Source organism: Bufo bufo, chromosome 6 (assembly GCF_905171765.1).
Source record: "Bufo bufo chromosome 6, aBufBuf1.1, whole genome shotgun sequence".
NCBI lineage: Eukaryota > Metazoa > Chordata > Amphibia > Anura > Bufonidae > Bufo > Bufo bufo.
In genome coordinates, this window is record NC_053394.1 from 159,460,656 (window position 1) to 159,604,834 (window position 144,179).

Here is a 144,179-nt window from a genome sequence, read left to right on the forward strand (position 1 = left end):
CTGACAATGGACTGTTCCAGTGTTGGGTGACGTAAAGCCAGATTCTCTGCTATGACATGAAGCCAGATTCTCTGTTACGGGACCTCTCTCCTCTGCCTGGGTGCAGGGGCCTAAATATATGACAATGGACTGTCACAGTGGTGGGTGACGTGAAGCCAGATTCTCTGCTATGGCATGAAGACTGATTCTCTGCTGATGTGAAGCCAGATTCTCTGCTATGGGACCTCTCTCCAATTGATATTGGTTTATTTTTATATATTTTATTTTAATTTTAATTCATTTCCCTATCCACATTTGTTTGCAGGGGATTTACCTACATGTTGCTGCCTTTTGCAGCCCTCTATAGCTATTTCCTGGGCTGTTTTACAGTCTTTTTAGTGCCGAAAAGTTCGGGTCCCCATTGAATTCATTGGGGTTCGGGTTCGGGACGAAGTTCGGGTCGTGTTCGGATCCCGAACCCGAACATTTCCGGGAAGTTCGGCCGAACTTTTCGAACCCGAACATCCAGGTGTTAGCTCAACTCTAGTTTCAATGCTTTGCGCTTCTGGAGAGTAATCCAGGACAGATCTTGAAAAACGGATACCTGTGAGCCTTTGAAGTCTAGGCTGCGTAGGGTCCGAGCTTTAGACATTATATCCTCTTTCAGAGTAAAATCATTGACGTAGCATATTATATCTCGTGGGGGGTCCTCCTATAGATTTAGAATGGAGAGCCCTATGTGCCTGATCCATCTTGATAGGGTGGGATATTGGGCAATCAAGAATAGTGTTAAAAAGTTAGTGTAGTATTGCATCAACATCTTCACTTTCTTGGGATTCAGGGACTCCTCTCACTCTTATATTATGGCGTCTGCCTCTGTTATCCAAGTCCTCGACATGTCTTTGTAGATCACGTAAAAGAAGAGACTATGTGGTAGTGTGTTCTTGGATATGGCGCACCACTGATCTAGCTGCATTGTGGTCTTATTCCAGCTGGTTGAGGTGAGAGCCTACACTCACTTAAAGAATTATTAGGAACACCTGTTCTATTTCTCATTAATGCAATTATCTAGTCAACCAATCACATGGCTGTTGCTTCAATGCATTTAGGGGTGTGGTCCTGGTCAAGACAATTTCCTGAACTCCAAACTGAATGTCAGAATGGGAAAGAAAGGTGATTTAAGCAATTTTGAGCGTGGCATGGTTGTTGGTGCCAGACGGGCCGGTCTGAGTATTTCACAATCTGCTCAGTTACTGGGATTTTCACGCACGACCATTTCTAGGGTTTACAAAGAATGGTGTGAAAAGGGAAAAACATCCAGTATGCGGCAGTCCGTTGGCAAAAATGCCTTGTGGATGCTGGAGGTCAGAGGAGAATGGGCCGACTGATTCAAGCTGATAGAAGAGCAACGTTGACTGAAATAACCACTCGTTACAATCGAGGTATGCAGCAAAGCATTTGTGAAGCCACAACACGCACAACCTTGAGGCGGATGGGCTACAACAGCAGAAGACCCCACCGGGTACCACTCATCTCCACTACAAATATGAAAAAGAGGCTACAATTTGCACGAGCTCACCAAAATTGGACTGTTGAAGACTGGAAAAATGTTGCCTGGTCTGATGAGTCTTAATTTCTGTTGAGACATTCAAATGGTAGAGTCCGAATTTGGCGTAATCAGAATGAGAACATGTATCCATCCTCTGATGGCTACTTCCAGCAGGATAATGCACCATGTCACCAAGCTCGAATCATTTCAAATTGGTTTCTTGAACATGACAATGAGTTCACTGTACTAAAATGGCCCCCACAGTCACCAGATCTCAACCCAATAGAGCATCTTTGGGATATGGTGGAATGGGAGCTTCGTGCCCTGGATGTGCATCCCTCAAATCTCCATCAACTGCAAGATGCTATCCTATCAATATGGGCCAACAATTCTAAAGAATGCTATCAGCACCTTGTTGAATCAATGCCACGTAGAATTAAGGCAGTTCTGAAGGCAAAAGGGGGTCCAACACCGTATAAGTATGGTGTTCCTAATAATTCTTTAGGTGAGTGTATATTCTGGACATCTTTTCAGATAATCGCTACCTCGACTTTAAGTGCTTCTTTAACTTCTGATAGTAGGCCTTTAAAGTTCTGTTTCGTTGGAAGCTGTTGTATGTTGGACCACCAATTAGGTGGGGGCGACCCAGGGGGGTCTGGGACTGCATAACTTGAGGATGAGGATGACCGGTGTCTTGAAGGAGACCGAGACCGCAGGATCAGTGGAACATCTGAACAATCTGCTGGTTGGAGCATGGGCATCTCCTCAGGTTCATGTTCTGTGGTTCTCTTAAGCTTGAAGGCTCTCTATGGTAGTGGAGCCGGGTCCTGTCGGGATATCTCGGAGTCATAAATTATATGAGGTGAGAGAGCCCCTGAAGGTGGGGCTGACACAGGTGATGTGAAAGGGCATGGCCTCATGTTCGTTATTAGTGCTTTGTGGTGTGTCTGGCGCAGGAGGTGTTAATGAAACCACCAGTGGCGGTGGTGACGCAGCTTCTGGCTGGGTGAGCACTTGGGAGTTTAGCTGGCTCTGGAGAGTTCTCTCAACGGGGTGTGAAGAAGACTGCGATGCTGCTTGGTGGGGCCTATGCTCATCTCCTACTGTCTCCAGCCTCATGGGCTCTGGCTGCTGGCTCATGTCCACGCTTGGTAAGAGGACTTCCTCCATAGAAGGGGACCCAGGCTGCTGTAGATTCCGCGCTCCGCTAAGTGCGGGGAGCGACATGGGTAAAGGGAGGGACATCGGCTGGGAGGCGAATGCTGTCCCGCTCCTGAGCTGCGTGGTGTGGTAGGAGGGCGCCATCTTGGGATCCAGTTTGTCCCTTTCCCTGCGCACGAACGCGTTCATGGTAAGAGATGCTAGGGATTTCAGGGGGTCCATGCTGTTCTTGGACAGCTTCCCTATCTTCTTCTTCCCCATGGTTGTGAGGGGGAGGCTGATTTGGAGCTTGATGGAGCTTGTCGGCCACGGAGCTCAGTATTCAGGCATCCTTCCCCATTGACTTCCGTCCACGCCCCCGGAAACCCAGAATTTCATGAAAGCCTACCACCTGCAATGAGCATGCTGCTACCACACAGCAAGATGAGCAGCTTTTACTGTCACCTACTGTGTCCTTCCCTTCCCTTGCAGATTGTAAGCTCTCGCAGACAGGGTCCTTTCCCCTCTTTCCCCCCTCTGTCTGTTAATAGTTTCATGTTTATCATAGTTTTATTTTTTATATTATGCACTGTATGTGTAACCCCTCTTGATTTACAGAGCCATGGAATTAACCCCTTCTACCCCAGGCCTGTTTTCATGTTCCTGCCCAAGCCTATTTTTGCTAATCTAACATGTGTCACTGTATGTGGTAATAACTTTGGAGTGGTTTTACTTATCTGATTTACTTAACTGATTCTGAGAATGTTTTCTGGTGACACATTGTACTTCATGTGAGCGGTAAATTTGGGTCAATATTTTGGTCCTTTATTTATAAAAAAACCTTCAAAATATACAAAGAATTTCTTTACTTTTAATAATACCTTATAAAATAGTTATCAATCAACATTGCCCATATGTCTACTTTATGTTGGAATCATTTTGTAAATTTCATTTTATCTTTTTAGGATGTTTGAATGCTTAGAATTTTAGAAGCAATTTTTAAAATTTTCAATAACATTTCCAAAACCATTTTATTTAAGCACCAATTCAGTTATAAAGTGATTTTGAGGAGCTTACGTAATAGAAACCACCCATAAATTAGCCCATTTTATAAACTACACACCTCAAATTATTGTTAACCCTTTATGTGTTCCACAAGGATTAAAGGAAAATGGAGGTGAAATTTCAAAATATCATTTTTGTTTTTGCAGATTTTTTTATGTTAATCCATTTTTCTTGCAACACCGCAAGGCTTAACAGCAAAATAAACATCAATATTAATTACCTAGATTCTGCAGTTTTAAGAAACACTGCATATGTGGTCATAAACTACTCTATGAGCTCATGGCAGTGGTTAGAAGTGAATAAGCGCCATATGGTTTTTGAAGAAAAGATTTTGTTGAAATGGTTTTTGGGCGCCATGTTGTATTTGAAGAGACCCTGATGTACTCCTACAGTGAAATTCCCAAAAAGTGGCCTCATTTTGGAAACTACACCCCTCAAGGGGTGTACTGAGCACTTTTACACCACAGGCATCTTACGGAATTTAAAAACACTTGGCTGTGAATATGAAAAATTCCCATAATTTGTTACCCATTTTCTCCTGAATACAGCAACAGCCCATATGTGGTCGTAAACTGCCGTAGGGGCACACTGCAAGAGAATGAGTGCCATATGGCTTTTGCAGCACAGATTTTGGTGGATTGGTTTATGGTCACCATGTTGGTATTGAACAGTCTTTGGGGTGCCAGTACAGTTTTCTGATAACCATGCGTTTTTCTCCATGTGAGGACTTATTTTTTGCTGGATGAGTTGCCATCTGTAATGTAAAGTGAATTAAAAAGATTTGAGAATGAATAAGCTTACGCAGGCTACGTGAATAAATATATTTACAAAGTTATTACATATACAATAATACAAACAAATCACATACAGAATAATAAAGAGTAAATAATAATCACTAGCCTAAATGAGGTGGAGACTCAGTCGATCATGCTATAACCCATGGCTATCTACCCCATTATAACACATGACCGACACCCCAGGGTGTGCAAGAGAGATAGGGAACTCATACTCACATCCTACCTAGAATGGAAGGCCTGGTGGAGTCTGTTGAGTTAAAAATGTGGGTCCCAGAGTTTAAACATGTTAGCCCCTTCTCCAGTGTGCATCACGCATGTCCCTGAGATCAATCAGGAATGTGGTCTTATCAGCACAATGGGGGATGGATACTATCTCTACCCTACTTCATTATAAGGGAAACTTATAAACTATTACACAGAGTATTAAATAGAATTAAAGGGGAGAACCAATCAGTCACTTAAAAATACCCTTACAATAAACCATCATTATTGGTTCTATTTTGCGACACATCCAACTTTTGGATCACTTTTTATTTAGCTTTTTGGGAAACAGTATAAAAATTGCAACAATTCTGCCATTGATTTTTTTGCTTTTTTTATTTGCGGCGTATACCGTGCAGCAAAAAAAGACATGTTATTTTTATTCTGCAGGTCGGTACGATTACAGAGATACCAATTCTACATAATGAATTTTTTACATTTTACACAAATCATTTTTATGAAGACCAATGATACTTTTGCATCGGCATTTTCTCAAAGCCATTATTTATTTTATTTTTTTGGGGGCGATTGTCTTATGTGGGGGCCCACTTTTTGCAGGATGAGGTTACATTTTCATATGTACCATTTAGGGGTTGGTATGATTCTTTGACCATTCGATATTACTAGAGATGAGCGAACTTCTGTTTTAAGTTCGGCGTCTAAAGTTCGGCTTCCGGTTAGCGGAGGATCCCGATATGGATTCCGAATTCCGTTGTGGTCCGTGGTAGCAGAATCAATAATGGTCATTATTGATTCCGCTACCACGGACCACAACGGAATTCGGAATCCATATCGGGATCCTCCGCTAACCGGAAGCCGAACTTTAGACGCCGAACTTAAAACAGAAGTTCGCTCATCTCTGGATATTACGCATTTTGTAAGGTGAGGTGACAAAAAATGACTGTTCTGGCACTATTTTTATTTATTTACTTTTACAGCTTTAATCTGACAGGATAGATCATGTGACATTTTTGATAGAGTCGTTTGTTAAAGATGAGGCGAAACCTAAAATGTCTTTCTTTATTTTTAAGTTTTACACAGCAAAAGCATTTTTGAAAAGAAAAAATCTTGCCATTTTCTGAGAGACATACAGTACAGACCAAAAGTTTGGACACACCTTCTCATTCAAAGAGTTTTCTTTATTTTCATGACTATGAAAATTGTAGATTCACACTGAAGGCATCAAAACTATGAATTAACACATGTGGAATTATATACATAACAAACAAGTGTGAAACAACTGAAAATATGTCATATTCTAGGTTCTTCAAAGTAGCCACCTTTTGCTTTGATTACTGCTTTGCACACTCTTGGCATTCTCTTGATGAGCTTCAAGAGGTAGTCCCCTGAAATGGTTTTCACTTCACAGGTGTGCCCTGTCAGGTTTAATAAGTGGGATTTCTTGCCTTATAAATGGGGTTGGGACCATCTGTTGCATTTAGGAGAAGTCAGGTGGATACACAGCAGATAGTCCTACTGAATAGACTGTTAGAATTTGTATTATGGCAAGAAAAAAGCAGCTAAGTAAAGAAAAACAAGTGGCCATCATTACTTTAAGAAATGAAGGTCAGTCAGTCAGACGAAAAATTGGTAAAACTTTGAAAGTAAGGGCTATTTGACCATGAAGGAGAGTGATGGGGTGCTGCGCCAGATGACCTGGCCTCCACAGTCACCGGACCTGAACCCAATCGAGATGGTTTGGGGTGAGCTGGAGTGCAGAGTGAAGGCAAAAGGGCCAACAAGTGCTAAGCATCTCTGGGAACTCCTTCAGTAAAAAGAGTTGTGGATCTAGAGATATACGTATTTTTTATTTATAGGTAAGGAGATTTTTAATACCATTCCAGTATACTGCCAGACCTGGGCAGAGCCACATCAGATGCTGTTAGTCCGCTCCTACATTATCACAACAAGGGCACTTGGAGGTATCTCTTAATCCACACTTGTTTAACCAAGTGGGAGTGACATAAAGTCTATGGTAAATATTAAACTGTGTTAGAACGTGATTAAAATTTGGAGAAAGTACATCTGGATTAGTAAAGATACTCCCCCATCCCACCAGCTTTATATTTGGACAGTCCGTCTCCCAGGCCCTTTGTCCTGGTGATTGTGTCTCAGAAAAACGTGACTTAATTAATAGTTTCTGTATATTTGAAATCTTCCTTCCTAGTGATATCTTCCCTAACCATTCATTTAGTGGAGACAAAGTATCTATTTCCAGTAGTGATTTATCATTCAAGCTAGAAAGTGCCGACCGAAGCTGGAAGTACCTAAACCATGAGAGGTTCTGTACACTGTTATAGTTCTGCGAACGTCTTAATTATTTTTGAAAAGTAAATGTAAATGCTTTTGTGTTGTCATTTTCTGAAAGCCATATTTTTCAAATTTTTCAGGCGATTGTCTTAAGTAGGGGCTAATTTTTTACGGTTTGATTGGTACTATTTTACATATGACTTTTTGTTTATTTGGTATTACACTTTTTGTGATTCAAGCTGAACAGTTTTGGCAGAGTTTTTATTTAGTTTTTTTTTAACTGCATTTACTTAAAGGGTGTAATCATGTGATATTTTTATAGAGCCGGTTGATACGTATGCAGTGATACCTAATATGTCTATTTTTCTTTTTTTTTTCTATATTTTTACAATTTTACATCACTTAATTAAAAGGGCGCTTTTTTAACTTGGAAATTTATTATTTTTATTATGTAAAACATTTTTTTTTTTACTCTATTTACTTTTTATTCTTTATCCCACTGTGGGACTTCAACTTTTGAGAGTCTGATATACCCTTAACAATGTGTATTGTAATGTTTTGACTGTCAGTGGGGGATTATTCTCACAGGCTTCCTTAGATGGCAAGCCCCGATGCATGTGGAAGGAATCAAGCTGCCTTCCCAGGCATTGGGTCCCCTTCACCACAGCACAGTGAGCCAATGGGAACGGAGAAGGAGTATCCCCATCAGCTCACCGTGACCACAGCATAGAAGGGCTTAATGTATACAGCAGGGGCTCGACCGTCCGGAACAGCTGGACCTCTGCTGCTGATCGGCAGACACGTTCCTTAGCCACATACATGTACTGCGCTGGTCGTCTTTGGGTTAAGGGTACTTTCAAATAAATACTAATAGATGCAGTTCACAACAGATAAAACTCCTCATTTGGTGAAAGGTTTGTCACTGGCCGACACTTGGAATGTAAATGTGTCTTGTTTGATGTCCCACAGAAAACCTGGGCTGCGTTGTAAAGGAGGAACATCAGAATCAAGATCAAGGTCCAACAGGTTGATTGCATAATCATCAAAGGTGAATACTTTCAACACCTACTGGCTGTTAGAGATAAACATGTTAAGTCTGAGGCTTGCTACAGTCAGCATTTTCTGTCTTCAGATGAGGAGATCAATCAGTTGTTTACTTGTGGGTGGCGATTTAAGGTCATCATGTACATAAATGTTCATAACTAATTGATGAGTCTCAGATCCATACTCATCACCGTTGTGGGCTGTCGTTTACGGTCAGCAGATTGCTCCAGCAGGAGAGGGGCTGTTGCCAAGAAATGTACCATAATCAGATAATCTATGACCTCGTTGTTGACATTGTTGTCCTTGTGCCATAGGAACTTGACATAGTTCCCTTTGTCTTCCTTGACAATTAAGCAATATAATATTTGTTGGATGTCGGCCACTACTGCAAGAGGTCACTGTCTGAAGCAGATTAGCATTCCTTTGTGGCTGTTCTTTAAGTTGGGCCCTTACAGGGGCATGTTGTTGAGAGAGACATCTTCATACTTAGCACTGCAATGAAACACAACTCTAATTTGTTTAGTTTTGCAAAGGTGATGCACACTAAACGATATACCAACACTTTTTTGCAGTCTTTAATGGTGGTGCAGGTTCTGTATGATCTCTGTCAAATGAAGTCCACATTTAACTGCTTTGAATAAATAGAATTCTAAAGGGAACATGCGATTATGATGACGATTATGCTGCTTTAATCCTACGAAATGGACCTTATTAATTTATGACTTCCTTTTTATATACATGGAATTTTATATGGGGATTGTATACACATATTTTATATTTTTTATATTTTTTATACATTTTGCACTTTTACAAATGCAAAGCAACCTGGTAGTAACTTTTCCTTTATTGCTAGCATAGTTCATAGTGATACGATGAAAATATAGAAAAAACGCATGTGTTGCGCAAAAATCGCATGAAAACGCACCAAAACCGCAACATAGGATAATGACATTGCAGTCCAGATTTTGAGGAGTACCTGGGACGATATAAAAGGAGGTGACGTATCAGCAGGGATATAGCCACTGAGGAAGGGGAGAGAGATCCCCGAAACGCATCTGGCGTTATATCCCTGCTTTCAGCAAGAATCCGGATATGATTGAAATCATCTAAATCATTTTTCAAATTTGGAGCGCTCCATTTCTCATTGAATGTGAGTATCATCTCACTGAAAATACCGGAACTAAGTTACCAAGTCCCGCGATATCTCTGGAGAGACCACGTGATAGACACCAGGGAGCAAGGACGCCGGAAGTAACTGCAGCCGAGTGGTGCGGTAAGCTGAACAACGGGACTGCCGGACATTTACCTACACCAGTAAGCGATATTTTCCCACAGCATTGAACACCAGAAGGCTTTGAGGTTTTCCAACATCCCATAAGGTCCGGACTGCTATATTTTGCGGACATTGGGAAATAAAGCGGACTTTGTGACAATATTACCTTCATTGAAAGGGACATTGCCTTTAGCACCAATCACTTGGATGTTTATTACCCTTATCTGAAGGGACACTATTACTAACGTTGTCACAGAATCTGCTGATCATAGATCAGAAAAGTGGAATATTGGGAATATACCCAGGTGATAGGACTTTTTACCCATCAGACCGTGCAATATATCAAGGATCCTTTTTTCATATATAGGATCCCACTACCAGTGGATTGTGCTTTGCATATTTTATATATTTTTAGGGGTATTTTAATGTGTAATGTGAAATTAAGGAATGGCGATGAAAACAGCTCCTCGGAATATCCGAGTGTGAGATCACTTGTTTGCCAAGACTCTCCATGGTGGGTGGAAGGAGTATCAGGGTGAGGATTCTGTTGACCAGACTCTTGGCTATTGAGACTGGACTTTGTGGAAGACAGGGTGGTGCTTAACCGACTAGAAGCATTATCTGCTGAAATCCCACCGACCACCTGGTCTGCAAACAGGGACATAAAGCTAGGTATCGTGGATGAATGTGTTTATTGTGCTCTGGCAGCAGGCACAGTTTCACCGCGCCCAGGGCCACGGCCTCTGCGTGCATCATCAGCAGCACGGCCATTTCCCTATCCCTTACTGCTCGCCTTGCGCATATTAAATGGTGCAAGTATGTCACACGTACAGTAGCGTAGGTTTTGTAAGGCCTCTTTCACACGGGCGTGGCGTGTGAGGGCCGGATAGGATGCAGGTGCGTCGCGGGAAAATGTGCGATTATTCCGCGCGAGTGCAAAACGTTTTAATGCGTTTTGCACACGCGTGAGAAAAATCGCCATGTTTGGTTCCCAGACCCGAACCCGGACTTCTTCACAGAAGTTTGGGTTTGGGTTAAGTGTTCTGTAGATTTTATTATTTTCCCTTATAACATGGTGATAAGGGAAAATAATAGCATTCTTAATACGGAATGCTTAGTAAAATGTCCATTGAGGGGTTAAAAATAATAAATTTAACTCACCTCATCTACTTGGTCGCGTAGCGGATCTCCTCTTCTTTCTTCTTTCTTCAGGACCTGGGTAAAGGACCTTTGATGACGTCACTGTGCTCATCACATGGTCCATCACCACGGTGATGGATCATGTGACGGACCATGTGATGAGCGCAGTGACGTCACCACAGGTCCTTTGCCTGCTGGGCATCAAAGAAGAAGACAGAAGAGAAGCCTAGCAACCATGCGTGAAAATCGCACCGCATCTGCACTTGCTTGCGGATGTTTGCGATTTTCACGCAGCCCCGATCACTTCTATGGGGCCTGCGTTGAGTGAAAGATGCACAATATAGAGCATGCTGCGATTTTCACGCAACCCACAAGTGATGCGTGAAAATCACCGCTCATGTGCACAGCCCCATAGAAATGAATGGATCCGGATTCAGTGCGGGTGCAATGCATTCACCTCACGCATTGCACCTGCACGGAAATCTCGCCCGTGTGAAAGAGGCCTAAGTGTATGCGCAAATAAAGTACAGTCGTGGCCAAAAGTTTTGAGAATGACACAAATATTAGTTTTCACAAAGTTTGCTGCTAAACTGCTTTTAGATCTTTGTTTCAGTTGTTTCTGTGATGTAGTGAAATATAATTACACGCACTTCATACGTTTCAAAGGCTTTTATCGACAATTACATGACATTTATGCAAAGAGTCAGTATTTGCAGTGTTGACCCTTCTTTTTCAGGACCTCTGCAATTCGACTGGGCATGCTCTCAATCAACTTCTGGGCCAATTTCTGACTGATAGCAACCCATTCTTTCATAATCACTTCTTGGAGTTTGTCAGAATTAGTGGGTTTTTGTTTCTCCACCCGCCTCTTGAGGATTTACCACAAGTTCTCAATGGGATTAAGATCTGGGGAGTTTCCAGGCCATAGACCCAAAATGTCAATGTTTTGGTCCCCGAGCCACTTAGGGTCCATTCACACGTCCGTTTTTTCTTTCCTGATCTGTTCCATTTTTTCAGGAACAGATCTGGACCAGATCTTGACCCATTCATTTTCAATGGGTCCTGGAAAAAAACGGACAGCTCAATGTCTGATTTTTTTCAGGACCCATTGAAAATGAATGGGTCCAGATCTGGTCCAGATCTGTTCCTGAAAAAACGGAACAGATCAGGAAAGAAAAAACGGACGTGTGAATGGACCCTTAGTTATCACTTTTGCCTTATGGCACGGTGCTCCATCGTGCTGGAAAATGCATTTTTCTTCACCAAACTGTTGTTGGATTGTTGGAAGAAGTTGCTGTTGGAGGGCGTTTTGGTACCATTCTTTATTCATGGCTGTGTTTTTGGGCAAAATTATGAGTGAGCCCACTCCCTTGGATGAGAAGCAACCCCACACATGAATGGTCTCAGGATGCTTTACTGTTGGCATGACACAGGACTGATGATAGCGCTCACCTTTTCTTCTCCGGACAAGCCTTTTTCCAGATGCCTCAAACAATCGGAAAGAGGCTTCATCGGAGAATATGACTTTGCCCCAGTCCTCAGCAGTCCATTCACCATACTTTCTGCAGAAGATCAATCTGTCCCTGATGTTTTTTTTGGAGAGAAGTGACTTCTTTGCTGCCCTTCTTGACACCAGGCCATCTTCCAAAAGTCTTCGCCTCACTGTGCGTGCAGATGCGCTCACACCTGCCTGCTGCCATTCCTGAGCAAGCGCTGCACTGGTGGCCCTCCGATCCCGCAGCTGAATCCTCTTTAGGAGACGATCCTGGCGCTTGCTGGACTTTCTTGGATGCCCTGAAGCCTTCTTAACAAGAATTGAACCTCTTTCCTTGAAGTTCTTGATGATCCTATAAATTGTTGATTGAGGTGCAATCTTAGTAGCCACAATATCCTTGCCTGTGAAGCCATTTTTATGCAACTCAATGATGGCTGCACGCGTTTCCTTGCAGGTCACCATGGTGAACAATGGAAGAACAATGATTTCAAGCATCACCCTCCTTTTAACATGTCAAGTCTGCCATTTTAACCCAATCAGCCTGACATAATGATCTCCAGCCTTGTGCTCGTCAACATTCTCACCTGAGTTAACAATACGATTACTGAAATGATCTCAGCAGGTCCTTTAATGACAGCAATGAAATGAAGTGGAAAGTTTTTTTGGGGATTATTTTAATTTTCATGGCAAAGACTATGCAATTCATCTGATCACTCTTCATAACATTCTGGAGTATATGCAAATTGCTATTATAAAAACTTAAGCAGCAACTTTTCCAATTTCCAATATTTTTGTCATTCTCAAAACTTTTGGCCACGACTATACTCCATTGTTGAGTTGGCGGCCATTAAAGGCTGTGGATGTGACCCACATAGTGAGTGCCAGTCATCTTTTTATCTATTTTCAATTTACTTTGACTGATTGGGTGATCAGTTTTCGACTAGAGCACCCTAGCCACACAGAGGAGGGTGGTGAGCTATCCACAAAATTGATTATGAAGTCCACAAAATGTTTTTCCATCTCTGGTTTCCTCTTTAGGAGAAGTAGAGTAACTGGAGGTCCTCATTCAAGTTAAGGGGGCCCAGGGGACTGGTGCCTTCCAAAAGACTTGAATTGACTGTGTTGGTCCACTTTTTAGCACCACTCCAAATAAAACTTAGAAAGCGCTAAGAGGTGCCAATAGGTTTATGCTCTTTAGAAACCGTGTATTCATGCAGTTATAACCGTATGTAGAAGCATATGAATAAATAGGTGTATGAATAAAAAAGTATATTCATAAACAAAGTTAAAATATGTAAAATATAGAATGGATAAAATGAAATGAATAAATACCAAGTAAAATATTATATCAAGGTTAAAAAGTTTTAAAGTAGAACTCACTTCACTAGGGGGATGTCTGTTGGATCAAGCTCAAGACACCTTCAGACAGTAATAATTATAATTGTATTACTCCTGAGGAAGGGGGCACTGTTTCTGACCCCCGAAACGCGTTGAGTGCTGTGTTTTTACCTGATTAAAGAATATTGACCAGATGCTGGACACCTGGCTGCCATCATTATTACCATTCTACAAGCGAACCCGGCCGGGGGGCTCTGTCTGAAGGTTTCTTGAGCTTTATCCAACAGACATTCCACTAGTGAAGTGAGTTCTACTTTAAAACGTTTTAGCCTTGATATAATATTTTACTTGGTAATTATTTATTTCATTTTATCCATTCTATATTTTACATATTTTAATTTTGTTTATACATATATTATTTTATTCATACACCTATTTATTCATATGCTTCTACATACAGTTATAACTGCAGGAATACACAGTTTCTGTAGCGAATAAACCTATTGGCACCTCTTAGCTCTTTCTAAGTTTTATTTGGAGTGGCGCTAAAAAGTGGACCAACATGGTCAATTCAAGTCTTTTGGAAGGCACCAAGCGATGAGGCTTGTTGCTGGATTATCCATATAAACAGATCCGAGTCTCTTGACACATTCTGTAGACTCTGGCTGAGCCATCTGACCTGTGTAGTTTTCGGACTGGTTATCAAAGCTGCTGAGGACAGTTTTAGTAACTTTGTGTAAATTGGATTTTTTTCTCAGTTACAATAACTTAATGTAAAAGATGTATTTTAAAGATCAAATACATAAAACAAATTACACATGAAATCTCTCTTAGTATCTTGCTATTGCTATTTATGAGATTGCTTATTCTGCAAAAACTTAACTTTCTATTTGCTTTGAGATTTCTTGCCAGAATAGATAAAACCATGTTAATAATTTACCATGTGGCAAATGCTCAAAATAATCAGAAAAATAAAATAAAGGGCATTGCTAAGTAATAGGATATGTAAACTAGCCAATAAAATCAACAGGCGTGTATTAGTTGGTATTACAATGCAATACTATTTGGCCACACTGGAACTAAAAAGCATCCCTGGCACACAAACCACTCCGGTTCTCATTCAATGCACATTGTGTTCAATTCTGCTTGGTCACACCACTTATCACTCCCTTAATACATTTTGTATATGTATAATCCACATCATTAACACAAGAGCGCAAATAAAAATGGAACATAGAAAACTTGCAGAGTCTGCTTAAGAAGAGGCAGCAAGAGAAGAATAAATGTTTTTGGGCAAAATAGGAGCCAATGCCCTTGACCATGCATCAGCCCTTTGGAATGTTTGATTTGGAGGGTATGTTGGAATATGGTGATTCCCCTCCAAGGCCCGGGTGACAGAGTATAGTGGCTGAAAGTGAGTGGATATCCTGAGCTGAACACTTGGTGGCATAAAGGCCCAACATTGCCATTGTAGCACATTAATTTTAGAGACGTTGTTTAAAGTATTATACCGCTAGTATCTAGTTCCATCCTGAATAGCCGAAGCAGGACCGTGCTACTCTCCCAAATGCTTCAGGGGTTGTCAATTTGTAGGTGACATACTGCATATCTGGTGGGCCTGCCCGTGGGTGAAAAGACTTTGGATCAGAGTTTATAACCTCATTAACTCAGTAACAGGATATAATATCCGAAAGGACCCTTGGAAGTCATTACTTAACAAGAGAATCTCGAGAACCCCCATGCACTCCTGACGGTTAATAGGTTTCTTTTTCTTGGCCACCAAACAAACGATTGAAATGGTCTGGAAAAACCCTCGCTGGACTTCCCTGAAGTGAAGCACTGACTAGATTTTCATATGGTCAATGAAACACTTACCTCCATTTTAGCAGACTGTCATGATCAATTCTTAAAAATATGGACACCTTGGGTGGAATACACCCTCCCTGCTCATCCTAACAGACCGTTGCTGTCCTTTTAAGAATCTGCCTATACACGCTGGTGAGTTTCGACTTTGAGTCTGGCACCCTGCAGTTTCCTTTCCCTTTCCTTTCCCTTTCCACTTCCCTCCCCCCTTGGCTTGCACCACCCCAATATAATTAGTGGTAACAACAGGATACATAATGCTTTATACCCACTTTAATTTCTACTACCTCAATACTGTTCAGCTGTTAGTTCATTGGTTGAGCCGTATGATAGAACACTGCGAACTGTAACTTTTGTTAAAGCTGCTCTCAATCAGAGCCAAAGATGTTTGCTCTGCTGCTCCAAATTAGTAGCTTAATCCTAGGATTTTACGTGCATGGAAGAAGAAACACTGACACCAGGCAGGGTCAAAGTAGTTCTCATTTATTACAGGAAGCTAAGCAGTATATATGTACATCAGAGGGGGCATCCCCCTTGAGGCTCATGACATCATTCCATTGGCTAGAATACATAAGCAAAGAAAGAGATAACACTTAGCTTCTGCGCATTGTGCACTATTTTAGAACCTTTTGATATGTGAGCTATGTAAACATCTAGGTATCAGCGCCATATTGTAATGGCTTCACATTAACATAAGTACAGCATACGTCATATATGACACATCAGGGAGGAGGGTTCTTTTAGATAGGCAACCCCTTTGTGCTTTATTTCCAACTTGAGTAAAAAAGGCATTGTCCGAGAGCCAGAGGAAATGGAGGATATCTTGACTTCTGAAGAATGATATCCACATCTCCATCAGTCCCCCCTTGGATCTCATTCTTTCCCTAACAATACCTAACACATCTGTCCTCTATGTCTTGATTCTCGTATTCACCAGCTTCCATGACAACCTATTCCTAATGAATAGCCTCCCATGACACTGGATTTAGACATAGGGAAGTCCGTTGTCTGTCACTATCTTCAGTCATCCTTCCAAATGGTGTTATAAAGGGGGAGACCAACAGAGTGTAGTGGACTTTGCTTTTAATCTTCAATTTTGTCATAAAACTCTCCCATAATCACCTCCGGGGTAGCATCAGCTATAGCTTTAGTCAGAAGCTTCCTAATGCAGGGGATGACACAACAGACAATTAAAGAAAACATCATTAATACAACAATTATTATTGTACCGATTTGTAGTAGGGTCTGTTTCCAGTTTCTATACCAGTTGTTAAACCACTCCCCCCATGGATTGTTTATCCCGAAATGTCTTTTTAGCTCTTCTGAAAGGGAGGTAAGCCTCTTAACGGCATTCATGACCTGACCATTGGGTCCTAAATTGTCAGGAATTATGGTACAACAAGTTACCCCAATCATTTTACATACACCTCCTTTTTTAGAAAGTAGCATATCCAGGGCCATTCTATTCTGAAATGCCATAACACTAGTGGGTCCCAATTGTTCCACAACTCCTTTCAATGCATTTCTGGTATAGTTCACAAACCTCTGCTGATTATAATTGATGTAATTGATCCAGTCTACATTTTTGTTTATGGAAATTATAGGTATTTGGGATTCAAACCCTGCTGCTACTTGGTCTCTAGCTTTGAATTTATCAGGGACACCCCTGAGCACCCCTATGGCATCTATATACACATGAGAATCAAGCGTAACACCTGGATTTTTCTCCCCTTTCCTCCTTACCACTGTCTCTTCTTTTGACAAAGGGGAATTAAGATACCCCGATTCAGGGTTCTTTAAAGTCTTTATTATCCTTTTCCAAATTATCCTTCTTTTTCAGTCCCTCTACATGCCTGTATCCCCAATCCTCACCTATGGATCGTGTGTCCATGTCTTCTTGCCCTCGAGTTTCACTGACGTGGAGGTGGTTAGCAGGACATGGAATGGACCATCAAATCTAGGCTCAAGAGTCTTTCTGACGTGCCTCTTCACTAGAACCCAATCTCTTGGTTGAAGGGTATGACTTCCTGGAATCTGGCTGGGATCTGGAAGTGAAGAAAATACTCAAAAATGTAGGTCAGTCAGATGTTTACACAGAGCAGATACATAGGCAGACAAGAAATTATATTGCAGATCAAGTTCTTGGGGAAAATACTGTCCTAACTTGGGGGCACTACCAAACAAAATATCAAAAGGGACAGCTTTTCCTTCACCCTAGAGGTGTGTCTGACACTGAATAGGGCAATAGGAAGAGTCTCCGGCCATGGCCTTCCAGTCTCTTGTGCCATTTTCAACATTTTTAGTTTCAATGTGCCATTCATTCTTTCCACTTTTCCGCTGCTTTGTGGTCTGTATGGACATGGAAAGCAAGATGAGTCCCCAGTGCGGCCCATATCTCCTGAGCCATGGCTGCTGTGAATGCTGAGAAAGGGGACGTCTCTACGCTCCACTCAGACCACAAGTGGAGTGGTGGAAGAGAGAGAAGGGGCGCACAATAGAATAGTACATTCAAGCAAATTAAGGTATAATAACAAAAAGAGAGAGAAGCTCACCTTGTCGGGTTGTGCTAAGATATAGGCACAACTCTATTGTAGATCCAATTAGAATCCAATTCCATAGGACTGCAGCTGCAGGGGGTGTCTCTCCTGGAAAGGGGGTCCAATCCTCCAGAGAGTGTTAGTCACGAAGAAAAGTTGCTGCAATGGCGCAAATTCGCTGATGGAAATGGACGTGGGACTTCAATATAGATTTTTTATTTTTCTATTTAGAGAAAGCACATGACCATGTAAACAACGCGTTTCGGGGACAAACAGTTCCCCTTCGTCAGGTTAGAGGATCTAACCTGATGAAGGGGAACTGTTTGTCCCCAAAACGCGTTGTTTAAATGGTCATGCGCTTTCTCTAAATAAAAAAATAAATAAAAAATATTGAAGTCCCACGTCCATTTCCATCAGCGAATTTGCGCCATTGCAGCAACTTTTCTTCATGGCTGCTGTGAAGGCAGTTCCTTGATCACTCTCTATCACTTCAGGTACCCCAAATCTACAGACAATTTCATTTAACAATTTTTTTCACTGTTGTCTTAGCTGTCTGTTTTTTTACGGGGAAGGCTTCAGGCCATCCAGAGAACATGTCTATAACCAGGGCATATTGAAATCCCTGTGAAGGGGGCATCTGTATGTGGTCAATCTGGATCCTTTGGAATGGATAAAGAGGTTTGGGTGGGTATTTGACAGGGACTTTTTCCATCTTCCCAGGATTACATTTGGAACCGACCATGCAGCTATTAACGTGTCGGGAGCTGAACGTAGAGATGGCTGGGGCAAGCCATATAGAAGAGATGAGATTGTTCATCGCAGATTTTCCTTGGTGTGTAGGCCCATGAGCCCAGGAGACTACCGCAGGGTAGAGACTTCGAGGCAAACAGCGGAGATATTCTTTCCTCCAAATCTTGTCTTCTTCAAGGTCTCCCCCTTTTTCAAATCACACCTCTTTTTCATCTTCTGATGCTGCTTCCTGTATGTCTTCCAGTGTTTCTTTTGTGAGGAGGAGGCCACGAGGTATGCCAGCCTCATCTCTCTCAACCTTGGATCGTGTCTGAGCTGCCATCATCTTCACTTCCTCCTTTTTCTTCATTGAGCTTCCTTTGATGCTTTATCAGCTCTCGCATTTCTTTGGGTTTCTGAAGTATCAGCTCTTGAATGCCCCTTGACTTTGAGTATAGCTACCTGCTTAGGGAGTGCCAAGGCTTCCATCAATATTTGCACTCTTCAGCATTTTTTATGGGAGTCCCATTAGCTCTGATAAAATTGTGGCTCTTCCAGATGGGACCGAAATCATGGGCTACTCCAAAAGCATACCTGGAATCTGTGTATATATTGGCAGTTTTTCCCTCAGCCATTCTATAGGCTTCAGCAAGAGCTATCAGTTCAGCCTCTTGGGCAGATTTGTCAGGAGAAAGAGGGTGGGCTTGTAGCACTTCATCTGAAGACATGACAGCATATCTAGTGTGATACCTGCCTTGTTCATCTGCATATCGGGATCCATTCACAAACAAGGTGAGGTGTCCAAAATTGTTTCAGTTACATTTTGTAGAGGCTCAATCTCTTGTTTAATCAACTCTAGGCAATCACGGCAATCTCCAGAGTAAAAATCATCATCAGCATAAACATCTTCCGCCTCAGCTGTCCCCCTTGAGGAAAAGGAAAGAGGGAATGGGGTTGAGCACATGACATCTAGATATAGTGACAGTATCCAGAAGTAAAAGGGAACACTGCATGCGAAGGTGTCTAGCAGCTGAGAGATGTTTTGGCTTAGTTTGCTGGAGGATTGCAGAAATGTCATGGGGGCCCAAAATCTGCAGAGGGTGACCCAGGAAAATGTCAGAAGTTTTGTCCAGGATCAGATGACAGGCATGGATGGCTCAAATACAGGATGGTGTCCCACGAGTGACTGGGTCCAAGCGGTCTGAGTAGTAGCCCAGGGGTCTGTTCCTGCCTCCATGACTCTGAGTGAGGACCCCAGTTGCATCTCCCTGACGTTCCATGATGTACAGCCTGAAGGGTAGATCATAGTTAGGCAATCCCAGGGCTGGAGAGGACAAGGCTGCTTCCTGCAACTGTTTAAAAGTGTTTAGCATCTTCTGTCAAGTAAAAAGGGGCATGTGGTATGCAGTCATACAGAGGCTGCATAAGAATGAAGGCATCCAGGATCCAAGGGCGACAGTAAGATATGAGTCCCAGGAAGGCTTGTAGTTGTTTAGGGGTAGTAGGCTCTTTAATTTGCAAGATAGTTTTTTTCCTCTCTTCTGTGAGGTATTTAACACCATGATTAAGGCAATGTCCGAGGAACACTACCTTTGGTTGGCACCACTGGATTTTGTCTTTGGAAACTCCTGATCCAACAGGAAAAGGAGCAAAGAGAGCGAGGCATCTGAACATATATGTGTGTCCTGGGCACACACTAAGAGATCGTCTGGAACATAGGCGTTGCTACAGGGGGGCAAGGGGGGGGCAATTGCCACCCCTAGGTTATTCACTGCCCCCCCCCCCCCCCCGTGTGCCCGTCGCTGATTCCCCTTTCCCTTTAAATTTAAAACATTACTTAACGCTGGCCCCAGCAGCCGGCGATCCAAATCTTAACAGACAGTCACTGCACAGAGTGCACTGATGTGACGTCACACGCGCTGCCTGCAGATTCGCACGGCCACGCTGCCAGTCAATTCTGGTTTGCAGGTGTGGCGGCAGGAAGTGGAAGGACTAGGAGGAACACAGCTGCGCTGCTGAGGTAATCAACTTCTTGAACAAACGCACTCAGTGAGTAGAGCGCATTATCATTGTGAAGGGGAGGGGGTGTTATTAATTGCATTGTGTCTGGCAGGAATGGGGGGATAAAGTTAGGAGATCACTTTGCACCTGTCACAGGTGCTTGCCTAGTAAACACAAGGCCATCCATCACTTATTAACCCCTTCCTTGCCAGCCCACCCAGCCCCATTGCTCTGTGTTATGCTTAAAACTTATTTTAGTCCATGAAGGGGTTAATTAAGTGTTGGTGGGGGCATGGGTTTATTGTGCATATTGTGTTTGGGAGCCATTTAACAAGTTTGACCAGTTGGGTTTGAGTGTGGTTGTGGTTGAGTGTCATCCACTGATCCCCCATAACAGTGTCATCCACAGATCTCGCATAACAGTGTCATCCACAGATCCCCCATAACAATGTCATCCACAGATGCCCCCTTAACAGTGTGTCATCCACAGATCTCCCATAACGGTGTCATCCACAGATGCCCCCATAACAGTGTGTCATCCACAGATGCCCCCATAACAGTGTCATCCTCTGGTCTTGGCGTGCTCTCCTGGCTTGACTTTGGCTTGTCCTGACGATTCTCTGCTCGCTCCTCCGGTACCTTTTCTGCTCTCTTGGTTTTGACGCGGCTTGTTTGACCTTTCTGTTTAGGTGTTGTTTGTCTTCCCTGCACTATCCTAGCTAAGGGTTTGTTGACCAGCTGTCCCTTGTCGCTAGGACTTGCGAGGCAAGTAGGCAGGGACAGGGGTGAGGATGGAGTTCAGTGGTCACTACTCCACCCCCTGTGTGTGTGACAGGCGGGCACTCTGGAAGTCACTGTTAAAGGGGCGGCCACTATGAAGATCACTGTTAAAGGGGTGGTCAATGTTAAAGGGGTGAGCACTGTGGAGGTCACTGTGGAAGTCACTGTTAAAGGGACGGGCACTGTTAAGGTCACTGTTAAAGGGGAGGCCACTATGAAGGTCACTGCTAAAGGGGTGGTCACTGTTAAAGGGGTGAGCACTGTGGAGCTCACTGTTAAAGGGGCAGACACTGTGGAGGTCACTATTAAAGGGGAGGGCACTGTGGAGGTGACTGTTAAAGGGGCGGTTACTGTTAAAGGGGTGGGTACTGTTGAGGTCACTGTTAAAGGGGAGGGCACTGTGGAAGTCTATGTTAAAGGGGCGGGCACTGTGAAGGTCACTGTTAAAGGGGCGGCCACTATGAAGGTCACTGTTAAAGGGATTGGTCAATGTTAAAGGGGCGGTCACTGTGGAGGTCACTGTTAAAGGGGCGGGAAATTTCATCTCCATTTGCCATAAACTATTGAGGAACACCTAAAAGGTTAATAAAGTTTGTAAAATCAGTTTTAAATACCTTGAGGGGTGTAGTTTCTTAGATGGGGTCGCTTTTATGGATCAAAATCTGCCTTCCAGAAACCATACGGCGTTCCTCTCATTTTGCGCCCTGCCGTTTGGTCATACAGCAGTTTACGACCACATATGGGGTGTTTCTGTAAACCTCAGAATCAGGGTAATAAATTTTAAGTTTTGTTTGGCTGTTAAAGGCTTTGTTACTGGAAAAAAATTGCTGTTTTGGCACCGTTTTTATTAAAAAAGAAATTGACCGTGTTCATCTGAGGCGTTAGGTCATGGGGTATTTTTATAGAGCAGATTCTTACGGACGCAGCGATACCTTAATATTTATGTTTTACACTATATTATCTTTTTATAAACAAAAAAAAAAAACATTTTAGTATCTCCATAGTCTGAGAGTAATTTAATTTTTATTTTTAGCCGATTATCTTAGGTAGGGGCTAATTTTTTGTGGGATGACAGGACGGTTTTATTGGTACTATTTTGGGGGGCATATGACTTTTTGATCGCTTGCTATTACAATTTTTGTGATTTAAGGTGACAAAAATATACCTTTTTTTGCAACGTTTTTATTAAATTTTTCGACCGTGTTCATCTGAGGGGTAAGGTCATGTTTTTTTTTTATAGAGCAGATTCTTATGGATGCGGCGATACCTAATATGTCTACTTTTTTTAAATTTATTTATGTTTTACACTATATTATCTTTTTATAAACAAAAAAAACAATTTTAGTATCTCCATAGTCTGAGTCTTTTTTTTTTTTTTAGTTTTTAGCTGATTATCTTAGGTAGGGGCTCATTTTTGCGGGATGAGAGGATAGTTTTATTGGCACTATTTTGGGGGGCATATGACTTTTTGATTGCTTGCTATTACAATATTTGTGATGCAAGGTGACAAAAAAATACCTTTTTTTGCACCGTTTTTATTTAATTTTTTTGACCGTGTTCATCGGAGGGGTTAGGTCATGGGGTATTTTTTTTTTTTTTATTTATTTTAGATTTACTAAATAATATTTAAAAATATATATTTTTTTTCGTTTTTGTGTCTCAAGTCTGAGAACCATAGTTTTTTATCCGATGGTCAGTGGCTAAATTGGGGAAGGGGAATATAAATTTAGTACTCCATGGAAGTGTGGCACTCCCTGAATCAACGAATAATGCAGAGGCCCGGATGATCGGGGCACGTGTCACACTGAGTAGTGGTGTCCTTCCGTATACCCCTCCTGTGACATACTCTGCACCTTTCCAGTATGGGGGACCACACCTGAAAAGTGTTGGCCAGGGACGATCTGGGCGCCTCCAGTTCCCGAGGTACTCCGGCCTGCTCTTTCCTAGTCAGAAAAGATCAGGTCCTTGAGGAATGCCTCATAGAACTGAAGGAATTTCCCTGTGTTGCCAGCGCCCCGGGACAGCACAAAAGAGTTGTACAAGGCAACCTGCACCAAGTAGACCGCAACTTTTTTGTACCATGCCCGGGTTTTGCGCATGGCATTATATGGTTTGAGGACTTGTAGTTGACGATACAATCGGGCTTGAGGACCGTTGCCGCGGTACCTCGCACAGGGACAGGGTTGATGCCGTTGTGGACAGTACAAGGACATCCCTCTTGTCCTTATATCTGACCAGCAACAGGTTTCCACTGGTAAGGGCACGGGTCTCACCCCTGGGGATAGGTACCTGGAGGGGGTGGGTAGGGAGGCGGACGGTCCCACAAGTGGACGTGGATCTGGCGGCGAGGGACTGGAACAAGGGGATACTAGTATAAAAGTTATCCACGTACAGGTGGTAACCCTTATCTAGCAGTGGGTGCATAAGGTCCCACACAAGTTTCCTGCTAACACCCAGAGTGGGGGGACATTCTGGAGGTTAAATACGGGAATCTCGCCCCTCGTACACACGAAACTTGTAAGTGTACCCTGAGGTACTCTCACAAAGTTTGTACAGCTTCATGCCATACCTCGCCCGCTTAGAGGGAACATACTGGCGGAAAAGGAGTCTCCCCTTGAAAGCAATGAGAGACTCATCAACTGCAACCTCCCCTCCAGGTACATAGGCCTGCACAAATTTGGCCCCAAAGTTATCGATGACCGGCCTGATTATGTACAGGCGGTCATAGGCAGGATCACCTTGGAGGGGACATGCATTATCTGCATAATGCAGGCATTTCCGGATGGTCTCAAACCGGGAGCGTGTCATGGCCGTACTGTAAAGTGGGGTCTGGTAGAGGATGTCCCCACTACAGTAATTGGTAGAGTGAAGAACCGCACTCAATCAAATGTCTCTGGTGCCAGTCAAGGACTGCGAACAGTCAGTAAATATAAAATGGATTCATCCAAACAGCCCAATTTAGATCCTTGGTGCAAACAGTGGATTTAAGACCAGACGTTTCCGTCGTAACAGACCTTCATCAGTGGTCACATATTTTATCTGAAATAATACATGGTGCGAGACATAAGTTTGGCATCAAAAAACTGAAAATACTTATTCTTTTACATGAAAAAACCTAATTTTTACATATATATGTATATAAATGTGATTATCCAGTATATTACATAGTATATAATTGACACATAAAGGAACATGTTGCTGACGTCTCAGAATGACGAAATACATCAAGGCAGCACGATGCAGGTTATGGTTGGATGGATGTCTGATCATAATAAAACGCTACAGTAAGGTGAATATAGGTCATGACAAAATTATGTAGCTTCTCAATTATATATTGTATCCATCGTCATATCCTGCATAGTCCAAAGTACAAATGTGGAACGATGAAGTGAGACCCCTCATATAATGTGGCCCCCCATATAGTACTGGTGGTAAGTCCGGTCTAGGTACATGGAGGGTCACAGTGCATATTGTTATAACATATTATTAGTATTGACATCATAAATTATAATATGCAATGTGGCACAGAATGTATGGGTTGTAGCATGCACACACAGTATGGTATATGAGGTATTGAAACATGGCAATACAATATTAGGTATACATACTGTTAAACGTAATTTTAGGTATTATGCATGTGTGTGCATGCCTATATCCATACATCCGCGCCACCCCACATATATCTTAGACATGATCAATCAAAGTGGTGGATACTGGTTCCTGTGACATGGCAAGCTGTATATCGGTATCGGATCGGAAGTGGCGGGTGCCGCTGTAAGTACTGTCTTGATCCTCTATAATCTGCAAGGAAAATATTTGCACAGCTCATTACCTGTTCTGGTAGGGTCCGGACATCTGGGCTTGGATACATGGCATTGCATCTAGCCCGTCCCTGTCTTAAATGTACGGTCTCCCTTGTAGTTCCGGTCACCTGACCGGAAGTGACGCGGACTCTGGAACGCATGTTTGCGTTCCACAGCGATGTCATGTGATCAGGGAGGAGGTATAAGTGTTTCACCGTCGGACTCATATCAGACTATGTGTCTGACTGATGTGAAAGCTCCTATGTATAATCAGGGAAGTGATATATGATATGAATGTTGATCAAACGTCATGTCAGATATTTCTGATGCCACAAGGGGCTACATTATACAGGTTATGTGTTGTTTTGACAATTATTAAACAGATATGTCAAAATGGCTGTGTACTATAATGCATATCTTATAATTATGAAGAGAGGAGAAAGGGGGGATGGGGGAGGGGTATGAAGGAAAAAAGAACCTGGAGAGGAAAGGATTAGTTATGCAGGGATAGAGGGAAAATAGGGGAAGAGATAATCTCACCCACATCAGTTGCAATATTATTTTCAGCGTGTCTGTGAAAGTGAAAAGACAAGAGCATATTAGAGCAATATTCACATACATGGGTCATACGTTAATAAAAAAGTCGCATTCACGGTTTAGTCCATTTGGTGCCAGTGTCCCTAGTTTATGGATCCAGAACGCCTCTCGTTGCCTTAGGAGGAGTATCCGGTTGCCTCCTCTCCTTGATGGGTCTATCTGGTCCAGGATTTGGAAACGCAATTGCGAAATTTGATGTTTTTTATCCGTAAAGTGGTGTGGAATTGGCAAGAAAGTATACCCAAGTCTTATTGTCGACTTGTGCTTACTTATGCGGTCCCGTACGTGCTGCGTCGTTTCTCCTACATAAGCAAGTCCGCATGGGCATTTTATCAAATAGACCACAAAAGTTGAGTCACAGGTATAGAATCCATGAATCGGAATCCTTTGTCCAGTCCGTGGATGTGTGGCATATTCGCCTTTTATGACGCTGGAGCATTGGGCGCAATGAAGACATGGGTATGTCCCTAATCGTCTGCTTTGTAGGAAGGTTTGTTTGGGAAGCTTCGTGAAGCTGCCTATGTCGGCTTTTATTAGTTTATCCCTGATGTTAGATGACCTTTTGTAGCATGTTAATGGCGTTTGATTAAATTCTTTTATAGAGGGATAAGCTTTGGTTAAAAGTGACCAGTGTTGTTTGAGGGCCTGTTGGATTTTCGGCATTAGAGGATGATATGTAGTCACGCATGCAATTCTATTCTCATTATTGATTTTATTACTTTTTTGTCGTGGTTCTCGGATCCCGGTGAAGTCCTGTAGGGTATCTTTAAGGATGGTATCTGGATAACCCCTCCTGTGAAATTTTTCTGTCATGGCTTCAAATTGTGTGTTTTTTAAAACGTCATTACTCACGATGCGGTCAACGCATGTCAATTGTGATCGGGGTAGGGATTGTTTTGTGGCCCTGGGGTGGCAACTGTTGTAGTGAAGCAGGCTGTTCCGGTCAGTCGGTTTATTGTATAGATCTATGGACACTGTACCTGTGGAATTAATTTTGACCAGTGTGTCCAGGAAACTTATTTCCTCCGTGCTGGTGTGTGAGGTAAAGCCTAACTCTTCATAAGTTTGGTTCAGGTCAGTTACCATCTGATGTATAGAGGAAATGGGTCCCCTCCATACACAAAAGATGTCGTCTATGAAACGATACCAAATATCGGCATATTGTTGGAATAAGGGGTTCGTAAAGACATGATCTTCTTCGAATGCTATCATAAATGCGTTAGCATAAGGCGGGGCCACATTAGACCCCATCGCGGTACCCCGTTTATGGCCAAAGAATGTGTCTCCAAATAGAAAGAAGTTTTTAGTGAGTATTATCTCCAGGATTTTAAGGCAAAATTCCTGTTGTGTGCTGTCCAGAGTGGACTGGTTGTGTAGCAGCCTTGCTGTAGCTTGGAGCCCCTTGGTGTGTGTTATTGATGTATACAGGCTGTTTACATCTAGAGTCACAAGAATGCTTCCCGGTGTGATGGTTATCCCTTTAAGTTTTCTGAGGAAGTCGGTGGTGTCGAGTATAAAAGATTTGGATGTCTTGATAAGTGGCGTGAGTATTTTTTCCATATAAACGGCAAGAGGGGAAAGGATAGAGTCAGTGGATGCTACTATGGGACGACCTGGGGGGTTGATGAGGCTTTTATGAATCTTTGGCAGTATATAAAATACGGGGACAATGGGATCCTGTTTGGTAAGAAAAGTGGCTGTCTTAGGGTCAATGATTCCTGTTTCTGAATATCTGTTGATGGTATTGGTGATTCAATTTTTTATCTGTATTGTGGGGTCTCTAGGAAGTACTTCATATGTGTTTATGTCGGATAATTGTCGCCTAACCTCTTTTAGGTAGTCAGTCTTATCCATTACCACTAGCGCCCCTCCCTTGTCCGCCGGTTTGATGATGATATTTTTGTTGTTATGTAATAAATCAAGTGCTAGTATTTCTTCAGAGGATAAGTTGTTAGTATGTTTGTAATGGCCCTGCATGTTTGTCGTAAGTATCTCTTTAATCAGGTTTTGGGACAGGGAGATGTATGTCTCAACGGGGTGTTTATTTTTTGGTGGCATGAAGGAGCTCTTATTCCTTAAGCCCAGATGCTCTATGGATAGTATTCCTGGCATCGTGGGTATATGTGGTTCCTGTGTTGGGAGTTCCTGAAAATGAGTTTTTAATCTCAATGTCCGGTAGAACATTTGTAGCTCCTGTTCTAAAGTGAAAGTGTTGAGTTTAGGTGTTGGGCAAAAGGATAGGCCCTTTTGTAGTACAGTAGTCTCTGCAGGTGAGAGGGTAGTAGTGGAAATATTACTCCAGTAATGACTGACACTAGGTTTTTTGACTAGGCCCATGTGCAGCACGAGGCCCCAAAACATCCTCATCTCGGCTGCACTGACCGGAGTCCAGCCACCGGCCCTAGCCAAAAAGGAGCCCGGGTGTTGAGCAATGAACTGTTGGGCGTACAGGTTCGTTTGCTCCACCATCAGATTTACAAAGTGGTCACTGAGAAAAAGACTAAAGTAGTCGTATTCAGTGAAGCCCACTGTGGAAATCTGGATTCCTGGTTGGCCTACAAAATCAAGAATCGCAGGCTCAAAATGCTCTGGGGTACACCAGACAAGTTCACCGGCAGGGGGCTCAGGTGGACTGATCTGGTGGGCCAGAAAACTAGTACGAGCCCCAGAGCTGCTCGTACTAGTGTGGGCCACAGGGTCCCTAGCCTGGCGGTCCCCTTGCTCCGCCTGGCGGCGTCTCCGCCGTCTTGGGGGCTTATCATCATCGCTAGATGAGGAGGAGGACGCAGATGACAAAAGGAAAGTGGGGTCATCCTCATCCTCACTGGGGCTCTCGGACTCAGAGGCAAGCTGGGCGTATGCCTCCTCGGCCGAGAACATCCAGTGGGCCATAGGGGAGTGTGTGTGTGCTTGTGTGTGTGTGTGCGTGCGTGTTAAACTTTATTTGGTGTGCGTGTGTGTGTGGGGGCACGGGTGTTCACGAACTTACCCTAAACCTAACAGACAAAAAATAAAACGAAATAAAAAAAAGGACAATAAATTTGAATAAAAATAAAAATAAAAATTCAAACTTGCCGATCAACTGTCCGAAGTTGATCAGCGTTGGGGTGTGCGATGCGCTAACAGTGGCTGGACGCTAAGCGTGCCGGCCACAGTCAGTGTACGCAGAAAAAAATAAAAATAACTGCTTGCGCCCCAAAAAAAGTTGTGGGGGGGGGCAGGGGGGCAAGCTGCAGCACCCCTGGGGGGGATCTAGGGTCACACAGCTGTGCTGTGGACCCCAGACACCCGATTTAGGGTGATGCAATAAAAATACTTTTTTTTTTCACTATCTTTCCCTAACCTAACCTGTCCTTAACCTTTCCCTAAATACCTTAGTGAAGGTGGTGCTGGGGCACAGATGGGTGTGCTGGTGCACAGATGGGGGTGCTGGATGATGATCCCTGCAGCTGGCTCTGGAGATCGACGTGCAGCTCTCCTCTCTCCTCGGCTCCCGGACACAAAAGGAGGAGGAGAGGAGCGCTGCAGTAATTTGAATAGCCCGCCCACCCCAGCCGACCAATCAGAGCCGATCCTGAGAGGTGATGTCACCATCACCTCTCAGGATTGCAGGATGGTGATTGGTGGTGTATTATCACACCACCGATCACCATCCTGTTCCAGGTTATTGGGTCCCCAGAGACCCGAATAACCTGGAAACGCAGCAAACTGCAGGTGTGAATTGACCTGCGGTTTGCTGCGGTCGCCGACACGGGCGGGGTCACAGGACTTCCCGGCGCATTGTCCCAGGGTGCCTGCTCAATGATTTGAGCAGGCACCCAGTTCCGATCACCGCCCGCCGCGCGGCAGTGATCGGAACGACACATGACGTACTGGTACGTCATGTGTCCTTAAGTACCGGGACATCATGCTGTACTGGTACGTCATGTGTCCAGAACAGGTTAATACAAGTTAGCGAGACCAATTTAGAGTCAGCTTGGGTTACGTTGCAGTTTGATAATCATAAGGTAACTCGTGTAGGTGTGATATATAGACCACCTGGCCAAGTCAAAGAATTAGATGATCTACTATTTGAGGAAATAGCTAAAATGACATTGAAAGGGGAAGTCATCATTATGGGAGACTTTAATCTTCCTGATGTAAACTTGAAAACCAAAATAGCTAGTTCTGCCAGGAGTACAGATATTCTAAATTCCCTACTGGGATTATCTCTACAGCAAGTAGTTGAGGAGCCAACCCGGAAGGAGGCCATTTTAGATTTAGTATTCACAAATGGGAATTTGGTATCTGATATTACTGTAGGGGAAAGCTTGGGATCTAGTGATCACCAGTCAGTGTGTTTTACTATAAGTGTTAAGCAATGATGTCATTGCTGGGTTTGTGCTAGGGGAGGCGGGGCCACACAGGGTTAAAAGGCAGCAGATGGTACCTGCTGCAGCACGATCGCCGGCACGCCTGGGGGTCAGGAGGCAGAGCACTTCCGGGTCGTTGTGGTCAGGTCTGGCAGTGTGAGGGCTGGTCGCATCATCGCGACTTCAAGTAAGACGGGGGTGGCGGTGCGGTTCCTGGACGCTGTAGGGGGGGTGGCACAAACCGACGGGCGCGCTCCAGTCTGCTCACGGGCGGCGGGTGCTGTGCAGTTCAAACCACAGTCCCCGGCCGCACTGCTCAAGCGGTGGGACTCGCACCGCACAGCGCCGCCTGGTGGGCACTGACGGCAACAGTCGGGGGTTTCGGCGGCAGGCCTGGGAACTGGCACGCTACATAATCAGCTGATTGTCTATATCGCAAAGCATATTTTCCCAGTGTTTCCCCCTTTTGTTTGGTATAATATCGCCATACAGGTCATGCTGGTCACAAAGACGCCCATACACAAGTGTGAATAATTCTGAGTCAGACATAAACTCGCACTGCTATTTCATTTGACGTGGGCAGCAGGCCATGGTTCAGAAACAGAAATTCAATTACATTTTGACCTTTGAGTACACAGACTGTGCTGAAGGTCCGAACTGTCCACATGTTGATGAAAGGGATGTACTGCATTTGTGTAATTACAATATTACTACGTTCGCCAGCACTTCATGAATGTTCTTTAGGAGGATTTGCGGCAGCACGTGTTTGCTCAATACGTAAGAGATGGTCATCCTGTAATTACCCTAGAAGCTGATTGTGTACCCAGGCCATCGCATCCACGCACCAGGTCTGTTCAGGCCCTTCGCATAAACAGGGCATATACAAATTACCGCGGCCTTGCATAGGCAGCGGGCAGGGGTGCGTTCCATTGGCCTGTACCTGGCACCAGCCACTCCATCCAGGGGGGGGGGGGACAGGACAGGGTACGTGCCCTGCCATCAACCGGTTCTGGGCGGGGGGGCGCAGAGTCAAGATGCTGGTTTCATGGAAAAAAATAAAAAAATAAAAAAATAAAAAAATAAAAAAATTATTTATGTTTCCACAGTTCGTGTCACGTTCCATGGCACCATAGGCAAATACACAGATGATAAGGTACGTATCAGGTTCCGACTCAGCCACAAGCAGTCAGACATCCATCACGTTAAACCAATGGTGGAGGGGTACCCCACGCCCCATCCCGAGAAAAAAAAAAAAAAAAGTCTGTCACGACCTCAGACTCACATAAGTCCTGTCACGACCACAGGCATTCAAACACGTCTGTCACGTCTTCAGACTTGCGGTACAATCCTGTCACGACTACAGGCATTCGATAAAGAAATGAAAAAAAAACCCTGTCACGACTACAGGCATTCGATAAAGAAAAAAAAAAAAAACCCTGTCACGACTACAGGCATTCGATAAAGAAAAAAAAAATATATAAAAATCCCTGTCATGACTACAGGCATTCGATAAAGAAAAAAAAACAACCCTGTCACGACTACAGGCATTCGATAAAGAAAAAAAAAAAAAACAACCCTGTCACGACTACAGGCATTCGATAAAGAAAAAAAAAACCTGTCACGACTACAGGCATTCGATAAACATAGAAACATAGAAACATAGAATGTGTCGGCAGATAAGAACCATTTGGCCCATCTAGTCTGCCCAATATACTGAATACTATGAATAGCCCCTGGCCCTATCTTATACGGAGGATGGCCTTATGCCTATCCCATGCATGCTTAAACCCCTTCACTGTATTTGCAGCTACCACTTCTGCAGGAAGGCTATTCCATGCATCCACTACTCTCTCAGTAAAGTAATACTTCCTTATATTACTTTTAAACCTTTGCCCCTCTAATTTAAAACTGTGTCCTCTTGTGGTAGTTTTTCTTCTTTTAAATATGCTCTCCTCCTTTACCGAGTTGATTCCCTTTATGTATTTAAAAGTTTCTATCATATCCCCTCTGTCTCTTCTTTCTTCCAAGCTATACATGTTAAGGTCCTTTAACCTTTCCTGGTAAGTTTTATCCTGCAATCCATGTACTAGTTTAGTAGCTCTTCTCTGAACTCTCTCTAGAGTATCTATATCCTTCTGGAGATATGGCCTCCAGTACTGCGCACAATACTCCAAGTGAGGTCTCACCAGTGTTCTGTACAGCGGCAAAAGCACTTCACTCTTTCTACTGCTTATACCTCTCCCTATACATCCAAGCATTCTGCTGGCATTTCGTGCTGCTCTATTACATTGTCTTCCCACCTTTAAGTCTTCTGAAATAATTACTCCTAAATCCCTTTCCTCAGATACTGAGGTCAGGACTGTGTCAAATATTCTATATTCTGCCCTTGGGTTTTTACGCCCCAGGTGCATTATCTTGCACTTATCCACATTAAATTTCAGTTGCCAGAGTTCTGACCATTCTTCTAGTTTTCCTAAATCCTTTTCCATTTGGCGTTTCCCTCCAGGAAGAAAAAAAACAAAAAAAAAAACTGTCACGACTACAGGTGTTCGTGTTCCAACGTCTGTCACATCCACAGATTCGCAATAAAGTCCTGTCACGACCACAGGCAGTCTTGGCATACACATCTTTCACGTCCACAGGCCGGTCAAAGTCCTGTCACAACTACAGGCACACCACCTGCTCGTCCACACATCAGCACAAAGTCCTGTCACGACCACAGGCACACGTACCAGGACGTCCTCTCAGTCATGGTCACACCACAGGTGCCGCCTGGTCAAATCTGTCACGACTACAGACTCACAGCCCCGGGAGGCCACTGGGCGCTATCACGCAGGTGGCGGTGGCACGCTTGTCCGCCACGGCAACTGCAGGGCGGACAGGACCCGTTAGTGGTTGGGCACACGGGCACAAGGTCACAGTGCACAACTCTGGAAAAGGGGGGTACTAATGGCTCTCAATTAATGACCAGTAGGAAGATGTCGCAAGTATTCACGCCTGGAGGCTCTTCCGCGTCGCAGGATAGCGGGGACACCCAGTCGGAGCGAAGCGTGGGACCCTCCTTACGTTCCTGGACCATCCCGAAGTTGTCCGCCAAGCTGCGCCGAAGGGGCATCCCCTTTCCAGCATCTGCAAGAAAAGCCGAGTTGTATCGTCTTCTGATGTCAGACGTACCACCTGTGAGCCAGGATGAGGTATCCATGGGAACCATTCAGATGCCGCCCACCCAACTACACGCCGTGATCAACAGTATGGCGTCATCCATGTCAGTCCTACAGGCCAGAATGGAATCAGTGGAAGCCAGGTCTGCGGCGGCAGCATTAGCGACACCAACACCTGCGGAACCTGCGGCAGTGCAATCCAGTACTTCTGGTGGGTCATCCCAGTTTCCCTCAGTCGCCCCGTCCCATTTCATTCCGGCCAATATCAGGCAGGACATATTGGAGGGCAAAGACGTCAACTTGGCATCCCTGCTCATTGTGACACATGAGGCCCCGGACAATAGATTCATTGCTTGTGGGGAGGTTTCGGTCATCCTGAAGTCTAAGGACGCTAGGCTTAACAGGAAATTGAACGTCATGGAATTTGTCCTAGCATTCAGCTTAAACCGGGACATCATTTGCACAGCCAACCCGCATAGGAGGGCCGAGCTAGATTTGTACATGTACAAGGTGGTGGAATTAGGATATAAATATGGCGGCATAGCATTCTTTGACTACCACCGGTCATTCTCAGCCAAAGCAGCAGCTGCCCTGATACAGTGCCAGCACGTGCTGGATTGGTCTAACATAGACACGGAATTGTTCTGCCGCCACTTTGCAGGGCTAAAAGCCCCGACGTGTACGATCTGCAACTCGTACTCCCACAATACGGGTTGGTGTTCCAATACGGGCCACATAGCAGATCCAGCACAACCTTATTCAGCCCCAGGTCCATCAAATGTTAAGCCAGCATCCGGGGTTGATAAGTTAGGTCGTCCCATAAAATATCTTGGCAGAAGCCAGATATGCAACAATTACAATTACGCCATTTGTCACTACAATCAGTGCAGGTTGCTACACTTGTGTGCGATCTGTTTTAGGGCCCATCCACGCGCAGCATGCCCTCAAAGGAATCAAGGCCCGGCGTGACTAAGCGTGGTCGACGTGGATCTGCTTGCAATATTCTTGGCTGAGCATCCACACCCGGCCTGGGTGCGGTTCGTTATCCACGGCTTGACACACGGTTTCCACACAGGGCTTCTCGCTCTCCCTCAAACCACATTCGAATGTGATAATTTGCAGTCTGCAGCCAGAGACCCAGAGGTGGTAACTCAGTTGATCCACACCGAGCTAGACCGGGGTACTTGATAGGGCCGTTAAACCAACCTCCCTTCGCATGCTGGAGGATCAATCCAGTAGGTATTGTGACCGGCAAGTTCAACAATAAAAAACGCCTAATCTATGATTTGTCCGCCCCACATTCTTTACACATACCAAGCTTGAACTCATTGATTCCATCCGAGGAATTCTCCATGAGATACGCATCAATAGACGAGGCAATACAAGTCATAATCAAATTAGGTAAAGGCACCTGGCTGTCAAAAGCAGACATCACCGATGCCTTCAAGTTACTACCCATCCATCCTGAGTTATGGCAGTGGCATGGCATGAAATGGCAGGGTGCTTATTATTTCGCCAGTAAACTGACCTTCGGGTCAAAGTCCAGCCCCTGGTTGTTCGACCAGCTGGCCAGCGCGCTGCATTGGGTATTGACCAACACCTTCAGGGTTAATAATGTCATCCACTACCTGGATGACTTTCTCCTGGTAGAGTCCCCAGATCAAGTACCTCAAGATCTACAAGTCCTGCGCACGGCTTTTTCAGACCTCAAAATTCCGTTGGCCCCACACAAGGTGGAGGGACCTAGCACAGAGATCACCTTTCTAGGCATTTGCTTGAACACAGTAGACATGAAGGCCAGTCTTCCTCAGGAGAAGTTGGCCAGAATCAAGGCTGTCGTTCACAGACTAGCACAAGTGAGGGTAACTACCAGGGCAGATCTTCAGTCACTCCTTGGCATGTTGAATTTTGCTATGCGAATCATGCCGCAGGGCAGGTCCTTCATTTCAAGGCTCCTGGCACTCCTCCCGCAAGCACCCTGCCAGGACAGCCCAGTCCAGCTGGACCAGAACGCCATCGCTGACTTACTGATGTGGGACAACTTCCTCTCCCAATGGAATGGGGTTTCCCTGTTCATTCCAGTGGCATCCAGTAATTCCCCGGTGGTCCACACAGACGCCTCGCCCGCTGCCGGCTTTGCAGCCATACATGGCACTCACTGGTTCGCTCAATCATGGCCGGTAGATATCACCAGCATAACAGGGTTTTCAAGGAGTTCCTCACTCTTTGAAATCTATCCCATAGTAGCAGCAGCAGTCACATGGGGGGCACAATGGAGAAACCAGACAGTCCTGTTTCTGACCGACAATGAGGCTCTTGCTGACATTCTAATGAAGGGGAGGTCAGCCTCCAGGGACATCATGGCGTTCGTGCGGAAGCTCTTGTGGCTGGCTCTGCAATTTCAATTTCATTTGCACACACATAAGTGGGCAACGTAATATCGCAGCCGATGCTCTATCTCGGTTTAACTTTCCCCTCTTCTTTCAGGTCTTTCCCGAAGCAGATCTCTCCCAAACACCAACCCCGCCTCATGGCCAGCTAGTGATGGAGTAGCGCCATTTCTCAAGATGGCTAAGAGCCTCATGTCCGATTCTCTGTCCAGCAATACACAAAAGGCGTACAGGACGGCCTGGCGTTTGTTCAACAGGTTCAAATTCTCATACCCTCCGGCTGGTGAAGGTCCTATCACATACCTGCTTGCGTTTACAGCTTTTTGCCACTCACAGCTAAATCTATCCTATAGCACCATTAAGCTGTATCTCGCGGGCATACAGCATCATACAGCATACACGGCCCATCCGATCAAATCCTTGTTGAGGGGCATCCAGAAACAGTCCATCCAAAGAAGACCCACCAGGCAACCTTTTACCGGCAACATGGTTAGGATAGTTTCTGACGCACTGGCCAATAACCCGTTCAGCCAATATATCAGCTCACTCGTCAGGGCGGCATTGTATCTGGCATTCTACGGTTTCCTCAGGCCAGGCGAGTTCACTTGTGCAAAATCATCAAGCAAGTTCTTGCGGAGGAACCAACTGCTTTGGGACGGTACGCGCCTCATTCTCAGCTTGGACTCCAGCAAGACGGGCCGACCTGGGGAATCCGTGCAGGTCAGGTACTTCGTCACCAACAACAAGTGGTGCCCAGTAACTATCCTACGCGAGTGGTTGCAGTACACCGGGAACGTGCCCGCAGAGTCCCCCCTGTTCCAATTGGATGGGTTTCCCTTGAACATTCAGACTTTCCTCAGATACGTTCGCCTACTAGTCTCCTCGTCAGGGGTTAACCCGTTAGCTATCACGGGGCATTCGTTTCGCATAGGTGCCGCCTCCGCGGCCTCCAAAAATAATGTACCTGCACATGTCATTCAGAAATTGGGCAGGTGGAAATCCGCATGCTATGCTTGCTCGTTATGTTCCTGATCCTCAACAGGAAATGTCACTTGCATTCAATCATTTGTTGTTGTAATTTCACTTAGAATACACAGATTTAAACCTTCCCTGCATCCGTGTGGTTTTTGGCCCCTTCAGGCTACCCTCAATACAGCAGTTCCGGCATAACTCTACTGCTTCAGGTAGGTACAGGTACGTAGTTCTCATTCAGCCGATCCTGGCACAAGTGTTAAGCAATGATGTCATTGCTGGGTTTGTGCTAGGGGAGGCGGGGCCACACAGGGTTAAAAGGCAGCAGACGGTACCTGCTGCAGCGCGATCGCCGGCACGTCTGCCCACCCAACCCCCCCTTTTCCTCACATAATCCACACTGGGGTAGCCCCCTTCAGGCTACACTCAATACAGCAGTTCCGGCATAACTCTACTGCTTCAGGTAGGTACAGGTACGTAGTTCTCATTCAGCCGATCCTGGCACAAGTACAGTGACTGAGTCACACCACACAAAAACAAAAGTTTTTGATTTTAGAAAAACTGACTTTTCTAAAATTAGATTAGTAGTATACGAGTCCCTATCAGATTAGAACAGTTTCAATGGAGTCCAGGAGAAATGGGACTACTTAAAAGTGGCACTATTGAAGGCAACAGATAATTCCATTAGGCTTGTCGGTAAAAGCAAAAAAAGGAAGTGACCACTGTGGTACTCAGCAGAAGTGGCCAAAATCATTACAAACTAAAATATAGCATTTAGTAAATATAAAAAAAAACAAACGAGGATGACAGGGAAATTTATAAGATTAGGCAGAGAGAAGCCAAGCAAGTTATAAGAGCTTCTAAAGCACAGACAGAAGAGAAATTAGCTCAGTCATTGAAAAAGGTGATAAGACATTCTTCAGATACATAAATGAAAAAAGGAAACTAAAACAAGGAATTACCAAATTAAAAACAAAAGAAGGAAGGTATATGGAAGAAGATAAAGAACTAGCTGACTGCCTCAATAAATACTTCTGTTCAGTTTTTGCAAAGGAAAATGAAGGAAAAGGACCTTAGTTAGGGAGGAAGACTAATGAATCTTTTGATGCATGTGTCTTTACAAAGGAAGAGGTTCTAAGTCAGCTGTCTAAAATTAATACAAATAAGTCACAGGGGCCTGATGGGATACACCCAAAGCTATTAAAAGAGCTTAGCGGTGAGCTAGCAAAACCATTAACAGATTTATTTAACCAATCACTGGTAACAGGAGTCGTCCCAAAAGATTGGAAATTAGCAAATGTGCCCATTCACAAGAAAGGTAGTAGGGAGAAATCGGGCAACTATAGGCCAGTACGCCTGACATCAATAGTGAGGAAATTAATGGAAACCATACTTAAGGAGAGGATTGTGGAACATCTACTGTACTCCTGTTTTTTTTTGGCATTAGCAATACTGATGGATTACTGACTAAATGCTGACGGAGTGAAGGCGGATGCTCAACAGACAGGATCCGTTTTTTGGGGGTTATTGTTCTGATGGATCAGAGAAAGGGCAAAATAATCAGTGATGTCAACCCAAACTTACTGCTGACACCTTCTCCACTCTATTGGGGGGCTCTACTTGTATAAGCGTTTAATAGAACAGGTTCTGTAATCTATGTGGAAACAGCTGACGACGGTGTAAAAGGAGTGCGCTTCTTCTTGACGCTAACATCAACCTGTGAGGTTGAGTTCATACTTGAGTTATTTGGTCAGTTTTGGCCCCGTAACTGCCCAAATAAGTGAAGTGTGCAGTGATTCTAAGAGCGACACCTGACATCTGCATGTCATACTGACTGACAGTATTGTTTTACTACCACGGCAGACTCCCTATGCGTGTTCTACAGTGTTCTACACCACTATAAAGGCTCTCTGCAGCCAGGAAATAGCCTTTCTTTTAACGCTATTCGCAGTGAATAAATTCGGAGCGAACCAATTTTTTTTTAATAATTCGGCGAACCAGCCTCTAATGTTCTCCTTTCTCCTCGTTCCTTTTTCCTCTCTCTCTCTCTCTCTCTTTCTCTCTCTCTTATTTTTTGGTAGGATATTATGGAATTCTCCTAGACACTGATGCTATGTGACTGTTAAACCTCTACTGGTGCTGCACAAAATGACCATGCAGCTCCTATTCCATGTCTCTCGAAACCAACATGCGGATTTTCTGTTTTATGTGTTTTCCCCCGTGTTTTCTGCCCACCCCCTTTCCCTCTCCCTCCCTCGCAAGATGATAGTCCTCACCACCAACTAGTCGATCTCACTCTTTCATTATGGCTATGAAAATAGTATCCCACAATGGTCAAGGCTTGAAATCGCCCACTAAATGATCAAAAGCTTTTCGTTATTACCAACAAATTCACGCTGATCTACTCTGTCTTCAGAAAATACACCTCCCAAACTTCAGCCATCGCTACCTCTCACCACATTTCCGAACTTTTTATACAGCAAATGCTGAGATGAAAACAAAAGGAGTAGCAATTTGCTTTGGCAAATCAGTCCCCTTTTCACACTCCCTTACAGTAGCTGACCCTGAGGGCCACTACTGTATCTTATAGTGATTGGTACAATCCAGGATGTCCTGGTGACCATTGTCTCCTACAATTCCCCGAACACAGATACGCTTTCTAACTGACCTATTTTCCATATTCGATTCTCATAAAGTGGGCACTGGAATTCTTTGTGGCAACTCTAACTGCGTCTAGAACCCAAAGTTGGATAAAACCTCAACGGTTTCAACCCCCATGCCCACCTCCCACACTACAACTTTTGACCATTTCAAAACACTCCTCTCACAGTACCAAAGGGTGGATCTCTGGAAGGAAACACATCCCATTACAAAAGATTATGTGCATTACTCGGTCCTGCAAACCCTCTATTCCAAAATTGACCACATTTTCTCTTGAGTTTCATTCATCCCCAGATTCTTACATCGCGTATACATACTACCCCATGGTCGGACCACAGCCCAGTTTATGTCTCTTGTTCAGCTCTCCTCTCCAAACCCCCAAAGTCCTCCTGAACGATTCACTCCTAATGATCCCTGAAGTACTCTCCTCGCTAAAGAAAAGCCTAGAGCAGTGGTGGTGAATAGTGTTGATCAAGCAACAAAGTGCTTGAGTGCTCGGGCCGAACACCTCGGGATGCTCGGGTGCTCTACCAAGCACCCGAGCACAATGGAAGTCAATGGGAGAAACCGAGCATTAAACCAGGCACCCCCTGCTCTGACGAGGGGAGGGTGTCTGGTTCATAGAAAAAAGTCCGAAAATGATGGAAACACCACCGAAATGGTTCAGGAACAGCATGGGGAGGATGTCTGAATGCATCTTGGACTCCCTGGTCGCTGCTGGTAACAATGTTGTCCGAGTAGTACGCCACTTTTACAGACTGACAATAATATGCACAAAACCGAAGATAAAATCGATTTTAGAGGAAAAATTGTTAGGAAACATTCTTTCCTATATATTTACTTGTATATAAAGTGCAAGTGCTGCCAAAAATTACAAGGAAGAGGCTCTCTGATACAACCTGTGTATCACATAAAGGAGGGCCTCATTCAAATTGTGGTACAATTGTTCAGGTAGTAGGACTACTACTCTCATAAAGCCTATGCAAAATTAGGATTGATGGCATGCTGGTGAGCTGACCCTCTAAAAAATTATATGCGAGGGCCTGCAGGTGAGCTGACCCTGTAAAAAATTATATGCGAGGGCCTGCAGCTGAGTTGACCCTGTAAAAGATTGTAGGTGAAGGCCGTCTGGTAAGCTGATCCTCTAAAAAAAAATTATATGCGAGGGCCTGCAGCTGAGCTGACCCTCAAAACAATTATATGCGAGGGCCTGCAGGTGAGCTGACCCTGTAAAAGATTTTTGGCGCGGGCCTGCTGGTGAGCTAACCCTGTAAAAGATTTTAGGTGCGGGCATGCTGGTGAGATGACCCTGTAAAACATTATATGTGAGGGCCTGCAAGTGAGCTGACCATGTAAAAGATTGTAGGTGAGGGCCTGCTGGTGAGATGACCCTCTAAAAAATTATATGTGAGGGCCTGCAGGTGAGCTGACCCTGTAAAAGATTGTAGGTGAGGGCCTGCTGGTCAGCTGATCCTCTAAAAAATTATATGCGAGGGTCTGCATTATATGCGAAGGGCATATATGCGACAAATAAGCATGTTGATATGATGGAAGAAGAGAAGGAGGATGAGAAAAGGAAGATTCAACCATATACCCTTGTTTGTGTTGGAAGGGGTGCATAGGAATACAGTGTATTCAGTAAATTATAAACAACACATTTAAAGTGCCTTTATGTTCAGCCGCTTTCCTCTGGTGGAGTCGAAGTCATGGTCAATCCAGGCCTTGTTAATTTTTATAAGACTCAACCTGTCAGCATTTTCAGTTGACAGGCGGATACGCTTATCAGTTATAATGCCACCAGCAGCACTAAATACCCGCTCAGACAAAACGCTGGTGGCAGGGCAGGCCAGCACCTCCAAGGCGCAGAGAGACAGTTCGTACCACGTGTCCAGCTTAGACATCCAGTAGTTGTAAGGCACTCCTTCACCATCTTCCAAAATTTTCCCTCCTTGTGACAGTAGGCCGCGCATCAGGGTGAGGGTGCTGGCGGGGTGTCATGAAACTGTCCCAGGCTTTGGAGAGTGTTGCCCTGCCTCTGTTGAAACTGCTGTGTGTTCCCCTTGTCTCCCCTCCTCGGTTGGCCAAGGAACTACAGACTCCGCCAGCGTTGTCAGATGCAAATTTTTGGAGCAATTTTTCAACAAGGACCTTCTGGTATTGCACCGTTTTGCTCATCCTCTCCACCAGAGGAATGATAGATGAGAAGCTCTCTTTGTAGCGGGGGTCGAGAAGGGTGAACAACCAGTAATCCGTGTTGTCTAAAATGCGTATAACGCGCGGGTCGCTGGAAAAGCAGCCTAACATGAAGTCAGCCATGTGTGCCAGAGTACCAACAGGCAAGACTTCTCTGTCATCAGGAGGATGACTCTCAATCTCCTCATCCTCTTCCTCCTTTTCTGCCCACCCACGCAGAACAGATGGAATTAAACTTCAATGGGTACTACCCTCTGCAGAGGAGGCAACTGTCTCCTGCTCCTCCTCCTCTTCATCGTCCAATTCGCGATGAGAAGACGAACTTAGGGTGGTCTGGCTATCACCCTGTGTACTTTCTTCCCCCATTTCCACCTCTTCCACATGCAATGCGTCAGCCATAATTGTGAGCAGCGAGCATTTAAGTAAACACAGAAGCTTTATCGCCGCTCACCATCTGTGTTGATTCCTCAAAGTTTCTTAAAACCTCACAGAGGTCAGACATCCATGCCCACTCCTCGCTTGTGAATAGCGGAAGCTGACTGGAAAGGCGACGACCATGTTGCAGCTGGTATTCCTCTACTGCCCTCTGCTGCTCACAAAGCCTGGCCAACATGTGGAATGTCGATGACTTGCGGAAATGGGCACACACGTGGCACACCTTCACCAGTAGCTCAGGCAAATTGGGATAGGTTTTGAGAAACCGCTGAACCACTAAGTTTAAGACGTGGGCTATGCATGGGATGTCTGTGAGCTTGCCAAGGTCCAAAGCCGCCACCAAGTTACGGCCATTATCAGACATAATCATGCCTGGTTCTAGGTTGAGTGGCGAGAGCCACAGCTCAGTCTGGTCTCTTATCCCCTGCCACAGCTCTGCGGCGCTATGCTGTTTGTCCCCTAAGCATGTCAGCTTCAGCCCGGCCTGTTGCCGCTTCCCCACTGCAGTGCTACACTGCTTCCAGCTACTGACTGATGTCTGACTGGTGCTGCACGTGGATAATTTGGAGGTGGAAGTGGAGGAGGAGGCGGAGAAGGAGAAGTGGGGGTTGGAGCCACTAAAGTAGGTGCTGGCGGAAACCCTGATCGACGTAGGGCCCGCAATCCTTAGCGTCGGTAGCACCTGTGCCACCCCGGGGTACGACTCGCTCCCGGCCTCCACAATGTTCACCCAGTGTGCCGTCAGGGAAATGTAGTGTCCTTGGCCGAATGCACTTGTCCATGTGTCCGTGGTTAAGTGGACCATCCCAGTAACTGCGTTGGTCAGGGCACGTGTGATGTTACGGGACACATGTTGGTGTAAGGCGGGCACGGCACACCTTGAAAAATAGGGCAGCTGGGAACTGCGTAAATTGGGGCGGCCGCCGACATCAGGCTGCGGAAGGCCTCAGTGTCCACAAGCATAAATGGTGTGGCAATAGCATGGAAACAACCAAACCCACCAACTATTCAAAATTGGATCCTCAAATGCGACCAACTATATCGTCTAGAACAGATTGCACACTGGGATGCTCGTACCCCAATGCAATTCGAAATGGTTTGGAATCCATGGAAAACGTTTAGGAATTTTTCTGGGATTTGAGTATTTACTGTGAGAGGTATTGTTTGCGAGGGTGGGCCTCCTCCTTTTGAGCTGCTTTCCTTTGAAAGGGTCTCATTCGGTTGTGAACACCCATACTGTTGCTCCTGGTTGGAGTCAGTGGGAGACATTGCACTTTGCGCCGGCCTCGATGGAATTCTGTGCTTTACAAAGCTACTTGTCCCCCCCCCTCCCCCAACCTATGCTTTCGTTTCTGTTTTGTTTTATTGTATTTAGGGTCAGTTCATTTAATTATATAGTGGATACTCATATACCTTTTAGATTAAGATGATCAGAGGCGTTTTCTTTGCTGGTAACATCTGGAAAACAATGAGCATGTTATTCTTCGATAGGGACAACTATATGAATATACTTGTAGATTGTATACGCAGGGTATGTGTATATTTAAAAAAAAAAAAGAAACTGGAATTATTGCTGACCTTTATGTTGGTTGTTTATTTCATGTCGGAAAACAATAAAAACAATTTTAAAACAAACACAAGCATAAATGGCAGCATTTCCAGGGCCAGTAATTTTGAAAGCTGCGCATTTAGTGCTATGGTCTGTGGGTGGGTGGCTGGGTATTTGCGCTTTCGTTCAAAGGCCTGGGGTAAGAACATTTGTATGCTGCACTGGGACACGGAAATGGATGTGGTCACTGATGGTGCTTGCGAAGGTCCAGGTGCAGGGCGGGAGGCATCTGGGCCTGCGTCTTGGACAGGGGATTGGCCAGCACGTAACACAGGGAAAGAAGAGGCAGTAATGTGACCCGCAGACATAGATTGTGGACCTAGGCATTCGTACCACTTATTACGGTGCTTGGATGCCATGTGGTGGATCATGCTGGTGGTGGTGAGGTTGCTAGTGTTCACGCCCCGGCTCATTTTGTTATGGCACAGGTTGCAAACTACTATTCTTTTGTCGTCTGCATTTTCCTCAAAAAAGCGCCATACTGCGGAACACCTACTCCTTGGCAAGGGCGATTTACGCAAGGGGGTGCTCTGTGGAATAGTTGCGGGCCTGTTTGGTGTGACCCGCCTTCTCCCTTTTGCCACCCCACTGCCTCTTCCAGCCTGTTTCCATGCAGCAGATCCCTCCCCCTCTGTACTGCTGTCCTCACTCGGCTTTCCACCTTCCCAGGTTGGGTCAGTGACTTCGTCGTCCACCACCTCCTCTTCCACTTCCTCACTCTGCTCATCCTCCTGACTTGTTGACCTAACCACAACCTCTGTGATTGACAACCTCTTGAGACAGTAATTGCCGTTGAGTTATTGACATCTGTGTCTCATCATCATCCACTTCATTAAACAGTAATTGCCGTTCCCCATCGTCATCTTCTTTTGATTGTAGATGCTTAAGAGTTTGGGAATCAGGGCACAAGATCTGTCCCTCTTCAAGCGTGCTTGGCGAGAGGGCCAAATCAAGGAATGGCGCTGAAAAGAGCTCCTCGGAATATCCGAGTGTGGGATCACTTGTTTGCCCAGACTCTCCATAGTGGGAGGAAGGAGGATCAGGGTGAGGAATGGGTTGAGCAGACTCTTGGCTACTGAGACTGGACTTGGTGGAAGACAGGGTGGTGCTTAACTGACTGGAAGCATTATCTGCTGCAATCCAATCGACCACCTGGTTGCAGTGGTCTGACTTCAAGAGTGGTGTCCTGCGCCGCCCTGCAAACTGGGAAATGAAGCTAGGTATCGTGGATTATTGTTTTTCTTGTGCTCTGGCAGCAGGCACAGTTTCACCATGCCCAGGGCCACGGCATCTGCGTTCACCATCAGCATCACGGCCACTGCCCTGTCCCTTACTGCTTGCCTTCTTCATATTAAATGTTATATATGATTGAAAGTCTGTCACACGTACAGTAGCGTAGGATTTGGAAGTGTATGAGCAAACAAATTTAAAAAGGTATTTGGGATGTGGAAACGTCACACAGGAGATATCCCGCAGATAATGTCAATGCTGTCAAAAGCGGCTAATAAAAAATTACAGGGAATGTCACAGGTATTTGGGATGAGGAAACGTTATACAGGAGAGGTACCACCGGTAATGTCACTGTCCGCAGCGTCTACGCAAAAAAGTACACTGCGGATCTGGCGCTGGTAATGTCACTGTCAGAATCGGACACCGTCTATTGACAAAGTACACTGTATGTTACAGATAAATTTTTTCAGCGCACACGTTACACTGCAGAGGTGGCGCTGGTAATGTCACTGTCAGAATTGGACGCCATCTATTGAAAAAGTACACTGTATGTCACAGATAAATTTTTTAAGCGCAGACGTTACACTGCAGATGTGGCCCTGGTAATGTCACTGTCCGCAGCGGACACCGTCTACAGAAAAAGTACACTGAAAGTCAGATATTTTTTGGATGCGCACACTTTACACTGGAGATGAGGCGCAGCTAATGTCACTGTCTGCGGCGCACAGACTCTACGGAAAAAGTACACTGGATGTCAGATATTTTTGGGATGCGCACACTTTACACTGGAGACATGGTGCAGCTAATGTCACAGTCTGCAGCGGACACCGTCCATGGAAAAAATACACTGGATGTCAGATATTTTTTGGATGCGAACACTTTACACAGGAGATGTGGCGCAGCTAATGTCACTGTCTGCAGCGGCCTAACTATTGCACGCTATTTAGCGCAGGATGCGCTAAAAATAGATATTGCTACCACACACAACATTCCTTAAAAGGACTTTAGGGTCTGTAAAGTTTTAGCTATTTAGCGCAGTTTGTGCTAAAAATAGATATTGCTGACACACACACACAACAGTCCTTAAAAGGACTTTTGCGTCTGTAAAGTTTTAGCTATTTAGCGCAGTTTGAGCTAAAAATAGATATTGCTGCTGCCACACACAACAATAGTCCTTAAAAGGACTTTTGGGTCTCTGAAAAGTTTTTCTAGTAAAAATATTCGTATATCACTCCCTACACTGTCTGTCCCTTCCTCAGCACAGCTCTCCCTGACTAAGACTGAGCCGAACACGCGTCATTGTGTGCTATATAGCACCCGATGACGCTTTCTGGCCAGCCAATCACTGTAATGCCAGTAACCAACATGGCTACAGCATAACAGTGAGGGCAGTACTCAACTGCCCGTTTATTGGCTGCGTAGCAGCCAAGAAACGTGCGGGGAGGAGAGTCGAGCATTGCACTCGAGCACATGTGGCATACAGCCGAATACCGCCATGTGCCGACCATCGAGATGCTCGAGCCAAACTGGTGTTCGGCCGAGCATGCTCGATCAACACTAGTGGTGAACCTATGGCACGCGTGCCAGAGGCAGCACTCAGAGCCCTCTCTGTGGGCACCTGTGCCCTGGAAAAAGTCTATGGTGTACCAATATGCCTTAGACTTTTCCTGCCATTCATCAGCGCAGGGCGCACTATGAATGGCACAGGCAGTGCATTTAATGTAGGCAGGCTATTATAGCTAAATGATAAAGTACACGGAAGATATACTATATTGGACTGTAGTATTCAGGTTAAATTGCCATGTTGGCACTTTGCGATAAATAAGTGGGTTGCAGTTTGGGCACTCTGTCTCTAAAAGGTTCACCATCACTGGCCTAGAGGAATACTTTATGATTAATGGCCCATCTGTCTCTTGCCCAATCTCCCCGTGCGGACACCTAATACAAACTGCCATTATAATAATTTATAATGCTGTGTGTTACTGCCGGATCTCAACATGAGTACAACTCTAATGAGTACAGACGACATTATGTGAGCACAATTCACTAGAGTTGAGATTGGGCAGGAACAAATAGCATTATAAATCATTATAATGCTGTGGATCCATGTCATAGGAACAGCATTCAAGATGGGAAATACCTCTGACACACGAAGGGTATTTCTCACACTGAATACACTGGTGTGAAATTGGCCTAATGTTTCAATTTTAATATTGAGGAGTATAGTTCTGCACGATTTATATTTGTGTATCTTTGAAGCACTGTTCCCCTGTGCAATAATGTCTAAAACTTTAAAAGTTTTGCCTTGTTGCACAAAAAAAACTCATAAGTATCTCCATAGACTACAAGTTGTGACGTTACAGTTGATACCAGTAAGTATGTTTTGTAAGTAATGGTAGTATTGGTGTTCCTGAGTGTGTGGACTGTTTGGGGTATGTATCATGCTTAGTTTGTAGCCTGAGTGAAGGGCAAGCGCGAGACTGAGTATTTACCCCTTATAATCGTATCATTATCATGGCAGTGGAGAGGACCTTCAGTGACTGGGAGGTCCCAATAGCAAAGATCTAAATGCCCAACACCAACAAGGAGGGTGTTTTCCATCCAGCAGATAGATTAACGTATTTCCCTCCACCACACACTTCCAATGACCATTAGGTCAATTTCCTCTGGATAGGACAATCTTACACAGGTAGTCACCACTCAGTAGGAAAAGATATATCCCCAAAGACATAATAAACCATAGGGAGTATTTTTTACATCATAATACATACTGAAAATTTTTTATTTTTCATGTGCTCAGAAGTTTCTCTGGATATTTTACTACATAGTCATATCTAAATAACTAAAAATGAGTAATTCAGACTAAATATGCTTAAAAAGATGTTTTAATATGCAAAACAGAGGATTTGATGACAATGTCCGTTCATGTGTACTTGAAGATTATAAGACGCCTCTTACGACCTTCAGACTTCAAATATTGACTCAGTTTTGGTCTTTTTAGCAGCCGTTCAACAAAGCCTGACAGTAATGGGAAACCAGACAAGCATGTTGGGGAGAAGTCAATGATGCATTCTAGAGTATCCAGGAGATTGTAGTCGGCATATGAGATCTGTGGAAAACAAGAATTAAGGATTGAATGTAATCTACTATGGAAAATATACATATATTGGTCATACGCCTAAACGTACTTTATCTCCCACCAGGAATTTTGTTCCATTGGCATTATTGGAAAGGATCTTTTCAAAATAACCTAGCTGAATTTCCAGTTCTTCCAGAAATTTTTCTTTGTTTGCCTCCTGGAAAAAATGAAAGGTAGTTTGTAGATTGTTACTAAAACAAAGTAGCCACATGTATCAGTCAATGCTGACATTTCGTGTGCTGCTGTATGATGCACTATATGACGCTGTATTATGGAGATCTTCCTCCACTACCACCAATGCTTCTAGGAAAGAATAGCTCCATATTAACTCAGTTATTAGGGGTACAGATAGGGCGATCTGTCACAAAGACCAGGATTGTCGAACAGTGTGTTGTCTTCCTGGCCCTCGAGTTCAACATATCGCGGATCAGATTGTTGGGACATGGGGCGGTTAACGTGCAGGGTTACAGTCTGTTTAGAAAGGATACTCAAAACAGGAGAGGGGGAGGGGTTTATGTAAAGTCCTGTCTAAAGCCCACACTACGGGGAGATATAAGTGAGGGACATGAACTTGTGGAGTCACTGTGGGTAGAAATACATGGAGGCAAAAACAATAATAAAATACTAATAGGAGTTTATTATAAGCCACCAAATATACCACATATAACACTGGCAGCATTATGCCAGTGTTATCCAGTACATTCCAGAACTGTAAGGGTTACATAGCATCATAAATCAATATAATGCTATGTGACTCCCGGCTGCGATGGGAGGTCAGGCCGGGTGCTGCGATGCGGACTCGCTGCAGGAGAAACACTCGTCTGCAAGGGGCCTAAATCTGAAGGTGTCGGCTAGAGATGAGCGAATCAAAGCTGACGAAGTGGAATACAATCCAAATTTCAGGAATTATTCGATTTGCACCGAATCTGAATTTCCTCACGCTTCGTGGTAACTAATCACATTTTTTCCTAAAATGGCTGCTGCACATGTTAGGACATGGAGCAAGGAACCCTGGGAACGAGGGATCACCCACAATGCCATGCATGCAGCCAATCAGCAGCCAGCCCTGTGATGTCACAGCCCTATAAATAGCCTCAGCCATTTGGATTCAGCCATTTTCCAGTGTACTTAGTACAGGGAGAGACGTTAGCAGGCGCTAGGGACAGTGCTAGAAAAGACTTGAAAACTAATATTTTGCTCAATAGAAGTTCAGGGAAAGAGCATAAGAAGTGTAAGGAAAGGATAGGAAGGAACTATTACACAGTATTGAAGCAGAACAGGGTTCAATAGGGGTGTGTACAGCCTGGGTAATAGGAACAATCCTATTACACCTTGCTGCACTGACTGCGGATCCAAATTGCCATTATACTGCTGCTCATTTTAGGTTCCAGCAAACCGTTCTTGTTATTGGGGTCATATTAGCCCTTGTGCAGTGCAGTTATATATATACTGTATGTTCTAAAGCCTTTTTGTTGTGCATTAGTGGGGGGGGGGGAAGGGGCTTATTAGCGGTTGTGTGTTGAAGTGAGAAAATTACAGCCCTTTTTGGCGTGTATTAGTGGGCAAAAAAATTTTTTTTGATGTTCACGGCCACAGTAATATGTTCTAAAATCTTTTTTGGGCGTGTATAAGTAGGGAAAATGAAAAAGAGCTTATTAGTCGTTGTGTGTTGAAGTGAGAAAATTACAGCCCTTTTTTTGTCCTGTATTAGTGGCAAAAAGAAGTATTTGCAGTTCATGGCCGCAGTTATATGTTCGAAAGCTTTTTTTTGTTGTGTATTAGTGGGGGGGGGGGGGAAAGGGGCTTATTAGCCGTTATGTGGTGAAGTGAGAAAATTGCAGCCTTTTTTGGCGTGTATTAGCGGCAAAAAAAAATTATTTGCCATTCACGGTCACAGTTATGTTCTAAAGCCTCTATTTGGCGTGTATTAGTGGGGAAAAATAAAAAGGACTTATTAGCCGTTGTGTGCTGAAGTGAGAAAACTAAAATCCTTTTTGCCTTGTATTAGTGGCAAAAAAAAAACGTTATTTGTTGTTCACGGCCACAGTTATATGTTCTAAAGTTTTTTTGGGGCGTGTATTAGTGTGATAAAATGGGCTTATTTGACGCTAAGCGGTGCAGTTATATGTTCTAAAGCCTTTTTGGCGTGTATTAGTGGCAAAAAAAATTATTATTTGCTGCTTAGCGGTGCAGTTATATGTTCTAAAGCTTTTTTGACCGCTCGAAAGTTTTCTGGCGTGTATAAGTGGGAAAAAAAGGGCTTATTAGTCGTTGTGTGGTGAAGTGAGAAAATTACAGCCCTTCTTGGCGTGTATTAGCGGCAAAAAAAATTATTATTTGCCGTTGTGTGGGGAACTTCCATTGTACTACAGCCATTTACGGGGATAGATACGTACTTCCTATTAGCCATTCTGCGGTGAATTGTTATATTTATTTTTTGGGGGTGTATTAATAGGAAAAATAATACGTCTTATTAGTCGGTCTGCAGTGAACCGACATTGTTATACAGCCATTGTTGGGGTGTATTAATGGGAAAAATAAGTACGTGTTATTAGCTGTTCTGCAGTGAATTTACATTGTCATACAGACATTGTTACGCTGTATTAATAGCAAAAATACTGTAAGTATGTGTTATTAGCCGTTCTGCAATGAATTTACATTGTAATACAGCCATTGTTGGTGTTTATTAATAGGAAAAATAAGTACTTCTTATTAGTCGTTCTGTGGTGAATTTACATTGCCATTTAGTGGTGACATATTTTTGCGATACAGACTTTTTGGGGAAAATTGGTCGGTGAATGTAGACTTTCTTATGTAGGGACTGAGTAATTGTGTCGATTAGCCATTCAGTGGTGAAACTTGTTTCTGATACAGCCTTTTTTTGGGAAAATTGGTCGGTAGCTGTAACTACGGTCAAGGACAATATACAGTATGTCCTTTACGGCCCACTGGGTAAATGTGGTTCCTGCCCAGCCACACCAGCAACCTGGCCAGGTGACCCCGCTTCCGCCTCAACGTTCTGACGCCGTTGGTCCTGCAACAATGTCCGCCTCTGCCTCCTCATCCCCCACCGTTTCCTCAGCCTCCACTGTAGGGACAATTCACAGTGCTCCTCCAGCATACCACTGTCACGGACGTTCCAGCAACAGGTAGCAGGAGATCGGTGATACTGGCAACTTGTGGTTTGATCTTACATGTTTTCCATTTGCATCAAATGACGTCTGTGTTGTTTCTGGTGCTTGCCACACCTTCTTTCCCCAGGTGTGGCTATTAGGTTTCTCTGTTTATAGTTGCTTCTCCCACAATGCTGTGCAGTTTATAGCTTCTGTTTGGACCTTTGGATAGATTGTGGTTGGATTTCGGCTCAGTTCCTGGTGCTTCCTTTGCTCCTTTGATGTTAAGTCTTTTCTGTGTGTTGCATTTCCCTATTGTTTGTATTAGGCCTGAAGGAGACTCCTGTTCGTCCTTCCTTTTTGGAGGAACAGGTAGTCTCGTCCCTGCCATTAGTACCAAGGTCCTATAGGGCTTGATAGGACTCTAGGTATTCCTGCATATGAACTCAGCTACCTTTTGGGGTCTGTTCATACTGGTAGTCAGTCAGTATTTTGGTTAGGGTTTTCACTAGGAGGTGTCCATTTTCCTTCCCTAGTTCTCAGGCCTGATTCCATGTTCCTCCCTTTCCCTCCTATGCTTGGTGTAGTGTTTCCCTCCTACACCGAAGCATGACAACCACATGTGCAGGGCATGGCGGTGTCACACTATTCTACACCTCTTTTGCCTGGGAGAACAGTCAAACAGGGGAGCAACTGCTCTGTGTCCTTCATCAAGAAATCAAATCCTGGCTTTCTCTGCGACAACTAAAAATCAAAACCATGGTGACCAACAACGGGAAGAACATGGTGCACAGGTTCAGTTTGGTTGTAAAGCGGTTCCTGAAGTCTTCCACCCATCTGCAAGACATCCTAAAAATGGCCAAGAAACTTTGCATGCATTTCAGCCACTCATACACCGCCAAGCACACCCTCCTTGAGTTGCAGCGGCAGAACGGCGTCCCCCCACATAGGCTGATATGCAATGTTTCCACTAGTTGGAATTCCACCCTCGATATGTTGGACCGACTATACCAGGGATGGCCAACCTGCGGCTATCCAGCTGTTGTGAAACTACAATTCCCACCGTGCCCTGCTGTAGGCTGATAGTTGTAGGCAGTCTTTGCATGCTGGGAGGTGTAGTTTTGCAACAGCTGGAGAGCCGCAGGTTGGCCATCCCTGGACTATACAAACAGAGAAAGGCCATAAACAATTTCTTGATGATCAAAGCAGACAGAGGTACTCCCCTGTGTAACTTCGATGTTAGCCAGTGGCAGCTCATGCGTGACACCTGCCGTTTGCCAGTGTCCTTTGAGAAGGCCACTTTATTTGTCAGTCGCCAGCACTACGGGATGAACAACGTCATTCCACTGATTACACATATCCTGGAAAAGATGTTGGTAAATCTGGCTGGTCAGGGGACTGGAGATGTGGCACCTACATCTCACGTCCACATGAGCCCTGTGGGGGCTGAACTGGAGGAGGAGGAGGACATTGGAGCACAAGCAATCTGTAGCGAAATGGGTGGTTTTTCTACACAGCTGACAGGAGAAGAGGAGTAGGAGCAGCCGGAGTAGCAAGAGGGAGAGGAGGAAGACGAGGCAGATGACCCAGGCACACCGTGGCAGTATGCAGTGAAGATTGACGCAGGGAGTCCCTCTGAGTCACTTGCACAAATGGCCCAATGCATGCTTACTTGCTTGCGTAGTGACAGCCGAATAGTCACCATTCGCCAGAGGGATGACTACTGGCTCTCCACCATGTTAGAGCCTCGCTACCAGTCCAAAATGGGGGCCTTTTTTTACACCCGCTGAGAAGGAGGATAAACTGAACTACTGTAGAGACATCCTATGTAGTCAGTTGGCCGCTGCCTATCTGTGCCATTGTACATCCTCTCGCAGGTCTGACCGGGGAGGGGCCCTCTGCGCTCATGTTCCACTGCCATGGCTGCTGGGGAGGGGGCAGAGCAGTACCAGATCCATCAGCAGTAGCCTGAGTCTAGAGTCGCTGATGAGCAACTTTCTTCACCCGCATAGTGAAGAAACTACTCACCAGCAGCTAGACATAGAGCAGAACCTGAACCAGCAGGTGGTGGTATACTTGGAGTGCACCCTGCCACCCGTCATCGAATATCCGCTGGACTACTGGGCAGCCAAACTGGATTTGTGGCCGCAACTGGCCGAGTTTGTCCTGGAAAAGCTGTCCTGCCCGGCCAGTAGTGTGGCATCAGAGCTGGTGTTTAGTGCGGAGGGGGCTATAGTTACCCCAAGGAGAACTCGCCTGTCCATCCAAAATGTGGAGAGACTGATCTTTATCAAGATGAATCAGGCGTGGATAAGCCAGGATTTCCACTCACCAATGCCTGATGCAACGGATTAGGTTATCCATGCGGCCTCACCCAAACCTTGACAAAAGAGACCGGTTTCTTCTGGCTATCTGCCTCAGCTACTATTCTGATGCTGCCACCCGCCTGATGCCACACATCTGATGCCAAGTGCTCATTCTTACACCCACCATCGTCAGCAGGTACTGTTATTGCCACCCACCTCGCCACTCTATCACCGGGTCACTCTATGGTATCCGGATGCTGCTGCTGCCCCCTCCACACTATGTCACCTTGCCACTCTGTGGTCTCCTCATGCTGCTGGTACCGCAACAATATGCCACTTTGCCACTATGTGGCATCCTCATGCTGCTGCTGCCACCTCCACACTATGTCACCTTGCCACTCTGTGGTCTCCTCATGCAGCTGCCACCTCTACACAATGTCACTTTGCCACTCTGTGGCTTCCTCATGCTGCTGCTGCCACCTCCACGCTCTGTCATTGTGCCACTCTGTGGCCTCCTCATGCTGCTGCTGCTAAAACCTCAACACTATGTCACCATGCCACTCGGCGGCTTCCTCATGCTGCTGCTGCCACTTCCACACTCTGTCATTGTGCCACTCTGTGGCCTCCTTATGTTGCTGCTACTTCAACACTATGCCACTGGGCTACTCTCTGGCCTCCTCATGCTGCTGCTACTTCAACACAATTTCACTGGGCCACTCTGTGGCCTCCTCATGCTGCTACTGCCACCTCCACACTCTATCATTATGCCAATCTGCAGCCTCCTCATGCTGCTGCTACCTCAACACTATGTCACCTTGCCACTCTTTGGTCTCCTCATGCTGCTGTCACCTTCACACTATGTCACTTTGCCACTCTGTGGCCTCCTCATGCTGCTGCTGCCACCTCCACACTCTGTCATTGTGCCATTCTGTGGCTTCCTCATGCTGCTGCTACCTCAACACTATGTCAACATGCCACTCTGTGGCCTCCTCATGCTGCTGCTGCCACCTCGTCACTGTGCCACTCTGTATCCTCCTCATGCTGCTACTGCTAATCCAACACTATGTCACCATGCCACTCTGTGGCCACCTCATGCTGCTGCTGCCACCTCCATACACTGTCATTGTGCCATTCTGTGGCCTCCTCATGCTGCTGCTACCTCAACACTATGTCACCATGTCACTCTGTGGCCTCCTCATGCTGCTGCTACCTCAACACTATGTCACCATGCCACTCTGTGGCCTCCTCATGCTGCTGCCACCTCACCACTATGTCACCATGCCACTCTGTGGCCTCCTCATGCTGCTGCTACCTCAACACTATGTCACCATGCCACTCAGTGGTCTCCTCATGCTGCTGGTACCTCAACAATATGCCACCTTGCCACTATGTGGCATCCTCATGCTGCTGCTGCCACTTCCACACTCTGTCATTGTTCTACTCTGTGGTCTCCTCATGCTGCTGCTGCCACTTCCACACTCTGTCATTGTTCTACTCTGTGGTCTCCTCATGCTGCTGCCACCTCCACACTCTGTCATTGTGCCACTTTGTAGTCTCCTCATGCTGCTGCTGCCACCTCCACATTGTGTCACCTTGCCACTCTGTGGCTTCCTCATGCTGCTGCTGCGACCTCCATACACTGTCATTGTGCCACTCTGTGGCCTCCTCATGCTGCTGCTGATACCTCAACACTATGTCACCATACCACTCTGCAGCTTCCTCATGCTGCTGCTGCCACCTCCACATCTGTCATTGTGCCACTCTGTGGTCTCCTTATGTTGCTGCTACTTCAACACTATGTCACTATGCCACTCTGTATCCTCCTCATGCTGCTGCTGCTGCCACCTCCATACACTGTCATTGTGCCATTCTGTGGCCTCCTCATGCTGCTGCTACCTCAACACTATGTCACCATGCCACTCTGTATCCTCCTCATGCTGCTGCTGCTAATCCAACACTATGTCACCATGCCACTCTGTTGGCACCTCATGCTGCTGCTGCCACATCCATACACTGTCATTGTGCCACTCTGTGGCCTCCTCATGCTGCTGCCACCTCACCACTATGTCACCATGCCACTCTGTGGCCTCCTCATGCTGCTGCTACCTCAACACTATGTCACCATGACACTCTGTATCCTCCTCATTCTGCTGCTGCCACCTCCATACACTGTCATTGTGCCATTCTGTGGCCTCCTCATGCTGCTGCTACCTCAGCACTATGTCACCATGCCACTCTGTGGCCTCCTCATGCTGCTGCTACCTCAACACTATGTCACCATGCCACTCTGTATCCTCCTCATGCTGCTGCTGCTAATCCAACACTATGTCACCATGCCACTCTGTGGCCACCTCATGCTGCTGCTGCTACCTCAACACTATGTCACCATGCCACTCTGTGGTCTCCTCATGCTGCTGGTACCTCAACAATATGCCACCTTGCCACTATGTGGCATCCTCATGCTGCTGCTGCCACTTCCACACTCTGTCTTTGTGCTACTCTGTGGTCTCCTCATGCTGCTGCTGCCACTTCCACACTCTGTCATTGTTCTACTCTGTGGTCTCCTCATGCTGCTGCCACCTCCACACTCTGTCATTGTGCCACTTTGTAGTCTCCTCATGCTGCTGCTGCCACCTCCACATTATGTCACCTTGCCACTCTGTGGCTTCCTCATGCTGCTGCTGCGACCTCCATACACTGTCATTGTGCCACTTTGTGGCCTCCTCATGCTGCTGCTGATACCTCAACACTATGTCACCATACCACTCTGCAGCTTCCTCATGCTGCTGCTGCCACCTCCACATCTGTCATTGTGCCACTCTGTGGTCTCCTTATGTTGCTGCTACTTCAACACTATGTCACTATGCCACTCTGTATCCTCCTCATGCTGCTGTTGCCACCTCCATACACTGTCATTGTGCCATTCTGTGGCCTCCTCATGCTGCTGCTACCTCAACACTATGTCACCATGCCACTCTGTGGCCTCCTCATGTTGCTGCTACCTCAACACTATGTCACCATGCCACTCTGTATCCTCCTCATGCTGCTGCTGCTGCTAATCCAACACTATGTCACCATGCCACTCTGTTGGCACCTCATGCTGCTGCTGCCACCTCCATACACTGTCATTGTGCCACTCTGTGGCCTCCTCATGCTGCTGCTACCTCAACACTATGTCACCATGCCATTCTGTGGCTTCCTCATGCTGCTGCTACCTCAACACTATGTCACCATGCCACTCTGTGGTCTCCTCATGCTGCTAGTACCTCAACAATATGCCACCTTGCCACTATGTGGCATCCTCATGCTGCTGCTGCTGCCACTTCCACACTCTGTCATTGTGCCACTCTGTGGTCTCCTCATGCTGCTGCAACCTCCACACTCTGTCATTGTGCCACTTTGTGGTCTCCTCATGCTGCTGCCACCTCTACACAATGTCACTTTGCCACTCTGTGGCTTCCTCATGCTGCTGCTGCCACTTCCACGCTCTGTCATTGTGCCACTCTGTGGCCTCCTCATGCTGCTGCTGCTACATCAACACTATGTCACCCTGCGACTCTGCGGCTTCCTCATGCTGCTGCTGCCACCTCCATACTCTGTCATTGTGCCAATCTGCGGCCTCCTCATGCTGCTGTCACCTCCACACTATGTCACTTTGCCACTCTGTGGCCTCCTCATGCTACTGCTGCCACCTCCACACTCTGTCATTGTGCACCTCTGTAGCCTCCTCATGCTGCTGCTGCTGCTACCCCAACACTATGTCACCATGCCACTCAGTGGCCTCCTCATGCTGCTGCTGCAACCTCCACACTCTGTCATTGTGCCATTCTGTGGCTTCCTCATGCTGCTGCTACCTCAACACTATTTCACCATGCCACTCTGTATCCTCCTCATGCTGCTGCTGCTAATCCAACACTATGTCACCATGCCACTCTGTGGCCACCTCATGCTGCTGCTGCCACCTCCATACACTGTCATTGTGCCACTCTGTGGCCTCCTCATGCTGCTGCTACCTCAACACTATGTCACCATGCCACTCTGTGGCCTCCTCATGCTGCTGCTACCTCAACACTATGTCACCATGCCACTCTGTGGCCTCCTCATGCTGCTGCCACCTCACCACTATGTCACCATGCCACTCTGTGGCCTCCTCATGCTGCTGCTACCTCAAAACTAAGTCACCATGCCACTCTGTATTCTCCTCATGCTGCTGCCACCTCCATACACTGTCATTGTGCCATTCTGTGGCCTCCTCATGCTGCTGCTACCTCAGCACTATGTCACCATGCCACCTCATGCTGCTGCTGCCACCTCCATACACTGTCATTGTGCCACTCTGTGGCCTCCTCATGCTGCTGCTACCTCAACAATATGTCACCATGCCACTCTGTGGCCTCCTCATGCTGCCACCTCACCACTATGTCACTGGGCCACTCTGTGGTCTCCTGATGCTGCTTCCACCTCACCACTATGTCATTGGGTCACTCTGTGGACTTCTCAACCTGTTCTCCCCCCCTCCCTACTCCATGACTGGGCCACTAGTTTGCCTTTTTGGCCTGGATGACATCACCATTTTTTCCCTTCTTCTGTAAAGAACTTTCATCGTTTCTTTATCATACTTCTCTTCATTTATAAAAGTCCCCTGATGAGTCCCTGAGACGGGATGAAACGTGGCATGTAGGGTAATGAAGCGAGGGTCAGTATAGGGAATAGACCCCAAGCAGGGAAAGGTTCCTATCGGGGCGGGTGCTCTGTGTCCGTTAGGCAGGGATTACTAGTCCCCTAACCCTCTAGTAGGCAGGGTTTTATGTATAGGGTTTGCTAGACTCCTTGTGTGACAACTACCATTCATATCACAACTATCTCCAGTCACCTATATCCTTCTGCCACCATATTGAAGGATACACACCTGACGTTTAGATCATATCGCTGACACCTGGAAAGGGTAAGATCTGTCCATTTATTATCCTGAGATGTATTATGGTCAGGTGATAAAAAAAGTAAAAGTATCTGTATATTTTAGTGTTTTCTCACTGCTATTTTTTTTGAGCATGTTTTGGAATTTTGCTTAAATTTTTTATAATAACTAGCAAAAGTTATGTTTTATGATATACCCAGTCCATTTTGAGGTAATGCAATAAACTGTTTGAAGGTTTTCCAAGAGATGCTATCTTGGAGTATCTCAATGAAAATAAGCAAATAACGGCATATTAGCATGGCTTAATGAGGGATTGGTCATGTCAAACTAATTTATTCAGTTTCTATGAGAAGGTAAGTTCTAGACTTGACCGAGGTGTGTCGGTGGATGTCATATATCTTGACTTCTCCAAAGCATTTGACACTGTACTACATAAAAGGTTAGTATATAAAATGAGAATGCTTGGACTGGGGGAAAATGTCTGTATGTTGGTAAGTAACTGGCTCACTAATAGAAAACAGAGGGTGGTTATTAACGGTACACACTCAGATTGAGTCATGGTCAATCTGGCTTGTATTAGTGGGGGGAAAAAAGGGCTTATTAGCCATTGTGTGGTGAAGTGCGAAAATTACAGCCCTTTTTGGCATGTATTAGTGGCAAAAGAAAAATATATTTGCCGTTCAGCGGTGCAGTCATGTGTTCTAAAGCCTTTTGTGGAAAAAGAAAAATATATTTGCCATTAAGCAGTGCAGTTATATGTTCTAAAGCCTTTTGTGGCATGTATAAGTGCAAAAGAAAAATATATTGCCGTTCTAAAGCCTTCTGTGGCGTGTATAAGTGGAAAAAAATAAGGGCCTATTTGCCATTCAGCGGTGCAGTTATATGTTCTAAAGCCCTTTTTTGTGTGTATTAGGGTACTTTTTACACTAGCGTTTTTCTTTTCCGGCATAGAGTTCCGTCACAGGGGCTCTATACCGGAAAAGAACTGATCAGTTTTATCCCCATGCATTCTGAATGGAGAGTAATCCATTCAGGATGCATCAGGATGTCTTCAGTTTAGTCATTTTGACTGATCAGGCAAAAGATAAAACTGTAGCATGCTATGGTTTTATCTCCGGCGAAAAAAAACAGAAGACTTGCCGGCATTTTTCCCCATAGGAATGTATTAGTGCCGGAATGCCGGATCCGTCCTTCCGGTCTGCGCATGCACAGACCAGTAAAAATGTGAAAAAAGATACAAGACGGATCCGTCTGTCTGCATGACAAGCGGAGAGACGGATCCGTTCTTGCAATGCATTTGTGAGACGGATCCGCATCCGAATTCGTCTCACAAATGCTTTCAGTCACATGTAGATCGGCGGATCCGGCGGGCAGTTCCGACGACGGAACTGCCCGCCGGATCACACTGCCGGAAGTGTGAAAGTAGCCTTAGTGGGGGAAAAAAGGGCTTATTAGCCGTTGTGTGGTGAAGTGAGAAAATTACAGACTTTTTTTGGGTGTTTTAATTTCCTTTTTATTTATTTATTTGATCTAACAGTATGTCAGACAGAGAAGTGCCAGGCCCTGCACAGGGGAGTGGCAGAGCCCTAAATGTTTCTGGTGCAGGCACAGGTCGCAGCAGAGAAGGGGACGTGGCAGCCGGAGTCGCAGCGAGAGGCCTGAGCTCCTGGTGTCAACTAGCGGTTGTGTCTTGACCAGCAACCCAGCGGTTCTTAAATGTTTGACTCAGTCATCTCTGTTTTGGATCCAATCCTGTTTTTTCTGGCATTAGCAATACTGATGGATTACTGACCAAATGCTGACCGAGTGAAGGCAGATGCTCCACAGACAGAATCCGTTTTTTTGGGGGTTATTGTTCTGACGGATCAGAGGAAGGGCAAAATAATAAGTGACGTCAACACAAACTTACTGCTGACATCCTCTCCACTCTGTCGGGGGGTTCTACTTGTATAAGCGTTCAATAGAACAGGTTCTGTAGACATCTATGTGGAATCAGCTGACAACGGTGTAAAAGGAGTGCGCTTCTTCTTGGCGCTAACAGTGACCTGTAAGGCTGAGTTCATACTTGAGTTATTTGGTCAGTTTTGGCCCCGTGACTGCACAAATAAGTGAAGTGTGCAGTGATTTTAAGAGCGACACCTGTCATCTGAATGTCATACGGACTCACAGTATTGTTTCACTACCAGAGCAGACTCCCTGTGCGTGTTACTGCAAGGCTCAGTGTTCTACACTACTATACAGGCTGTCTGCAGCCAAGAAATAGACATTTTTTAAAAAAATTAGGGGAACCGGCTGAATAGAATTTTTGAAAAATTCGCTCATCTCTAGACAGAACCTTAGCATACAGTCCAATAAAGCTGGGCAATAATTGTTTTCTGTCAGATTCCTTATGAATTCATGAGAAAAAAAATTATGAGACCTCACTGCTGAGAGGAGCTCAGAGCCTGTGCAATGGAGTAGAGCACAGGGCCAGCGCTGCTGAAAGGAGACTTTGGTCTGAGTGAGATACACTGTCAATGACGGAACTAGAGGTCTATGGGCCCCAGGGAAAACTTTGGATTGGGGCCCCAACCCCATTATCCCGCCGCTCCCCCACCACTCACTCTGTATATATATAATTTGGCCCCCACCCAGACTATATATATATTTCACTTGGCCCCCACCCAGACTGTATATATTTCATTTGGCCCACACCCAGACTGATAGCGTGCGTGCAGCCTAAAGCCTCAGGCACTATAGTGGCCGTCGCGGGGCCGCCGAGTGCCACTCATTAATTGAGACTAACCACGCCACCTGGGCCGATCTCTTGGGTGGGAGCTTCTAATCACTACAGGGGAGTGTCAATCAGCGCCCTCCCCCTCTCACATCTCTGTCATTGCCGAGGGCAATACATAAATACATCAGAAAGTGACCTAAATGGGGTAAGTGCAGTAAGGGGAAATTTACAGTCTAACTGTGGCAGGGTAATCCTTACTGAAAACAGAAAGATCACAAAACACTGTGAGCACTTGGCCACTATTACGGGACCAACGGCTGGTATTAAAACCAAGAGACATGACGTGCACACAGCACTGTCATTGTACTAAGCAATATGGTCAAAACATCAAACGACAAACAAAAAAACAAAAAAAATATAACATATATATATATATATATATATATATATATATAATGTATATTTTCTTAGATATAATAACATATAAATATTATTGTCAATGGACCCATATGCGGACAAAATAAATGGATAAATAGTCTGGAAAGGCATGTCCACATAATATTGATTAATGTCAAAAACATCTTTCCAACATAATATTGGTTAATGTCATCCACAGATTATTGATGTTAAAAGGAGGGGGGAATGCGAGTCAAGAATTCATGATTAAACCAAATAATTAGACTCTACATAGGATAGTAAAATACATCATGCTTCTTACACACGGTCAACATATGATGTAAAGAAGAGAGCCCCCCCCCCCGTTGACTATGTGATTATCCCAACTTGTCTATATGAAACAAGTATAGGAAATAAAATCATTGAGCCCAAATGGTTAGACCGTTTGCAATACAAACATCCATTGGGCTTCTTTACATAACAATAGATTGTCAATATCTTTGGATAATATCATTAGATGTTAATCTAATAGCAAATGGCATTAATGGTTATAAGTCAAGGTTGAACTTGATAGACCTGTTTCTTTTCCCAACATTTGTAGCTATGTAATATGGGCCCACAGCAGGCTTGGTAATACATGTGTCAGGGACGGACTAGCCCAACAGAGTGCCAGAGGATCCTCCGATAGGTCCAAGCTTGGACAATAATGGACCCCTAGTAAAACAGAGCCCTTAAAGTTCTATATACACAGAGGGTGGGTCCTCAGAATAATTTCCTCTGGTGGGCTCAAGGGACTCCAGTCCAACCTTGACTTAGGACATCATACGATACATACGTTGTCCCAGAAGATAAATTTGTAGTATTTCATTCTCAGATCCTCTACTCCATCATTCATCATTTCGATGATTGCTATTTCCCGTTCATTGCTGCCACTGAGACCTGAAAGACACAAAACACATAAGTCTTACTGAATATGAAAATACCATTAGGTTCTATTTACACTGGTGGGTTTATGCAATCATTTCCACCAGCATGAATAGTATAATCTGCAATAAAAAAAATGCCAGGCTTCCAATGGACCCCATTACAGTAGCTGGGGTTCATCGGGATTCATCAAATATAGCTGTCATTTTGTAACAGAGCTTTAGGCCTACTTCACACATTTTATTCAGATTTTTTTCTGTGTTGTTTTAACCATCAGGTTTTAGGTATTTGCGTTTTTTAGGTTGGAATCACACAGGCAGTTTTCGGTGGTTTTTGATTAACTTTTTTCAGCCGAAGCAAGAAGTGGACTCTAAAGGAATGGGAAATATACAGGAAGGGATTACACTTCTTCCTGCTGAATCCACTAGTTCTGGCTTAAAAACTGCAGTGTTTTTTTCTCTTCAAAAATGTGTATGTGAAATCACCTAAACTACTTCTTTTAGAATCCTCTTCTGATTTTGGGTGAAAAAAGCACACAGAAAAACTATACTCAACAGTACTGTGCGAAGATGGCCATTTCTAAGGCCTCATGCACACGGCCGTGCCGTTTTTTGCGGTCCGCAATTTGCGGAACGGAACGGGCGCCGGCAATATAAATGCCTATTCTTGTCCGCAAAGCGCGGACAAGAATAGGACATATTATATTTTTTTTACGGGGCCGCGGAACGGAGCCATGGATGCGGACAGCACACGAAGTGCTGTCCGCATCTTTTGCGGCTCCATTGAAGTGAATGGGTCCGCATGTTTTGGCGGCTCAGATGTGTAACATCCCAGAGTTATGTTACTAAACTCTTTCTCCCCGCTACTATTTGTTGGTAACATGTGCCTTGTCATCTAATGTGATTTTATTTAATATTCCTCACAAATGTGCATTTTCTAAGCCTGTTACATGTATTTGCTGTAATTTCGATGTACACCAGCAGGTGGCAGCAATGTGTCAGCAGGACCTTAGTTCAGTTTAGTATATCTAGACTGGAATAGTACATTGCAGTTTAGCTCCCCCCTCTTTGAGCAGAGAGAAGGAAGTTACAGTTAGTGTGCCAGCCACCCCGGCTAGGGGAAGGCTCGAGTCCCAGGATCGAGTCTCGGCTGAGATCAAAGATCTTCATTCCCAGTCTGAGCTTTCAGCCTCGGCTGGTGACAAGCAAGCAGCCATCTCCAGAACTCCAGCACGAACCATTCCCTGTGAGCTAACTGTGAGTAACATCCAGAGACCAGGAGAAGCCAAATTCCTCCTCAGCTAGTCAGTCCCATACACAGCAGAAGATAGACAGAGCAGAAGATACAGATTCCTGACATATTCTCCAGGCATATGATCAAAGCAGAAGAGATAGTAATCCCTGCCATACATTGCCAATACCTGCTGGGACCCAAGACTATTGCTGTATCTCATGTGGATTAATGCTGCCTCCAGTAAAGACAAGTTGAATTATATTCCAAGTCTGGATCTCATTCATTGCTACCAAGTTCCTCAATTACTCCTACTAGCAACACTCATTTATTGCAAGTGAGCCAGGATCCAGGAGTCCAGCCGTACCAAGGTAGGAGACACCGTTGACACTATTACTACTGCTACACAGAGATATTACATCACTCTGGCATTCCTAACCTGGTACGTGAGTTGCAACACCTTAAAGGGCCCTGAGACTGTACCCTGCGCACGCTGCAATTGGCATCGCAAACAAAAACAATAGACTATTATATCCATATCCGGACCCACTGCATATTTTGGCGTCCGCGTAACCGTACCACGGTCCTGCTCATTGCAGATGCGGACCCAAACAACGGTCGTGTGCATGAGGCCTAAGGCAGGAAGGTTTTACTGGCCTTAGATTGGCACTATATATGACTCCTGCAAGGACTCATATTAGGCCTAAAGGTAATACATTTTTACTTTTTTGTATAACATTTTGACTAAAGTCTGTCTTAGACAGGCAGATCAGCAAGCGATTGTCGGGAGGGAAGCGTTCCCTCCCAGCAATCGCTTGCTAGCTAGCGGAGGAGACTACTGCTATTACAGGCAGCGATTTCCTCCGCAGCATGGGGAGAAGCGATTGCTATGCCATTGCTCATCCCCATACTGTCTAGTGGTTTACCAGCGACAGATTAAACTGCATAACCAGTTGCCAGCAAGCGCTGATTTTTAAGCAATCGGTGGCAATATTACACTGCAAAATAATCGCTAAGGAGCATTCAGGCAAATGCTCTTTAGCGATTATCGGCCGCTGTAATACAGCCTTTACCCACCAAACCACACGGCCGTTAACAATGAAGACAGATTGTAATTAGCTAATAGGCTGCAGCTGCGGCTCTTAGGGCCTCGCGGTACTTGGCAGTAGACGGCCACATCCCAGGAGCAGCACAAAAACTGTACTGCGTCAAGCTGGCCTACAGGCATTCATGTTAGGGAGAGCTGGGAGGGGACTGTGCAGGACTGTGTGTGTTATAGTGGGAACAATGGACAGACTCAGGTGTAACCAGGGAAGAGTTGGGTTTATCTGCTGAAGAGACTTGAAGGAGGTAGTGGAGGAGATTTATCAAAACTGGTGCAAAGGAAAACTGGCTTAGTTGCCCATAGCAATTAGAGTGAGCCTTTCATTTTCCAAAGGAGCTGATACTGATTGGTTGCCATGGGCAACTGAGGCTGCATTCACATCTCCATTTGGGAGATCCGGTAGCGTGATCCATCGCAAATGCTGGCTGTTGGCTGGACAAGAAAACGTTGCATGCTGAAACCCAGCATTTAAAGGGTTTCTGTCATGGGAAAAATCATTATGTAGCTGACTGACATTAGCGATGTGCAATTGTCAGCAGTACATAACAGTATGTTTGTTAACTCCCTGCCTGCCGCCGTTCTATAAAAAAACAGACTTTTATCATATGCTAATGAAGCCTCTAGGCGCTATGAGGGCGTTGCTGCAGCACCTAGAGGCTCGGTCTACTTACCTTTTGGCACGCCCAGGTCCACTTGACTGACGTCCTTCTTCTCCGCATTTCTTCCTCATAATCCCGCGCCTGCGCCGTCCTGTTAAGTATTCGGCACAGGCACAGTGAGTGAAGGACACTTGGCTGCTGCCAGCTTCCTCACTGCACATGCGCCGATTACGTCACAGGCCTGCCGGGTGTGTACCTGGGCGTTCCAAAAGGTAAGTGTCACGGGTAAAAAGATAGACCGGAGGTGAACCCCCTGAGATGCCACCCGGTCCCCTGTCCCTGCCTACTTGCACCACCCGCCCTAGGTGATGGGGCGCAACTGGGAGACAGTCCCTGACCTGAGTAAGTGCAAGCAGAGAGATAGAGACAGCAGAGAAGTGGACAGCCAATGAGAGGTAGCACTAGAGCAGACAGAGAGGTGGAACTAGCAAGGTACCACTAAAAACGGAAGGGCGAGGCGGGTCAACTAGCCGGGGTCAGTCCAGGAGGTCACGTCAGTACGAGGGAGGAGACAGAGACAGATCCGAGAGCGGGCCGAGGTCAAAATCCGGGAGGTCATGTCAGTACAAGAGAAGAGGCAAAGACAAAATCCAAAAGCAAGCCGAGGTCAAAATCCGAGGCAGCGCCAAGGTTCAGGGAGCAGGCAGAAGAGGTGTCAGGAAGCAGATCAAGGGTCAAATCCAAAGGTAAGCTAAATAACAATAATAATACACAGCCTAAGGGACCAAAATCACAGGCAACCTGTAGCCAGCAGGTTGCCTGTATTTATAGTGGGGAGTGAGGGTCATGTGACGTGGCCAGCGAGTGATCAGCTCGGCGCTCAAGGCAGACCTAGGAGCAGGGAGCCTCCCAGCTAGCAAAGCCGCCCTGGGAACGAGGCCAAACACAGATCCTTGCTCCCGAAGCTAAGCAGCAGGTCTGCAGCTGATGGGAGACCGAGTGCGTCTTCGGCGCCCTGTTACAGTAGGTAGACCGAGCCTCTAGGTGCAGCAGCAACGCCTTCATAGCACCTAGAGGCTTAATTAGCATATTATAAAAGTCAGGTTTTTTTTTAGAACGGCGACAGGCAGGGAGTTAACAAACATACTGTTATGTACTGCTGACATTAGCACATCGCTAATTTCAGTCAGTTACATAACGATTTTTCCCATGACAGAAACCGTTTAAGCCGGAAATCATAGTCAATAGCGATTTGGTGGTAACATAGTAACATAGTACATAAGGCCGAAAAAAGACATTTGTCCATCCAGTTCGGCCTGTTATCCTGCAAGTTGATCCAGAGGAAGGCAAAAAACCCTGTGAGGTAGAAGCCAATTTTCTCCACTTTAGGGGAATAAAAAATTTCTTCCCGACTCCAATCAGAATAACTCCCTGGATCAACGACCCCTCTCTAGTAGCCATAGCCTGTAATATTATTACGCTCTAGAAACACATCCAGGCCCCTCTTGAATTCCTTTATTGTACTCACCATCACCACCTCCTCAGGCAGAGAGTTCCATAGTCTCACTGCTCTTACCGTAAAGAATCCTCTTCTATGTTTGTGTACAAACCTTCTTTCCTCCAGACGCAGAGGATGTCCCCTCGTCACAGTCACAGTCCTGGGGATAAATAGCTGATGGGATAGATCTCTGTACTGACCCCTGATATATTTATACATATTAATTAGATCTCCCCTCAGTCGTCTTTTTTCTAAAGTGAATAACCCTAATTTTGATAATCTTTCAGGGTACTGTAGTTGCCCCATTCCAGTTATTACTTTAGTTGCCCTCCTCTGAACCCTCTCTAGCTCTGCTATGTCTGCCTTGTTTACAGGAGCCCAGAACTGTACACAGTACTCCATGTGTGGTCTGACTAGCGATTTGGTGAAGTAGAAGATCTGGCAACTTAGGATCCTGCGAGATACAACAGGCAACTCTTTGCCAGAACAGCCTGCCAGATCTCCAAACGTAGACTAAGCCAGTTTTCTTTTACATCAGTTTTGATAAATCTCCCCCATTATGTTCTGCTCTTGAAGGCAGGTTCATCCATCAGTTGTGACAGTCCTTACATTATTCTTTAGAACACTAGCTCTACACTAGAGGCAGCAGGAGATTATGCTTCCTCCAGTGCGGAGCGAGTGTTCCCGATGTACTTGTGGTAAGGTCTTTTTTCTTTAATTGGTGGCACTAACAGTGGTTGGGGGAAGGCATGGATGTCACTATATAGAGTGGGGACACTGTATGGGGGTATAACTGAGACTGAGGGCACTGCATGGGGGCTAACATTGCAACTGGGGGTTTATTTACTACTCATAACATAAGGGCATTACTTCAGTTGGGGGTGTGGTTTAATATGAATTTAACTTTATCTGACAAAAAGATGTCCCGGGTGCTCTTCATAACTTCCACAGTGTGATATAAGGTGTGAATATCAGGATAATACTACATATCATAATGAAGTCTCACCATATTTGCGTGCCAGGTATCGCAGGATGGTGCAACTCTGATACAGAACAAAGTCTCCATCCTGAAAACGAGGAAGTTGCCCAAAGACCTGAGAAAAATCCACAAAGAATCATGCAAAATATTACATAAAACAATGTATGGGGTCCATGTACAGTGAGGAACAGAAGTATTTGAACACCCTGCGATTTTGCAAGTTCTCCCACTTAGAAATCATGGAGGGGTCTGAACTTCACATTGTAGGTGCTGTGCTGCTACGCAGTTAAAATCTTTATAGTTTAATTCATTGAACCATTCATATATTCTATATTTGGTTATATGCTCCCATCTAGTGGTCGTTTTTGGTATTGCACTTGTTTTTCTGTTCGCGATATCTGTGATCATTTCCTTGCTCCACCCCTTCTTCTGTATACCTCACTTATTGTTTGTTCATACTGCTCCAGCATATGCACAGATACACATGTATTCTCATGTGCGCTTATGAAAGTATCATCTTTTGACCGCACAATACCGGAATCCATCTGTTCTGCTGTACTTTGTTATCTGGCTTACAGAATAAAGCAATTTACACTCATAAACTCGGTGTTGGTGAGTTCAAGCTATCTGATGAGGATTGTCCGCAGTGATTATATCTGCTTATATAGTCCAGGCATAGAGGTCTCACAAGGGATAAATCGCTATTACAACAATCGGAGTCAGAATAGGTGCATTCCCACTCTGAGAGACAGAATAAAATAAAATAAATCAGGAAATCACATTGTATGATTTTAAAATAATTTATTTGTCTTGCACTGCTGAACATAAGTATTTGAACACCTGAGAAACAGCAAGAATTCTATCTTTCAAAGACCTGTTACTGTGACTTAGTAGCACCTGTCTGAGCTCTTTAAAGACACATGTCCGCCCCATAGTCAGTCAGACGACAACTACTACCATGGGCAAGACCAAAGAGCTGTCAAAAGACACCAGAGACAAAATTGTGGACCTCCACAAGGCTGGAAAGGGCTACGGGGCAATTGCCAAGCAGCTTGGTGAAAATAGATCAACTGTTGGAGCAATTGTTATAAAATGGAAGAGGCTAAAGATGACTGTCAGTCTCCCTCGGACTGGGGCTCCATGCAAGATCTCACCTCGTAGGGTATCACTGATGATAAGAAAGGTGAGGAATCAGCCCAGAACTACAAGGGAGGAGCTGGTCAATGACATGAAGAGAGCTGGGACCACAGTTTCAAAGGTCACTGTCAGTAGAACACTACACTGTCATAGTTTCAAATCATGTATTGCAAGGAAGGTTCCCCTGTTCAAGTTATCACATGTCCACGCCCGTCTGAAGTTTGCCAATGAACATGTTGATGATCCAGAGGAGGCATGGGAGAAAGTCATGTGGTCAGATGAGACCAAAGTGGAACTTTTTGGTCTAAATTTCACTCGTCGTGTTTGGAGTAAAAAGAAGTATGAGTTGCATCCCAAGAACACCATCCCTACTGTGAAGCATGGGGGTGGTAACATCATGCTTTGGGGCTGCTTTTCTGCGAAGGGGACAGGACGACTGCACTGTATTAAGGAGAGGATGAATGGGGCCATTTATTGTGAGATTTTGAGCAACAACCTCCTTCCCTCAGTCAGAGCATTGATGATGGGTTGTGGCTGGGTCTTCCAACATGACAACGACCCAAAGCACATAGCCAGGATAACCAAGGAGTGGCTCTGTAAGAAGCATATCAAGGTTCTGGAGTGGCCTAGCCAGTCTCCAGACCTAAATCCAATAGAACATCTTTGGAGGGAGCTGAAACTCCGGGTTGCTCAGCAACAGCCCGAAACCTGACAGATCTAGAGGATCCCTGTTGCAGTGTGTGCAAACCTGGTTAAGAACTACAGGAAATGTTTGACCTCTGTAATTGCAAACAGAGGCTTCTGTACCAAATATTAACACTGATTTTCTCAGGTGTTCAAATACTTATGTTCAGCAGTGCAAGACAAATAAATTATTAAAAAATCACACAATGTGATTTCCTGATTTTTTTTTATTATTCTGTCTCTCAGAGTGGGAATGCACCTACAATGTGAATTTCAGACCCCTCCATAATTTCTAAGTGGGAGAACTTGCAAAATCGCAGGGTGTCCAAATACTTCTGTTCCTCACTGAAGACAAAACTGGAAGATATGACTGTCAAGAGGCTAGAGGGATAAGACAACATCCTATTGTGGGCCTTGGTGCGAAAGTTACACCTGGGCCTATCGTCACGGCCTTCCCGCTGCTTACCCTAATGCACGTGACCGGTGGTTGTGACGTCACTAGTCTACTAGGGTAAGCAGAGAAAGACCTTGGAGCTCACAGAACCACCAGGGCCTTCTCAAATAGCTGATCGGCAGGATCCTGGGTGTTAAACCCTCATTGATCAGATGCTGATGACCTATCCAGAAGATAGGTCATCAGTTACAAGGATTAAATGACTAACTTTTAGCAAGCCATTAAAAGGTATCAATCACTGAGGAATCAAATTTTTTTTATAATCTACAATATACATGGACAGTAGTGGCAATATCTGGTCACTAGATGTTGCTGTTGCATAACAAATGGAGAGCAGAGGCTAGACCTTCTGATGTCACTGCTGATGTCAGGAGGAGTATACAAGGACTGGAAGAGCCATCTTGAGGGAGTTTGGGCACAAGTAGGGTTGCCACCCATACAGGAATGACCCGGACAGTCCGTGTTTGTAATCCTGTGCCCGGGTACAAGCATTTCTCAGACCAGGGCACAGTGATCAACTGTGAGTGATGTGATGCTAGCGCAGGGCGGCGCTGACTTCCGACACGCCCACCATCCCTCCCTCCCGTTCGGGTTTGCAGTTACTCACTTTCTAGGGGGTGGAGTGAGCACTAGGAAGGCCAGTTTAACCCCTTAAGGACCCATGATGTACATGTACGTCATTTCTTTGCGGGACTTAAAGACCCATGACATACATGTACTCCATGGGGATCGGGCAGGTGCAGGAGCTGCGCCCGCCTGATCAGCGGCAGGGATCCCTTCATGTGCCGCGGTCATCGCTGACCGCGGCACGTGTGATGTCGGGCGGGGATCGGAGCTGCCATCGGGTCCCTGTGCTGCTGTGATGGAGACCTGATGGCATGGAAGGCAGCCCGAAGCCTTCCTTAGGAATCGGGCTGCCTTCCGGTGGAGAGCCTGTGAGATCCAGCCCCCTGGATCTCACAGGCAGGAAGCTGTATGAGTAATACACACTGTGTTACACATACAGCCAATGCATTCCAATACAGAAGTATTGTAATGCATTGTAAAGGGGATCAGACCCCCAAAAGTTGAAGTCCCAAAGTGGGACAAAAAATAAAGTGAAAAAAAGTTGAAAGTAAAAGAAAAAAAAAAAGTAATTTTCCCCAAATGAAGTAACACATTGATTGTAAAAAATAGGGAAAAAAAGAAAAGTAGACATAGTAGGTATCGCCGCAACCGTAATGACTGGCTCTATAAAAAAAAATGGTGCTAAATAAAAAAAAAAAATTGTCACCTTACATCACTAAAAGTACAACACCAAGCGATCAAAAAGGCATATGCCGGCCAAAATAGCACCAATTGAACCGTCACCTAATCACGCAAAAAATGAGCCCCTACCTAAGGCAATCGCCCAAAAAATAAAAATAAACTATGGCTCAGAATATGGAGACACTAAAACATAGTTTTTTTGGTTTTTAAAAATGCTGTTATTTGTAAAACTTAAGTAAATAGAAAAAAGTATACATATTAGGTATCGCCGCTTCCAAAAGAACCTGCTCTATAAAAATATCACATGACTTAACCCCTCAGGTGAACACCGTAATTTTTAAAAAATAAAAACGGTGTAAAAAAATACATTTTTTGTCACCTTACATCACAAAAAGTGTGATAGCAAGTGATCAAAAAATCATATGCACCCCAAAATAGTGCCAATCAAACCGTCATCTCATCCCGCAAAAATCATACCCTACCTAAGATAATCGCCAAAAACTGAAAAAACTATGGCTCTCAGACTATGAAGACACTACATGATTTTTTTGTTTCAAAAATGAAATCATTGTGTAAAACTTACATAAATAAAAAATTTAGACATATTAGGTATCGCCGCACCCGTAGAAACCTGCTCTATAAAAATATGACATGACCTAACACCTCAGGTGAATACTGTAAAAAAGCAATTTTTTTGTCACCTTACATCACAAAAAGTGTAATAGCAAGGGATCAAAAAGTCATATGCACCCTATAATAGTACCAATCAAACTATCATCTCATCCCCAAAAAAATGAGCCCCTACACAAGACATTCGCCCCAAAAAAAAAAAAAAACTACGGCTTTCAGAAAGTGGAGACACTAAAAAATATAATTTTTTCAAAGATGCTTTGTTATGTAAAACTTAAACAAACAACCAAAAAAAGTCATATTTGGTATTGTCGCGTCCGTAACAACCTGCTCTATAAAAATACCACATGATGTAACCTGTCAGATGAATGTTGTAAATAACAAAAAATAAAAACGTTGCCAAAATAGCTATTTCTTGTTACCTTGCCTCACAAAAAGTGTAATATAGGGCAACCAAAAATCATATGTACTCTAAAACAGTACCAACAAAACTGCCACCTTGTCCCATAGTTTCCAAAATGGGGTCACTTTTTTGGGAGTTTCTACTCTAGGGGTGCATCAGGGCAGTGCCATCTTAAGAGCATTATAGGCCCCCGGGCAATACAGTGCACTGGGGCCCTGTCTACACAATCACGCACTAGAATAAAAATGCAAATTATCAATAAGGCGATATTTATTGGTACTTTCAACAAAATCAGTGTTTAATATAGGAATAATATATAGGGGGGGCACAAAGATACCACAGTCAAAAATGGGGGGGCAAAAACAAAATAAGTATATATAAATAAGATTACAAAATATGAGAGAATTGCGGTCTGCAGGGATACATTTATAATAAAACTATTTACTTACAAAAGAAGCTGTTCAGTCGTCTGCTGTGCCGTCCTCTGCTCGCTTCCGCGGATTCTTTCCCCTTCTTTCTGTCTCTCGTCAGTGCGCAGGCGCACTGTTATGGTGGATCTGTGGAAGACACACTGTTATGGGGGCATCTGTGGATGACAGTGTTATTATGCCTCTCATTAGCCCCCATATGCTGCCTCTCATCATTAGCCCCCATATGCCTCATCATTAGCCCCCATATGCCTCATCATTAGCCCCCATATGCCTCTCATCATTAGCCCCCATATGCCTCTCCATTAGCCCCCATATGCCTCTCCATTAGCCCCCATATGCCTCTCCATTAGCCCCCATATGCCTCATTAGCCCCCATATGCCTCTCCATTAGCCCCCATATGCCTCATTAGCCCCCATATGCCTCATTAGCCCCCATATGCCTCTCCATTAGCCCCCATATGCCTCTCCATTAGCCCCCATATGCCTCTCCATTAGCCCCCATATGCCTCTCCATTAGCCCCCATATGCCTCTCCATTAGCCCCCATATGCCTCTCCATTAGCCCCCATATGCCTCTCCATTAGCCCCCATATGCCTCATTAGCCCCCATATGCCTCTCCATTAGCCCCCATATGCCTCTCCATTAGCCCCCATATGCCTCATTAGCCCCCATATGCCTCTCCATTAGCCCCCATATGCCTCTCCATTAGCCCCCATATGCCTCATTAGCCCCCATATGCCTCTCCATTAGCCCCCATATGCCTCATTAGCCCCCATATGCCTCTCCATTAGCCCCCATATGCCTCTCCATTAGCCCCCATATGCCTCATTAGCCCCCATATGCCTCTCCATTAGCCCCCATATGCCTCTCCATTAGCCCCCATATGCCTCATTAGCCCCCATATGCCTCTCCATTAGCCCCCATATGCCTCTCCATTAGCCCCCATATGCCTCTCCATTAGCCCCCATATGCCTCTCCATTAGCCCCCATATGCCTCTCCATTAGCCCCCATATGCCTCTCCATTAGCCCCCATATGCCTCATTAGCCCCCATATGCCTCTCCATTAGCCCCCATATGCCTCATTAGCCCCCATATGCCTCTCCATTAGCCCCCATATGCCTCTCCATTAGCCCCCATATGCCTCATTAGCCCCCATATGCCTCTCCATTAGCCCCCATATGCCTCTCCATTAGCCCCCATATGCCTCTCCATTAGCCCCCATATGCCTCTCCATTAGCCCCCATATGCCTCTCCATTAGCCCCCATATGCCTCTCCATTAGCCCCCATATGCCTCTCCATTAGCCCCCATATGCCTCTCCATTAGCCCCCATATGCCTCATTAGCCCCCATATGCCTCTCCATTAGCCCCCATATGCCTCATTAGCCCCCATATGCCTCTCCATTAGCCCCCATATGCCTCTCCATTAGCCCCCATATGCCTCATTAGCCCCCATATGCCTCTCCATTAGCCCCCATATGCCTCTCCATTAGCCCCCATATGCCTCATTAGCCCCCATATGCCTCTCCATTAGCCCCCATATGCCTCTCCATTAGCCCCCATATGCCTCATTAGCCCCCATATGCCTCTCCATTAGCCCCCATATGCCTCTCCATTAGCCCCCATATGCCTCATTAGCCCCCATATGCCTCTCCATTAGCCCCCATATGCCTCTCCATTAGCCCCCCATATGCCTCTCTCCATTAGCCCCCCATATGCCTCTCTCCATTAGCCCCCCATATGCCTCTCCATTAGCCCCCCATATGCCTCTCCATTAGCCCCCATATGCCTCTCCATTAGCCCCCATATGCCTCTCCATTAGCCCCCTTATGCCCCCAGCAGCCACATTTTCTTATAAAATAAAAAATCACTTACCTCTCCTGCTCCTGGACGCCGCCTGCCTCTCCTCAGTCGACTCTGTGCTCTGAACTGGCGCGCACAGCGTGAGGTCACAGAGCGCCCTCACGCTGTGCGCAGCCCTGCACAGCCGACAGCCGAGGACCAGGAAGTGGTGAGTACAGAGCGTTCACCACTTCCTGGTCTCTCGGTTCTAATGAGCGCTTCCATAATGGAAGCGCTCATTAGTATTCAACTGGGGGGGCAACCTGTGTGTGTTAGGCGGCCGTTCCCGCGGGTGGTGGGTTCACTGGGCAGGCGGGCCCCCAGGCAAGTGGGGCCCCCGGGCAACTGCCCAGCGTGCCCATTGGAAAAGACGGCCCTGCATCAGGGGGGCTTCAAATGGGACATGGTGTCAAAAAAACAGCCCAGCAAAATCTGCCTTCCAAAAACCGTATGGCGTTCCTTTCCTTCTGCCCAATGCCGTGTGTCCGTACAGCAGTTTCCGACCACATATGAGGTGTTTCTGTAAACTACAGAATCAGGGTAATAAATATTGAGTTTTGTTTGGCTGTTGCTTTGCAAATGGAAAAAATGGATTCAAATGGAAATTCTGCCAAAAAAGTAAAATTCTGAAATGTCATCTCTATTTTCCATTAATTCTTGTGTTCCACCTAAAGAGTTAGCAAAGTTTGTAAAATCAGTTTTGTATACCTTTTAGGGGTGAAGTTTCTAAAATGGGGTCACTTTTTTGGAGTTTTTACTCTAGGGTTGCATTAGGGTGGCTTCAAATGGGACATGGTGTCAAAAAACCAGTCCAGAAAAATCTGCCTTCCAAAAACTGTATGGCATTCCTTTCCTTCTGCGCCCCCTGCCGTGTGCTCGTACAGCAGTTTATGACCAAATATGGGGTGTTTCTGTAAACTAAAGAATCAGGGCCATAAATATTGAGTTTTGTTTGGCTGTTAACTCTTGCTTTGTAACTGGAAAAAATTGATTAAAATGGAAAATCTGCCAAAAAAGTGAAATCTTGAAATTTTATCTCTATTCTCCATTAACTCTTGTGGAACACCTAAAGAGTTAACAACGTTTGTAAAATCAGTTTTGAATACCTTGAGGGGTGTAGTTTGTAAAATGGGGTTATTTTTGGGTGGTTTCTATTATGTAAGCCTCACAAAGTGACTTCACACACTGATAGCAACACACTGATAGCAACACCGCAGGAGAAATGCTAGCACAGGCTTCCAGTATCCGTAGTTTCAGGTGCTGCACATCTCGTATCTTCACAGCATAGATGATTGCCTTCAGATGATACGAGATGTGCAGCACCTGAAACTACGGATAGTGGAAGCCTGTGCTAGCATTTCTCCTGCGGTATTGCTATCAGTGTGTGAAGAGTGGGAGAAGAGGGTTGCATTGACAATCCAACACAATGGGCAGCACATTGAACACATTTTATAAGTGGTCAGAAACTTGTAAATAACTCATGAAAGAATAAAGTTACGTTAAAACCAAGCACACCATTGTTTTTCTTGTGAAATTCCCAATAAGTTTGATGTGTCACATGACCCTCTTCCTATTGAAAAAACTAAAGTTGGATTCAAAATGGCCGACTTCAAAATGGCCGCCATGGTCATCACCCATCTTGAAAAGTTTCCCCCCTCACATATACTAATGTGCTACAAACAGGAAGTTAATATCACCAACCATTCCCATTTTATTAAGGTGTATCCATATAAATGGCCCACCCTGTAGATAGGTTTGGTTCTGATACTATATCTTTTCAGTAAAATTGCTTCTGCAACCATTTTCACACACAAGGTTTGCTTCTGCAACCATTTTCACACAAAAGGGATTTAGTGCATAAGAAGTCTTAGGTATATGCTTCACACACCACAGGTTATCTGCATCAACTGCATGCTCTAACTAAATAAGATCAAGACCAAGAGTTTTCTCACTGCATTTTTCTTCAGATCTCTTATCCCTGCAGCCCAATCCTGCATCTCCACCTCATCATCAGTCCATGAGACACCTTGATCTCCAAGCAGCAGCCGTATTGCCTCAGCTCTCCCTAGGAAAACACAGAAGAGTTTAGCATTATAACTGCTGCCAGCAATGTGTTGGGTAAAAGCAGAGACTATTTACTTTTGGTTGATGGTTACAGGTAGTATTGAGCGAATCAAAGTGAAACTAATTGAATAATACGAATTTCAGGAAAACTTTGATTCACCACGAATTTCTTCTCGCTTCGTTGTAGCAAATAAATTTTTTCCTAAAATGGCGGCTAAACATGTTACAAAGTGAAAGTAATTAGCCTGGGAAGGAGATATGACCCATAATGACATGCAGCCAGCCAATCAGCATATAGCATTTCCATGTGATGTCACAGCCCTATAAAAAGCCTAACCCCGCTCGGTCTCTGCCATTTTACTGTGAGCTAAGCATAGGGAGAGACGTGGCAAGTGCTAGGGACAGTGTTTTAGCAATCTTTTAATTGTAGAATATTGGATAGGGACAGTGCAGGTACAGTGTAGGGAGATTGTAGGGAGAGTTTTTGGACACTGTAGGTAGAGCATAGGAAGACTACATCTGTGCATCTTGTTCTACTGCTGTGCCATTCATTCTTGATCTGTGATGTTATACATAGACTGACTATCCACCAGACTCTCAACAGTCGGTCTTATATACAGGAGCGTGCACCTAGTTAATCTGCTAAGCCATTAATAATTAATCAGTTTAGTTATACATAGACGTACAGTGCAGCATACTCATTGTCAACAGGCAGTGTAATATATAGGTGCATTTTTCTACTCTATCTGCTGCACCATTCATACTTCATCTGTTAAATTACTGATTCCGTTTTTGATTTTGATTTGATTCAACTTTATTGTTATTACACATGTATAAATACAGAGTAACGAGATACAGTTTGCATCTAATCAGAAGTGCAAAGAGCAGCAAGTGCAATAAAAACAAGTTATATACAGATAAGGGTAGGGTAGAAGGTAGGAATAGTTATGTACAGATTATGTACAAATATGTTAAGTATACAGGTGTTTATATTGCTATACAGAGAGCAAATATACAGATGTACTATGAACAAATATACAGATGTACTGATGTATACATACACTGCGTGCAGAATTATTAGGCAAATGAGTATTTTGACCACATCATCCTCTTTATGCATGTTGTCTTACTCCAAGCTGTATAGGCTCGAAAGCCTACTACCAATTAAGCATATTAGGTGATGTGCATCTCTGTAATGAGAAGGGGTGTGGTCTAATGACATCAACACCCTATATCAGCAGTGCATAATTATTAGGCAACTTCCTTTCCTTTGGCAAAATGGGTCAAAAGAAGGACTTGACAGGCTCAGAAAAGTCAAAAATAGTGAGATATCTTGCAGAGGGATGCAGCACTCTTAAAATTGCAAAGCTTCTGAAGCGTGATCATCGAACAATCAAGCGTTTCATTCAAAATAGTCAACAGGGTCGCAAGAAGCGTGTGGAAAAACCAAGGCGCAAAATAACTGCCCATGAACTGAGAAAAGTCAAGCGTGCAGCTGCCAAGATGCCACTTGCCACCAGTTTGGCCATATTTCAGAGCTGCAACATCACTGGAGTGCCCAAAAGCACAAGGTGTGCAATACTCAGAGACATGGCCAAGGTAAGAAAGGCTGAAAGACGACCACCACTGAACAAGACACACAAGCTGAAACGTCAAGACTGGGCCAAGAAATATCTCAAGACTGATTTTTCTAAGGTTTTATGGACTGATGAAATGAGAGTGAGTCTTGATGGGCCAGATGGATGGGCCCGTGGCTGGATTGGTAAAGGGCAGAGAGCTCCAGTCCGACTCAGACGCCAGCAAGGTGGAGGTGGAGTACTGGTTTGGGCTGGTATCATCAAAGATGAGCTTGTGGGGCCTTTTCGGGTTGAGGATGGAGTCAAGCTCAACTCCCAGTCCTACTGCCAGTTTCTGGAAGACACCTTCTTCAAGCAGTGGTACAGGAAGAAGTCTGCATCCTTCAAGAAAAACATGATTTTCATGCAGGACAATGCTCCATCACACGCGTCCAAGTACTCCACAGCGTGGCTGGCAAGAAAGGGTATAAAAGAAGAAAATCTAATGACATGGCCTCCTTGTTCACCTGATCTGAACCCCATTGAGAACCTGTGGTCCATCATCAAATGTGAGATTTACAAGGAGGGAAAACAGTACACCTCTCTGAACAGTGTCTGGGAGGCTGTGGTTGCTGGTGCACACAATGTTGATGGTGAACAGATCAAAACACTGACAGAATCCATGGATGGCAGGCTTTTGAGTGTCCTTGCAAAGAAAGGTGGCTATATTGGTCACTGATTTGTTTTTGTTTTGTTTTTGAATGTCAGAAATGTATATTTGTGAATGTTGAGATGTTACATTGGTTTCACTGGTAAAAATAAATAATTGAAATGGGTATATATTTGTTTTTTGTTAAGTTGCCTAATAATTATGCACAGTAATAGTCACCTGCACACACATATATCCCCCTAAAATAGCTAAAACTAAAAACAAACTAAAAACTACTTCCAAAAATATTCAGCTTTGATATTAATGAGTTTTTTGGGTTCATTGAGAACATGGTTGTTGTTCAATAATAAAATTAATCCTCAAAAATACAACTTGCCTAATAATTCTGCACTCCCTGTATATACCGATATGCAGATGTGCTAATGTATGCGTATACAGGTGAAACTCGAAAAATTAGAATATCGTGCAAAGTTCATTTATTTCAGTAATGCAACTTAAAAGGTGAAACTAATATATGAGATAGACTTATTACATGCAAAGCGAGATATTTCAAGCCTTTATTTGTTATAATTTGGATGATTATGGCTTACAGCTTATAAAAACCACAAAGTCCCAATCTCAGGTACCCTTTGCTCAGGGGGTATGAATTAATTAGCTGATGTAGGAAAGCACAAGGGGCCGTCATTGACGGAAGATATGTGTCACCGAGGTTCCTGGCCTCGGTGAGGTAAGACCCGGTAATTTTAAGTGTCAGCTAGTGCTCACTGACACTATTGGTTATTTAGTGTGGCTGTAAAGCGGATCCAAGCCAGCTCTTACTGGGAGCAGCCAAAGTGCAGGGTGGGTGGCTGTTCCCCACGCTCCAGGCCGGGTTTTGGTTAGGGATATAAAACCCAGCCAGCAGTCTCAGCTGGGTGTGGATTATCCTCCATTTCACAGTGAATCTGTGGAGTCTCTGTGGTTTTGGGATCTGCATGATGTGTGCCGTACTAAAGGGCTGAGAGCCACATTGCTGGGAAGCATGCCCTTAATGCCTGTTGTGGATTGCTACTGCCAAAACCACTGACAAGGTGAATGCTTTTTGTTCTGTGGACTTGCCATGGTGTGAATGAACACCAAGACGACAAACTGTCATTTTTGTTTATGTGTGAATAAACACTGCACTGTTTAACCGCTTGCCGCACATGTAACGCCGAAAGGCGTCATTGCGGCGGCTCTCCCAGGCTACGCTAACGCCGATTGGCGTCATCTCGCGTGAGCCGAGATTTCCTGTGAACGCGCGCACACAGGCGCGCGCGTTCACAGGATCGGAAGTTAAGCGAGTGGATCTTCAGCCTGCCAGCGGCGATCGATCACTGGCAGGCTGGAGATGTGATTTTTTTAACCCCTAACAGGTATATTAGACGCTGTTTTGATAACAGCGTCTAATATACCTGCTACCTGGTCCTCTGGTGGTCCCTTTTGTTTGGATCAACCACCAGAGGATACATGGATCGGATCCGCAAAACACATACAGACGTCTGAATGGAGCCTTACAGGGGGGTGATCACCCCATATAGACTCCCTGATCACCCCCCTGTCATTGATCACCCCCTTGTAAGGCTCCATTCAGACGTCCGTATGATTTTTACGGATCCACTGATACATGGATCGGATCCGCAAAACACATACGGACATCTGAATGGAGCCTGACAGGGGGGTGATCAATGACAGGGGGGTGATCACCCCATATAGACTCCCTGATCACCCCCCCTGTCATTGATCACCCCCCTGTCATTGATCACCCCCCTGTAAGGCTGCATTCAGATGTCCGTATGTTTTTTACGGATCCACGGATACATGGATTGGATCCGCAAAACACATACGGACATCTGAATGGAGCCTGACAGGGGGGTGATCAATGACAGGGGGGTGATCACCCCATATAGACTCCCTGATCACCCCCCTGTCATTGATCACGCCCCTGTCATTGATCACTCCCCTGTAAGGCTCCATTCAGACATTTTTTTGGCCCAAGTTAGCGGAAATTTATTTATTTTTCTTACAAAGTCTCATATTCCACTAACTTGTGTCAAAAAATAAAATCTCACATGAACTCACCATACCCCTCACGGAATCCAAATGCGTAAATTTTTTTAGACATTTTTATTCCAGACTTCTTCTCACGCTTTAGGGCCCCTAGAATGCCAGGGCAGTATAAATACCCCACATGTGACCCCATTTCGGAAAGAAGACACCCCAAGGTATTCGCTGAGGGGCATATTGAGTCCATGAAAGATTGAAATTTTTGTCCCAAGTTAGCGGAAAGGGAGACTTTGTGAGAAAAAAAAAAAAAATCAATTTCCGCTAACTTGTGCCAAAAAAAATAAAATTCTATGAACTCGCATGCCCCTCATTGAATACCTTGGGGTGTCTTCTTTCCAAAATGGGGTCACATGTGGGGTATTTATACTGCCCTGGCATTTTAGGGGCCCTAAAGCGTGAGAAGAAGTCTGGGATCCAAATGTCTAAAAATGCCCTCATAAAAGGAATGTGGGCCCCTTTGCGCATCTAGGCTGCAAAAAAGTGTCACACATCTGGTATCGCCGTACTCAGGAGAAGTTGGGCAATGTGTTTTGGGGTGTCATTTTACATATACCCATGCTGGGTGAGAGAAATATCTTGGTCAAATGCCAACTTTGTATAAAAAATGGGAAAAGTTGTCTTTTGCCGAGATATTTATCAGCCTAGGTGGGCAAAGGGGCCCACATTCCAAAGAGCACCTTTCGGATTTCACAGGTCATTTACCTACTTACCACACATTAGGGCCCCTAGAATGCCAGGGCAGTATAACTACCCCACAAGTGACCCCATTTTGGAAAGAAGACACCCCAAGGTATCCCGTGAGGGGCATGGCAAGTTCCTAGAATTTTTTATTTTTTGTCACAAGTTAGCGGAAAATGATGATTTTTTTTTTCTTACTAAGTCTCATTTTCCGCTAACTTGTGACAAAAAATAAAAAATTCTAGGAACTCGCCATGCCCCTCACGGAATACCTTGGGGTGTCTTCTTTCCAAAATGGGGTCACTTGTGGGGTAGTTATACTGCCCTGGCATTCTAGGGGCCCAAATGTGTGGTAAGTAGTTTGAAATCTAAATCTGTAAAAAATGGCCGGTGAAATCCGAAAGGTGCTCTTTGGAATGTGGGCCCCTTTTCCCACCTAGGCTGCAAAAAAGTGTCACACATGTGGTATCTCCGTACTCAGGAGAAGTTGGGCAATGTGTTTTGGGGTGTCATTTTACATATACCCATGCTGGGTGAGAGAAATATCTTGGCAAAAGACAACTTTTCCCATTTTTTTATACAAAGTTGGCATTGACCAAGATATTTATCTCACCCAGCATGGGTATATGTAAAATAACACCCCAAAACACATTGCCCAACTTCTCCTGAGTACGGAGATGCCAGATGTGTGACACTTTTTTGCAGCCTAGGTGGACAAAGGGGCCCACATTCCAAAGAGCACCTTTCGGATTTCACCGGCCATTTTTTACAGATTTTGATTTCAAACTACTTACCACACATTCGGGCCCCTAGAATGCCAGGGCAGTATAACTACCCCACAAGTGACCCCATTTTGTAAAGAAGGCACCCCAAGGTATTCGCTGATGGGCATAGTGAGTTCATAGAAGTTTTTATTTTTTGTCACAAGTTAGTGGAATATGAGACTTTGTAAGTAAAAAAAATAAAAAATCATCATTTTCCGCTAACTTGTGACAAAAAATAAAAAGTTCTATGAACTCACTATGCCCATCAGCGAATACCTTAGGGTGTCTACTTTCCGAAATGGGGTCATTTGTGGGGTGTTTGTACTGTCTGGCCATTGTAGAACCTCAGGAAACATGACAGGTGGTAAGTTGCATGACCGAGCAATAAACCGCTAAAGTTGTGGAGTGCCGATTTGTAAAAAAGGGCCTGGTCACTAGGAGGGTATAAACCTGTGGTCCTTAAGTGGTTAAGTCAAAGACTTTGTTTATGCCTCTGTACTGCATCCGCTAATCTGCCTACCAGAGCGAATCCCCGAAAGGCCGAAAAGTTTTTGTTTTCCCCAGCACAAGTGCATGTCCTACATTAAGCCGGCAAGGTTACGACCCGTGTCCCTCGACAAAATAGAGGCGGTCGCGAAGGCCCTTGTGGAGGCTAACTTGCAGCAGCAGGAGGCTAACAAGCAGCAGCAGGAAACTAATCAGCTGCTATTGCAACATGTGATGGCATTGCAAGTGGCAGGAGCATCCCTGAGCCGTGAGGGAAAAGTTACCCTGAGACCAGTGGGCTGAGGTTGTCGCTCTTTTTCTGGCATCTGGACCTCAGCAAGTGTTTTTAGATCTCCCCGATGATCAAGTGGCCGACTACCAGACCGTGAAAGATCCTGGCGAGACTGGGGGTGAATGTGTTGGTCTGAGCCTAGAGAGTGCATCAGTGGGAATTGAACCTGGCTGAACCCGCCAGATCGCAGTATTATGACCTGTTACACTGTTTGCAAAAATGGCTGCAGCCTGATGTACTGACCCCCACTGCTATGTGTTCTGGAGGGCTTTGCCTTACCCCCTCCAGCACTGGATCAGATAGGTGTCTCTGGGTAATGCCTTGGAGATGGTTGACCTGGTGGAGAGCTACAAGGCCACCAGAAATCTACAGGGGAGTTCTTCTGGGAGGGGGCCAGTCAAACCCTGGAAATCTCCACCCCAGACCTGACGGCCGGTGCCAGCCAAACCCACCCGGGACATACCCCCTGTACACCCAGCCCCGGTGGTCTGCTGGCTATGTCAGGAGCCTGGACACATAAGGGCCGACTGTCCCCATCGGGGTGAACCCATGGACACCAACTATGGCTACAGCCACAAAATTACAGTATGAACTCATAATTGGGAGAGACTTCTCCGGTTTCCCGGCACTATGGCCGTATACGAAAGTTACCGATACCTGGGAGACAGATGTGACCCTAGCAGATTTTGCTGGACAGTTTTTTTTTGACAACATGTCCCATTTGAAGCCCCCCTGATGCACCCCTAGAGTAGAAACTCCATAAAAGTGACCCCATCTAAGAAACTACACCCCTCAAGGTATTCAAAACTGATTTTACAAACTTTGTTAACCCTTTAGGTGTTGCACAAGATTTAATGGAAAATAGAGATACAATTTAAAAATTTCACTTTTTTGGCAGATTTTCCATTTTAATATTTTTTTTCCAGTTACAAAGCAAGGGTTAACAGCCAATCAAAACTCATTATTTATGGCCCTGATTCTGTAGTTTACAGAAACACCCCATATGTGGTCGTAAACTGCTGTACGGGCACAGGGCAGGGCGCAGAAGGAAAGGAATGCCATACAGTTTTTGGAAGGCAGATTTTGCTGGACTGGTTTTTTGACACCATGTCCCATTTGAAGCCGCGCCGATGCACCCCTAGAGTAGAAACTCCAAAAAAGTGACCCCATTTTAGAAACTACGCGATAGGGTGGCAGTTTTGTTGGTACTAGTTTAGGGTACATATCATTTTTGGTTGCTCTATATTACACTTTTTGTGAGGCAAGGTAACAAGAAATAGCTTTTTTGGCACCGTTTTTTTTTGTTATTTACCACATTCATCTGACAGGTTAGATCATGTGGTATTTTTATAGAGCAGGTTGTCATGGACGCGGTGATAACTAATATGTATCCAATTTTTTTATTTATGTAAGTTTTACACAATGATTTCATTTTTTTTAAACAAAAGAAATCATGTTTTGTGTCTCCATAGTCTGAGAGCCATAGTTTTTTCAGTTTTTGGGCGATTATCTTAGGTAGGGTCTCATATTTTGTGGGATGAGATGACGGTTTGATTAGCACTATTTTTGGGTGCATATGACTTTTTGATCGCTTGCTATTACACTGTTTGTGACGTAAGATGACAAAAAATGGCTTTTTTTTACACCGTTTTTATTTTTATTTTTTACGGTGGTCATCTGAGGGGTTAGGTCATGTGATATTTTTATATAGCCAGTCGATACGGACGCGGCGATACCTAATATGTATACTTTTTTTTATTTATGTAAGTTTTACACAATGATTTCATTTTTTAAACAAAAGAAATCATGTTTTAGTGTTTCCATAGTCTAAGAGCCATAATTTTTTGAGTTTTTGGGCGATTATCTTGGGTAGGGTATGATTTTTGCGGGATGAGATGACGGTTTGATTGGTACCATTTTGGCGTACATGCAACTTTTTTGATCACTTTTATTACCTTTTTTGGGAAGTAAGGTGGACAAAATTTCAATTTCCTCATAGTTTTTATTTTTTGATTTTTATGGCGTTCACCATGCGGGGAAAGTAACATGACCGTTTTATAGATCAGGTCGTTACGGACGCAGCGATACCTTATATGTGTAGTGTATTTAATTATTATTTTTTTTTTATTCAGTGATAAATGTGTTTTTTTTATCTTTACTTTATTCACTTTATTTTACATTTTTTTGACCCAGACCCACTTGGTTCTTGAAGATCCAGTGGGTCTGATGTCTGTATAATACAGTACAGTACACTATATAGTGTATTGTACTGTATTTTACTTACACTTTGTCTGAACAGATCTATGCCTTTGGCACAGATCTGTTCAGCACCATGGACAGCAGGATGCCTGAGAAGGCGTCCTGTTACCATGGGAACATTCCCCGTCTGCCACAACTGACAGACGGGGAAGGAGGGGGGCTCCCTCCCTCTGTGACCCGATCCTGTCTGGGGGCTGCAAAGGCACAGCAGCCCCCCGATGGGAGAGGGAGCTCCCTGACTGTTAACCTCTGCTCTTCCATACAGCGGTCCGTATGGACCGCGGTATGGAAAGGGTTAAACGGCTGACATCACAGCACAGATGTCAGCTGTTTATACCAGAGTGTTAGCAATGTGCTGACACTCTGGTATAACCACTGGACACCAATGAATATTCAAGAGGAGGCGGGCGGGGGATCAGGGATTGCAGGGATCAGAAACTGCAGAAAGCGCAGCAGACCGCAGGTCTGAATTGACCTGCGGTTTGCTGCGATCGCCGACACGGGGGGTCACGGGACCCCCCCGCGCATTTAGCCGAGGTGCCTGCTCAATGATTTGAGCAGGCACCTTGTTCCGATCACCGCCCGCCGGGAGGCGGTGATCGGAACAATACATGACGTACCGGTACGTCAAGTGTCCTTAAGGACTCGGGAAACATGCCGTACCGGTACGTCATGTGTCCTTAAGGGGTTAAACCTCAGGTAAGCAAAATTGAGGCAATTCGGAATTTGCCACGACCGGTCACAACTCGGCAAGTAAAGTAGTTTCTGGGAATGGTGGGATATTATGTGAGGTTTGTCCCCCACTTTGCTATAGTCACTGCACCTTTGACAGGCCTTTTGAAGGGACACAAGTCAGTGACGGTTCAATGGAATGAGCAGGCGGAAAAGGCTTTCTCCGCTCTGAAGTCGGCCCTGTGTGGGTCCCCGGTGTTGATTACGCCCGACTTCAAGAGGGAGTTTTTGGTACAGACAGATGCCTCTGAAGTGGGCCTCGGAGCTGTACTCTCTAAGGACATCAATGGGGAGGAGCATCCCGTTGTTTTCCTGAGCCTTAAACTTACCCCAGCCGAGACTATGTACAGTATAGTGGAGAAAGAGTGCCTGGCCATCAAGTGGGCACTCGAGTCTCTCCTCTATTACCTGTTGGGAAGAAAGTTCCGTCTGGTGACCGACCACTCCCCTCTCAAGTGAATGAGCCAAGCCAAAGAGAGGAATGCTCGGGTCACCAGGTGGTTTTTGTCTCTACAGAACTTTTAGTTTTCCGTGGAACATAGGGCAGGCAGGTTACAGGGTAATGCAGATGCCCTGTCCCGGATACACTGTCTGGCAGGTGTTCACCCCCTCAGGGTTGAACAAAGGGGGGAGGTATGTAGGAAGGCCTCGGTGAGGTAATTTTAAGTGTCAGCGGCAGCTAGTGCTGACTGACACTATTGATTATTTTGTGTGGCTGTAAAGCCGATCCGGGTCGGCTCTTACTGGGAGAAGCCAAAGTGCAGGGTGGGTAGCTGTTCCCCACGTTCCAGGCTGGGTTTTGGTTTGGGATAAAAACCCAGCCAGCAGTCTCAGCTGGGCGGATTATCCTCCATCTGATACTGGAGCCTTATCAGTCTGGGTGTTGGAACCTGAGAGTTTGGGCCGGGACTAAGGCCTGCTACATTGTTTGGGGAAAAAGCACGTGGACTTCTGCTTCACCCAAGGGCTTATGTGCTGCAGCCTGGTGTGAACAAACACCAGACGCAAGGTGACTGCTTTTCCTTGAAACTGCTTTTTTTGTTGTCACTTTACTTATGTGTTGTCATTGCCTCTGTACTGCGCGTCCGCAAGCCTCTCTACCAGAGCAAATCCCCACAACAGCTAGACCTGCCAATAACCTCAATACAGTTCCTATGTTTGTGTGTTAAAGACAAAAGCAGAGTTATTTACAGTGACTTCATGTTTGGATATACCTGTTATAACTGTTATACAGTGCCTTGAAAAGGTATTCACCCCCTTGACTTTTTTCGTATTTTGGTGCCTCACAACCTGGAATTAACATGGCATGTTTGAGTATTTGCATCATTTAATTTACAGAACATGCCCACAACTTTGAAGATTTTTTTTATTGTCAAGCAAACAACAAATAGGACAAAATAACAGAAAAAGTCAATGTGCATAACTATTCACCCCCCTAAACTCAATACTTTGTAGGGACACCTTTTGCGGCAATCACAGCTCCAAGTCGCTTTGGATAAGTCTCTATGAGCTTGCCACATCTTACCACTGTGATTTTTGCCCATTTCTTCTTGCAAAACTGATCCAGCTCCTTCAAGTTGGAGGGTTTGCGCTTGTGAACAGCAATCTTTAAGTCTGACCACGGATTTTCTATTGGATTGAGATCTGGGCTTTGACTAGGCCATTCCAACACATTTGCATGTTTCCCCTTAAACCACTCAAGTGCTGCTTTAGCAGAGTGTTTGGGGTAATTGTCCTCCTGGAAGGTGAATCTCTGTCCTAGCTTGAAATCACACACAGAGTGGTACAGGTTTCGCTCAAGAATATCCCTGTACTTAGCACCATCCATCTTTGCCTCAACTCTGACCAGTTTCCCAGTCCCAGCCCCACAGCATGATGCTGCCACCACCATGTCTCACTGTGGGGATGGTGTTCTTTGGGTGATGTGATGTGTTGGGTTTGTGCCAGATATAGTGTCTTCTTTGATGGCCGAAAAGTTAAATTTTTGTCTCATCAGACCAGAGCACCTTCCTCCATACATTTTGGGAGTCTCCCACATGCCTTTTCACAAACTCACAACGTGCCTTTTTGTTTTTTGCTGAAAGTAATGGCTTTCTTCTGGCCACTCTACCATAAAGCCCAGCTCTATAGAGCGTACGGCCTATTGTCGTCCTATGTACAGATACTCCAGTCTCTGCTGTGGAACTTTGCAGCTCCTTCAGGGTTACCTTAGGTCTCTGTGCTGCCTCTCTGATTAATGCCCTCCTTGCCCGGTCCGTGAGTTTTGGTGGGCGGCCGTCTCTTGGCAGGTTTGCTGTTGTGCCATGTTCTTTCCATTTGGTTATGATAGATTTGATGGTGCTCCTGGGAATCATCAAAGATTTGGATATTTTTTTATAACCTAACCCTGACTTATACTTCTCAACAACATTGTCCCTTACTTGTTTGGAGAGTTCCTTGGTCTTCATGGCAGTGTTTGGTTAGTGATGCCTCTTGCTTAGGTGTTGCAGCCTTTGGGGCCTTTCAAAAAAGGTGTGTATATGTAATGACAGATTATGTGACACTTAGATTGCACACAGGTGTACATCATTTCACTAATTATGTGACTTCTGAAGGTATTTGGTTGCACCAGAGCTTTTTATGGGCTTCCTAACAAAGGGGGTGAATACATACGCACTTGCCAATTTAATGTTTTCTATTTCTAAACAATAGTTTTATTTATATTTTTTTTTCTCATTTCACCAACTTAGACTATTGTGTTCTGATCCATCACATAAAATTCAGATTAACAAAACATTGAACTTAAGGCTGTAATGTAACAAAATACAAAAAAAGTCAAGGAGGGGTGAATACTTTTGCAAGGCACTGTATATATTGTGTTCACAGAAGCAGAAAATATAGTATGCCTTTAAGATTCATTATATAATGTAAGTTAAGCTCAATGACACAGCAGAAACAAAAGAAAGCATAGAGTTAAACTGTTGTTGCTTAGCAGGAGTCTTGATCAATCACAGCTAGCCTCACACAGCCCAGGAGTTTTGACTAGGGATGAGCGAACCCGAACTGTATAGTTCGGGTTCGTACAGAATTTTGGGGTGTTCGTGACACGGACCCGAAGCCGAACATTTACGTAAAAGTCCGGGTTCGGGTTCAGTGTTCGGTGCTTTCTTGGCGCTTTTTGAAAGGCTGCGATCAACAAGCGTCATACTACTTGCCCCAAGAGGCCATCACAGCCATGCCTACTATTGGCATGGCTGTGATTGGCCAGTGCAGCATGTGACCCAGCCTCTATTTAAGCTGGAGTCACGTAGCGCCGCACGGCACTCTGCTCTGATCAGTGTAGGGATAGGATGCAGCTGCTGCTGTTAGGGCCAGATTAGGCAGGGATTTACTTACTGAAGTGATCGATGTACAGCTGTGTATCATACAACCTCATGGTTTTTAGGCTGCTCAGAGAGTTTTTCTGTCACTTTTTTCTGGGGTGATCGGCGGCCATTTTGTGTCCTGTGGTGCGCCAGCACAAGCTGCCACCAAGTCCATTTAACCATCAATAGTGTGTTGTTGTTTTTTGCTATATCCTACATCAGGGGCTTGTCTGTGCTTGCTATTTTATTGAGGGGTGAAATACAATTTCCAAAATAGCAGTACCCTAAATCTGGTGTTTCAGCTGTGGCTAGCCAATTGTAATACTGTCTGCTGTCTGGCAAAGGATATATTTTTTTCTGGGTTGAAATACAATTCCCAAATTAGCAATTCCCTAAATCAGTGGTTTCTGCTGTAGCAGGCCAAGTTTAAATCTATCCATAAAAGGGTATATTATATTGAAAATGCTGATAGGGTCATCCTCAATAACTTCACACGCTACCGTGCATTTCCAAGTCTAATTATGCCCGTAAAAGGGATACCTGTCATCCAGGGCCTAAATACTAGGCCTACAATTTATATTCAGCTAAATCTGTGGTTACTGCTGTGGCTGGTCAAGTTATTTAGTGTCCGTCAAAGCACAGTTTTTGTTCTGGGTTGAAATACAATTCCCAAATTAGCAATTCCCTAAATCAGTGGTTTCTGCTGTAGCAGGCCAAGTTTAAATCTATCCATAAAAGGGTATATTACATTGAAGGTGCTGAAAAGGTCATCCTCAATAACTTCACACGCTACCGTGCATTTCCAAGTCTAATTCTGTCTGTAAAAGGAATACCTGTCATCCAGGGCCTAAATACTAGGCCTCCAATTTATATTCAGCTAAATCTGTGGTTACTGCTGTGCCTGTATTAGTGTAATAGGGTACCTAAATAGATAGCCAGATAGTGTTAGGTGCCTGTAAAAAAAGGCCTGAATTTGAATTCAATACATTGGGCCGAATAATTTTTTTCTTATTATGGTGAACGGTAACAATGAGGAAAACATCTAGTAAGGGACGCGGACATGGTCGTGGTGGTGTTAGTGGACCCTCTGGTGCTGGGAGAGGACGTTGCCGTTCTGCCACAGCCACACGTCCTATTGAACCAACTACCTCAGGTCCCAGTAGCCACCAGAATTTACAGCGGTATTTGGTGGGGCCCAATGCCGTTCTAAGGATGGTAAGGCCTGAGCAGGTACAGGCATTAGTCAATTGGGTGGCCGACAGTGGATCCAGCACGTTCACATTATCTCCCACCCAGTCTTCTGCAGAAAGCGCACAGATGGCGCCTGAAAACCAAGCCCATCAGTCTGTCACATCACCCCCATGCATATCAGGGAAACTGTCTGAGCCTCAAGTTATGCAGCAATCTCTTATGCTGTTTGAAGACTCTGCTGGCAGGGTTTCCCAAGGGCATCCACCTAGCCCTTCCCCAGCGGTGGAAGACATAGAATGCACTGACGCACAACCACTTTTGTTTCCTGATGATGAGGACATGGGAATACCACCTCAGCATGTCTCTGATGATGACGAAACATAGGTGCCAACTGCTGCGTCTTTCTGCAGTGTGCAGACTGAACAGGAGGTCAGGGAGGAAGACTGGGTGGAAGACGATGCAGGGGACGATGAGGTCATAGACCCCACATGGAATGAAGGTCGTGCCACTGACTTTCAGAGTTCAGAGGAAGAGGCAGTGGTGAGACCGAGCCAACAGCGTAGCAAAAGAGGGAGCAGGGGGCAAAAGCAGAACACCCGCCGCCAAGAGAGTTCGCCTGCTACTGGCCACCGCCAGCTGGGACCGAGCACCCCAAAGACAGCTTCAAGGAGTTCCCTGGCGTGGCAGTTCTTCAAACAATGGGCTGATGACAAGACCCGAGTGGTTTGCACGCTGTGCCATCAGAGCCTGAAGAGAGGCATTAACGTTCTGAACCTTAGCACAACCTGCATGACCAGGCATCTGCATGCAAAGCATGAACTGCAGTGGAGTAAACACCTTAAAAACAAGGAACTCACTCAGGCTCCCCTTGCTACCTCTTCTGCTGCTGCCGCCTCGGCCTCTTCCCCTGCCTCGGGAGGAACGTTGGCACCTGCCGCCCAGCAAACAGAGGATGTACCACCAACACCACCACCTCCGTCACCAAGCATCTCCACCATGTCACACGGCAGCGTTCAGCTCTCCATCTCACAAACATTTGAGAGAAAGCGTAAATTCCCACCTAGCCACCCTCGATCCCTGGCCCTGAATGTGTCACTACCAGAGCTTTGGGACGTTCTCACAGCTCTGTTTCTCCACCCCTGTGATGATGTCACTACTAGAGCTGGGAGGAGTTTTCTGTTTCCTTCCTCCCAGCTGTTTCTCCTGCGTTGATTTCCCTGCCTTTATATTCCCCCTCCTCCTATTGTAGGTGTGGATTATATTTCTCATTTGGGTTGTAGCTCTTGCTTGAGTATCTTCCCTTGTATGCTATCCTTTCACTGGACCTGTGTTCTGCTGCAGCAAGTACTCCGGATATTGCCAGCCTGTCTTTGGATCCGTCTTCACTGCGGCTGCAGCCCCTTCAGCTAAGTGTGCAGACATTGCTGTGTATCTGTGTGTTTTCTGACTGGATCCGAGGCGACCACGGTTCCCTCCATATACTGAGCAGGGCACCGGTGGCCGTGCCCCTTCCACTATTGTAGGGGTTACAGTGGTCATCAGTCTTAGGTACGCGGGCATGCCTCCTTCCACCATTTGGATCCGGGCATGGGCTTAGCAGCATAGGGAGAGCTTTTGAGGGTCTGACAGGGGTCACCCTTTATCCTCCCTAGTTTGGGTCCGGTCAGTAGCTCTATTTTCTGTGCATGCTCTTGTTGCTCACATACAGCCGTGACAGAATGCCAGCATTTCTAAACTACTGGCCTATGAAATGCTGTAATTCAGGCTGGTGGACACAGACAGCTTCAAACAGCTCATGTCGCTTGCTGTCCCACAGTATGTTGTTCCCAGCCGCCACTACTTCTCAAAGAGAGCCGTGCCTTCCCTGCACAACCAAGTATCCGATAAAATCAAGTGTGCTCTGCGCAATGCCATCTGTGGCAAGGTCCACCTAACCACAGATACGTGGACCAGTAAGCACGGCCAGGGACGCTATATCTCCCTAACTGCACACTGGGTAAATGTAGTGGCGGCTGGGCCTCAGGCGGAGAGCTCTTTGGCGCACGTCCTTCCGCCGCCAAGGATCGCAGGGCAACATTCTTTGCCTCCTGTAGCCTCCTCCTCCTACTCGGCTTCCTCCTCCTCTTCTTCCACCTGCTCATCGAGTCAGCCACACACCTTCACCACCAACTTCAGCACAGCCCGGGGTAAACGTCAGCAGGCCATTCTGAAACTCATATGTTTGGGGGACAGGCCCCACACCGCGCAGGAGTTGTGGCATGGTATTGAACAACAGACCGACGAGTGGTTGCTGCCGGTGAGCCTCAAGCCCGGCCTGGTGGTGTGCGATAATGGGCGAAATCTCGTTGCAGCTCTGGGACTAGCCGGTTTGACGCACATCCCTTGCCTGGCGCATGTGCTGAATTTGGTGGTGCAGATGTTCATTCACAACTACCCCGACATGTCAGAGCTGCTGCATAAAGTGCGGTCCGTCTGTGCGCGCTCCCGGGGTTCACATCCTGCCGCTGCTCGCCTGTCTGCGCTACAGCGTGACTTCGGCCTTCCCGCTCAACGCCTCATATGCGACGTGCCCACCAGGTGGAACTCCACCTTGCACATGCTGGACAGACTGTGCGAGCAGCAGCAGGCCATAATGAAGTTTCAGCTGCAGCACGCACGGGTCAGTCGCACTGCAGAACAGCACCACTTCACCACCAAGGACTGGGTCTCCATGCGAGACCTGTGTGCCCTGTTGCGCTGTTTCGAGTATTCCACCAACATGGCCAGTGGCGATGACGCCGATATCAGCGTTACAATACCACTTCTATGTCTCCTTGAGAAAACACTTAGGGCGATGATGGAAGAGGAGGTGGCCCAAGAGGAGGAGGATGAGGAGGAAGAGGGGTCATTTTTAGCACTTTCAGGCCAGTCTCTTAGAAGAGACTTAGAGGGAGGTATTTTGCAACAGCAGAGGCCAGGTACAAATGTGGCCAGACAGGGCCCACTACTGGAGGACGAGGAGGACGAGGATGAGGAGGAGGTGGAGGAGGAGGAGGAGGATGAAGCATGTTCACAGCAGGGTGGCACCCAACGCAGCTCGGGCCCATCACTGGTGCGTGGCTGGGGGGGAAACGCAGGACAATGACGATACGCCTCCCACAGAGGACAGCTTGTCCTTACCTCTGGGCAGCCTGGCACACATGAGCGACTATATGCTGCAGTGCCTGCGCAACGACAGCAGAGTTGTCCACATTTTAACGTGTGCGGACTACTGGGTTGCCACCCTGCTGGATCAATGACAATGTGCCGACCTTACTTCCTGCACTGAAGCGTGATAGGAAGATGCGCGAGTACAAGCGGCGTTGGTAGAGGCGCTACTGAGAGCATTCCCAAATGTCACAGGGGAACATTTGGAAGCCCAAGGGGAAGGCGGAGGAGGAGCAAGAGGTCGCCAACGCAGCTGTGTCATGGCCAGCTCCTCTGAGGGCAGGGTTAGCATGGCAGAGATGTGGAAAAGTTTTGTCACCACGCCACAGCTAACTGCACCACCACCTGATATGGAACGTGTTAGCAGGAGGCAACATTTCACTAACATGGTGGAACAGTACGTGTGCACACCCTCCACGTACTGACTGATGGTTCGGCCCCATTCAACTTCTGGGTCTCCAAATTGTCCACGTGGCCAGAGCTAGCCTTTTATGCCTTGGAGGTGCTGGCCTGCCCGGCGGCCAGTGTTTTGTCTGAACGTGTATTCAGCACGGCAGGGGTCGTCATTACAGACAAACGCAGCCGCCTGTCTACAGCCAATGTGGACAAGCTGACGTTCATAAAAAAGAACCAGGCATGGATCCCACAGGACCTGTCCATCCCTTGTGCAGATTAGACATTTATAACTACCTCCCCTTAAACATATATTCTTGTACTCCAGGGCACTTCCTCATTCAATCCTCTTTTTTTAAATTTTACCATTATATTGCGGGGCAACTCAAAGTTGAATGAACCTCTCCTCTGTTTGGGTGCCGGGGCCTAAAAATATCTGACAGTGGCCTGTTCCAGTATTGGGTGACATGAAGCCTGATTCTCTGCTATGACATGAAGCCTGAATCTCTGCTATGGGACGTCTCTCCTCTGTCTGGGTGCAAGGGCCTAAAAATATCTGACAGTGGCCTGTTCCAGTGGTGGGTGACATGAAACCTGATTCTCTGCTATGGGACCTCTCTCCTCTGTCTGGGTGCCAGGGCCTAAAAATATCTGACAGTGGCCTGTTCCAGTGGTGGGTGACATGAAGCCTGATTCTCTGCTATGACATGAAGCCTGAATATCTGCTATGGGACCTCTCTCCTCTGTCTGGGTGCCGGGGCCTAAAAATATCTGACAATGGCCTGTTTCAGTGGTGGGTGACATGAAGCCTGATTCTCTGCTATGACATGAAGCCTGAATCTCTGCTATGGGGCCTTTCTCCTCTGTCTGGGTGCCGGGGCCTAAAAATATCTGACAGTGGCCTGTTCCAGTGGTGGGTGACATGAAGCCTGATTCTCTGCTATGACATGAAGCCTGAATCTCTGCTATGGGGCCTCTCTCCTCTGTCTGGGTGCCGGGGCCTAAAAATATCTGACAGTGGCCTGTTCCAGTGGTGGGTGACATGAAGCCTGATTCTCTGCTATGACATGAAGCCTGAATCTCTGCTATGGGACCTCTCTCCTCTGTCTGGGTGCCGGGGCCTAAAAATATCTGACAGTGGCCTGTTCCAGTGGTGGGTGACATGAAACCTGATTCTCTGCTATGGGACCTCTCTCCTCTGTCTGGGTGCCAGGGCCTAAAAATATCTGACAGTGGCCTGTTCCAGTGGTGGGTGACATGAAGCCTGATTCTCTGCTATGACATGAAGCCTGAATCTCTGCTATGGGACCTCTCTCCTCTGTCTGGGTGCCGGGGCCTAAAAATATCTGACAATGGCCTGTTTCAGTGGTGGGTGACATGAAGCCTGATTCTCTGCTATGACATGAAGCCTGAATCTCTGTTATGGGGCCTCTCTCCTCTGTCTGGGTGCCGGGGCCTAAAAATATCTGACAGTGGCCTGTTCCAGTGGTGGGTGACATGAAGCCTGATTCTCTGCTATGACATGAAGCCTGAATCTCTGCTATGGGACCTCTCTCCTCTGTCTGGGTGCCGGGGCCTAAAAATATCTGACAATGGCCTGTTCCAGTGGTGGGTGACATGAAGCCTGATTCTCTGCTATGACATGAAGCCTGAATCTCTGCTATGGGACGTCTCTCCTCTGTCTGGGTGCCGGGGTCTAAAAATATCTGACAGTGGCCTGTTCCAGTGTTGGGTGACATGAAGCCTGATTCTCTACTATGACATGAAGCCTGATTCTCTGCTATGGGACCTCTCTCCTCTGTCTGGGTGCCGGGGCCTAAAAATATCTGACAGTGGCCTGTTCCAGTGTTGGGTGACATGAAGCCTGATTCTCTGCTATGACATGAAGCCTGAATCTCTGCTATGGGGCCTCTCTCCTCTGTCTGGGTTCCGGGGCCTAAAAATATCTGAACAGTGGCCTGTTCCAGTGGTGGGTGACATGAAGCCTGATTCTCCGCTATGACATGAAGCCTGATTCTCTGCTATGGAACCTCTCTCCTCTGTCTGGGTGCCGGGGCCTAAAAATATCTGACAATGGCCTGTTCCAGTGGTGGGTGACATGAAGCCTGATTCTCTGCTATGACATGAAGCCTGAATCTCTGCTATGGGGCCTCTCTCCTCTGTCTGGGTTCCGGGGCCTAAAAATATCTGAACAGTGGCCTGTTCCAGTGGTGGGTGACATGAAGCCTGATTCTCTGCTTTGACATGAAGCCTGATTCTCTGCTATGGGACCTCTCTCCTCTGTCTGGGTGCCGGGCCTAAATATCTCACAGAGGCCTGTTCCAGTAGTGGGTGACATGAAGCCTGATTCTTTGCTATGGGACCTCTCTCCAATTGATATTGGTTAATTTTTGATTTACCTACATTTTGCTGCCTTTTGCAGCCCTCTAGCCCTTTCCTATACCAGGCAAGGGATGGAAGCTACTTAAAGGGAAATACACACACAAATATCACACTGCAGCTGTTACCGCCGGCAACGACATGCATGGCAACCATGTCCTGGGGAACAGCCAAAAGGCAGAGACACTGCCACCACATGTACACTAAACCACACGTTGCCACGGACAACCGCAAGTGAAGTAAAGTCTCACAGTACACATACATCAAACACGTGCACAACAAACAAGGAAAGTGCACACATATGAAGAGAGGTTGCCAAGTGCTACTGCATGCCCTTCACAGCAAGCTGCCTAGCAACAGCTCAGGCTGCTATATTGTGAATACAATCATGTTGCCAGCGGCAACCACATGTGAGGTAACATACCAGCAATCCTCACCATGTGATTGACAACAGACCAAACCGCAGGCAACTGCATGCGGGGGAGTCAAGACCATGACCATGGTCGTGACAAAAACTTTAAATAAATAAAAAAGTATACATATTAGGTATTGCCACGTCCGTAATGACCTTCTCTATAAAAATATAACATGACCTAACCTCTCAGATGAACACTCTAAAAAGAATAAATAAAAACGGTGTCAAAAAGCAATTTTTTTGTCACCTTACTTCACAAAAAGTGTAATAACAAGCAATCAAAAAATCATACTGTGGCGAAACCAATCTCGCCACTGGGTTTTGGAGAGGCCTGGCTGCTGGCCTCTTGCCCCAGGATTATGGGCCATATACTAACTTTTAAACCCCTGAAGCTATTCAAGTGAATTTTGGATAGGTTTGTCCCAAAGTTATACTGTTTAAATTGATGTTAGATATATGTATGGCCAATGTAAACTCACAAAGTTGTAACAATTTATAATAAGTGTAACTTGTCAGCTTGGGAGGAAATGCTGGGTGTGTTTCTATTGTGCCATTGTCCCATTGTGTGTTTAAATGGTGATGTCTGAGCATGTGTATTGGAGATTCCTTTTTGTCCTGAGAGATAATTGGATTACGCCTCGGGTGTCGCCAGGGCAGAGAGGAGGAAACCATGATGCATTGTGGGGATGTATTGTCTCTGTGTATCCTACAGTGCTGCATATCTGTCCTATGTCACAAGTCTTCCTTCTGGTCCCCTAGGGGCGTGTACTTACATTGTATGTGTTGTAACATATTGATTGGCTGTATTTCAAACCCCTGTGGGCGGACCTGTATTTGCAACAACTGTAATAAAAACCAGGCTGGGTGTGCCAGCACCTCAGACCACTGCTTGACCCTCAACACGGAGCCTTGTCTCGTTATTGGGGGGATTCACTGTATGCTGTTAGAGGACCGATTGCCAGAAGTGTAAGCTGATCCCTGTTCGTCTGCTAGCAGCTATTCGTGAGGTTCCAGTTTGGAGTGCTACTTTGTATCCAGTTCGGGAATTTGGTGTTCTGCAGTAGCTGTGCCGGTCTCTCAGAAAGGGGCTTATCGCCTAAACGGATTTTAACCCCTTGTCTGCTGAAACGGTCCGTTACATTGGTGGCAAGCAGCGGGATCGTTCCTACAGCCAGAAGGACAGCTACAGGAGACACCATTTTTGTGGATTCTACAATTTAAGGACAACGCATGTCCCAGTACAGCGTCCCTGACAGCAGCAGGATGGAACCAGCAGTGTTATACGAGGAGGAGGACCTGGATGGCCGGGATGCATTAAGGAAAGGCATCTGGTACCAGGCCCTGGATAATCTACAATACCAGCGGGGTGAGAGTCTCCCCAGTGAAGAGCAGCGGTTGCAGAAGCAAGTGGCCCTGCGGGTGCCCTTCCTGGGAGAGCAGCCCCTGGAGGAATGGGTGAAGGAACTAGAGCACCGGGTATGGCAGGAGCTATGGCTGGAGGATGCCTACCAGGCGCTTTGGTGGTATATGGCACAGTATATACCCTGGACAGCCGAACATGACAAGCCAGAGGGAGAGGAGTTTTATGGTCCTGGCTTGTTATGGGAGTCCTTTGCAGAGCCTGACTTCGGGAGCCCTGCACAGTCCAGACTTCAGGACATTTTCTATGAGAGGGAGGCTAGGCATGAGTGGGATGACCCCCATGAGGTAGAGCAAGACCTGGCTCACCTAGCAACCCTGGAGTGGGAACTGGAGCAGGACTACCGAGATCTCTTCCACTCCATTGAGAAGGCTCAGCAGGACGGTAAGGTGACAGACCCAGATCCAGACCCATTCAGCTGGGCAGATATTGTAGAGTGTTACTGGGAAGGACCCCAGGTGGCCGGTAGAGATGGGACCGAGGTCTCTCCACCGGTCCTGCAGGGAATTGGGAGCCCAGTCTCCATTCCCCAGCGGCAGTGTGAAGTGCAGGGAGAGGAGAGCAGCGTCCTCCCTCCCCAGCGGCAGGCTGAGTTACAGGGGGCAGAGGTAGTTGTTCCTGCCCCCCAGCAGCAGAGTGATATGCCGGGAAGGCAGTGTGAAGTGCAGGGAGAGGAGAGCATCGTCCTCCCTCCCCAGCGGCAGGCTGAGTTACAGGGGGCAGAGGTAGTTGTTCCTGCCCCCCAGCAGCAGAGTGATATGCCGGGAAGGCAGTGTGAAGTGCAGGGAGAGGAGAGCAGCGTCCTCCCTCCCCAGCGGCAGGCTGAGTTACAGGGGGCAGAGGTAGTTGTTCCTGCCCCCCAGCAGCAGCATGATTTTTGGGGAATTGGGAGCGCAGTCTCCATTCCCCAGCGGCCGTGTGATTTATTGGGAATTGGGAGCTCAGTCTCCATTCCCCAGCGGCAGGCGGAGTTACAGGGGGCAGAGACAGTCGGTCCTGTCCCCCAGCAGCAGAGTGTCCAGCAGGGAATAGAGAGCCCAGTCTCCTTTCCCCAGCAGCAGGACACTACATTGAGAGCGGAGACGGTCGGTCGCCCTCCCCAGCGGCTGGAAGTATGTATGGGAGAGGAGCTCGTTACCCCCTCTCCCCAGTGGCAGCTTAACGCACCAGGGGGAGACAGTAAGCCCCACAACCGTGCAGATGGGACCGTGGTCTCTGCACTTACAGCACAGGGGGTAGAGACAGTCGGTCCTGTCCCCCAGCGGCAGAGTGTCCAGCAGGGAATAGAGAGCCCAGTCTCCTTTCCCCAGCAGCAGGACACAGTATTGGGAGCGGAGACGGTCGGTCGCCCTCCCCAGCGGCTGGAAGTATGTATGGGAGAGGAGCTCGTTACCCCCTCTCCCCAGCGGCAGCTTAACGCACCAGGGGGAGACAGTAAGCCCCACAACCGTGCAGATGAGACCGTGGTCTCTTCACTTACAGCACAGGGGGTAGAGACAGTTGGTCTCCCCCTCCAACAACCAGATTCTAAGCCAGGGAGCAACACAGAGACCGGGAGTACCAGCTTCCAACATAACCTTGGTGGACTCACTGGACAGAGACAGGCTACCAAATGCAACAGGTCCAGTATTGGGTTGTGGTTGGGCTGCCAGACTAACTCAGGTACCGACCGACGTGAGGTCAGGTATCTGGTTAGTCTTCCCTGGGGGGGGGGGAGATGCGTGGCGAAACCAACCTCGCCACTGGGTTTTGGAGAGGCCTGGCTGCTGGCCTCTTGCCCCAGGATTATGGGCCATATACTAACTTTTAAACCCCTGAAGCTATTCAAGTGAATTTTGGATAGGTTTGTCCCAAAGTTATACTGTTTAAATTGATGTTAGATATATGTAAGGCCAATGTAAACTCACAAAGTTGTAACAATTTATAATAAGTGTAACTTGTCAGCTTGGGAGGAAATGCTGGGTGTGTTTCTATTGTGCCATTGTCCCATTGTGTGTTTAAATGGTGATGTCTGTCCTGTTGTCTGAGCATGTGTATTGGAGATTCCTTTTTGTCCTGAGAGATAATTGGATTACGCCTCGGGTGTCGCCAGGGCAGAGAGGAGGAAACCATGATGCATTGTGGGGATGTATTGTCTCTGTGTATCCTACAGTGCTGCATATCTGTCCTATGTCACAAGTCTTCCTTCTGGTCCCCTAGGGGCGTGTACTTACATTGTATGTGTTGTAACATATTGATTGGCTGTATTTCAAACCCCTGTGGGCGGACCTGTATTTGCAACAACTTTAATAAAAACCAGGCTGGGTGTGCCAGCACCTCAGACCACTGCTTGACCCTCAACACGGAGCCTTGTCTCGTTATTGGGGGATTCACTGTATGCTGTTAGAGGACCGATTGCCAGAAGTGTAAGCTGATCCCTGTTCGTCTGCTAGCAGCTATTCGTGAGGTTCCAGTTTGGAGTGCTACTTTGTATCCAGTTCGGGAATTTGGTGTTCTGCAGTAGCTGTGCCGGTCTCTCAGAAAGGGGCTTATCGCCTAAACGGATTTTAACCCCTTGTCTGCTGAAACGGTTCGTTACATTGGTGGCAAGCAGCGGGATCGTTCCTACAGCCAGAAGGACAGCTACAGGAGACACTATTTTTGTGGATTCTACAATTTAAGGACAACGCATGTCCCAGTACAGCGTCCCTGACAGCAGCAGGATGGAACCAGAAGTGTTATACGAGGAGGAGGACCAGGATGGCCGGGATGCATTAAGGAAAGGCATCTGGTACCAGGCCCTGGATAATCTACAATACCAGCGGGGTGAGAGTCTCCCCAGTGAAGAGCAGCGGTTGCAGAAGCAAGTGGCCCTGCGGATGCCCTTCCTGGGAGAGCAGCCCCTGGAGGAATGGGTGAAGGAACTAGAGCACCGGGTATGGCAGGAGCTATGGCTGGAGGATGCCTACCAGGCGCTTTGGTGGTATATGGCACAGTATATACCCTGGACAGCCGAACATGACAAGCCAGAGGGAGAGGAGTTTTATGGTCCTGGCTTGTTATGGGAGTCCTTTGCAGAGCTTGACTTCGGGAGCCCTGCACAGTCCAGACTTCAGGACATTTTCTATGAGAGGGAGGCTAGGCATGAGTGGGATGACCCCCATGAGGTAGAGCAAGACCTGGCTCACCTAGCAACCCTGGAGTGGGAACTGGAGCAGGACTACCGAGATCTCTTCCACTCCATTGAGAAGGCTCAGCAGGACGGTAAGGTGACAGACCCAGATCCAGACCCATTCAGCTGGGCAGATATTGTAGAGTGTTACTGGGAAGGACCCCAGGTGGCCGGTAGAGATGGGACCGAGGTCTCTCCACCGGTCCTGCAGGGAATTGGGAGCCCAGTCTCCATTCCCCAGCGGCAGTGTGAAGTGCAGGGAGAGGAGAGCAGCGTCCTCCCTCCCCAGCGGCAGGCTGAGTTACAGGGGGCAGAGGTAGTTGTTCCTGCCCCCCAGCAGCAGAGTGATATGCCGGGAAGGCAGTGTGAAGTGCAGGGAGAGGAGAGCAGCGTCCTCCCTCCCCAGCGGCAGGCTGAGTTACAGGGGGCAGAGGTAGTTGTTCCTGCCCCCCAGCAGCAGCATGATTTTTGGGGAATTGGGAGCGCAGTCTCCATTCCCCAGCGGCCGTGTGATTTATTGGGAATTGGGAGCCCAGTCTCCATTCCCCAGCGGCAGGCGGAGTTACAGGGGGCAGAGACAGTCGGTCCTGTCCCCCAGCAGCAGAGTGTCCAGCAGGGAATAGAGAGCCCAGTCTCCTTTCCCCAGCAGCAGGACACTGCATTGAGAGCGGAGACGGTCGGTCGCCCTCCCCAGCGGCTGGAAGTATGTATGGGAGAGGAGCTCGTTACCCCCTCTCCCCAGTGGCAGCTTAACGCACCAGGGGGAGACAGTAAGCCCCACAACCGTGCAGATGGGACCGTGGTCTCTGCACTTACAGCACAGGGGGTAGAGACAGTCTGTCTCCCCCTCCAACAACCAGATTCTAAGCCAGGGAGCAACACAGAGACCGGGAGTACCAGCTTCCAACATAACCTTGGTGGACTCACTGGACAGAGACAGGCTACCAAATGCAACAGGTCCAGTATTGGGTTGTGGGTGGGCTGCCAGACTAACTCAAGTACCGACCGACGTGAGGTCAGGTATCTGGTTAGTCTTCCCTGGGGGGGGGGGGAGATGCGTGGCGAAACCAACCTCGCCACTGGGTTTTGGAGAGGCCTGGCTGCTGGCCTCTTGCCCCAGGATTATGGGCCATATACTAACTTTTAAACCCCTGAAGCTATTCAAGTGAATTTTGGATAGGTTTGTCCCAAAGTTATACTGTTTAAATTGATGTTAGATATATGTATGGCCAATGTAAACTCACAAAGTTGTAACAATTTATAATAAGTGTAACTTGTCAGCTTGGGAGGAAATGCTGGGTGTGTTTCTATTGTGCCATTGTCCCATTGTGTGTTTAAATGGTGATGTCTGTCCTGTTGTCTGCGCATGTGTATTGGAGATTCCTTTTTGTCCTGAGAGATAATTGGATTACGCCTCGGGTGTCGCCAGGGCAGAGAGGAGGAAACCATGATGAATTGTGGGGATGTATTGTCTCTGTGTATCCTACAGTGCTGCATATCTGTCCTATGTCACAAGTCTTCCTTCTGGTCCCCTAGGGGCGTGTACTTACATTGTATGTGTTGTAACATATTGATTGGCTGTATTTCAAACCCCTGTGGGCGGACCTGTATTTGCAACAACTGTAATAAAAACCAGGCTGGGTGTGCCAGCACCTCAGACCACTGCTTGACCCTCAACACGGAGCCTTGTCTCGTTATTGGGGGATTCACTGTATGCTGTTAGAGGACCGATTGCCAGAAGTGTAAGCTGATCCCTGTTCGTCTGCTAGCAGCTATTCGTGAGGTTCCAGTTTGGAGTGCTACTTTGTATCCAGTTCGGGAATTTGGTGTTCTGCAGTAGCTGTGCCGGTCTCTCAGAAAGGGGCTTATCGCCTAAACGGATTTTAACCCCTTGTCTGCTGAAACGGTTCGTTACACATACACACCCCAAAATCATACTAATCAAACCGTCACCTTATCCAGCAAAAAGTGTGACCCTACTTAGGACAATCGCCCAAAAAATTAAAAACTATGGCTCTCAGAATATGGAGACACTAAAACATGATTATTTTTTTTGATTAAAAAATGCTGTTATCGTGTAAAACTTAAATAAATAAAAAAAAAGTATACATATTAGGTATTGCCATGTCTGTAAGAACCTGCTGTATAAAAATATCACATGACCTAAACCCTCAGGTCAACACCGTAAAAATATTTTTTTTTCAAAAATGCTTTATTATGTAAAACTGAAACAAACAACCCAAAAAAGTTGTCATATTTGGTATTGTCGCTTTCGTAACAACCTGCTCTATAAAAATACAACATGATCTAACCTGTCAAATGCCATTGTAAAAAACAAAAAATTCAAATGGTGCCAAAACAGCAATTTTTTTGTTACCTTGCCTCACAAAAAGTGTAATATAGAGCAACCAAAAATCATATATACCCTAAAATGGTACCAACAAAACTGCCACCTTGTCCCGTAGTTTCCAAAATAGGGTCACTTCTTTGGAGTTTCTACTCAAATGTGACATGGCAACTTAAAATTATCCCAGTGAAATCTCCCCTTTCAAAAACCATATGGCGTTCCTTTCCTTCTACGCCCTGCCGTGTGCCCGTACAGCAGTTTACTATCACAAATGGGGTGTTTCTGTAAACTATAGAATCAGGGCAAATTTTTTTTTGAGTTTTGTTTGGCTGTTAACCCTTGCTTTGTTACTGGAAAAAAATGATTAAAATGGAAAATCTGCCAAAAAAAAGTGAAATTCTGAAATTTCATCTACATTTTCCTTTAATTCTTGTGGAACACCTAAAGGGTAAAGAAAGTTGGTAAAATCAGTTTTGAATACCTTGAGGGGTGTAGTTTCTAAAATAGAGCCATTTATGGGTGGCTTCTATTATGTAAGCAAAGTGACTTCAAACCTGAACTAGTCCTTAACCGCCTCCGGACCGCCTAACGCAGGATCGCGATCCGGAGGCGGCAGCCCTGCGCAGAGTCACGCATATACGCACCATCTCGCGAGACGCGAGATTCGCGTTCACAGGATCGGAAGGTAAGCGAGTGGATCTCCAGCCTGCCAGCGGCGATCGTTTGCTGGCAGGCTGGAGATGCAATTTTTTTAACCCCTAACAGGTATATTAGACGCTGTTTTGATAACAGCGTCTAATATACCTGCTACCTGGTCCTCTGGTGGTCCCTTTTGTTTGGATCGAGCACCAGAGGACACAGGCAGCTCAGTAATAAGTAGCACCAAACACTACTACACTACACCCCCCCTGTCACTTATTAACCCCTTATTAACCCCTGATCACCCCTGATCACCCAATATAGACTCCCTGATCACCCCCCTGTCATTGATCACCCCCCTGTCATTGATCACCCCCTTGTAAGGCTCCATTCAGACGTCCGTATGTTTTTTACGGATCCACGGATACATGGATCGGATCCGCAAAACACATACGGACGTCTGAATGGAGCCTTACAGGGGGGTGATCAATAACAGGGGGGTGATCACCCCATATAGACTCCCTGATCACCCCCCTGTCATTGATCACCCCCTGTAAGGCTCCATTCAGACGTCCGTATGTTTTTTACAGATCCACGGATACATGGATCGGATCCGCAAAACACATACAGACGTCTGAATGGAGCCTTACAGGGGGGTGATCACCCCATATAGACTCCCTGATCACCCCCCTGTCATTGATCACCCCCCTGTAAGGCTCCATTCAGACGTTCGTATGTTTTTTACAGATCCACGGATACATGGATCGGATCCGCAAAACACATACAGACATCTGAATGGAGCCTTATAGGGGGGTGATCAATGATAGGGGGGTGATCACCCCATATAGACTCCGTGATCACCCCCCTGTCATTGATCACCCCCCAGTCATTGATCACCCCCCTGTAAGGCTCCATTCAGACGTCCGTATGTGTTTTGCGGATCCGATCCATGTATCCGTGGATCTGTAAAAAAACATACGGACGTCTGAATGGAGCCTTACAGGGGGGTGATCAATGACAGGGGGGTGATCACCCCATATAGACTCCCTGATCACCCCCCTGTCATTGATCACCCCCCTGTAAGGCTCCATTCAGACATTTTTTTGGCCCAATGTTTTTATTTTATTTTTTTCTTACAAAGTCTCATATTCCACTAACTTGTGTCAAAAAAAAAAATTTCACATGAACTCACCATACCCCTCACGGAATCCAAATGCTTAAAATTTTTATATTCCAGACTTCTTCTCACGCTTTAGGGCCCCTAAAATGCCAGGGCAGTATAAATACCCCACATGTGACCCCATTTCGGAAAGAAGACACCCCAAGGTATTCCGTGAGGGGCATATTGAGTCCATGAAAGATTGAAATTTTTGTCCCAAGTTAGCGGAAATGGAGACTTTGTGAGAAAAAACAACAAAAAAATAATTTCCGCTAACTTATGCAAAAAAAAAAAAAATTCTATGAACTCGCCATGCCCCTCATTGAATACCTTGGGGTGTCTTCTTTCCAAAATGGGGTCACATGTGGGGTATTTATACTGCCCTGGCATTTTAGGGGCCCTAAAGCGTGAGAAGAAGTCTGGGATCCAAATGTCTAAAAATGCCCTCATAAAAGGAATGTGGGCCCCTTTGCGCATCTAGGCTGCAAAAAAGTGTCACACATGTGGTATTGCCGTACTCAGGAGAAGTTGGGCAATGTGTTTTGGGGTGTCATTTTACATATACCCATGCTGGGTGAGATAAATATCTTGGTCAAATGCCATCTTTGTATAAAAAATGGGAAAAGTTGTCTTTTGCCGACATATTTCTCTCACCCAGCATGAGTATATGTAAAAAGACACCCCAAAACACATTTCCCAACTTCTCCTGAGTACAGCGATACCACATGTGTGACACTTTTTTGCAGCCCAGATGCGCAAAGGGGCCAAATTCCTTTTAGGAGGGCATTTTTAGACATTTGGATCCCAGACTTCTTCTCACGCTTTAGGGCCCCTAAAATGCCAGGGCAGTATAAATACCCCACATGTGACCCCATTTTGGAAAGAAGACACCCCAAGGTATTCCGTGAGGGGCATGGCGAGTTCCTAGAATTTTTTTTTTTTGGTCACAAGTTAGCGGAAAATAATGATTTATTTATTTTTAATTTTTTTCTTACAAAGTCTCATATTCCACTAACTTGTGACAAAAAATAAAAATTTCCATGAACTCACTATGCCCATCACGAAATACCTTGGGGTGTCTTCTTTCCAAAATGGGGTCACTTGTGGGGTAGTTATACTGCCGTGGCATTTTAGGGGCCCGAATGCGTGAGAAGTGGTTCAAAATCAAAATCTGTAAAAAATGGCCGGTGAAATCCTAAAGGTGCTCTTTGGAATGTGGGCCCCTTTGCCCACCTAGGCTGCAAAAAAGTGTCACACATCTGGTATCACCGTACTCAGGAGAAGTTGGGCAATGTGTTTTGGGGTGTCTTTTTACATATACCCATGCTGGGTGAGAGAAATATCTTGGCAAAAGACAACTTTTCCCATTTTTTTATACAAAGTTGGCATTTGACCGAAATATTTATCTCACCCAGCATGGGTATATGCAAAATGACACCCCAAAACACATTGCCCAACTTCTCCTGAGTACGGCAATACCACATGTGTGACACTTTTTTGCAGCCTAGGTGGGCAAAGGGGCCCACATTCCAAAGAGCACCTTTCGGATTTCACCGGCCATTTTTTACAGATTTTGATTTCAAACTACTTCTCACGCATTCGGGCCCCTAAAATGCCAGGGCAGTATAACTACACCACAAGTGACCCGATTTTGGAAAGAAGACACCCCCAGGTATTTCGTGTTGGGCATAGTGAGTTCATGGAAGTTTTTATTTTTTGTCACAAGTTAGTGGAATATGAGACTTTGTAAGAGAAAAAAAAAAAAAAAATCATCATTTTCCGCTAACTTGTGACAAAAAATAAAAAATTCTAGGAACTCACCATGCCCCTCACGGAATACCTTGGGGTGTCTTCTTTCCAAAATGGGGTCACTTGTGGGGTAGTTATACTGCCCTGGCATTCTAGGGGCCCTAATGTGTGGTAAGTAGTTTGAAATCAAAATGTGTAAAAAATGACCTGTGAAATCCGAAAGGTGCTCTTTGGAATGTGGGCCCCTTTGCCCACCTAGGCTGCAAAAAAGTGTCACACATGTGGTATTGCCGTACTCAGGAGAAGTTGGGCAATGTGTTTTGGGGTGTCATTTTACATATACCCATGCTGGGTGAGATAAATATCTTGGTCAAATGCCAACTTTGTATAAACAAATGGGAAAAGTTGTCTTTTGCCAAGATATTTCTCTCACCCAGCATGGGTATATGTAAAATGACACCCCAAAAAACATTGCCCAACTTCTCCTGAGTACGGCAATACCACATGTGTGACACTTTTTTGCAGCCTAGGTGGGCAAAGGGGCCCACATTCCAAAGAGCACCTTTTGGATTTCACAGGCCATTTTTTACAGATTTTGATTTCAAACTACTTTGCACGCATTTGGGCCCCTAAAATGCCAGGGCAGTATAACTACCCCACAAGTGACCCCATTTTGGAAAGAAGACTCCCCAAGGTATTTCGTGATGGGCATAGTGAGTTCATGGAAGTTTTTATTTTTTGTCACAAGTTAGTGGAATATGAGACTTTGTAAGAAAAAAAAAAATCATCATTTTCCGCTAACTTGTGACAAAAAATAAAAAGTTCTATGAACTCACTATGCCCATCAACAAATACCTTAGGGTGTCTACTTTCCGAAATGGGGTCATTTGTGGGGTGTTTGTACTGTCTGGCCATTGTAGAACCTCAGGAAACATGACAGGTGCTCAGAAAGTCAGAGTTGCTTCAAAAAGCGGAAATTCACATTTTTGTACCATAGTTTGTAAACGCTATAACTTTTATCCAAACCATTTTTTTTTTACCCAAATTTTTTTTTTATCAAAGACATATAGAACAATAAATTTTGAGAAAAATTTATATATGGGTGTCTTTTTTTGCAAAATTTTACAACTGAAAGTGAAAAATGTCATTTTTTTGCAAAAAAACTTTAAATTTCGATTAATAACAAAGAAAGTAAAAATGTCAGCAGCAATGAAATACCACCAAATGAAAGCTCTATTAGTGAGAAGAAAAGGAGGTAAAATTCATTTGGGTGGTAAGTTGCATGACCGAGCAATAAACGGTGAAAATAGTGTAGTGCAGAAGTGTAAAAAGTGGCCTGGTCATTAAGGGTGTTTAAGCTAAGGGGGCTTCTAAACTTCTAAGCCTTCTAATGTCCAAAAAAAAGACAAATTCATTTACAAAATTATCCAAACATGAAGTATACATATGGGAAATGTAAAGTAATAACTATTTTAGGAGGTATCACTATCTGTTTTAAAAGCAGAGAAATCGAAATTTTGAAAATTGGGAATTTTTCAAAATTTTTGGTAAATGTAGTTTTTTTTAAAATAAATAAAAACTAAATATTTTTGCTAAAATTTACCACTGTCATGAAGTACAATATGTGATGAGAAAACAATCTCAGAATGGCTTGGATAAGTAAAAGCGTTTTAAAGTTATCACCACATAAAGTGACACATGTCAGATTTGCAAAAAATGGCCTGGTCCTTAAAGGGGTTCTTCAGTTTGTTTAAACTCTGGATAGATCATCAGCATCTGATTGGCGGGGAATCCGACACCTGGGACCCCTGCCGATCAGCTGTTTGAGAAGGCAGCGGCGCTGGCAGTAGTGCCGCGGCCTTCTCGCTGTTTACCGCAGGCCCAGTGACGTCACGACTATTATCAATGGCCTGGGCGGGGCTAAGCTCCATTCAAGTGAACAGAGCTTAGCCCCGCCCAGGCCATTGATACTAGTCGTGACGTCACTGGGCCTGCGGTAAACAGCGAGAAGGCCGTGGCACTACCGCCAGCGCCCCTGCCTTCTCAAACGGCTGATCGTCAGAGGTCCCAGAGGACCCCCGCCGATCAGATGCTGATGATCGATCTAGAGGATAGATCATCAGTTTAAACAAACTGCAGAACCCATTTAAGGTGAAAATTGGCAGGGTCCTTAAGGGGTTAAAAAAGGAACATTCATACAAGAAAGTTATTGTGTGTTGTAGACCGGTTATATTTACCTCTTAAGGGTAAGTAAGTCAATGTATATCCAGACACTGTAAGAAAGATTTAAAGGTTAAACATACCGCAATATGCATCAACTGCCTGGTAAACATGCAATTGTTAGACAAACGATCCATGTAGAGCCTCCGTAGTTAACTGAGTGATATATATATGGCACCAAATCAAAAGCTTTTACTATAAGGCACTATATAGCAGTACTATAAGGAAACATACAGAAGTCTATAAGGAATTAAGGCAATAGACTAGTATAGTGAGCTGTAGTTACTTGTGTGAGTAGTAGATCTCAGGCTGTGTCCGTGAAGAATGCAGTCCGCCTCACCACAACTTTTATATAGCTCAGGAGTGACCTGTTGAGTCACGATGATGTAAGCTGCAGAGCACAGAGAGTGCACAATTTAACCCAATCATAACAAGGGTTGTTTTGGGCATCAGTGCACAGAGTAAAATTATCACGACCGGCTTGCCGATCACATACGTGACGCAAATGGAGGGAAAAGGGAAGGCCCTGTCCAAGGGAGAGGGAAAGGTGGTGACCCCTAACTCACCTTGAGGCTGGCACCTGACTGCCCTGACGTCCCTAGACGGGTTTCTCACCCATTCGCCGATCACGTACCTAAACCCTGGCTTTCCCTAAGATGAGCCCTAGGTAGTGAATCGAGCGGTGGGAACACTAGTCCGCACCACTAACACTAAAGGAAAACACCAAGGAGAGGACAGACAATACAGACAAAACATATAATCCCAGGTGGGCGACAACAGTGGACAACAAAAGCCCAACAGGGATCCAGAGGGCAACGCTCTGGAACAACAACCAGGAATCACAGCTACATAGCTCCAGTGGGTCAGTATAGAAGTCCAGGCAGGAAGCTCTATATCTGACAACCAGAGAAGTGGGAGAGGGGAATATAAGGAGGTTGGGAGTGACAGACAAGAAACAGCTGAGGAGAAGAAGCTACGGATCCCTGAGTGATACAAAAAGGATTGCAAGGCAAACACAGAAAGCTATCATTAAGAAGCAGCGCGATCTTTAGACATAGAGCGCGCAGCCACCCGCTGCGACTTCCTGACCCCGGGTATAACGGAGTCAGACGTGGCTCTTGACACCCTCGTGACAAAAATTTCATCTTTCTGAGATCTTTTTGTACATAGCCTCCTTTGTAGCTGGCCAGTTCAGACCTGTTCTAGGTTGCTAATATAGCTTATATGTTTATACAGCTAAACCTGCCAATAACCTTAAAGGGGTTCTACAGTTATTTTAAACGGATGATCTATCCTCTGGATAGATCATCAGCATCTGATCGGCGGGGGTCTGACACCGGGGACCCTCGTCTATCAGCTGTTTAAGAAGGCAGCGTTGCTCCAGGAGCGCCACAGCTTTCTCACTGTCTACCGCAGGCCCAGTGACATCACAACTAGTATCAACTGGCCTGAGCGCGGCTAAGCTCTGTTCACTTGAATGGAGCTTAGCCCCGCCCAGGCCATTGATACTAGTTGTGATGTCACTGGGCCTGCGGTAAACAGTGAGAAGGCCACGGGGCGCTCATGGAGCCTTCTCAAACTGCTGATCGGCGGGGGTCCCGGGTGTCGGACCCCCGCCGATCAGATGCTGATGATCTATCCAGAAGATAGATCATCAGTTTAAAATAACTGCAGAACCTCTTTAATACAGTTCCTATGTTTGTGTGTTAAAGACAAAAGCAGAGTTATTTACAGTGACTTCATGTTTGAATGTGATATAATTGTTATATTTTGTGTTCACAGAAGCAGAAAAGATAGTATGCCTTTAAGAATCATTATATAAATGTGAGGTAAGCTCAATGACACAGCAGAAACAGTAGAAAGCATACAGTTAAACTGTTGTTGCTGGGCAGGAGTCTTGACTAATCACAGCCAGCCTCACACACAGCAAGAGTTTTGACCAATCACAGCCAGCTTCACACACAGCCTGTGTGGGAAATTCCCCTAGCAGGAGCTGCTGGAATCATTATTCACCAGAGAGAGGAGCTGAACAGACATTCACTCCACTAAGATCTGTGTTTTATGGAAGCAGAGAGGCCAAAATAGGTATTTAAAACAGATATATAATGTTCCTACTGTTAATATAGTGATTAGAACTGTTTACTGAACTAGTTATATATGTGTTTATGTCACAGATGATGTTGCAGATAGCTGGAAGTTATGGATAAACATCTGACTCTCTTGATCCCAAACTAAGGAGCATAAAGGTGACCCCTATAAAACCCTAAGAGCTCACCCTGACTGCTAAGCACATACAAGGGTCTCAGAGGTAGACGATTGCATGCCCTCGTACCTAGACTGATTGACACCTGAAAACCCTATAATAGTGAGGGGACACGACCAACGGCTCCCTGCACTTAATACGGAGGGAGTCAGGGTCACCTAGAATCAAGCCAGCAAGGAAACACAATACATGAAAGGACTTATCTGAACAAGCAGCAACAGAAGTCTTCAGCAGTGAACACTTCAATCCAGGAAGTAGTATAAACCGCAAACTGAGGCAGTATGGGAGGGAATATAAAGGAAAGAGGATTAGTCTAAATAGGTGACACCTGGGAGAAGGAAATGAGATGACAAAGTGAAACCAAAACAAAGAACATCATGCAAGATGTAGAAAAGGCCGTCTGTCAGACCTTCTCACAGAAGTGGCGGTGAGAGTTTACTTACAGTTCCACCAAATTTCAAACCATACAAACGAGCTACTGAGCCATACAATCCAAACAAATTGCATACAAATGTGAACTGCTCATACCATTTCATAAGCAATTATATAGAGCAAACTGCAAACCAAGTAGAGCAAGTGAACTATTGGTTATTGATATACCTCTATTGATATACCTCTCAGAGAAATTATAAAGTGCTTAAATAACTTAAAGTGATAGTACAGATATTCAAGAGAGAAATATATCCACCATTTTATGTTGAATGACAAGATTGAACAGTTGAACAACCAATATTTCTAAATGCAACATCTTTCAAGTGCAACTTTTTAAGTGCACATACAGTACTGAATTATACCAGAATGTAATGTTATGGATATGGAATCCACTTTGTCATCACTGCCTACTGACCATCACCCAATTCTCTCCTCTCCAGGTATGTCTACATTGAAGCTAACTGCTGCACCCAGCTTTTCCACAGTCTGATATTGTCAACACCCCTTATTTTTCCTTCTCCTCCCTGGTATGTCTACATTGAAGCAAACTGCTGCACCCAGCTTTTCCACAGTCTGATATTGTCCACACCCCTCATCTTTCCTTCTCATCCCTGGTATTTCTACATTTAAGCTGACTGCTGCACCCAGCTTTTCCACAGTCTGATATTGTCCACAGCCCTCATCTTTCCTTCTCATCCCTAGTATGTCTACATTGAAGCTAACTGCTGCACCCAGCTTTTTCACAGTCTGATATTGTCTACACCCCTCATCTTTCCTTCTCATCCCTGGTATGTCTCCACCCTGCTGGATTTATTGAGTATTTGTGTACATTGAATATTTCACCCCTGTATCTGGTCCTCCCTTGATTAGACCATATGTAGCCCCCTCCCCTCTTGGTCACACCTGATTGAACACTGAGTGGTATAAATTCCTAAGTCTTCCAGGCCTTGGTTTTTCCAAATGCAACATCTTTCAAGTGCAACTCTTTAAGTGAACATACTGTATTATACCAGAATTGGACCAGAAGGGGACCACAGGTCATTACAGACATAGTTACTGCAAACAATGTTTCAATTTTTCATCTTACTCTTCCCACTTTTCCACAACCTTTTGAAATACCCCCACATCCATTCACCCAGCAAGGAACTATTCATCTCTTCCTCCATCTTACCTTCTCATCTGCTTGCTTTAACCTGTTTGGCAACATAAAACACTTCCTTCCCAAACACACACAGATACCTCATGCCCTCTCTTAGTCTCATATATTAACACTTTCTTTGCTTCTCCTTACTGCTGGTAATATCTCTCCAAATCCAGGCCCCCCTCAGCAAATCCCCACTATCACCTCCATGTCTCAGTACAAATCTCCTTCTACAAATTTCTGCAACCCCTTAAACCTAATAATCATTCCTCTGACCCTTGCTCCTCTGGTTCCTCTTGCAGGAGCATTATGGAATGCACACTCTGTCTGTAACAAACTGCCCTACATTCATGATCTTTTCATCTCTCAAAAACTTTCCTTTCTGGGTCTCACAGAAACATGGCTGACACCCTCTGACACCTCCTCCCATGCTGCACTCTCATATAGTGAATATATAGTGAGGAGTTGGTCTTCTCCTATCAGACACCTGCTCCTACAGCCCAACTCCACTGCCAACCTCCATTACGTTCACCTCATTTGAAGTACACTATGTTCGCATCTACTCTCCCTCCAACCTTCAAGTAGCCGTCATTTACCACCTCTTTATTGGTCTCTTTTGCTGATCCCCAGGTCCACACACTAAAACACCCCCGCAGGAACCTTAAACATCTCGACTTTCGCTTGCATTCTGACTCTCTTCTCCTACTCTCTACCATCTGTTCCCTCTAAGACCCAGATGCTGCCACCACTCTATATAACACCACAATAAGTACAGCTCTGGACACTGTTGCCCCCCTCACACACAACAAAAGCCGAAAAATTAAACAGACAACCCTGGCACACCAACCTGACCAAAAAACAAGCTTCCAGGGCTGCTGAGCGGCGATGGAAGAAATCCCATTCTAAAGATCAATTCACTGCATACAAGCAATCCCTCCTCATAATCAAATCCACACTCGCTGATGCAAAACAGGCCTACTTCTTATCCCTCATATCTTCCCTAACTCCCTCCTCCGTCCCCCAGCACTCCCACCCCCACCCTCTCCTCTCATCTCATCTAAGGACTTTGCCACATACTTCAAACAAAAGATAGTCAACATCAGAGAAAGCTTCAGTACACAGTCCCCACAGACCCTCTACACAACTGCTCGGTCCTCTTCTCCCAAAACCCACTTCTTCACCATTACAGAAGAAAAACTCTCCACTTGACTCTCCAGATCACATCTCACCACCTGTGCACTTGAAGCAATACCATCCCACCTCATCCCTAACCTCACCACAGTGTTTATCCCAGCCCTAATTCATCTCTTCAACCTATCACTAACCTCTGGTGTCTTCCCCTCTGCTTTTAAACATGCTACCATTACACCCATCCTCAAAAAGCCTTTACATGACCCATCTTCCTTGTCCAGTTATCGCCCTATATCACTTCTTCCGTATGCCTCAAAGCTACTTGAACAACATGTCCATTCGGAACTGTCCTCTCACCTCTCCTCCTGCTCCCTCTTTGACCAGCTACAATCTGGCTTCCGACCCCACCACTCGACTGAGACTGTCCTTACCAAAGTCACCAATGACCTACTAACAGCCAAAACCAAAAAACATGACTCTGTCCTCCTTCTCCTTGACCTGTCCTCTGCCTTTGACACTGTCGACCACTCCCTTCTGTTGAAAACTCTCTCATCTCTTGGCATCACTGACCTGGCCCTCTCCTGGATTACATCATACCCGTCCTATACGTTTACTTATAGCAAACTACCATAACTTGTTATTTTCATTTTCAATATTTGGAGTTTGGCGCTCACTTCTTCCAGTACTGATGGTGGTACTGTCCTACAATCTGAGGACAATCCCTTTTTCCAACGTTCGCCACATGTACTCACCTCTTTGTCTTCATTACCATAGTGTTGATTGCTAACACTAGCTAGAGCAGCCTTCTCCATTACTCTCTCCTTTTACTGTTCTGTATATCACCCATTTGGCATCCTGTCTGGCACCTCCACCTGATCTTATCTCTTCAAGGGCTTATATAGCCCTAAGAAGAAGATTTGTGGGATAACCTCTTTTTTTCTTGTACGCATTCTACCATGCCTTGGAGCCAGGGTTTAAAGTATACCTCCTGCTCCATCTCCTTGCAGTCACTGAGAAGCCTTTTAGTGCCATCCTCTCTGTCTTGACTCCCCCTTCCTACTGGGGCACCTTCTTTTTTTACAAAAAAGAGACAACAAAACATCACCACACCCTACAGAACATAGTCAAGATAGTCTTCTTGTTGATGACTTGTGTGAGAGCAATTAGTGTTTTGACTGCCCTGAGGATGAGGTTCAGGAGGAGGCGGGGGACCCTATGTGTAGCTGTGTTGGTGGTGGTAATAGTGGCACACGTAGCCACAGTATTAGCAGTGGGGGCAGTGACAGTGGCAGTCAGGGCAAATACAGAGCAAAGAATCGGCGGGGGGGGGGGGTGGCAAGGAGCCTACGATGATATATCACTGATAAAAGTGGCAGGGAGGGCGAGAGCTCAGATAATTGTGTGTTATACAGGACCTGGGAGCTGGATAAGGGTGCTGAGGAGGAAGGAACATCAGAGGAGGAGGGTAGTGGCAGTGGCAGCAATAAAAAGCAGAGGTGGCGTACATCCAGAACCTCCCAAAGAACTGCCAGTGCCAGATCGGCTGCCTCGCAGTTTTTCTCAACACTACCGGAAGATAGCATCACTGCCCTGTACAAGCTCTGCAAGAGTAAAATAAGTAGTGGGCAATCACAACACAAGCATAGGCACCACAGGCCTACTGAACCACATCACGCAATCCCAATAGCAGACAGAGGTGGCCCCCGCCTAATGCAACAAGAATTACCTCTTTCTCCCGGTCTCCCTTGTGGCAGCCAAGCCACATCCATTGGCAGTATGGCTATTAATAATGGAATGCATGGCCACGAAACAACTTTACATGCCCAGCAATCCGATGGTGCACAAGCTTAGTTACGAGCTGGCCAAATTGCTGGTGATGCTGTTACTGCCGTACCATTTAGTAGCGTCTGCTGGCTTTAGTGAGCTGATGACTTGGAAGATACGTCCCAAAAATCTATCCATGCCTTGTACTCTCACGTGGTGGAGAAAGTGGGCCGCTCCTTGCAATTGTCATTGTTTGGCAATGGTGGACACCTGGAGCAGCTGTTATGGGCAGGGACAGTTCATGTCTTTCACGGCCCACTGGTTTAATGTTTTTTTGCTGCAGCTGCAAGGCAGCACCCCAGCAACAAGGCTAGGACCTTTTGGCCCCTCCACGATTGTGTCAGCTTAGCTCCCACACAGCAGGGCACAACATTGTTCTCACTCCCCCTCCTTCCTATCACATGTCAAGCATTGTAGCCACATAGGCGAGAAGTTGCTAAAATACAAGTAGCAAACATCTCGCTGGCTGCCACCCCACCAATGCCATCTGGTCAAGGTGATCAGCGACAATGGTCATAACATAGTGGTCACACTGAACCTGGGGAAATAACAAATTCTCATTGTATGGTGCACATGATTAACCTAGTTGTGCATTGCTTTTTTTTTATTTTTTTAAGTACAGTACACTGGCTTGTGCAAGGTGCTGGCAATGTCTAGGAGACTATCCTCACATTTCAGCCATTCTAATGTGGCAAGGAATACCCTCCTTGACTTGCAGCGACAGAATCCTGGACTTGCAGCGACAGAACAATCTGCTGTTACACCGTTTAATCCATTACGTTTCAACTTGTGTATGCTAGAGCCTCTGTATGAACACTGGAAATCTGTAAATGATTTTGTCATGCATCAGACCGCCTCAGCAAGGAGCATGTGTTGTTTCAGGATCAGGCAGTGGCAGCATATCAGAGACTCCTGTTGGGTGCTGAAACCCTTCAAAGAGGCCACAAAATTTGCCAGTAGGGACAACTGCAGCATGAACTATCTGACCCTCCTCATATTTATCTTAGAACAGATGCTGATGGTCATGCAGCAAGGGACGATGGCGAAAGAAGAACAGCTAACGCATCTTGCTGTCCGCACTGTAGCATTTGTGGACCCACAAGGAGAAACTGAAGAACTGGCTCCTTGGGCACACTGACCAGATTTTCAGCAAGCAGACTTCTGTGCCAGAGTGTCTAAAAGGGAGGTCCCTCTCTGCCCCCTGCAGAGTCACCCACCTCCCGCCACCAAAAGCAGCAGAAGCCACAGCAGCAGCAATCAGTTCAGTCTCTGTAATATGATGGAACAGTTAGTTCATGTGGCATGCCAGGCTGAGGTAACTCAGCAAGAGGAGAACTTTTGCCTCACCCAGGTTCAGTCCTACTACCTGTGGAGGTCATGTGAGCCAAGGAGGTGGGTCATGTGTCATATTGCCAGGCACATGACTTCCGTCACTCGGCAACACAACGCCTGAGCTGGTGGGAACAAAGAGAAGCCGGGGAAGGTTACGTGGTGTGGGGCTGCCGGTCACGTGATCGGAGTGCCGGGCAAGTGACTTCCATGTCCTGGCAACAGGACGCTAGAGCTTCTGGGGTGTATGTATGGCCTGCTAGGAGGCCACATCACTGGGGGGCTGGTTGAGTGCCCCCTGAGTATTCATAAGGCAGTATAAATAAATAGTGAAAGTAAGTAAAAATATAAGGGGAAAAATAAAATGGAGGATGACTGAAGAAGGGTAGTGTGAGAGGGGGAGGGGGATACAATGCAATGGCCCTGGATAATGGGCACATCGGGGTAGCTGATGGCAGGTGGAGTGACAATTGACACATATAAATCAAAGGCAAGTAAAATAACAAAGGTAAACGCTGTATGCGTAAAATGCATTAACTAGGTGGAAAAATGAATTAAAAGAATAAAAATTATTAAAATGAATTAAAAGTACTTAACTGTGTGGGAACATAAATATAAATTCTGAGAATGTGACACATCGTCTGGTACTACACGTAGGGGATTGGCCTTGAAGGTGAGGGTAATGTCCTCTCACATGGCTGGGGAGGGGTCTAGACTCCACCAAGTGTGTTGGATCGGACGAAGCTGCTGGGATGCAAGTAGGGACCGTTGGGTGGTCTTGACCTGTGGAGGATGAGTAGTAAAGGCCTGGGGTGGAGAATAAGCCAGTGTGGGGGTGGGGAGGGGGGCTTATGGCTATTACGTTAGTACTGGAAGTAGATGAAAAAGGATAGACAGATTTAAAAATTGATTACGAAGGCTTCATTAAGGCCACATGGGTTTAGGCAATTCAATTTATATATCCAGAACATCTCCCGTTTTCTTAGGGTCTGGATGATACTGTATCCGTTCGTTCTGACTTGTTCAATTGGCGTAATACTAAATCCGGAGAATGAGCCTTGGTGGTGGGTGGTGGCATGTTTGGAGACGCTATGTAGTAAGAACTTTTTCTTGACATTAGATCTGTGCTTGTTAAGTCTGTTGTGCAGGGTTTGGATGGTGCGTCCCACATAACGGAGGTTACATGGACATGTGATGAGGTAGACGATGTTCCTCGATCTGCAGTCCAGCTCCTCCTTAATCGGAAATGATTAGTCGTTTGGACCCAGAAAGGATGTAGTGACGTTTATGGATTTGCAGCATAGACATTTCAATTGGTTGCACCTATAGCTCCCTGGGGTTTTGGTACTGACCGGTCTATCTACTTGTTCCGGTTTTCTCTTTAATTTATTGGGTGCAAGCAAGTTTTTAAGTGTTTGGGTCCTTCTAAATATTAGAGAAGGTTCATTTAAGTCTTTATTCAGAAAGGGATCCTTTTTCAGAATGTACCAATGCCTAGACAAAACTTTCAGGATGTCATTATGATTGCTATTGTATGTAGTTAAGAAGTTTGTATTAGAGCATTTCCTGACGCTGTCTTTCTTGGAGTTGCTGGTTCTGATAGACATTCCGCCTGTGTGAGGGACTGGGCTCTGTTTAGGGCTGTGTCTAAAATTTCTACCGGGTAGCCTTTTTGTAGGAATCTCTGTGTGATAAAATTGTCACCTTTGGAACAATTACGCCTTATTCTCTTGAATTGGCTGAACAGGATGTTCTTTTTCCATTTCTTGTGGTGCTCACTTGAATAGTCCAAGTAACTGTTACAGTCGACTCTTTAGAAAAATGTCCGTGTGTTGATTATTCCGTTATTGGCACTTAGTTCCAAATCAAGCAATTCGTCTGTAGTCTTGTTACTCGTGCCTGAGAGGGTAATGCTCCAGAATTAAGATGTTCTGTGTAATTGTCAATTGTTGTGAGGTCCCCTTCCCAAATATGGATCAGATCGTCGATATAGCGGCGGTAAAAAATTATGTTCTTTGTCCAGTACTCAGATTTATAGATAAAAGTGTCTTCAAAGGCCCCCATAAAGAGATTGGCGAAACTTGGTGCAAAACGTGTGCCCATCGCAGTTCCTTTTGTCTGTAAGTATAGGGTGTATTCAAACTTAAAAACGTTGTGAGTGAGAATAAAATGAATACTCCTTAGGAATAATTTTTTTTGGTCTGGTGGTAAAATATCATCTGTGCCCAGGAATCGTTTTGTGCAATTGATGACCAAGTCATGCTGGATGTTTGAGTAAAGCGATGTGACATCTAGGGTCAGCTAGTGGTACCTGTCTTTCCACTTGACGTTCTGTAGGAGCTGTATAAGAGTGCTGGAATCTTTGAGGTATGATGGTAGTTGGGCTACGTATTTTTGCAGGAGCATATCAACATAATGGGATAGGTTACACATGAGTGACGAGATGCCCGAAATAACATGTACCATATGGAAACATGTACCATATGGCTGTTGCTGCCACCACGGCCACCACAGCTGCTACTCCTCAGTGCTAATCCTCTACTACCACTACAATTAATGCAACGGATCCACCACTACCACTTCTACTGCTACCAGCCAATCTACTACCTTATATGTTCCATGCTATGCTGCCTCTGCTCCCACTACTATTGTGGCCAAGTGCCTCTATAAAACTATAACTCTACCCTTTCCACATCCACATGTACTGCTGCCTGCTCCCCATTAAAGCTTTAGGCCTCTTTCACATGAATGATACAGATTGTGTCAGGATGAGTTTAGGATGCATTCAGTGAAACTCGCACCATTTCGCAAGCATTTTTTTCCTCGCGGGTGCAATCAGTTTTGATGTGTTTTTCAAAAGATTTATAAACAACATCTCCTAGCAACCAATTGTGAAAAATGCATTGCATCCGGAATGTGTTTTTCACTGAATCACTTCTGTGGGGCCCGGGCTGCGTGACAAACAATTGTCACACAACGCAATGTTGTAGAGCAGGAAAAGCCGAGTAGATTGATATATGTACAGGCAAGAAATAATAATTCTAAAGATAAGCAATCTATTACACAGTGGTAATAGTACAATATTTTATTCAATCATCACAAAAGGAGTTTTACATGATAGACATGGCACAAAAATGATTAAAAACAATTATTGGAGGTGGAAGCAGTCAGCAGGTAGGACAATATTAAGGAAGGTGCAAGTGCATATGTTTATAGCTGAGTCTGTGAGAATACACGATAATAGTAAAGCAACAAAAAAAATATATAAATAGAGGACTGTGACGGACCTAAATCAGCAGCGTATAAGAAGTATATATATATATATATATATATATATATATATATATATATATATATATATATATATATATAATAGAGAAAGCAGGACTGCACTCCAAGTTGTGATGGAAATCAAAGCAGTTTTATTCACCCATATTATGGCAAATATTATTTGCCATAATATGGATGAATAAAACTGCTTCTCTATTATACTATTGGGGATTGCCGTTGCCCCCTTTTGGACATTGCACCCACTTTTTAGGTTGGTGCTCCCGTTGGACTTTCTTTTTATATATATATATATATATATATATATATATATATATATATATATGGTACACAGAAATAAAAGCAGAAAAAGTCCATATCAAACAAAACAAGACGCCACCACCAGGTGCACTTAAGTGCAAAAAGGGAGCTGTAGTACATCCAACAACAGCAAAAATACAGTTCCCACAATGTACAGTGCAAATTGTTTTGTATGGATTTGAGCAAGGTCGGAAATGATCATATTCATTTCTCCCTATCTTTCTCAAGTTTCCTCCTGCAGAATTTTTGATAGGCAATCTCACATTTGCAGTCATGCAACTGAGGTGTACAGGTTTTTCAGAGATACAACTGGCCAAGTCGTGTCCATGTGTGAAGCGTATCTTAACAGTATTCCCCACACTACAGTAAAGTCTAAATAGCTTAGCTAGCAAGTTACCTTACTGACTCCAATGCTAAGCCATGCAGATTTCTGAACTTCTTGTCTCTTTCTCTTGGTGAGTCTCTGTAACTTTAGTCCTGTGAAGAAAGAAGCACATTCACTCTTCCTCCACATGCTGGAAATCTAGGCTAGAACTATGTAGACTTAGCAATGGGCAGATCCTGGATCCACACCCAAGCTTCCTGTACGGAGCTGTGCCGGAGTTGTTTAACATCTAAGGTGGAAAAAAATTCCAAATGAGGCGGAATTGGAAAATAAAAAATAACAAAAAGAAAGAAAATTCCAGTACAGTTTTATGGGGTTTACTTACGACGTTCCCTATGTGGAAAAATTGACCTGTTATCTTCATTCTCTAGGTCAGTACGATTACAACGATACCACACTTGTGTAGCTTTTCTTGCGTTTTAATATAAAAAAAATGAAAACCTTAAAAAAAACATATTTTGAGTTTTTTTTGTATTTATGTGTATGGAGCTCTAGGAGGACTCATTTTTAGCGGGCAATCTGTACTTTTCAGTGATACAGTGGCACTACTGTGTGGGGGACATTACTGTGTGGGGGCAGTGTGGGGGACACTACTGTGTGGGGGGCAGTGTGGCGGACACTACTGTGTGGGGGGCAGTGTGGGGGACACTACTGTGTGGGGGGCAGTGTGGGGGACACTACTGTGTGGGGGGCAGTGTGGGGGACACTACTGTGTGGGGGGAAGTGTGGGGGACACTACTGTGTGGGGGGAAGTGTGGGGGACACTACTGTGGGGGCAATGTGAGGGAAATTACTGTATGGGGCAGTGTGGGGGAAATTACTGTATGGGGAAATTACTGTATGGGGCAGTGTGGGAGAAATTACTGTGTGGGGCAAATAACTGTATGGGGGAAGTGTGGGGGAAATTACTGTGTGGGGCAAATTACTGTATGGGGCAGTGTGGGGGAAATTACTGTGGGGGCAGTGTGAGGGGAAATTACTGTATAGGGGCAGTGTGGGGGAAATTACTGCGTGGGGCAGTGTGGGGGAAATTACTCTGTGGGGCAGTGTGGGGGAAATTATTGTATGGGGAAATTACTGTGTGGGGCAGTGTAGGGGAAATTACTGTATGGGGCAGTGTGGGGGAAATTACTGTGTAGGGACAGTGTGGGGGAAATTACTGTATGGGGGCAGTGTGGGGGAAATTACTGTGGGGGGGGAAATTACTGTGTGGGGCAGTGTGGGGGAAATTACTGTATAGGGTCAGTGTGGGGGAAATTACTATATGGGGACAGTGTGGGGGAAATTACTATATGGGGGAATTACTGTATGGGGACAGTGTGAGGGAAATTACTATATGGTGCAGTGTGGGGGAGATTACTGTATAGGGGCAGCGTGGTGGGCCTTGCTATTGGGGAGGCACTGTAGGGGCAATTCTATTATTTCTGGGGACACTATACAGGGATTATTACCTGGAGCACAATATAGGGTGTTATTATTACTGGGGGCACTCTAGGGGACATTATAGCTGCTGTGGATACTATAGGGACATTTGGGGTAATTTATCAAACTGGTGTAAAGTAGAACTGGCTTAGTTGCCCATAGCAGCCAATCAGATCTCACTTTTCATATTTGACAGCTCTTTTGGAAGTCCAGATCTAATTTACACCAGTTTGATAAATGACCCCAATTATGTCTACTGGGGTCACTATTTTTTCAGCAGTATAGTACCTGGGGCATTGGGGGCACAACGGGCAGAGTAATGGGCGTGTCAGCAGGATGACACTGTGGGGACACCAGGATGGGGAGGTTGATGTAAAAACTGAGAAATCTAACGTGTCTGTGTTACAAACTCTGTAGAGATAAGATGCGACTGAAAGAATTTGTCATGGCGTTCTAAAGGAGAAGAAGAGGAAAGAGAAGGTCTACATGACAGGAGATGTCCCTGGATGTAAGAGGTATGTGGTCAAGTATTGGGGGGGTGCCAGAGAAAGGACTTGCCCCGGGTGCCAAACACCCTGGGCACGCCACTGCAGTAATACCATTCCAAAGTGTGTGTGACTTTTTGATCACCTTTTATAAAAAAAAATTGGGGAAGTGAAGTGATAAAAAAAGGCGAATTGTCCATTTAGAATTTTTTTTCCAATACTTCATTCTCTGTGTGGGATAAATATTGTTATATTTTAATAGTCTAGGTGTTTTCGGATGTGGTGATGCCTATATTGTTATTTTTAATTGTTTATTTATTTTGATTTTAGGGAAAGAGAGGCAATTTGAACTTTTATATATATATTTTTAATGTTTTATATTAAAAACTTTTTATAGTTTTATTTTTTTTACTTTTTCTAAGCCAACCACTATAACTAGCAATCACTAGATTGCCAGTTGTGCTCTGGGTATATATGCATCACAGAACACACCATTCACTGTATTCCAATACAGTGCTGCCACCTACTGACCTGTATTGGAATATTCCAGTGATGCCTGAAGCTCCGAGCTATCACCGACACATAACAACTTACCTGATTTCAACCTTTGAATGCTATTACGGGCGTGGGAGTGCACGGCTCCCGCATATGCACCGCTCAGATGCTGTAGCCACATTTGACCACAGAATCTGAGGAGTTAAATGTATGCAATCACATACATTTGCCCCAGGCTTCTACTATTTGAAACAGCAGAAACCCAGTGGCTGCACGCATAAGCAGGTGCTGTCTTTAAAGTGCTGACTTTAAAGGCTAAGTACATGTTTTGGGCCAATTTTATTTTTATTATTGCATTGTACTTATTTTGAGCTAAAAATATTTTTTAAATTGGTCTTTATGGATATGGAATCTTTTTTTGTGTACATAGTTGAGATGCTGTAGTGGCAGCCTGTGGATATTTTGTCTTTTCCGTCATCTGGGGAGCAGACGGACTCCTTATCTCTGCTCTCTGACATTATAAACACTCATTATAGCTCAGTTCATATCTTACTGATAAGAATGTGGCTTAAATAAGTGATTATGACCTCTTAGTAGTTTAGAGATAAGGGTTATAAGATGACCAAAGTGAAAGTGAAAGTACCAGTCACACAGTTAGAAACACAGTTAGGCTACTTTCACACTCGCGTTTGGTGCGGATCAGTCATGGATCTGCACAGACGGATCCGTTCAGATAATACAACCGCCTGCATCCGTTCAGAACGGATCAGTTTGTATTATCTTTAACATAGCCAAGACGGATCCGTCTTGAACACCATTGAAAGTCAATGGAGGACGGATCCGTTTTCTATTGTGCCAGATTGTGTCATAGAAAATGGATCTGTTCCCAAGCAGCATTTTGGTGTCCGCATCCAAAGCGGAATGGAGACGGAATGGAGGCAAACTGATGCATTCTGAGTAGATCCTTTTCCATTCAGAATGCATTAGGGCAAAACCGATCCATTTTGGACCGCTTGTGAGAGCCCTGAAAGGATCTCACAAACGGAAAGCCAAAACGCCAGTGTGAAAGTAGCCTTAACTCTTATGACAGAATGGCTCAATATTTTTAATAAAGGTCAATTGGAAATATGATTTTACCCAAAAATGAGTAAAATGCAATCATTAAAAAATTGCCTCCAATAGTGTACATTGCCTTTAAAGTGCCAAGGTTGCAAAGGGGTTAAACAATTTGCTAGTACCCCCTGCTCTGGGGTACTGCACCGTCATTTACATGTGGAATAGATTTACATTATTCAATTCAGTAAAGACTGAGTTCAATTTGTTTACCAATCTTTGTACGAGTCTTCTGTCTTTGCACCTCACCAACAATACCACCAAGGGGACCCTGCCTTCTATCAGGCAGGAGACCCCAACCATGGTATGCCCTGGGGGCAATAACATCAGATGCACCCCCCCTTCCTTCACTGTGCATGGCCCAGGGAGCGCGAGAGCTGGACAGCTGTCACCGTGAGTACTACCACCATCTGTCATTACCACTCCTGTCTTCTCCCATGATGCCTCCCATCTGGGTCGCTGCACATGCAGCACCAATCGGTTGCAGCACTGGTTGAGAAAATGAACTAATTCTATTTTAGAGACCCTCGGGATATTATTTGCAGTTTCACTGCGGTCTGTAGGACCAAAATCCCTTTAGGGATCCCTAACTGGTTGAGCACTCCTGTCGTTTAGTCATTGGCTCACTACAGAGCCATGACCAGTGAGTAGTGGAACACTGCAGCGAAGCGCCTCCACAGCAACAAGACAGGGGCTTCTCAGGATAAAATTGTTGATAAAGAGCAGATAAATACAGCAGGGGACCATGCAGTGGAGGTGTATGCAGCATGGAAGTGTCCAGTGCTTCTCTTCCTCTCAATCATAGCTGCATCCAAAGCAGTTTAGTTTACCCTGCTATTGTGTCTGGCACAAAACTCATATACCGCTGCATCAGAGGTCAAGTGGTGGTCAAAGTGACTCTGTTTGCCTTATGCACCTGAACTGATACATGGAGGCATCCTTTTTTGGGGGGATGCAAACATATGCCAGACACGGAAAGCCCATAGGTAAGGCTTTAATGAGTGGGAATGCATCCTAGGAGGGGGTCTGTATCATGTAATTTATTTAGAGAAAAATAAATAAATTTTACCTTCAATTTTACACATTCCTTGTTAACTAGTAAGGGACCTCGATCTAGACTTTAAACGCATGGCACCATAAATGTATATACTATATTTATTTTATATGATTGGGGCTCAAGTTAGCAGTAAACACATGATTAGTGTATTCCCTACATGTCCTCAAATACAGATCGCTACCATTGACCTGTAAATCGAGACATGCAGAGAAGGCCCAGATCGTCCTCCAGCCCCCTCTGTGGCTTCTGCGTTTGGGGGACACAGTGCTTACTATGAGACATGTTGTCAGGGGTCTTTGGTTTCAGTTTCCTGTTGAAGAACAGAGTCAGCCTGTCATTGTAACAGACCGACCATGCTGATAGCACAGTACCCAGTGAAATATGACTTGGATTATCAACCAAACCAAAGGCATCAACCAGTTTGGGAGATGTATACTGTGAGAGAGTATAAAGGGGAAACTGCTGAGGAACTAGAAGACTTTTATGACAATAAGGGAAGACAATACATTCTTTGACAGTACAGATAAGAGACAATCCCTCCCGACAATTCTTTATAATCTGTCACTAGTACCTTTTAGTAAAGTATAATCTATCGTTATTAGCATACAGTATATTACCAGAAAATGAAAGTTAATTGGCAGAAAATGGCTGAGCTCCAATGTAAATCTGTGACAACTCCCCTCTAACCATGTCAATGGAAAAGAACCCCAGGATTTCCTTAGAGGACCTACCATTAGTGATCACCACTACTAATGTCACAGTCTATGACAAAAGAAAAACACAAAGTATAAGTACATGAGAGGGGCACCGTGCACCAGAAGGAAACCTTTGCTATCCAGAAAGAACATCAGCAATAAATTAAAGTTTACCTATTGTAGGAAGGCGCAACGGTCCGTCGTTGACGGAAGGTATGTGTCACGAGGTTCCTGGCCTCGGTAAATTAAGAGCCTGTATTTTCAAGTGTCAGTGGCAGCTAGTGCTGGTTGACACGTTGCTATTTTAGTATGGCTGTAAGCTGATCCGGGCCGGCTCTTACTGGGAGTAGCCAAAGTGCTGGGTGGGTAGCTTCTCCCCACGCTCCAGGCCGGGTCTTTACTGGCCTATATCAAACCCAGCCAGCAGTATCAGCTGGGTGTGGATTACTCCTCTTTGACAGTGGAGCGCTGTCAGTCCCTGGGTATTTTGGGATCTGAAAACTTGTGCCGTGCAAAAGTGCTGGGAGTCGCATGCTGAGAAACAGGCCCCTAAAGCCTGCTGTGGACCTCAGGTGGAGAAACTGCAAACCAGGTGAAGGTTTTTGTTCTGTGGACTTTTCATGGTGTGAACAAACACCTAGACTGCAAAATATCACTTTTTTTTTTTTTTCTTATGTGTGAATAAAACACTGAACTGTTTAAGTTAATGACTTTGTGGTTGCCTCTATACTGCGTCCGCTAGCCTGTCTACCAGAGCGAATCCCCACACCATGGACAGACGAGGCACAGATAGCATTATCTGGTCACAGTACTAGCAAACATGTATGGTGAAAACTAAAGACAACATTTCAACAGAACAACCTGATGCCAGTACTTCAAAGCATGTTTGTATGGTTGTGGAAATGCTATATTGAGGATAATGTGAAACCTTGATCACTGAACTACTGAACGTTTGTATTGTTGTATACTTAAAATGTTAAACTTTATTGGTATACCTTAAAATAGAGTGATGTCCTAAAGGGACTAATATTCACAATAGGGGGTTATACCTTGTATAGCAAAAAATGCCAGAAAAGGCACTAGCTCCGGCCAGTCATATATTACACCCCTTTCACTTGTATGGGGTACATGGGGTGAACATATCCGCAGGACAAAAGCTTACAAGGTAGATAAACCCCTATCAATTGTGGAGCATCCACCAGAGTTATGATGTGATGCTACCAAAAGTAAATGAACAGAAACCGAGCACTAGGAGAGGGGTGGGGGGAGGGGAGTTGTAACCAGGAGAGACATGGGCCAGGGTGCCGTCTGCAGTAAACTTCAGAGCCTTATTGTATGCTCATCCTGCACAGCTACTCCAAGGTCCCCAGCTACTCCTAATTCAGCCCCAAATAATTCCACCCTCTCTCAGATAATTCCGTGCCCGGGATGGCACATCGCCTTAAACCTAGCAGCTAGCGTTTGTGTATGTCTATAGTATGCCCATTATTTGCTCGACGCGTTTCTTATAACGTATATCATCAGGAGCCAGGGCTTAGAAACACAACATATAGCAGCAGGGCCGTCTTTACCGCAGGGCAAAAGGGGCAGCTGCCCCGGGCCCAGTTGCTCCTGGGGGGCCCAAACAGCATTTTACTTGGGCCCCCTATATTTTGTTGCCGCGGCCGCGGACTATAGAAAGAGAGAGTGAGGAGGGGGCGGGGGCCGCGGCCGCTCTGCGCTCCGCTCTGCTGCCTGGCCTGCCTGTCTCTTTAACAGAGCAGACCAGTGGCTGCTGGAGCATGACGCAGCTGCCGCACAGGCAGAGAGAAGAAGGAGGCGGAGCCCCAGCCGGCAGCCACAACAGACAGCCTGAGCCAGCCAAGCAAGTTCAACTAACAGAACTTACAGGTATGTGGTAGCCATGGGGGGGGGCTCATATAGGACAGGGGGGGGCTCATATAGGACAGGGGGGGGGCTCATATAGGACAGGGGGGGCTCATATAGGACAGGGGGGGCTCATATAGGACAGGGGGGGCTCATATAGGACAGGGGGGGGCTCATATAGGACAGGGGGGGGCTCATATAGGACAGGGGGGGGCTCATATAGGACAGGGGGGGGCTCATATAGGACAGGGGGGGCTCATATAGGACAGGGGGGAGGGCTCATATAGGACAGGGGGGAGGGCTCATATAGGACAGGGGAGGGGGGGCTCATATAGGACGGGGGGGCTCATATAGGACAGGGGGACAGTGTGTGCTTTCCTGCTACTACATCAACCCCCCCCCCGGGGATCTTGGGGGCCATTAAGGGTTGGACTTTAACTCCTTGCTGCTGATGTTGAGTGTGCCAGTGTGTGTGTCCGTCCCTGTGTGTGTGACTGTCCGTCCCTGTGTGTGTGTGTGTCCGTCCATGTGTGTGTGTGTGTCCGTCCCTGTGTGTGTGTGTCCGTCCCTGTGTGTGTGTGTGTGTGTCCGTCCCTGTGTGTGTGTGTGTGTGTCCGTCCCTGTGTGTGTGTGTGTGTGTCTCTCCCTGTGTGTATCACCATGCCCACAGTGTTCCTATGTCTTGACGCAGCTGCTTCAGAACGTTTTGTGCGGGACAAGAGGAAGAAGATGGAAGAGGAGGCAGCGCCAGCATGGAGTCCGTGCGATAGACACAGGGAGGCACACTAAGGACGAAGGTAACACTTCCACATGATCTACACTAGTGTTATCTGTGGTTTTACATAGGACTGCAGGTAACACTACTACATTATTTAGCACTAGTGTTATCTGTGGTTTTACAGAGGACTGCAGGTAACACTACCACAAGGTTAGCTCGCACAGGGCGCCTGAACACCTAAGGCCGGCCCTGGCTGCGCACCCCAGCGCCAAGGGATGACGTCACTGATGTAATATGCCTCTTAAATGTGGAGAGCGGTGATGTCACAGATGTAATATATCACCTATATATGGACAGCAGTGATGTCACTGATGTAATATATTACTTATAAGTGATATATTACATCAGTGACATCACCGCTGTCCATATATAAGTAAGATATTACATCAGTGACATCACCACTCTCCACACATAAGTAATATATTACATCAGTGACATCACCGCTCTCCACATATAAGTAATATATTACATCAGTGACATCACCACTCTCCACACATAAGTAATATATTACATCAGTGACATCACTGCTGTCCACATATACCGGTAAGTAATATATTACATCAGTGACATCACCGCTCATCACATATATGTGGAGAGCGGTGATGTCACTGATGTAAAATATCACTTATATGTGGAGAGCGGTGATGTCACTGATTTAATATAACATTATATGTGGACAGCGGTGATGTCACTGATGTAATATATCATATTATATAGTGAGCGCCAGTGAAAGGACACAGGTGACTATAAGATTTTCGCTTTTTTTAAGGTGTGGGAAGGAGGGATCCAGGGGGCCCAAGTAAATTCTTGCCCAGGGTCCAATCAATATTAAAGACGGCCTTGTATAGCAGACAAACACATAGAGCTGCCCCTCTCAGTTGTGGAGGCGGCAGCATCGGCGCTAGGATGGCTGTGACGCGGGCGCCGGGAGCAGCAACAGTTGCATTGCAAACCACCGCCCCCATGCTGACCGCCCCACTTCAGGGGCGAATCATCCTGGGTGTCAAAACACCAGAAATAATAAAAGGAATATATTGGCGATTCTTTTAGAAGCAGGACGGCGTTAGACTGCAGCAAAGAATGCTGGACGCGGGGTTAGATGGAGCAAACAGTGTTAATCCCTTTTGCATCTGATCACATTACATAGTCCTATGCGCCCTCACCAAAAATTGAAATAGTAAGGAGATCTGTGAGAGGTGGTGACCATGACAAAAGAATATTGCAGAAGGAAGCACAATGGACCTTTCGTTTACAGACAGTGTGTCCGAAGGGGCTCAATGATTTTATTTATTTTGCCTGCTTCATTTGATATGGTCCTAAGTGTACCTTATGTAATCAATTGTCTGGTGAATGTCCCATCTGGGGATCCCCCTTTAAGCCATTAGCAGTAATATGTGGAGGGCTCCCATCTTGGGATCCCCCTTTAAGCTATTAGCAGTAATATGTGGAGGGCTTACTGACTTCAGGATCCATACTTATCCCTCCTGGGATTCCCCTTTAAGCCATTAGCAGTAATATGTGGAGGGCTCCCATCTTGGGATCCCATCTTGGGATCCCCCTTTAAGCCATTAGCAGTAATATGTGGAGGGCTTACGGACTTCAGGATCCATGCTTATCCCTCTTGGGATCCCCCTTTGAGCCATTGGCAGTAATATATGGAGGGCTCCCATCTTGGGATCCCCCTGTAAGCCATTAGCAGTAATATGTGGAGGGCTTACTGACTTCAGGATCCATACTTATCCCTCTCACTTCTCATCATCATTTTTTGTAGTCATATAAGCTTCTGACAGCCCTCCCCATTTTTGGTGAAGGCGCATAGGACTCAGTGCTATGTAATGTGATCAGATGCAAAAGGGAATAACACTGTTTGCTCCATCTAACCCCGCGTCCAGCATTCTTTGCTGCAGTCTAATGCCGTCCTGCTTCTAAAAGAATCGCCGATATATTCCTTTTATTATTTCTGGTGTTTTGACACCCAGGATGATTCGCCCCTGAAGTGGGGCGGTCAGCATGGGGGCGGTGGTTTGCAATGCAACCGCACCTCTAGCCCCTTGATTGGCCGTCTCAGGGATGAGCTCCGCCCTTGATGGGAGTGGCCTAGGTGACTTAAACAGCTGCTCCCGGCGCCCGCGTCACGGCCATCCTAGCACCGATGCTGCCGCCTCCACAACTGAGAGGGGCAGCTCTATGTGTTTGTCTGCTATATGTTGTGTGTCTAAGCCCCGGCTCCTGATGATATACGTTATAAGAGACGCGTCGAGAAAATAGTGGGCATACTATAGACATACACAAACGCTAGCTGCTAGGTTTAAGGCAATGTGCTTTAAAGGGCTTCTGTCACCCCACTAAACAGATTTTTTTTGTGTGTACTTATAATCCCTATCATGCGATATTGCTATACCTTATGTTATTAATAATTTTCGTTCAGTAGATTTTGCAAAAAACTTACTTTTATGATATGCTAATTACCTTTCTACCAGCAAGTAGGGCGTCTACTTGCTGGTAGCAGCCGCAGAAAACCGCACCCTCCTCTTGTTGATTGACTGGGCCAGCCGCGATCTCCTCCTCCGGCCAGCCCTGTCAGCATTTCAAAAATCGCACTCCTGTGTTGATTCGGCGCAGGCGCTCTGAGATAAGGAGGCTCGGCTCCTCAGCACTCCCTCAGTGCGCCTATGACGTCACCGAAAGAGAAGACGTCATCGGCGCAGGCGCACTGAGGGAGTGCTGAGGAGGCGAGCCTCCCTATCTCAGAGCGCCTGCGCCGAATCAACACAGGCGCACGATTTTTGAAATGCTGACAGGGCTGGCCGGAGGAGGAGATCGCGACTGGCCCTGTCAATCAACAGAAGGAGGGGGCGGTTTTCTGCGGCTGCTACCAGCAAGTAGACGCCCTACTTGCTGGTAGAAAGGTAATTAGCATATTATAAAAGTAAGTTTTTGGCAAAATCTACTGAACGAAAATTAGTAATAACATAAGGTATAGCAATATCGCATGATAGGGATTATAAGTACACAAAAAAAAAAAAAACTGTTTAGTGGGGTGACAGAAGCCCTTTAAGGCACTGAATTATCTGAGAGAGGGTGGAATTATTTGGGGCTGAATTAGGAGTAGCTGGGGACCTTGGAGTAGCTGTGCAGGATGAGCATACAATAAGGCTCTGAAGTTTACTGCAGACGGCACCCTGGCCCATGTCTCTCCTGGTTACAACTCCCCTCCCCCCACCCCTCTCCTAGTGCTCGGTTTCTGTTGATTTACTTGTGGTAGCATCACATCAGAACTCTGGTGGATGCTCCACAATTGATAGGGGTTTATCTACCTTGTAAGCTTTTGTCCGGCGGATATGTTCACCCCATGTACCCCATACAAGTGAAAGGGGTGTAATATATGACTGGCCGGAGCTAGTGCCTTTTCTGCCATTTTTCGCTATACAAGGTTTGTGGTCATGGCTACGGCCAAGAGGTATCCGAAGAACCCTAGGGAGAGAAACAACGGGAACAACCTGACCCAGCTAGGCGTGTCTTAGCTGATCTGACTAAATGGCTTGTTGTGTGCCCTAAGCCATGATCGTGGGTAGGCCTATACGTGGGCATACCCTGTGGAAATGAGAAGATAAGGGAGGGAGGGTGGGGCACCTGAAAACACACGCCTGGAAGTGAGGGTGTGGCTCGTATATGAAGAGCCTCCGCCCCTCCCACAAATGCAGGCTGACTAATCAGCCTTACCAACTTGTGGTCATGGCTACGGCCAAGAGGTATCCGAAGAACCCTAGGGAGAGAAACAACGGGAACAACCTGACCCAGCTAGGCGTGTCTTAGCTGATCTGACTAAATGGCTTGTTGTGTGCCCTAAGCCATGATCGTGGGTAGGCCTATAAGTGGGCATACCCTGTGGAAATGAGAAGATAAGGGAGGGAGGGTGGGGCACCTGAAAACACACGCCTGGAAGTGAGGGTGTGGCTCGTATATGAAGAGCCTCCGCCCCTCCCACAAATGCAGGCTGACTAATCAGCCTTACCAACTTGTGGTCATGGCTATGGCCAAGAGGTATCCGAAGAACCCTAGGGAGAGAAACAACGGGAACAACCTGACCCAGCTAGGCGTGTCTTAGCTGATCTGACTAAATGGCTTGTTGTGTGCCCTAAGCCATGATCGTGGGTAGGCCTATAAGTGGGCATACCCTGTGGAAATGAGAAGATAAGGGAGGGAGGGTGGGGCACCTGAAAACACACGCCTGGAAGTGAGGGTGTGGCTCGTATATGAAGAGCCTCCGCCCCTCCCACAAATGCAGGCTGACTAATCAGCCTTACCAACTTGTGGTCATGGCTACGGCCAAGAGGTATCCGAAGAACCCTAGGGAGAGAAACAACGGGAACAACCTGACCCAGCTAGGCGTGTCTTAGCTGACCTGACTAAATGGCTTGTTGTGTGCCCTAAGCCATGATCGTGGGTAGGCCTATAAGTGGGCAAAAACCAAGCCAAGTAGGGTAGAAAAGGAATTCGAATGGCATGTGCAAACTAATCCCCAAGCCAACTGCAAGGCGTCAGGGATCTCGAGCAAAAATTCGGGGTATATGAGGCAAGACCAGTAGGAGACCTACAACCCATCTTGTGGATGACAAGGCCAGAGACATGATGCTCAATATTGCGGATACTGCTCCAAAGCGGAATGGAGGACCGGGAATACGTTGTGAAATGGATCATAAAAACCAACTGAAACTAGTAAAGTTTGGTTCTAGTGAGAGTACTGGCAATGCCCTAGCCTCAGGAGATCGTGGGACCGCAACCTAACTGCCTAGACTATGCAGGAATGAGGGCCAAAAAGAACCATGTAGATAGGAAGAGAGTCCTTGAATAGTTCCCCAGACAACAGCTAACTGCTAGCCGTGGTCCACGCAATGTTCTACTGTGAGCCCCTGAGAATTGTTTTTACGCTTGAGACGTGAAGACCGACCTACTATCTGAATCTTCTACCATGAGGAAATGCTGGACTTTGTCCAAAATCCGATTCAACGTGGTTGTAGGGAGTCTGAGGTTAGTGCGACAAGAAGCTACGAAGCCATAATATACAAGATTCTGTCTATGCCCTCCCATGAGTGAGGGAATGCAATGCAATGAAGTTACCGGCGAAAATGAATTTCTGGTCGTGGTAAAAAGGCAAAGACTCGATCAGAGACTGAAATGTTAGAGGGAATTGCCCTACTTGTTCTTCCTCTGGCAGGACCTGAACGAAAGCATGAACAATTAAAGAAAGACGAAATATCTGCGCAAGACATGACAATGATGTTGTAGGGCGAACCGGACCAGTTTGCGGTCAAAACATAAAGTGAGCAATCAACATGGATTATTAGGAAATTAGGGAAGCAGGTATGTATGCGATACATAGGGGCCAAATCAGCCCAGATGCACAGATGGACAACCAACCAGGCAATCAGCCCAGCAGGACTGAAAACAGTCATCGGGCCCCCGAAGCCATGGGGCTGAAGCTGTCATCGGGCCCCCGAAGCCATGGGGCCGAAGCTGTCATCGGGCCCCCGAAGCCATGGGGCCGAAGCGGTCATTGGGCCCCCAAAGCCATGGGGCTGAAGCGGTCATCGGGCCCCCGAAGCCATGGGGCCAAAGCGGTCATCGGGCCCCCAAAGCCATGGGGCCGAGTTATTTATTATTATTCTTTTATAATTATGACTATAAAGAGTGACCTGAATAAGGTGCAGGTGAAATTAAACCATGAGCCTGACCGATGTGGCAGGCGATACCTAAGATAAACTACGTGGCCTGAATAACATGCAAGGCGAAATATCGTTAGGAACGAGACCTGACCGACATGGAAGGTGACCCCAATATGAGTTCAACTGCATGACCTAAAAAGACGAAGGGAAACGTGACAGAAAATGGAGATAATAACGGGCATAAACTAAAATTAAACCTGAATAACATAACATATAAGAATGGGGCTTAACCCAACGAGTTTAGTAATCAACCGGGACTCGATAACCTAGAAAGACAAAAAGACATGGGGTAAAGCTTCTTAATGAAATGAGGCTGAAATGAACCGCAAGTACTAATCTGTAAAATATAAATGAACAAAAGAAAACTTCTGAAAGGTGTGCCATGGAAAATAGTATCAGATGGCCGTATGACCTACCAATGTCGATGACAATTGTGAAATCCTCTAAGCCAAGAGCCATGCGTGAGAGTCCCTTATGGCAGGAGCCATGTGTGAGAGCCCCTTATGGCGGGAGCCATGTGTGAGAGTCCCTTATGGCGGGAGCCATGCGCGAGAGCCCCTTATGGCGGGAGCCATGCGCGAGAGCCCCTTATGGCGGGAGCCATGTGTGAGAGTCCCTTATGGCGGGAGCCATGCGCGAGAGCCCCTTATGGCGGGAGCCATGCGCGAGAGCCCCTTATGGCGGGAGCCATGCGCGAGAGCCCCTTATGGCGGGAGCCATGCGCGAGAGCCCCTTATGGCGGGAGCCATGCGCGAGAGCCCCTTATGGCGGGAGCCATGCGCGAGAGCCCCTTATGGCGGGAGCCATGCGCGAGAGCCCCTTATGGCGGGAGCCATGCGCGAGAGCCCCTTATGGCGGAACAAGTATCAGATGACCGTGCGAACATTGGAACAACCTGGAACACTAACCAGCCTACAACCATGTCGTACCCCTAACAAACAAAACATGAAAAAACGGTCATGGGGCCCCCGGAGCCATGAGGCCGGATCAGTCATAGGACCCCCGAAGACAGAGGGATGACGTTTCGGTGACGATAAGTAATTAAAACGTAAGCCGGACCTGATGGAGCGACCATATGAAGCGACTTGAATGATTGGATTGGCTAGAAGGTGTCCTAAGGAAGATGACTGCCAACAGGCGTTAAAAATATAGACATTAGTAATCCGAAGCACGTGCATACATGAAACACTAACCACCGCGAACCATAAACGTAAACATGAAATTAAAACACAGATGGGAGAAAAAAACAAGAGCCTGAGGCATTGCAAGTTCGCTTAGAGAAGTCTCTTATCGTGACAAACAAATAAACAGCTGTGAAAACATAGCAGGAAACTTACAGGCCAACTGACCAGTTTGGTGAACTGGGGCAGGAGACCAATCTGAGTGAATACGAACCCGAAGTAAAAGGAGACGAGTCTGAGTGAATATGAACCAGGATTAAAACAGAAAGTAGGCCTATGGAATGTAACAGACCACCTAGGAAGGGAACGTAAGCCTGAAAAGAACACAGTTATGTTTGTCGGGAGAGAGGTACCAGAGCGGTGGGTGCAGACTGCCCCGGTGAGATTGAGCAAAACCATGACGTAGCAATGAACGGGAGAATGTAGCTTTGAGTGGGAGCAGAGTACAACACATGATAAATGGGTGAATGCAGCTTTGGATGTGAGTGGTACCTAAAAAACATGGTATGGGCGCAGCTCTGAGTATGGGTAGCGCATGAAAAGCATGGTATAAAGCAGACGTATAAATGCAACCTGAAAGTGAGCAGAGTATTGACGTGATGCGAAACCAGACACGTGGACGCAGCTCTAGTAGTGAAAGGACAAGATGTGAAAGCAGACATGCGGACGCAGCTTTGGATGTGAACAGAATATTAACTTAATGTGACAGCAGACATGGAAAGCGGCTTTGGTGAGTGGGGTATACGACCTGGTGTAGCAGCAGAAATGTGAACACAACTTTGGGTATAAGCAGAGCATGAAATTTGGTATAAACGCAGCTCTGGTTGTGAGTGGAGCAAGGTGGGAACATCAGGGTGGTGCATCCAGAGCATGAAAACGGAGTAACAGTAGCAGCTATGGCTGTAAGCCGAGTATACAACATGTGATAACAGCCTTTAATACGGATCCGGCTGTCGGTTGGGGACGGAATGAGATGTAACAGCCAACAGGTGAATGCAGCTTGAATGTGAGACCAATCTGAGTGAATACGAACCAAGAGTAGAAAAGTGCAGGACAGTAAGGACGTGCGGATGCAGCATAAGACATGAAATAAAAGCCGAAAGTGTAAATGCCGCTCAGGATAACAGCAGAGCATGAAAGTGCGGCAGGGTTTTTAAGTACATGGAGCAGTGAAATACATGAAGTCTAAAGATGGTGGTAGGTGGGGGAGACACATGGCAAGGAACAGCTACAGCAAGAGGCCTAAACAATAAACGCTGCATCCGATCTCCAAACATGACGTCACGTGCAGCCCGGGTAACTATTTCTTTACAGCAAACCGGCTGAAGTAACTTTTCATACGAGACGAACGAAGCAAAGTGAAACTTGTAAGATTTATAGGAACTAACTCCTATTACCAACAAACAAAGTTGAAAAGAAAATAAAAGTATTTAGGCCCAACGAGCAAACCTGAGGTAGCAGATTCTGAGGCAAAGCCTCCCGTTCGCTAGCAAAATCGGTTCCGACCGGCCAGGAGAGACGGCCCCGGCCCAACCTACTTACATTGTATGGCGCGTGCGTACCACGGTAGCAGAGAGCAAAATAAGAAGCTCCATGCTGCAAAGAAAGACTCCTACCACCAGAGAAGCTAGTTTGCTAATGACACCCAGCAGCAGCTGTGCACCTAAAAACACACGCCTGGAAGTGAGGGTGTGGCTCGTATATGAAGAGCCTCCGCCCCTCCCACAAATGCAGGCTGACTAATCAGCCTTACCAACATAACCCCCTATTGTGAATTTTAGTCCCTTTAGGACATCACTCTCGTTCTATATTTTAAGGTATACCAATAAAGTTTAAAATTTTAAGTATACAATAATACAAACGTTCAGTAGTTCAGTGACCAGTATTTAGAGGTGAAAGTAATCTAAACATATCTCAATCAGTGAATTGTTAATGTGAAACCTTCTGTCAGAAGTTTGCAGTTCAAAGGTTGATGAGTTCTAATTCGATAACTAGGCTGCAAGTGTAAGGCTCTTGAGGCAGTCTTTCTTGGTATATCTGTATTAAACTAATAGAAACGTTATTGGATAGCCTAAACTCAGCTAAAGAGGCATGAATGAAGAATTCAGAAGTGGTTTATTTTTAGGCTGAAATTCTTGTAAAAACGTATAAAACCAGCAGGTGAAACGGTGATTCTTTGCCAGAGCTCAACAGAATACTAAACACATAACATGGAATGAGCTAGTACGGTAGAACGGGAAGAATAGCAATGTAGCGGGGGCGCAGACCTAGCGGAATGCGGCTTGACTTGGGGGGGAGACTTCAGGCAGGTAAGGGTTAAGAAATCGGGAGTGTGTGAAGAAGGGAGGTAGTTAATGGGAGGAGTTAGAGAGCGGTTTGGCGGGCGTTATAAAAGAAGGAGAAGGGAGGAGCTTAGGGAGTTGAAGAGATCGAGGAAGTTATGGCGGACCTGGAGGCTTTGATGACGGCGGTGAGAGACGCGGCGCGGCAGCACGGGACAGCGTGGCTGCAGGATCACCTTACTGAGGCTTTGAGTGCGGATCCGGTTCCGAGTGCAGCGATGGAGGTGAGGACCAGGACACGCCGTTCGGTCCCCCCGGAGCGGCTTAGTCCTGAGGCGACCCCACGGGTTAGGAGGCGGGTGCGGAGTCCTCCCCGTGGCCCACAGAGGAGAGCGGCGGTGCCGGCGTCCCGCTCGGCACCCCGGCGCAGCGGGAGGTCGGTGGCTGCTCGGGCCGGGTCGGCGGGGGGGGCTCAGTCATCGGCTGGGCCTGCCCCCAGGTCCTTTAGAGAGTCGCGCGGCGGGTCTAGGCCCCTGAGTACGAGAAATAGAGCGACGGACTCACCTGCGGATGCAGGGGGAGTCCTGCTTGAGAGTGGAGATGCGGCCGGGCGGGGATCCGCCGCGGCCTTGCGCGAATCAGTGGGGGAAGATGGATTGCGACCGGAGGCCTCGGCTGGCAGGAGGGGACAGGCGCTGAGCGCGGCGGCGGGAAGCAGTCGAGATAGGGGCGCGTCGCGGCCCCTGGAGGTGGGCCGGCGACAGGACTATGGAGGGCCGGATTTGCTGCCGCACCCGGTGCGGCGGTGTAGCAGGAATAGTTCAGCAGGAGAGGAGAGGGTGGCGAATGCGGTGGCCGGGGCCAGGAGGGCCTTAGGTGCAGCGGATCAACATGGAGGCAGGGACCAGGAGCCCGGTTCCCACACCCTCGCTAGGAGCCCTGGCGGTGGGTCATCATCGGGACAGAGCATGGAGGAGGGAGAGCTGGAAGCAGAGCATTCCCAGGCGGCAGGTGGCCTAGCTGAAGAAGAGGTGCCGGATGCTGTGCCGTTTCCGTGTGGAGGCCCGTCGGCGTCATATAGTGGAGGAGCTGCGGCTGCTGGGTCTTCTTCCCAGGGACGGCCAGGTGAGAAGACGTCTGGACATGTTACTGTGGGGGCGGGTATTGGGGTTGCTGGGCCTAGTCAGGTGGGGGGAGGGGGTCCGGCGTTGTTAGCACAGGAATTGGTATCCGGTATGTTGGCTCTGTTGGCAAAATTGGGACAGGGAGCAGCTGTGTCTCCAGCGGCGGTTTGGGATCCTTTGCAGGGAGTCAGTAGTCCGGGAGCGGTTGCTGGGTCGGAGTGTTTGGGTTCTCAGCCTGGGTTGCCTGCGGGACCTTCGGTGGGGGAGTCAGCTAGGCAAGGGAGTGTGCTGGGTGATGGAGTGCGGTTGGCGGATGCAGCTAAGGGGGAAGTTTATGTGTGCTTCGAGGGTCCGTTGGGTGCGCACCTGAAGCAGGAGGTTAAAGAGAAAATATGGCGGGATGAATATGTGGAGATATTTTCCCTGCTTCCGTTAGAAAAGTTTAATTTGGATAGGGGAAAACCTGACGAAAGTAAGCGGGAGGAGGAGGAAAAGCGGAGGTATAGGCTCATTCCGCGCACATTTCAGAATTGGCTTCAGGCGTTTGCCATTTTTGCTAGTGTGGTAGGGGAAAAGGCTCCGGAACATTGCTCTGCGTTGTTCGGTTATATGGATGCCATCGGGGAGGCTCATCGGGTTTATGGGGGTGTGGCGTGGCTTAGATACGATGAGCAGTTTAGGCAGAGGAAGGCGGTCAGACCGAGCATCAGATGGGATCATAAAGACATTAGTCTTTGGATGAAATTGATGACGGCTCCTAAAGCGGGGTCTATGCCCTTTCGAGGGGGGGCCGGGGGTTCCTCGGCCGGTGAGGGTCAAGGTGTTGGAAGGAAGGGCTGTTGCTGGCAATACAACGAAGGCCATTGTCGGTTCATGGCTGAGTGCCGGTTCAGACATGAGTGCTCCGGTTGCGGAGGCGCCCATAGTTTGTCAAGGTGCTTCAAGAGGGGGAGAGGCAAGGGACCCGAGGTTGGGCAAAAGAGGGGTGACGCCGGTGAAGGTGGGAGAGATGGTGCCTTATTTAGAGAAGTACCCAAATAGGGAGGCGGCTGCATTGTTGCTGGCAGGTTTTCAGTGGGGGTTCAAAATTCCGTGTCAGTCGGTTGGAGATGGTACCGTTCCGCGGAACTTGGCTTCGGCGTTGAGTTGTCCAGGGGTGGTGGCGGAGAAGATTGCTAAAGAGGTTGCTGCGGGAAGGGTTGTTGGTCCTTTTGTTTATCAGCCGTTGCCAGATTTTTGGGTATCACCGTTGGGGCTAGTGCCAAAGAAAGAGCCCAAGAAATTTCGTTTAATACATCACCTGTCTTTTCCGCCGGGTGGGGCGGTGAATGATGGTATAGCGGAGGAGTTGTGTTCAGTTTCATACACTTCTTTTGACGCGGCGGTTCGGTGGGTCCGTCGTTTTGGTCAGGGTGCCCTGTTGGCTAAGACCGATATTGAGGCCGCGTTTAGGCTGTTACCGATTCATCCAGAGAGTTTTCACTTGTTGGGTTTTCAGTGGGAGGGGAGTTTTTATGTAGATTGCTGTTTGCCGATGGGTTGTGCGATTTCCTGTTCGCTGTTTGAATGTTTTAGTACGTTTTTGGAGTGGGTAGTCAAGGTGGAATCAGGTTGGAACTCGGTGTTACACTATCTTGATGACTTTTTGTTTATCGGCCCTGCGGGTTCACGGGTTTGTTCGGTTTTGTTGAGAACTATGGAGCGGGTGGCGGCTCGTTTTGGAGTACCGTTGGCCCCAGATAAGACTGAAGGACCGGCAACGGTTCTTCGTTTTTTGGGGATTGAAATAGATAGCGTGGCTATGGAATGTCGGTTGCCGGTAGATAAAGTTAGGGATTTGTTGGAGGATTTGGCCTTTTTGGTGCAGGCCAGGCGGGTTCAGTTGCGGAAGGTTCAGTCGGTGCTGGGCAAGTTGAATTTCGCCTGCAGGATACTGCCAATGGGGAGGGTGTTCTGTCGCCGGCTGGCACAGGCCTCGGCGGGAGTAGTGGTTCCGTTTCACTATTTGCGTTTGTCCTCGGAGGTGAGGGATGATTTACGGGTATGGCAGACCTTTCTGGTGGGTTTCAATGGCCGAGCGATGTGGATGGAGGCGCCTGTCTCTAATGTGGACATGGAGTTATTCTCGGATGCATCGGGTTCCGGTGGTTATGGGGTGTATTGTGGTAGACAGTGGAGTGCAGGGCCCTGGCCGGTGGAATGGCGAGAAGCTGGTTTTCTTGGGAACTTGGTATTGTTGGAGCTGTTTCCGATAGTGTTGGCTACAATACTGTGGGGTGACAGGTTGCGTAATAAACGGGTGCGTTTTTACTGTGACAACATGGGGGTGGTGCAGGTGATTAATAGTCAATCGGCTTCGTCTCCTCCGGTGTTGAGATTACTTAGGTTATTGGTGTTACAAGGTTTGCGGTTGAATGCTTGTTTTGTTTCTGTTCACCTGCCGGGGGTGGAGAACTCCATAGCTGATTCTCTTTCTCGTTTCCAGTGGGATCGTTTTCGAGGATTGGCACCGGAAGCGGAGGTTCAAGGGTTGTCCTGTCCCCAGTGGCTCTGGAGCGTGGCCTTGGGGTCTCGGCTGACTTGATTCGGCGGTCAGTGAGTAAAGGGACTTGGTCGTCTTACTCGGCAGTGTGGTCGCTTTGGGAAGGTTTGTTGGAGGAAGTGGGGGTGGGTGATGCAGTGGAGGAATGGCATACCTTGTTGGTATATTGGTTGGGGGTGTCGTTCAGTGAGGGGTTGTCCTTCTCGGTTGCTTCCAAGAGGTTAGCTGCAGTTTCCTTCTGGTTGCGTTTGCGCGGGTTGGCGGACGTTACCAAGAATTTTTTGGTGCGGCAGGCGTTAAAAGGCTATCGCCGTGGGGCTGTTCGCAGGGATTCGCGGCGCCCAGTGTCTTTTGAAGTGTTGTCGCAGTTATGGGAGCAGGCTGGGGGTATTTGTGTTTCGTCTTTTGAGGTTGTGCTGTTTAGGGTGGCGTTTTCATTAGCTTTCTTTGGGGCGTTTAGGATATCAGAGTTGGTGTCTCCAACTCGGAAAGGGTCCGGGGGTCTTTTGTGGGAAGATGTTAGTATTCAGGATGGAGTATTGCGATGTAGGTTGCGCAGGTCCAAAACGGATCAGGTTGGGAAAGGGGCGGTGTTATGGTTGCGGCCGTTGATTGGGTCTGTGCTGTGTCCGGTGCGCTGTGTGCAGGAATTTTTGGCAGTGCGGCCACGTGGTTCCGCTCCTTTGCTGGTGCATCAAGACGGATCTAGTTTGTCGGTTTTTCAGTTTGTGGCAGTGTTTCGGTCTTGTTTGAGGGCGGCTGGGTTGCCGGCCCAGGAATATGCGTCGCATTCGTTTCGGATTGGCGCAGCAACTGAAGCGGCCCGATGGGGCTTGGGGGATAATGTTATTAAAAGGATTGGCAGGTGGGAGTCGGCATGTTTTCGGTCATACGTTCGACCACATTTGTTATATGGAGGTGCTATTTAGATGTGGCCTTAAGAAATGTTTTGCTGGGTTTTTAATGTCAGTGGTTTGCTGTTTTGTTTTGTTTTACAGAACCGGTTACAGGATTGGCGTGGATTTTCGGACACTCTTATGTCTACTGGGGTGCCTTGCGGGCGGACGTGCGGCGGAACGGTCGTCGTTTGGGTTTTTCTCCTGAGCAGCTACAAGTACGGTGGATCGGGCTGCGGGGCCTCATGTGGGGTCGTGTGTTGCCGGAATTTCAGGCTTATGTAGCCTTGGATCGGGCGCCTGATATTGTAGTGATGCATGTGGGGGGGAACGACTTGGGCGTCCGCACGTCGCGTGATGTTATCAGAGATATTAAGCTTGATCTGATCCGATTGCTGTCACAATTCCCGGACCTGATCGTGGTATGGTCCGATGTAGTAGCCAGGAGATCATGGCGATTTGCGCGGTCGGTGGACCGTATTAATAAGGCTCGGGCCAAATTAAATAAGGAGGTAGGGCGATTTGTTCGTCGCCAGGGTGGCTTGGTGGTGCGGCATCAGGAGTTGGAGGCGGCTTCTCCTCAATTTCTGAGGTCGGATGGAGTACATCTGAACGATCTAGGGATTGATATGTGGGCTTTGGGGATTCGGGACGGTTTAGAAATGGCTTTCAAGGTGTGGCGTGACTCCCACAGGTGAGGTTTCACCGGCGGTCGTCGGTGGCAGTTTCTGATGTGGGATCCTGGGGGGCAATTCATGGTTAAGAGATGCGCTAGATGGTGGAATGCGCGTCTATTGGAGTTAAAATAAGCTGGTTAATGCGCTTCCTGTTCGGCCTAAGTTGGCCTAG

The 144,179-nt window shown here is 46.1% G+C and overlaps 1 protein-coding gene across 1 annotated transcript; it reads right to left on the bottom strand.

The window, feature by feature from the left end:
- Positions 1 to 47,567: 47,567 nt before the first annotated feature.
- On the bottom strand, positions 47,568 to 109,949 carry LOC121003184 (glutathione S-transferase P 2-like). The gene is made up of 7 exons (XM_040434822.1): positions 109,862 to 109,949; positions 109,593 to 109,628; positions 76,349 to 76,461; positions 67,595 to 67,682; positions 62,068 to 62,171; positions 47,833 to 47,940; positions 47,568 to 47,753 (listed from the first exon to the last, which is right to left on the bottom strand). Coding segments are annotated over exons 1-7 (636 nt in total). The 5' UTR covers positions 109,863 to 109,949.
- Positions 109,950 to 144,179: the final 34,230 nt, after the last annotated feature.

Excerpts from the sequence above, each read along its gene's own strand:
- LOC121003184 (XM_040434822.1), bottom strand. Across the intron at positions 67,683-76,348 it reads GAGATCTGAAGAAAAATGCA|GTCTTTGGGCAACTTCCTCG; the intron begins GTGAGAAAACTC and ends GATTTTTCTCAG. Across the intron at positions 62,172-67,594 it reads ATACCTGGCACGCAAATATG|GTCTCAGTGGCAGCAATGAA; the intron begins GTGAGACTTCAT and ends TGTGTCTTTCAG.